This window comes from Topomyia yanbarensis, chromosome 2 (assembly GCF_030247195.1).
Source record: "Topomyia yanbarensis strain Yona2022 chromosome 2, ASM3024719v1, whole genome shotgun sequence".
Classification (NCBI taxonomy): domain Eukaryota; kingdom Metazoa; phylum Arthropoda; class Insecta; order Diptera; family Culicidae; genus Topomyia; species Topomyia yanbarensis.
The window spans coordinates 48,376,174-48,520,352 of NC_080671.1; the positions used below are offsets into that span (position 1 = coordinate 48,376,174).

General features: G+C 36.2%; 6 protein-coding genes across 11 annotated transcripts in view; 4 read left to right on the top strand and 2 right to left on the bottom strand.

Moving 5' to 3' along the window:
- Nucleotides 1-834, bottom strand: part of LOC131679461 (uncharacterized) — a 3,416-nt gene extending 2,582 nt beyond the window's left edge. The window contains exon 1 of the mRNA XM_058960191.1: nt 208-834. Within this exon, the coding sequence (XP_058816174.1) occupies nt 208-834 (627 nt within the window). The remainder of the gene's footprint in view (nt 1-207) is intronic.
- Nucleotides 835-9,826: 8,992 nt separating this feature from the next.
- Nucleotides 9,827-11,206, top strand: LOC131684503 (mitochondrial ribosome-associated GTPase 2). The gene is made up of 2 exons (XM_058967443.1): nt 9,827-10,103; nt 10,165-11,206. Exons 1-2 carry the CDS (start codon nt 9,963-9,965, stop codon nt 11,179-11,181), a joined length of 1,158 nt encoding a protein of 385 aa, XP_058823426.1. The 5' UTR covers nt 9,827-9,962; the 3' UTR covers nt 11,182-11,206.
- Nucleotides 11,207-31,063: 19,857 nt separating this feature from the next.
- LOC131684509 (plasmanylethanolamine desaturase 1) lies at nt 31,064-94,119 on the top strand. 6 transcript variants are annotated; one of them, XM_058967456.1, is made up of 7 exons: nt 31,064-31,078; nt 60,862-61,432; nt 77,669-77,885; nt 90,371-90,582; nt 90,653-90,871; nt 90,943-91,112; nt 91,172-94,119. In XM_058967456.1, exons 2-7 carry the CDS (start codon nt 61,274-61,276, stop codon nt 91,260-91,262), a joined length of 1,068 nt encoding a protein of 355 aa, XP_058823439.1. In that variant the 5' UTR covers nt 31,064-31,078; nt 60,862-61,273; the 3' UTR covers nt 91,263-94,119. The 6 variants fall into 6 exon arrangements, with proteins under 6 accessions (XP_058823439.1, XP_058823434.1, XP_058823440.1 ...); XM_058967451.1 differs by lacking the exon at nt 31,064-31,078 and adding an exon at nt 31,640-31,823; XM_058967457.1 differs by lacking the exon at nt 31,064-31,078 and adding an exon at nt 31,640-31,823 and having other exon boundaries at nt 77,672-77,885.
- Nucleotides 94,120-107,535: 13,416 nt separating this feature from the next.
- On the bottom strand, nt 107,536-113,149 carry LOC131679462 (uncharacterized). The gene is made up of 2 exons (XM_058960192.1): nt 111,731-113,149; nt 107,536-108,315 (listed from the first exon to the last, which is right to left on the bottom strand). Exons 1-2 carry the CDS (start codon nt 113,147-113,149, stop codon nt 107,536-107,538), a joined length of 2,199 nt encoding a protein of 732 aa, XP_058816175.1.
- Nucleotides 113,150-116,085: 2,936 nt separating this feature from the next.
- Nucleotides 116,086-117,597, top strand: LOC131678924 (putative odorant receptor 83c). The gene is made up of 5 exons (XM_058959370.1): nt 116,086-116,843; nt 116,897-116,996; nt 117,178-117,267; nt 117,329-117,484; nt 117,544-117,597. The coding sequence occupies exons 1-5, from the start codon at nt 116,086-116,088 to the stop codon at nt 117,595-117,597; spliced, it is 1,158 nt and encodes a 385-aa protein (XP_058815353.1).
- Nucleotides 117,598-123,426: 5,829 nt separating this feature from the next.
- On the top strand, nt 123,427-136,316 carry LOC131684546 (E3 ubiquitin-protein ligase TRIM45). Its single transcript, XM_058967529.1, has 7 exons — nt 123,427-124,071; nt 124,197-124,426; nt 128,801-128,982; nt 129,089-129,301; nt 129,468-130,005; nt 135,284-135,810; nt 135,889-136,316. Exons 1-7 carry the CDS (start codon nt 123,443-123,445, stop codon nt 136,138-136,140), a joined length of 2,571 nt encoding a protein of 856 aa, XP_058823512.1. The 5' UTR covers nt 123,427-123,442; the 3' UTR covers nt 136,141-136,316.
- Nucleotides 136,317-144,179: the final 7,863 nt, after the last annotated feature.

A 144,179-nucleotide genomic window follows, 5' to 3' on the forward strand; every position in this document is an offset into this window, starting at 1 on the left:
TCGTTTTTCGTCGTACGCTTGCTGTATTTCCACATTCCACCATCTTTTTAGAAAGTTAGCTTTTTTGTTCGTTATCGTATATGAAGCTTCACTTATTTTTTCCTCAAAGATCTCTTGCAAATCCGATGGATTGCTTATGCATTGCGGCTGGATTTGATTGATTTTTTCGATTGCTTTCTTTACGTTAATTTTTGTGATTTTACCTACGACGACTGGCGCTTCCAGCGTGAATTCGATTATGATGCAGAGATGTGTGCTGCCGAACTCTTCTTGTACCACTTCCCAAGAAGCATGTGCTGCGATTTCCCTTGTTGCGAATGACAGGTCAATAGCTGTGGGTGCGCAGTTAATTCGGGGTATGGTGGTTGTTTGGCCATTATTTAGCAGGATCAGTTTCGATGCATCTAGCTCCTGTACGATCGTCTTTGCTTTCTCACACGGTCTTGCCTCTTCCTCCCACAGCGGGTGCCTAGCATTAAAATCGCCTGTTAAAAGCAACTCTCCGTCCACTTTCTCCAAATATTTGAACAGCTCTCCGATTTTTTCTGCTACGGTTTTTACTATTTTCTGATCCGGTGGCGCGTAAAGTGAGATGATTGTGAAGTTGATGGAAAGATTTCTTGTTCGGATGGCGACTAGTTCCAAGGGGTGGAAATTGCCCAACTGAACGTTTTCAAAATAAACATCTTCTCGGACTAGTAATCCTACACCGCCAAAGCCTTCCTCTCTACATTTGGTTACCAAAGTATATCCCCTAATTTTGTATTTCTTTGTTGGCTTCATCCAAATTTCTTGTATGCTAGCGATTGCTATACATTCTCTTTTCAGGAACATTGTAATTTCTTCTCTTGTTTCGATTGGTCTAATTGATTGTATATTGTTTTGTAAAATTCGAACGTTTCTATTCATAACTGGGTTTCACTCTCTTCTATTTCCTCATTTGTGTTGTCTGCTGTCTGTTCCTGTGGGTCTATGAAATCGTTTATTATTTCCATTAGGGTTGTGCTTACTTTTATTATCAGTAATTCGTAGTTGATGTCTGATGCTTCCTTATTGTACATTTCCAGATTTATGTCGGCTTGTAGCTTCATTAGTCTTGCCATTGTTTTTAGATTTTTCCAACAGTTCTGCATATCTGTCATTGTCCTCTCCCATTCACTAGCTCTGTGTGGGTTATCTTTAAATTCGTGGTTTTCTTCTCTCTCGTACTCTCTTTGTGGTTGTGTTTTTGTATTTTGTGTTGGTTTTGTGCGAGCTTTAGACTGTGTCCATACTGTTCTGTATTGTGTGCTATGTTGCCTGTTTTGCCCTCTCTTTTCTAGCTCCGGGAATTCTTCAAGATCCTGTAGTGCTTCGAATCGGTTTTGTTTTCGAAGCTTCTGTTTGGCTTCCTCATATGACATTTTATCTTTCAGCATCATTCTCGTTATTGCTTCTTGTTTCTTTCTTTCCGGGCACGCTCTGTCAGCTGCATCATGATCTCCTTTGCAGTTGATACATTGTGTTGTGCAGTTTCCATTTTCGTGGATTTCTCCGCAATTTATGCATTTTTGCTGCCGTCTACATTTGTCCTTTCTGTGTCCATATCCCCAACAGTTGATGCACTGACGTACTGGGAATAGATAGAGCTCTACCCGAAATTTGCATCCGTAGAGTTCTACTTTTTCTGGAAGTTTTCGTCCTCGGAATGTTATTTTAATGTTCCAGGTAGGCTCGAGCCCCTTGTCTTTGTTTCGTTTCTGCATTCTTTCTACGTTTGTTATTTCTATGTCGCTGTTAAGTTCTTTTTTTATTTCTTCTTCCGAGTAATCTAGTGGGATGCCCTTTACCAGACCAATCGTTTGTTTCCAAATTATTGGAACATATCCTTTCAAATTGAATTTTGTCAAATTTATATTGCTTGCCTTCATGGCCTCCTGCTCCGATGAGTAGGTGACCTTAAAGCGGAATTTGCCGATTACTTGTATGTCGACATAGTTTTTAGCTCCTGCTGCATTTAGGGCTTTACCCACGTCGACTGGATGTTTGGGCGTTGGTTTGTCGTAGTTCACTGGTTCCAGGAAAACTGTTTCACCGGTTGACCAGTTATTTGATTTTGTTGATAGTGTATTGTTCTCCTTTTCTGTGCTTAGTCCGGGTTTAGTCTTGTTTTTCGATTCTGCATTGTATTGCTTCCTGGTTTGAATTTGTGATTTGCTGCTCATTTTTTCTTCTTATTTTTTTTTTTAATTTAGTCACTATTTATCTTCAACGAAGCTTCGCTGGCACTCCCTTATTGGTAATTACTAAAGGCCCAGTCTGGTTTTCTCTAATGCAGTTTATTATTCGTTTTTATGTACACTTTCGGCACTAATATTTCAATCACTTTGTTTTGGAAAATTGTGTTCACTTTTTTTCGCATGGTTTTCACAGAAGCTTTGCGCGTCCCGCGACGCCATTTTCCCAATTACAGCGATCGCTCGGCTTAGCTTGAAAATCCACCGTAGTTCGAAGAAACTTCGCTAAATTTATACTTCCGCGAGTTTAATTCCGCGATCTACTTTTCGCTTTGATTTCCCGACGAGTCAGTATTAAAAAACGCTTCGAATTTTTGATGCCAAAAATTTTCACACGAGGCACGACCGGTGTCGCTCAAAGGTTTTGCTTGGAATGTCAATTTTACTTTAAATTATTTCCCGACACGAGGAGACAAGGCTGAAAATGAGTAACCAAAAAATTTAACCGTGCCCTCCTTCGGCAAATCGAAGAATGAAACGATTCCCGCAGTGGATGCTCTCACGGCTCTCAATGCAAGTGAGTACTTTTTGTTTTGTTCCAATTTCAACGCTTTTTCTTGAAAAGGGCGATACTAGCAGTGACACCATTCACAGAAAATCAACAGTGAATATTTCAAGGCTTGGTTTTATTTCCTATTTAAGAACTATTGTGTTTTTTACATCATAGATTGCATGATTCAGTGATCGAAACCCAAAACTGCATAAAGTATTTGAAATTATTAAATTAAAATTTGTTTTTGCTATTTAAATCGACAAAATGATAGTATCGCCCCTTTGGCGATTGTTTACTTTTTCGGTCCCACCTATCAGCATTGTAGTATCGCCCTTATGTTTTTCTACAATAACTACCGTATTACACCACCGATTTCGTCCGGGTTTTTTCAAGAGCGATCATTGTTACTATTTACAGCTGGTATCAGCTTGATTACCCAAAAAAATTCGAAAAAACAGTTTCGCCTCTAAACTGCTAGCAAAATAAGTATCGCCCTTCTTGTTTGCATGGAGCGTGGAGGGCGAAACTTTAAATAAACAAACAAAAATACAGTTTCGCCCGATGTATTTTTTGCTGTAGTTTAAGAAAGCAATATCGTAGAATCCAAATTTTTAGGTTAATTTGTTGCGTTTTTAAGCCCTCATTCGCATGTATGAAAAAAGCCTTATGTTTACATTTGTAAGTATCGCCCTTTTCACAAAAAAGCGTTGATTTGTTCAAAACAAGACTGTCAAACTAATCGTCTGATCGGGCCAACCGGAATGATAAGGTATAGGAAACAATTAAAATTTTGTGAGCAGGTCCCAAATTCTTGAGCGTTTTTTCAAAACGTCATATCTGCAATGAGTTACTCTCTTTGTTTACTTTCTCTTTCGATTTTTACGGCGTCACTATAACACTTTTCACTTATTTTACAGTACAGATCGAAAGACGGTGGTTTTAACTAGCATATTATGCAAAGAGTTGAGGGATAAATGTTAAAGTGACCGAATTATTAACAGAAGAGAAAGTAAACAGAGTAACTCATTGCAGATATGACGTTTTGAAAAAACGCTCAAGAATTTATGATTAAATTTCCATATCTCCACGCAGAAAAACGGATTGTAGAAACAATAATATTCTGGTTAGAACTCAACAATAAATATTATTATCTCAAGGCTAATCAAGTTAATTAGTTGTTTTGATCGATATTATTGTTATTTCTACAATATGTGTTGGTTTTGGCATTTCTTGATTTCAATCTCATTATTGGTTAAATTAACAGTATTATTGTTGAATTAATTGCACACTGTATTATTGATTCTGTGACGAAACACAATAAATTCAATATTGTAATCTTGTTGAAACAACAATAATTTTATAGAATTGATTATATATGGTTACTGATTGTTATTTTTCTTTTGTTAACAAAAGTAAAACAAATTAATAGAATTAGCAACTATTCATTTATTTTTTCTCACATAATTCATTGAAAATTCCTAACCGATTTGCGAATGGCTTGACCTGGATAAGAAATTGAGAGAATTCCGAAACATATATCGGATAGATTTAACTGGGTTACAGTACTGAACATTATTCGTGCCATTTCAAATTTCTTTGTAAATTTTACGTTTGACTGATTAGTAAACAATCCATGCAGTCGACGATAAAATGCTTTACAGCTCTCTTGTGAGGAACGTGGACTATTGGTACCATTGGAGTAGAGCTATTCCCTTGCCGGATGAACTCAATTAATATGCTGCTGTGCCACGGTCTAGTGGAGCCTGCGGATGCTGTGTGCAATCAAAATCCGCCACAGGAGGAAAACCATTTTTAATAAGACTTGTTTAAAGTGGTTTTTAAGTAATCTACATTTTTATACTCACGAATAAAGAATCCAATTGTGTCCACTCTCAACCCAAATGAAAGGTGAGCAAACACCAATTCATCGTCTTTAAGTTATTTAACGTTTAGCTCAGGTTTCTTCTTTGCCGAAATCATTTTGAGATTTTGCAATTTGTCAAAATGGCGGGTTCTCATGCGCGCGATTTACATAAAAAAATATAATACACGTTCACTCGTTAATATGCTAAACCAAAGTAAGGTAAAATATTGTTGAAATAAAAATAATATTTTTAGTTCAACAAGAAAGCAATGTTATTACAACAATATTATTTTTTAATTCAACAACAAGTTGTCTATTGAAATCAAATATTTTATTTTAATTCAATAATAGGTGATCGATTGAATTCAAAAATATTTTTATTGGTTTGATCATTCAAAATTTCGCTGCGTGTCGACTAACATATGATTAGGGCCGTAAAGCCAATGATGTCAAACCGAGAAAAATGAGAATGAAGTTTAGCATATCTTTTTTTATTCATTAATTAAAGTGGTCTATTAGTCCTAATGTAAAAATGTCGCTATTTGGTAGATAAAACATTAATCTTTCACGTCAAAATACGAAATAGAAGCAAAACATTACATATCACCACTTTTTTTTAAACAAAATGCAATTTACGTCCTTTTTGCGCACTACTGGCATCCCTGGTGGATTATCAGCCGTTTGCTCCACGCCGTTAACATCAATGTATTTGTTTTGATTTGGCTTTCAAGTCCTTGCCTTGCGCCGTTCACTTCACTTAGTTTGTTTTGTTTTGGCTTTTCAGCCGCAAGCTAACGGCACAAAAATAATAAAAAAATGTTTGTTCCTGCTTCTGATTTCTAATCGTGGAAACGGCCAAATCACCAAGAACCGGTGGATCACAAGAGAAAACCATACGGTAAAAGAGAAGCTTGACCACGGGTATGTGAAATTTGGCGGTGTCTATTACGATGCCGTCAAGACCACCCGAGTTTAGTGCTCGACAATATCGAATGTGCCGAACCGCGGGAGATTATGCTGTACGGTTTTCCCTGTGGCAAGTACACAAACCATTACTTCATGACGACACTGTTGTACAGATTTCTGGGCATGGATCGATTCTGTCTCGGTCAGACCGGTACGGCCGTCGGAAAGTTGTTCACACTGGGAGGTGTCGGAACCTGTTGGATTGTCGATATCGTGCTGCTAATTATGAACAATCTGCTGCCCGAGGATGATATTATCAACATTTGAATAGGGCTAATAAGATTTGTAAACAAACTTGTTTTGCTGATTTCTCCTAATTTGTTATCATTTCAACACAGAAAACATTTGAAATTGATTCTACCAAGGATAAAGATGTTGATGCATGTGTATTTTTCATGAAATTGAACTCGGTAGCGGAATAATGAGCGAAATAAGTTTGTTTACAAAAATCTCATTAGCCCTTTTGAAGAATTACTACTGATTTATGCAAAGAATTTAAATGAAGATCACGGTTTTACTTAGTGAACTGTTCTCAGTGTTATGTCTGCTAGGTCTGTGATTCTACCTTGAGTACTATGGCTTTTGAATATCTTCTAGTCCCTTGCTAATCGAATGTTCTTAAACATTAAAAGAAGAATTCAATCTAAAAGCTGGAGTACATTATATGTTGCTTCCTAAGAATATCGGTTTCTTTGACACATTCTGAAAAATTTCTCTAGGGGATATACACTAAAAACATAAGGGCTTTACTTAATATCATAAAACAAGCATGAAAAATGAAATTTTTTGTCAAAGATCTTGTAGGCCGAATATTTGAACTGTGTGAACTGTATTGTACTTTAAGAAAATTCGAAGATAGCCATGTCGGAGCTATGCGTACGCTAAGCGTTATAGTTGGAACTTAGAATAAATTCACGTCAGAAGAGGTATAGAGTTTTGTGAATATCTCCCAAAGATTATTCAGAAATTTCTACCGGGCGAGATTAGGATGCAAATAAAATTACTGCAAATGATTACAGTTAAATTTTGTCCTGAATATTTTCTTGTAATAATTCTATAAATATCGTTTTCGGTATCTTATTATTTAATGAATTAATAATATGATTTTTTTGTAATTACGAATATCACGATGAGATCTTATGTAGGGGGAGTGAGAGCTCACAAAAATCTTACGAAATCTTATCTGGAGGAGGGGGAGGTTGAAATGTTCTAAAAAAGCTGTACGTAATTAGTGTACGGCCTCCTGTGAACAATGTATCAACGATAAATAAGAAAAATTCGCCTAGTGAAACAACGTGCGAAATTTAGGACTTGCCCAAAATACACCCAGAATCAGGAAATGTTTAGTATTTTAAATAGTATTTGAAAAAGTATTTAAAATTTGCGTATGCAAACGATGTTTAATAGGACGGGGTGTACAGATACGAAAAACAACCTAACGATAAATGCGGCCAATCCATTTAAAATATGTAAGGCAGAAAGAGTAAATTTGCGAGACGAAAGATAAAAAGAACAGAAAAAAAGAAAATGGAAAGTATTTATTCGCAGGTCTCGTCCCCAGATGTTTTCGAGAATACAGTTAATGCCAAAACGTTTTTGGATGTTTTCTTGCCCATATATGTAGGGGTTTTACCACAGACTAACAGACATAACACTATGAAAGAATTCCCTCAAAAAACATCGATCCGACAACTTTCCCAGAACACTAGCTCCACCTTTTATTCACGGTCCCAAACACTCATTTACTGGTGGGTTACCCCTCATGTTTGGGAACAATTTTTTACTAGTGGTCTATCCCCCATATGCTTGTTCATATGTCAGTGGCGCCATAATTTCAAATGTGACCACAGTCCCAACTACAAATATATTTAAAATAACCATTAAAGCAGGCGAAGCTTTGTTTTTGAGTGTTATGTCTGTTAGTCTGTGGTTTTACCACAGACTAACAGACATAACACTCAAAAACAAAGCTTCGCCCGCTTTAACGGTCATTTTAAAAATATTTGTAGTTGGGACTGTGGCCACATTTGAAATTATGGCGCCACTGACATAAGAACATGCATATGGGGGATAGACCACTAGTGAAAAATTGCTCCCAAACCTGAGGGGTAACCCACCAGTAAATGAGTGCTTGGGACCGTGAAAAAAAGGTGGAGCTAGTGTTCTGGGAAAATTGTTGGATCGATGTTTTTTGAGGGAATTCCTTCATAGTGTTAAGTCTGTTAGTCTGTGGTTTTACTTCTAGAATAGATCGTTTTCGTAATAAATGAAAATTCGTCAAAAAAGAAGCAAAACTTGCAAAAATGAGAAATGAGTCACGATTTGAATGTTCCAATTCAATGGCGAATGACCCACAGAGGTTAAAGCCACAAATAAACAACAACAACATGTTCCAATTTAGCTAGTACCAATTGTGATAAGTAGTTGGCGCGTCGAGTGCATTAGTTTCACGTTTGAGAGCCAATTCTAGTACTTTTGGTGAATTTGAGTTAATCGAGTTAATAGGCTGTCTAACGCAAAACTTTAAATAGCCATGCGCCGCCTGTCTTTCATGACATGAACCAAGAAAATGATTTTGAGTTTGACATGCACCATACAACTCGCGAACAAAATTAATAGATACGCAGTAAAAACGTACTATTTCTTAACGAAATCTGAAGGCACGGGGAAGAAAGTTGATTTTCTTTAAATACCACACGCAGCGAAATTTTGAATGATCAAACCAATAAAAATATTTTTGAATTCAATCGATCACCTATTATTGAATTAAAATAAAATATTTGATTTCAATAGACAACTTGTTGTTGAATTAAAAAATAATATTGTTGTAATAACATTGCTTTCTTGTTGAACTAAAAATATTATTTTTATTTCAACAATATTTTACCTTACTTTGGTTTAGCATATTAACGAGTGAACGTGTATTATATTTTTTTATGTAAATCGCGCGCATGAGAACCCGCCATTTTGACAAATTGCAAAATCTCAAAATGATTTCGGCAAAGAAGAAACCTGAGCTAAACGTTAAATAACTTAAAGACGATGAATTGGTGTTTGCTCACCATTCATTTGGGTTGAGAGTGGACACAATTGGATTCTTTATTCGTGAGTATAAAAATGTAGATTACTTAAAAACCACTTTAAACAAGTCTTATTAAAAATGGTTTTCCTCCTGTGGCGGATTTTGATTGCACACAGCATCCGCAGGCTCCACTAGACCGTGGCACAGCAGCATATTAATTGAGTTCATCCGGCAAGGGAATAGCTCTACTCCAATGGTACCAATAGTCCACGTTCCTCACAAGAGAGCTGTAAAGCATTTTATCGTCGACTGCATGGATTGTTTACTAATCAGTCAAACGTAAAATTTACAAAGAAATTTGAAATGGCACGAATAATGTTCAGTACTGTAACCCAGTTAAATCTATCCGATATATGTTTCGGAATTCTCTCAATTTCTTATCCAGGTCAAGCCATTCGCAAATCGGTTAGGAATTTTCAATGAATTATGTGAGAAAAAATAAATGAATAGTTGCTAATTCTATTAATTTGTTTTACTTTTGTTAACAAAAGAAAAATAACAATCAGTAACCATATATAATCAATTCTATAAAATTATTGTTGTTTCAACAAGATTACAATATTGAATTTATTGTGTTTCGTCACAGAATCAATAATACAGTGTGCAATTAATTCAACAATAATACTGTTAATTTAACCAATAATGAGATTGAAATCAAGAAATGCCAAAACCAACACATATTGTAGAAATAACAATAATATCGATCAAAACAACTAATTAACTTGATTAGCCTTGAGATAATAATATTTATTGTTGAGTTCTAACCAGAATATTATTGTTTCTACAATCCGTTTTTCTGCGTGCAGTCTTATTTTTTGTAAATAAATAACTTTTTCAAATATCTTTAAATTACGATTAAAATGTTTCATTCGGTGCAAAAACACTTTTCTAACCCTTCAACGATTGAATTTGGTTCGCAAATGATACTTTTAAGGAGAAATTGACGATTTTTCTGACAAAATTTTTATTTTGCTTGTATTTTGACAGCTCCATTAACAAACATGATCATTTTGCTGCAGCGCAGCCCTATGTGTCGTTTTGTCGTTAGACAACGAATGGTAACTCAATTCTGAAACATTATAAATGCGTGTGCTTTTATGAGATTAAATCTTTTTTGACATTTCTCTCGTTCGTGCTTTGGTTAGACGAGGCACCGGCTATACGCAAGCAACCGAGGATAAAAACATAACACTAAAGTTTTGTGTGGTCTCCGAGTTATTATTTTACATGATTTTAATTTATTTGTAGCAGCAGTCATTGGTAGTAAATACCACACTTTCAATGTTTAGTACTTTATTACGAAATTTACCATATCGGCTTGTACCCAAACAGTCGGTTCATTTGCTGGAGAGCGTACATTTTTCTTCCAAGCGTGCTGCAATTGCGTTACGCAGTAAAAAACCTAAGGCAGACAAACCAACTGTAAGTATCCACATTAACATAAGCTTCGGTAAATCTTATAGTTTGTAATGACTGCTTCCAGACCCAGTACTTCGTGGACAGCAAACACATTAGGACGGTGGGTGGAAATGGTGGCGATGGTTGTATCTCGTTCCTTCGGCTTTGGTGTAATGAAAATGCCGGTCCCGACGGTGGGGATGGAGGCAACGGTGGCCACGTTGTTTTCCAGGCTAGTTCTGACGTGCATGATTTGAATCATGTAACAACGCTTCTTACTGCAGATGGTGGCGACAACGGCCGGAACAAGGATTGCCACGGTAAGAATGCTAGTCACACGGTAGTGAAGGTTCCTTTAGGGACGATCGTGAAAAGTAGTAGCGGAAAGGTTGTCGGCGATTTAGACATCGAAGGGATGATGTTTGTTGCTGCGCGAGGTGGAGCTGGGGGTAAAGGCAATCACTTCTTTACAAGCGACATGGAGCAAGCTCCTCAGGTTGCTGAGCACGGTGGACAGGGAGAGACAAAATCCTATATTTTAGAACTTAGAAGTATGGCTCACGTAGGATTCATAGGTCTCCCAAATGCGGGTAAAAGTACTCTGCTTAGGGCAATTTCTAGAGCACGGCCAAAGGTAGCTTCCTATCCATTCACCACGTTGAAACCACACCTGGGAATGGTGCAGTATGATGATTACGAACAGATCGCGGTTGCAGACCTTCCTGGACTGATACCTGACTCGCACAAAAACAAAGGTCTAGGAATACAGTTCCTGAAGCATGCAGAACGTTGCAGCATTCTACTGTTTGTGGTAGATACATCTTTAGAAGAGCCCTGGAATCATTATCGTACTCTTATGCACGAGCTGAGTATGTTCAGCGAGGAATTGGCCGACCGACCAAAGATGTTAATTGCTAACAAGATAGACTTACCAGAAGCGGAGAAGAATCTTCAGTTGTTGGAGCATCACGTAGATGTGCCGATCATACCGATTAGTGCCAAGGTTGGAACAAACGTGGGTGAGTTGCTGAAGGAGATCAGGACTGTTTATGACGGAATAAAAAAGAAGGAGCCGGTAGGGGTAAAGATTGTCAAAAGCTGAGTTTTATAGAAATGCTTAAATTAATAAATATATCATCACGATAAAATTAATAGTGATCATCAAGCATCTTATGTGTAATAATTCTAAAGTAGACGCCTGGTATGTTAGTCTATTTTTGCGTCTTATCCGAAAATGCTTTTCCTGTGCAATCCGGTGTGGCTCTCGTTATGCAGAGTAGAAGAAACAGCGTGATATGATTTGAATGTCCGTTTGGTTGAATAAAGTACTATTTACACCTATCCAATCCGTTTCAGTGACAGTTTCATACATTTCAAGTGTGGCATTCACACCTGTCTGACACGGTATCGTGCCGTTAATGAATCGGATCGTAAAGGTATGAATTTGGCTTAATTAGTTTTCCAAGAGATCATGCGGGTTTGTGCTGAGTTCTGTTGAACAATTTCTATTTATTAGTTTTTAACTTGATGTAGATGACTGGAAGAAAACAAAGTAAATAGTCAAATGGAAAAACTTGGCACTCGTATCATTGGAAAATTAATTTTTAATTTAATTTAATCTCTATGATGCCCAAAATTTCCCATAATATTGGAATATGTGAATATGGTCGGTATTAGGTCAGATCGGACTAAGTGACAAAATATTGATTTCGAGAAAAACGGGTTTAAAGTTTGAATCGCAGCATCCTCTACGTTATAATTGGAAATTATTTTTTGCCATAATTCTTGTTCATGGTTACATATTTCAAATCTGGCAAAAGTCGAATGTAGCTGAAGAAATTGTTTATCCAGTGTTATTAGGGTTCGTCGCGGTTGCGGTAATCACCGCAACCGCGCGGTATTTACTGCACCCGCACCGCAAAATCTGCGGTGCGGTGAGACACTTTTTCCGGCAGATGCAGTGCGGGAAATAGCTTTTACCGCGCGGTTTTACCGCAAACGCACCGCCAAAAAAATTGATAAGGTGATAATTTTGATTATTCTTAATTGATAAACAGACTGCTATTACTAAAGAAAATCTAGCTGTGTCCGAAATATTTTGACGCTATTATTTTTGCGACATAGTTTGGACTAGTTATTTTGTACTTCTAAGTAAAACTTCACAAACTAACCATTTCAAATACACAAAATGCAAGATACAAATAGAGACAAAATCATTAGATCGTTTATAAACAATAAATTTGTACTCTTAAATCCAATTTAAAAGTGCATAGCTTCTCCCGATTTCTGTTGGAAATCGTGGAATTATGAATCGTTTTCGATATCAATTTTTCAACTGTGAATTTTGACTAATTAAAAGGAATTAGAGATGAACTAATTATGCTGGGACTTAAACACAACCCAAAGGATATAATTGTCTTCATCAAACCAAACGAATTTGGAGTAATTGGCAGTAAAGGATGCAAATGTATGAAAAGCTTCCAAATTAGGCTGATTATTCTATCATTCGTTCATCAACATCGTATTTCTATCTTCTTTGATTGCTGTGTAAATTCAATATGAATTTTTCTGCAGTCAATTTTATTGGACTCTTTCTCAAAAGTATGCTACATAACTTTTTTTGCGTACTTCCATTCAAATTTACTAAAATTTTCTATCAAACTGAGTCCTAATATTTTTCAGTTAAGACTATTTTGTAGCTTTTTTGAAGCTTTTTTGTCAAATACCACATAGTTTGACACCCATTCACTTCAATTAAAATTTTTGCCATTGGCTCCTTGGGAAAATATTAGAGGAAACTACATTAAATGCTAGAATTTCGAACTATCTCTTTAGAAAATTACACTTCATGCATTTTTAAAGGGAGTAATCTTAGTTTTTGAATGAGAATACATCTGTTTCTTGAAGAATGCGGAAGTTAGAGTTTTGGGATATTTTGTCCGTAAATTCCCCTATTTTTAAAAATCATTTCTGCTGTATGCTACAAATCATACATTTTTTGCAGTTTTTCTAATATTCAATAATTCTGTACCGGTTGAGACCGGGCTCCTGATTAGATGTAATGTATAGAGCCATTTTTTTTCGTCAAATATGGCGTCGTTTTTATTGATGAAATACAATATGTTTTCATTTCACTGTATTGGAATATATGCGCTACTATATAGAAGTACTGGTATTTCGACGTTATTTTTTTTGGGGGGAAATTCCTTTAAGAATGAAAGGTGGTTTTTACTACATAAATGCAAAAATCATCCATTTCATTTTCATATGTCAAAAACACTGAAAATATGAAAATTTAAAGAAAAAAATATGCAACTTCATTTCTTATTACATTTTTATTTCACTTTTTTCAATTATCTGAAGGGTTGCTAAAATAAATGTTTTCCTATTACTGCAGTAGAACGTTTTTGAATGTATAATGTTTGCCTTAAAATGTACGGAATTTTATTAATAGAAATTGCAAAAGTTGATTTTTTTCATAAACATTGCATTCTGAGGAGTCTCTTAAAGTTAAATTTCGTGTGAATAAGAATAACATTTTATTATATATGGTTACATAAATGAACAATTTTTCAACACTATTTTTAAAAATATTAAAATTTTACCGCATTACCGCGCGGTGCGGTAAATAAAGTGCAGTTGCGGTAAGCGGTGCGGTTTTATTATTTTTTTGCGGTTGCGGTGCGGACAATCCATTTACCGGCCACATCCGCACCGCGACGAACCCTAAGTGTTATTATTATCTCATTTTTTGATGTTTTACGACTTAGTCCGGTCGGACTTAACACCGACTATATCAGGAAGACATTTCTAAGGTAATGATGTAATGGTAATGAGGTAATGTAATGATGAGCCAAATCCACGTGGCTAGGCTTTATGAGCACTGAATTTTATTAATTTCGGTTATGTGACGCGACGTAGTGGGTTAGCTTGACCGAGTCCTGGGTCTTTTTGGATTTCGAAAAACATGAATGAATAATGGCATGAACACAACCCGAGTGATGTAGAATATAACATCAAACCTGATATTACAACTGCTAAAAAGACGATACACATGAGCAATTGGAGATCTAACGTCGATAATGCAGTTGTGATCTTCGCTCAGAATAAAGCTATGTTTGTCAGGTTGGAGAAATGTTCGGCGAAATTTGCACCTGTCTTTAAATTTTCTATAAATTATTTATTACCGACGTTAAATCACGTGTGTTCTTTTGAGAAGGGCCAAGTAGCATGCTGACAAAATTCACATTGGGAGAAAATTCCGGACAAACCGTAACTAGACGAGAATGGGTGTTAACATTTTAGGAAAGAGAAAAGTTTTGTTTTTCGTCTGTTGCTGTGATTCATAATCGGCGATTCATGGTTTGTCCAGAATTTCCTCTCAAAGTGAATTTTGATAGTGTGATTATTGGCCCTTCTCAAAAAACACACGAGAATTGGAGATCTAACGTCGGTAATGCAGAAGTGGTCTTCTCAGAATGCAGCTATGTTTGTCAAATGTCGCTCTATCTCTCTATCTTTACAAAAACTAGATGAACGTTTGAGAAATGTTCAGCAAAATTTGCGCTAGTGGGACAAATTTAAGACCTTTATTACCGACTTTAAATCGTCAATTTCTTCGTTGGTTTCGTTCCTATCTCAATGGAAGATAACTTCAAATCAGTCAAACCATTTGTCGCTACTACGACCCAGTATTTTGTGGCACAGTATAGGCTGAGAATTGCAGGGGAAGCTGTCTAGTAAGTATTTCGTACCCAACATCAGCTGGACGGGACCTGATTATCACGGCCAAACAGCAATAAATAATACCTTTTACAAATATGTCAACGACTATTACACAAGACATGCGAAACCGCTTACCCTATATTCTCTTTTTGGGGCGAAGTAACCAAAAAACTGCGTCCAAAGAGCTGGACCGAGGCAAGATGTTGGGTACGCACAAAATATAAATATGTGATTTGACAAACACAGCCTACCTCTGGAGAATTGAGATGCTAAGAAGAAGCGGCTAGGCTAGGGTGACCATATCTCATCGAGTGAAAAACCAGGACGGTCTAAAAGGGACTACCACTCTCCATCACCTCTTAATCGATTGTGCCTTCTCCCCACGTGTTCGGCAGCTAAAAAGTTCAATTCGGCAGTCAAACAGTTCTGGGGTCTTACAGGCATAGCTCAGCCACAAAGTCTTGCATGAGAATTCGATCAACGAGCTCTTTTTTCGGATTTACACACACGCAGTTCTTGTTACATTAACATCAGCAAAGGTAACATGATGTTGTTGGATACATCGGCTATCATCAATTAAGCGGATGATACGATAAATTCTGAAATCATTTGTGCAGCACCGACGAGGGGTCATTGAAGTAAAGTAGAAACATCAACGGTCCAAAGTAACTTCCCTACATCATTCTTGATTTTAAGTTAAGTAGCTGGCAATCTCCAATGACAATCATTATCTCTCGATCTGAGAACTATGATCGAAACAGCTGCAAAAACTACCATTGATTAGAAATTCCTCCAGTTTATCAATTGTTATATGAAAAATAGCAGATTGGTTGGTGTAAATAATATCAGTTTGAGCGCGACCTTCCATACTCCCTGTTATGTAGGATGCTAGATTCGGTTGGATAGTCGCTGTTCAGCGTCCAGTGAAGCCATGTCAATCGTGGATGAGGTACTGCTAACATTTACTCTGAAGTGGTTCCATAATCACCAGCTAGAGAAAGCACTAAATGAAATTATTCCACTATAGTTATCGATGTTTCATCATTTCCCTTTTCATGGATTGGAAATATGTTCGCGGATTTCCAGTAAGACGAAAAAATGCCACTGGAAAGAGAACCCAAGTAAAAGCAAAGTCATCAAAACGTCTTATATTTGTATTCTCAGAGGCGCCAAAAGGAATTCTTTGGACCCTGGATTGAAAGGCAATTTAAGCCGGGAAGAAACTTTAGTTATCATTGCTTCATCGGCCAGAGATTGGTCTACAACTGGAACCATTTCGATTTGTTCGGCTGCCAAATTTCCTTGAAAACGGATCACACTGCCGTGTTACGCATAAGAGTCCCATTTACTATCGATTTTCTTTACATATGGGACTGTTATGCTTATCACGATAGTACAGGTCATTCACATGTTATGTACGAACGCCTCATGCTTTTTTTTTTTTCATTTTCCACGTAAGAGAAGAAAGTTGAGACATTAAAAAAGACATCGGATGGTACAATTGAGGGATTCGAGTATTTAAAATTTTGTTTGTCGTATATTGCTTGAAGGCGAATTTACGTTGCAATTATGGTTGCGATCGGTCATAACAGAGATCTGAACCAGAGAAAATAAAGCGAAGACTCAGTAAAGAAAAATATTTTAGGCTTACAGGACAAAAACCAGGACAATTCAAGCGTTTTCCTTGACTTCCCAGGACACCAGGACAGTCAGTGAAAAACCAGGACATGTCCTGGGAAACCAGGACGTATGGTATCCCCTAGGCTAGGCCCATCATATGTTGACAACTGTCAAAGTCTGTATATCTCTATAGCGGATGACAGGAGTGACACCCCCTGATTCGCCATTACCACAACCTCTATCGGCTTCTAACTTTCATACAGGTAAGATGTACAGAAACATACTTAGCTGGCTGGTCCTTTTTCGATGGCAATTAGAGATTCACAATTATAATAGGTTTGTTCCAGTACCAAGAGAAACTGGAAGTACTCTTCTTCTGTTTCTTCTTCTTCTGGTATCAAACTGGAGTAAAAAGGAGCAAGTATTTTTTGCTCCTGTTTACTCCGGAGTGACTTTCGTGTACTGGAACAAACCTAATATCTAATCTATTTTAATGACGTCAATATCATATAAAGCTGTTACCTTACTTTTTGACAGTTCAGAGAGATTATTTACATGGACTTCGAATACTTTTGTCTAAGATTTGTTTTTTTATCCAGAATGAGATTTTTGTTTAAAATTTGATTTAAGAATTACTTAGACGTGCGTTTTAGGGACATGCAAATGCATGTTTCGTTTTTGTTTTTTTTTCATCGAAATCAAAGATTTATCACATCAATAGCTTGAATTCGAAGCGGGGACAACATTGGTCGAAAGAATTAAAGCTAGACAAAGATTTCCGATGTAATATTAACCCTTGTGAAGGCAAGCTAAAATCCTAACATTAAAGGGCAAACCGGGCCTCTCAGGCCCGTCTAAATTCAAGCTCCTTTTTGCCGTTCTCATATAGAAAGGTTATGCAATCGGTCGAAATTTCGACTTTTTAACCGAGACCCGTAGGGCCAAATCTCTTATACCATTCGACTCAGTTCGTCGAGATCGTAAAATGTCTCTATGTGTATGTATATGTTTGTATGTATGTATGGATGTATGTATGTGGCAAACAATCTCACCGATTTTTCTCAGAGGTGACTGGACTGATTTGTACAAATTTAGTCTCAAATGAAAGGTACAGCCTTCCCATCGGTCGCTATTGATTTTTTTTATTGATCCGACTTTCGGTTCTGGAGTTACGTGTTGAAGAGTACAATCACACAGCAAATTTCCATAGAAACTGATACCACCATGATGTCCAAATGATGCAATATATATTAAAATATGTGCAACATTACTTGGCTTTGCATGTCTAGATCATTAATGACCCACCGAAGGCACTTCGACCACATTGGCCAACTATGGCGGTTCTTGATGCACCGGGGGAACTTACCAAGTTCCTAAAATAATGTCATACCTATTTTTCAGCGAATTCTTTGCAGATTTTTACAAACTTGGTTTCAAATGAAAGGTACAGCGTTCCCATTGGCTGCTGTTGAATTTCTAATTGATTTGACTTCCGGTTCCGGAATTACAGGATGATGAGTACGAACACGCAGCAAATCCTGATTTCAGCGTATAAGGCGATGGATGTAAAAAGGTCAAATTTTGTTTTTCCAAAAGGTGAGCACTCGGAAGATCACGTCGAATGTCGATTGGTTCTGAGCTCCATTTCGTTTGAACACGACCAATAAATGTTTCTGGGTTGCTATTAATTTCTTCTGATGCATAACCGGAGTACATATTCACATTTTTCTTCCGAGTCTGCATCAGATTCATTGACGGAAGCAATATCATTCACACATTCTTCCTCGCTTTGCAAATCAGTTTCGGAATCGTCTGCTGTAGAATTTGCTCGAATTTCTTCCATTATTTCAAATTCTTTGAGACGATTGAAAACATGTGCATGTAGTCTTATAGCCATTTCAACTTTTTGTTGCTTTTAGATCCTACAATTTGAATAATTATGACAACTATAACACAAAGAATAGACAACAAAAATAGACAATAACGACAGAGTTAGGGTCTGTTGTATCCAAGTAATTGTCAAGTAGACCACAGTGGGTGAAATAAAAGTATTTACCCAAAAAAAATATGACACACGTCATTATCGTATGCTATTTTTACATTTCCTATAAAAGAAATGTATAGAATTCGCTCAAACTTTCAAAAAAAAAAATTCTTATAAGAAAAGGTAAAAAGATAAAATCAATAAAACTATGAAAAAATTTCTGCTAATATGAAGCTGAACTCATAAAAATGTTTTTTTTTTCAGATAAATATTAATGTATAAAACCCGTGGTACTCCTAGTAAATATTGCATGCACACCGGGCCTGCCAGGCCCGGCTTGCCTTTTTGTGCATGTAAAAAATTCAAACATAGCTGCGCATCACTCCATAGATGAAAATTTCAGAATTCTTTATTTTTGTTATAGATTTCAAAGCTTCTTATCAAAATTTCCATGCCCAAGCTTATACTGCATACACATTTTTTTGTAGCTAAAAAATTATAACGTGCCGGGCCTCTGGGACCCGGTTGCCTTTTTGAGGGTTAAAAATATATCTGTTCTTTGCATTTTTGTTTCGGTGAGAATGTCGTTATTTGTCAATAGGAAAGAAAAACAATCCGTTTATTTTAGGAAAAACCAGCGAAAGCTACGGATGGGAACGAAATGGACTGGGTGCCGTCTACGAATTGGCCCGAACAGGATGACTTAAGCTCAGACATCACGAGTTCACGTCGTTCATCAATATCTACTATACATCAATACAGTACATTCAGATCTACCCACTCACAGTGAAAACCACAAATAGGAGAACCATAAAAACTCAAATTTCGTTGTATCTTCGGTTTCAAGACAACAGAGTAGCGACAATAAATCGAGTACAGAAACGGATTCGAAAATTTTGAAAATAACTATTCGAATAAATCTGTGGAATCCCTCCAGTCGGAAGTAATGGTGATAAAAATGATTACTGGGGATCATGCAGTACAAGTTGGAGGTAGATGAACTCATAAATGAAACTATATTTTTATATAAAGTATAAATAATGAAACTGATTTCATTTGTGAGTCGCAATAAGACGTTTTAGCAATACTACAATGAAATGACACCACTCGAACATAAATGCTATGAGCTGGAAAAGGCTTCGGCATCAAAAAAAAAAAAAGAGAATTACATATCTGAGCACGAAAGCGAAGTGCAGCTACTATACTGGCATTAACAGAGATGTGATGACGAAACTTTTCGTACACCCAAAACAATTTCCCAATGCAAAAAAGGCATTACATCCTTTCGTGCCTATTCCGAATTAGAATCATGCCTTCTTCGCATTGTAGACCAATCATAGTTACTGCATTACACCAACACAGCTTGATTCATGATGAAATAAATTGATTGAGAATACACACTACCATATTATCTGCTCGCATGTAAAAGTATTAGCTGGTTTTGCTTGCTGAGTCTGCCAAAAAGGTGGTGTATTCTATACATGAATATCTCTGTGGTGTTTGTAAGAACTTCTGTCTTCATACACAGTTACGCTTTTTTGTCTGCGAACAGCTCAATTCCAACCACACTAAACGCGTGAACAGTTTACGTTCACGAGAGTGTGTGATATACGCGTTATTTTCCCATAGCGAATGGTGTTTGCAGTAAAATCATCGCTCTCTCATTCTGTGCTTCAGAGAAGAGTGAAAGAAAATGATTTGTGCTCAGATTGATTTGCGATGATCGTTGCCCAGGGCGATGATGTGCGCTGGATTCGCATGTTCGGGAAATAATACAAACTGAAATGAGTAACTGCCACTGCAGCTCAAAAGTGCAAAACCATGTCGTCACTGCCCTTATAGTTTATGATACTTTAAACTTGGATACTTTTACTGCGAAATACTGATATGATATCACCTGAAAGTACTGTTAATATGAGGAATGCCAGAAATGATTGGCGGACGGCTTCTATCCGACAAATATGGAATTAACTTGGTAACCCAATGTTTCCATATAGGTAACTTTCTCCTGCGTATAGTGCGCTTAAATAATCATTAATCATTATTTATGAACCTATCTAGTGGCTAGAAGTCGCATATCGCTGGTAAATTTAGAGAACGCCGAAAGCTCAACATATTATCAAAACAAAATCATCACCCACACCCCACCAATTTGATGATGCTATAAACTATTCTCTCCAATATGCAGTATGTGATCAGTAGAAAGACGAAATGGAAACTGGTCCTTGAGCGTGTATTAGTATTTTCAGAGCGCACATGTATCCGAGTGGAGATGTCCTTTACATGTGTATTACTGCGGAGTCATTTTAATACTAATACTCCGATATCGTTGAATTCACTAATACATTCCCAACTGTGGGTTTGTGTAAGTTTCTGTGGTGTAATCGCCTTAATGCATTTTTGTCCCGGACCAATATCGCTTTATATGCATTATACCAGTTACAATGCAAAATTCTCATTAGAATCATGCTTAATCGCATGTAATTCATACGGTTCGCGTTTTGGGTGTATATGTGTAGTTGTTTTTGGATACGTCTTACTGCGATTTAATGACAGAAAGCACACCATTTGCCTCATAAGCATTCGATTACAATGTTTGCGACAACACTAATTCGAAATACTTTCATTGTACACTGTATATCTTATATAAATGTTGTAAATGGGTTAATGAGCCAACATCTGTATGTAATTTGCTACGTCACGCGCCTTCCTTATTTAGGGAACTTTGGGAGAGAGACGTATCTTCATTGCAGTTTATTTTGAAGTGAAGTTCCAAACCGCTGGAAATTTAACAGCTATAGTAACTCTAAGAAATGTGGGAGAGTAAAATTCCTTATATCCACTATCCTAATAGTATTATCTGCTTTGTCTCGGTTGGTTATGCTGGATGTTGTTCTGATCTGGAAATTGTTCAACAAAGTGGATTCTTGGATTGTCTTCAAAGGGATGATGTACTCGTGGATAAGAGCCTTACCGTAGGGGAATTAAATTAAGTTTACTTTTTTGTGTTTCGATTTCATCTCGTCAGTAACTAGCTCCATCTGCGTGTCTAGTTAGACGATGTATCTAAAGTAGTACCCAAATTAGCACTAGTTAGACACAAATAATCCACCCAAGTAACCATAAGCATTAAGCCATTGCACTATATTGGCTATACATTTGCACTAATGTTGCATTGAAACTCTATTACAGCATTAACAATGCAATAAAGTTCTATATTACCATCAATAATGCATAACTGCACAGCCGAGATATAGCATTATCGCTTGCTCTTTATGCGTATATGAAGCTGATATATCTCGTACATGCTTCAAGGATCTTAAGCATGTAAGCTTTACAAGCGCATTTAGTGCCATTATAGAGCAAATAAAAAGCCGATATAATGCTATTGCAATGCTGTGGGTTTATTTGTTATGCAACTCTTCTTGAAGATTATATTCGGCTTATTTCATTTCAATCGAACATATGCAATATAGTCCTGGGAGCAAACGCAGCGCACTTACCGTGAAGGATGAGGCAAGGTACCTCGGTTCGAGACTTACTAAAGGTAATTTTCGTAAAACATTCGTATCATGTGAGAACGAAAACCCATTAAAAATATTCATTACAATGCATTAGAAGAGAGTCAATTTCGGTTTTAAACAGAACATTTTATTTTAACATTTTTCCTTTTTGCCCCTCATACATAATGGAAATGGTTTTAAAACCATGGCGGACAATGACAGCCAACCGAAGCTTTTTAATAACATTAGTAGTGCCAATATTAGGCTTTCAAATTTGACATTTGCACGCTGGTGCTATATAATAGCATTAGTACTGCAGAAACGAGCTGTCAATCTCTGCACGGTAATAGCACTATATTTCGCCTTTTCTGGCATAATACTAGCATTATATTAGTATTTAGGTCTTCACGGCTCTTTAAGACAGCTTTATATGTGGATTTAAAGCAGATATTAGGTTACGTTATAATGCTTATTGGTTACTTGGGCAGTTCACACGACACGACATATGTAAAATGCCTAAAGCAACTGGCTTGTCTCAAGTGATATCCCGGAGGCAAATATAGAACCTCTGGTTTGCTGACGAAAAAGAGAAAACGAACCAAATGTCTGGCATTATAAAATAGATTCCCAAAGGGAAAATTGAAAAAAAAACAATTTGGCGCAATTTAATTTAAGTTAGGTCTTATGGCGTTAGGTGGGTTGAATTCTGTCGACTTGCTTCCAAATAAAGTGTGACGGAAAACTTTCAATTATATTCAAACTTCGAACCTATTGGCCATAAAGAACTAGGATGAAAAAATAGTCGGCCAATGGCAAAGGAATTTTTAATCTGTTTAAACTTACTACAAATTTAATCCATGCTTTTCAACACATTACATAGAAAAAGAAACATGAAATTCCAATTGTCGAATGAGCCAATAAACAACGAAAACAAGGTTTTGATACGAAATCCTGGAAAAATCTAGGAAGATAGATTTAATTTGATGCCACCTTCATATAGCTAGTTAAATCAAAATATGTACTAAAACCGACACTCTAATGCGACTATGAGCAAAACCATGACACGTTGCTGACAGGTTTTATAATTTTACATAATCTATATGTGTAGTCTAGTGTAGGTATAGTTTGTATCATCACACCATCAGCACGTTGCGGTCAAAAAAGTGCTAAAACATAACGAGATAATTAATGACGGAAAAACCGACAGCCGGTGTCGGGACACAGGTGTGAATGATTTTCATGGATATGTGTTGCATATCTGGAGCTTCAACTACCTATAGCTTCATCAACCCGGCAAAATACTAAATTATCCTCTGACATCATACCTAACCCCTCGGGCAGAGTAGCAGCTAGCAAATATGGAACGTTGGTTTCGACCAGACAAACATACCTCCGGGGTGCAGTCCTGCGTGCTGATGAAGTGATAAGTATACATATGCCGAGAGTGTACACCTAATCTGTGTACAGATATATAGGCTACACGGTGGTGAGAAGTGTCGTCACTTCTGTATAGTCACGATCATCTAGCTCATGAATATAGATTTTTCTCTAGGTTTCGACGTGTTCTTCCTACTGCTTTCGCATGAGCTGTGGTTATGTATACATCTGATTCCTGATGGTACACGCTGGAAGGAAAGCCACCGTAGGATTTTTTTTGGCACAGGGCCATTATTAGAACGACGAAGAATTTTTGTTTAGCATTTTTGTTCGCACTCCTTCCAAAAATAAATTAAAATCGACCGAACTGAATCAAGTTACCAAAACTATAATGAATAATTGGTAGCTCTATATAGGCGGGTTGGTTCTATTCTCTGTTATTTTTTTTGGTTTGTTTCGGTATACGCGCCTTGCTCCTAAATTCTTCGAAGCAAATAAGAAAAAAAACTGTTTCTGTTTAATCCGGTTTTAAAAGCTTGAACATTGAAGCGATGAATTTTACCATGAGATTTTACCGCTCTTTGGTCATCATGCCCATATGTATGTTTCGCATTTTTTTAGTAGTTCATGAATTTATGTGCCAGTTGATGATTGTACTTCGCTAAAGGCTAGTTTACAATTCGGGAATTTACTTAATTCATTTAATTTACATTTGAATTTACATTCAATTAGGTAGAGTTTACTGAGTAGGGAAAGTTATGCAAATTTAGAGCTATAGTTTTCAAGTGAGAGCAAGGATGTGAAATATAGAGATCGGAAAACTAGAAGTGGCAGGGACATTAGAAATAGGCCTAATATCTTACGGGCTTAACTTTTGTCTTCTGCTGGTAGGAGTCGAGCTTAGGCAGCATTACTACGAATCGCTCAAGTCTACCAACATGTCTCACGGCAAAGACCGACTCGGCCCTCTTTACCATGAGAACCGACAATATTTATTCATTATTTGTTTATCAATATTATACAACTTCAATTTGAATCAATTTGAAGAATACAATCGCATGTCAAGTTTTTAAAATATCAGATTTGGAATATAACTAATTAATTAATTTAAATTAAAGTGCTCAATACATTTTGTCTTAAAGGTAGCTGAAGATTGTTCAATATAGCAATTTTGCAAATGATTCTAGCATGACACTCCCCCCCTCCTCCCCCAAAGGGAACTTCCCTATTTAGAAGTACGATGACGGGGAATCGTGAATTTTCTGGAGATCTCGAGCATCTGAGAGTCTGCAATTTGTCAATGAGATAGCCTGGTTCTTTTACGGTCGTAAGCTTAAAACAAATTGACAACATCTTGTTTCTGCGAAATTTTCAAAACGGACCACCGATCAACCGACGATGTAAGTGGGTGATTTGTGAATATCTGTTGAGGTTGAAGACAAATCTCACGTAAGCGTTTAAGCTTCTGTTAACAAAAATTCGCAGAATATGAAATGGGCAAGAATCAAGCTTTTAAACAATTTAATCTTCATGCTTAAATTAAGAAATAAAGGAGTGGTACGTATCGTTCGGAGACAGGCATAAATTTTCCCGCGTTGCCCCAATACAACAGGGATGTTGTTGAGTATCAAACGAGGGATGTCGGTATTCTCAGTTATGACGAATGTTAATAAACGGTGCATAAGTTGTTAACATTTATGGCCAACTTATTTATTGCTGATCATTGCGAAATTCTGTTGAGATTACTGCTAATCAAATTTGAAACCTTTTCAGCCGAAACATAACTGGACATCATCGGCAAAAAGGTGAATATGACAGTGCTTGACTATGTTGGGGAGATCGTTAATGTAGAGTGAAAATAGTATGGGGCCTAGTATGGATCCTTGAGGCATACCGGATTATATGGAAAGGAAAATGGTCCACTGGAAAAAAATGTTTGTATTCATCCCCTCAAATAGGATTCGATAAAGTTTGCTGCGTGAACGGAAAAACTAAAATAGGTGAGAAGTTTAGTGCACATTATTTTATGAAATATTGTATCGAATGCTTTTGAATAATCTGAAAGTATTAAAATTACAGATCGACCATTATCGATAACAATGCCTATATCGTCAAAGATTTCAAGTATTGCAGTTTTAGTATTGTATTTGGGACGGTATCCTGATTGAAATGGAGTTAAGAGTTTATTGAGTTGAATATGGTTACAAATTTGTGCCTTCAGACGTCTTTCAAAAACTTTCGACAAAGCACATACAATGCTAATAGGTCGAAGGTTTTCTGTGCTGTTCAGGTTATTCTTTTTCATGGGTATTATTTTAGACCGTTTTCAAGCTGATGGAAACTCACTCGTGTATACCAAAAAGGTGTGAAATTGGTTTGATAATCAATGGAGCAATGGATTTCAACAATTTTATTGGTAATGCGTCAAGTCCAACAGTATTGAAATGTACATGGAATTTTTCTGTCCAACCCCCATATTGTTCAGTTTTGAAGTAGAATACTTCTAACTTTTCAATATAGGGGCCCCGTTTAAAAATTTTCTGTCGGAATTATACTCGAATTTTTGAACGTGAATATCTGCCGTTGTACTGAATGAAAAACGACGACGACGAATTCTATGAACTAACTAACCCGACAGTTATTGTCTGAAGCACATACTACGACGGCTCCGCATTAGGGTGTCCCAAAATGACATCATGTTAAAAAAGTCATCGGGCTCACTTCTTAAATGAAAGGTGTTAGGGTATTAGGACCACTTTCTTCTTCGGAGTGAGTTTGCTAAAACGCTTCCTACTGGTGGCGACTTTTGATTTTTTGAAAAATGGGCCGATTTTGGACAAAATCTCAAATTTATGCTTCTTGAAGCGGTCCTGCACTGTCTTAGATTTTTTTTCAGCATTTTTTATTTTTTTTTTGGAGATACAAACGGAGAAGTTTGGTTAGATAGTTTGTACAAATTTTGAATTATAAGAACGGCAGAGCCATTAAAACTTAGTAAAAAGTGAAATTTTTGGTGTATTTCAGTATTTTTTCTTCAAAACTGGGTATCTAAAATTTTTAAAAGTACGAAAAACACTTTATATAGTTGAGCCGAATGCAGGGGCGTAATTTTGTTGAAGAAAGTGTATAGTTACGGCCAATGGGGTATATTTACGTTTTTGTTAAATAACCTTTTGACATTTTATGATATTCATAAAAAATAACACTGTTCTACAAAATAAAACAACTTAAGTGGGCTTAGTCCGCATATTATTTTTCGGAAAATAAAAGGAAAATGATGAAAAATGGCGTTTTCGCTTGTCTTTAGTACATCAGAATCGGTTTTTATGAGCATTTGACGATTTTTTTAAGAAATATTTTCTGTACTAATAGCCACCTAGCGGGTTTGAAAATCACTAAAATTAAACAAATATGCCGAGTTAATGGCAAGTTATGGCGTATATTTGAAGGCTGAATTGATTAACGAACTTACATTTTATATATAAAGTCTTATTTTCATGTTAGGAACTTTGAAGTGGAGAAAAATGCAGAAGAGTGAGGTGAGTGTTGAAAAACTGATATTTACTGTTTAGATCACATAATTCCGAAATAGTCAAATTTCGGGCAAATATCCTCGAAAAAGTTTTGCAACAGAATACAGCGTATCTTCTGACACAATCGTTTTGTTGAAGATGCCTCCTAGAAGTAATTATGGAGAATTAACTCTTCAAAAAATAATTAGAGACTTGGCGTCATTAGCAAAGTTATTATTTTTATAATTTAAGTTACAAAAAAATCATCAGATGCTCATTAAACGTCGTCCTGACATACTAAAGACGTACAGAAAACGTCATTTTTCATAATTTTTCTTCTATTTTTTAATAAATAATGTGTGGTCAAAGCACATTTGAACTGATTTACTTTTTGGAACAACATTATTTTTGATAAATTGCTAAAAATGTCAAAGGTTATCTAACAAAAACTTAAATAACTCATACCCCATAAGCCATAGCTATACACTTTCTTCAGCAAAATTACGCCCCTGAATTCGGCTCAACTATAAAAAGTGTTTTCTGTACTTTTAAAATTTTGTAGATACCCAGTTTTGAAGAAAAAATACTGAAAAACACCAAAAATTTCACTTTTTACTAAGTTTTAATGGCCCTACCGCTCTTATAATTCTAAATTTGTACAAACTAACTAACCAAACTTCTCCGTTTGGATCTCCAGAAAAAAAATGCTGAAAAAAAATCTAAGACAGTTCAGGACCACTTCAACAGGCATAAATTTGCAATTTTATTCTAAATCGGCCCATTTTTCAAAAAATCAAAATTCGCCACCAGTAGGAAGCGTTTTAGCAAACTCACTCCGAAGAAGAAAGTGGTCCTAATACCCTAATCTTTCATTTAAGAAGTGAGCCCGATGACTTTTTTAACATGATGTCATTTTGGGACACCCCACTCCGCATCAGGAGTGCAATGAAGAGGATCTTATCCTAGATATTATAAACAGACTTGCGGAGGAAGAAGCTTTTCGGCCATTCAACGAATGTTTTGCGGAACCAGTTTATACGAACGATCAGTTTCGAAGACACTTTAGTTTTTTTTATCTTAGCCTTTGAAGAGGAGGATATATTGAAAAGCCAAAGAACGCTGGGTTTTACAAGCGTCCTTCGGACGCTACAGTCAAATATATTCGGATGGGAGAAAATTTGCGCGTTAATCCATATGAAAATACTACCGTACCCCAGAAAATAGACGTTTGACAGATTTTTACATAAATTTTGCAGTCCAAATGTCCGTCATCTGTGATAATATTGTAGATAGTATAGTTGTGTAAATATATTTGCGTTTTAGGCGATTTTGAATCGCAGAATAGTGGGCCTATTCAGGAATACTTGGTACGATGGATTGTACCCACTCGAAATGGAAACATTACTGTACAACTTGGGCAGAACAGCATACAGTAAAACAGAAATAATGAAGTGGTAGCATTTTATGCATGGCTTCAATAATGGTATTAGTCGCATTGTATGTGTAAAAAATATAACTATCATATATTCATGTATACGTGAACTAGTTCATTAACCCTAGTATAATAGCTACGACTTACCATTCGTGCTCGAGACATAGTTCACAAAATCATCAAATCTTGTTCATGTATTCGTGAACTGTTTCATGATTCCTAATATATTATTTACGATCCATCATAGGAGCTCGTGAAATGGCTCACAAAATCATGAAATATTTTTCGTGTATTCGCGTACTGGTTCATGGTACCTAGTATAATAGTCACGACTCACCATTCGTGATTGTAAAATAGTTCACGAAATCATAAAATATTCATGTATTCGTGAACTGGCTCATGATTTCTAGTATAATAGTTATTCATGGATTTGTGAACTAGTTCATGATTCCTAACACATGATTTACGAACTCTACAATAAAATATCACAATAACGCGAACGGAAACTATGAAAATCATGACTGAGATCCTGAAATCATGAACATGAATCACAGGACTCGTAACAAAAATGTCAAAAATCTTGACTAAGATCCTGAGATCATGAACATGAATCACTCTACTCTTGACTGAAATATGACGATAAAGTGAATAGAAATTACGAAAATCATGTCAAAGTTCCTGAAATCATGAAAATAAATCACATTACGCGAGTTTAAATTGTCAAAAATCGCAACTAAGATCCTGAAAACGTAAACATGAATCACTCCACTCATGACTAAAATGTAACGATAACGTGAATAGAAATTATGATATTTGCAACTAAGATCCTGAAATCATGGTCATAAATCGCACCAGTCTGACGAAAAAATCCGATAATAAACTCATGAATAAAATAGCACGGTAACGTGACGAGAAATCAGAAAAATCGCGAATAAACTCCCAAAATCATGAACATCATGTGACTGGCGTACAAAAAATCCCAAATTATGAACAAAAATCATAACAAAAACTAAACATGTCCAAGGAACAACAACAGTAACCCAACCGAACGTTCCAATGTAATGCCATGTATATATTCGGGGCGAACTAGCTTTATGGAAACACAAATAGTTTCATGAATGCGAGGTTTATTGTTCAGTTGCGAAATCATGATCATCTTTTGATCATGAATTTATGAACGGGTTTTTTCCCTATACGTCGAATCGTCTGGGAGTATTCGGTGCACTTATATAATATAAGGCAAGAAACAACTGCACCGAAAACTTCGAGGCAATTTAACATACACTTGTGTCACACTTTGAAGAAGTGTACACTCTTGTGCGACAATTTAGTTTTGTGTGAAATATGCAAAGTCTTGCATCTCTATCGCACTGCTGCTGCTGGTTTAGAGACAAGTTTCCTTTATGTATACAAGTTGTTCACACTCAAAAGTGTGAAATGTGCTTAAACTGTTAATTAACATAAATTAGTTAAATCGTTCTCAAATAACTTTAGCTAGTTTAGTCTAGTCTTGCTAATATCGCTGAATTTGTTTTATCAAGTCTTAACATATATTGTTTCTAAATATTTCCAGATTTGTTCGGCTATGATGATCTCGCTAATCTTTGCGTGATGAATAACTATATTGCCGACAATATCGCGCATCCCATGTAACGAATCTCAATAGCTAACTGGGCTGGGTTCTCAAACGTTCAAAAATACAGAGGGTTTCATCAATAAATTGCTTGATCGCTTATTGACAAACTCAATATTCAATACTAAATCAATGTGAGTTCAGTTTTTGACGAATATCTGTATTTTACTGGGTTATAGTTTATTTAGCGGACGTGCTATATTTTATCTATGGTTGATAATTAATCAAGTTGAATTATTGAAAAAACATTGTACGCTCAATAATAAAATATCAGATCATGTTCTTCTTGAGCAATTCCGTTCAGTGTAACATGAATTATTATCATTCAACATCATATGAAACCTTTTTGCCGAAAGCTCGAAACGGAGTCCCTGCAGTGAAAGGTTAAACGTAGACTACGTCAAAATTGCGTGAACTGGGACGATGGAAACGAGTATGTGTGTTGTTTTCATTTGATGCAGAAACGGACTCATGATTCGAATCTAACTGCTGTCAATGAGTTAGCTTCTCAAAGCTTTTCAAAACTAAGATCATTGCAATTGCACTGAATTGTATAAACTGCGTCAGGTCCGCACGCCAATCACGATGCAGTTTCAATAAAAACGTAGGTATGATCAAACTAAACAACCTGGTTCCGACCCTGAGATAACAGGCAAGAACGACATCATTGTGTCATCTCAATCAATTAGAACCGCCGAAATCCAAACTAACGAAATTGGACAATTGTCTCGTTGAGCCAATCTTTGTTGGCTATCGCCTTTCTGTAATCGAATAATTGTGTCAGTACAAGTATAATCACAGAATGTTTAGCGTGGATGTTAATATTACATTAAAAAATAATTTCTGAATTTTAAAATTTGCTTTTCGGGAATTATAATTGGCAAAGAAATGCTCTTTCAAGCGGACAAATATGTCACATTAAAAATCAACAGTTGGTTATATTTCATTCATTTGATTTTTATGTTTTATTTATACAAAATACCAAAAAAGTATTATTCTAAAAAAACCAACTCAATGCATGCGCGCGTCAATTTCATAACATACTACCGAGCGTCTCCATCAGACTATGGTTGACTTCATTCGTCAAGGTCGCACGCTTATTCCGCTATGCTGTCTACTAGCATAACAGTGCTGCCCAGTAAGCTCCGAAAACTGAGTCAATCCAATTCACAATACTACTAACTTCCAGTTTGTGCCGCTCTCTGCTAGTATAGTATGTATATACATTCTAATATGAGTCAGTTGGTCGCTAGTGTTGGTTCCACTGGTATATTTTTCTATTGATCTAAAGCATGCTGCCGAAAGTTTGTTGAGAAATGCGGTAACGAGTGGACGGACGGTCGGATAAATTTACTTCGACAACAAAAACAAACAAACAAAGACGGAGCAGTCATCAGCTGGAGTTTCATTCAGCTAGTTAGTTGTTGCCATGTAGTTGTATGATTGTATTATGTTCAATGTGTGTAGGCATGAGGCGAAAGCGAAAAAAAACGACAGCAACAAATGCCTATCGTGACGTGACGCTAGTCCTTTAGCGGACATGGAAAATGTCTCGTTCGTCTACTAAAGGAAACCCCGTACCTGGTTTCGAATACCAACAATGCTAGGCATTAGTCTGTGGGGATTAGGCAGCTTTGTCGCCTTTACTCTCCGGGTGGGGTGTGAATCGTTTCCGTTGCTTCGATTGTGGCCCCAAACTGATGATGGTGGAGCGCACTTAGGAGGCAAAAATCAAACAATCTTTTAACCTCGCTTCTTCAGTCCGTTCCGAGCCGCTCGTCGGGCATGTCGCTGTCGGGTGAAAAAAGCGTAAGCGTGGTCCTTTTCTACATTAGTACTTTCAACGGTGGTAAAGTTGTGCCTGTGGTAGAACATTGGCCCTTATTATAGATTTATTGTATGTGATTAGTTAATGTAAGTACGCGTACATAATTTATTCAGTGCTGGCGGTTCTGCTGGTAAGTTGATGATCCGATTGATTGAGTGTGCATGTTAGGTATAGTGTTTAGCTTAGCACTCGTAGAATAAAATTATTTATTATCACAATGTCGTTTGGTATATTATTCGGTAATGAGTTGATTGCTACAAGAGTTTACCATCGAACGATGTAATAGTATTGACTGTTCATCGTTATAGGATAATTTAGAAGGCAGTACAATGCTTTCGAATATTCGGTGAAATTGAAGATTTTAAGCATGATGCAGAAATATTATGTTCGATATACAAAGATATAGGATCTAGAGACATGTCCTACATTCCTCTAAGTCGTTTCTTCAGTAGTGTCTTTTTGTGGTCATTTATGTCATCTAACCAAAGAGAATAGAGACAACTTCACTTTTATTCTGAATCAGTGCTATAATGAAAACTTTAATGCCCATGATCGCACACTTTTTTCATTTTTTATGGGATTTCCGATCTTTATGGGACTCATTTGCGATCATAAGCAGTTTAAGTGTCGTACAGACCATTCTTATTGCAAACGTATTGAAAAAACGTTTTTTAAAACTTTTAACATTGCAGGTTTGTCGGGATTTTGTAGTTATGCCAAAATTCTTAAGAGCTACAGGCCAAATTTTATTATTCATTGACTCGATTGTCCGTTGGTTCGATTATCCGTAATTCGATCAACGGTGAATTTTTTTTTATTTATTCTATATTACACTACGCACCTATAATTTTTAAGTGATGTCAGTTACAAATTTATATAAGAATATATTTTTCAGTAAAAATTAAAATTGTTGTAGAAGTACATACATTTTACTTATTTAGCAAAGAACTTTGAATTCAATGTGATGTCCAAAATATTTTCATATACCAACCGATCGCAACTGATTCTAGTTGGGCGAAGTGATCAAAAAAAGATGCAAACTTGAAATCGACCTTCACGGATTTGAACAAAATTTGGAGGAGTTGTTCATCTAGGGCCAATATATAAAAACCCAAATTTTTGTGTCAATTGAACCACCCCTCGGGTCATGGGAGCACCCCCCGTTTTGGAAAATTGCCAAAACCCTTGATTTTCTTTTGATCATATCTCCGGTTCTATTTACTCTAGAATCAAACCACAAGATGGCTTTGGAAGAAAATTGTTCAAGGAGTCTAGAAAAAATATTATGTTTTGCAGACATTGCTGCCAACTATGCAATTTTTTCAGTTAATTATTAAAGTTAATTTTTCTCTCAATACATATATTTTAATTTTGAAAATTTTAATGCCATCGCGTTCCTCAGACATTTTTACATAAAAAACACTTATCGTCCCATTATAATATGAGCGCATCCTGAGATATACCGTTTTGAAGGGAAATTCTCCGATTTTCTCATATAAAAATCTATTTTTATTGACCAAAATTGAGAAAATCTTCAAACGGTCATAAAAATCGACCCTGATCTGCTAGAAACAAACCAAATACGTAGTTTTTCATCATTTCTCGTCTACTTCACGAAAAATTATGTTTGAACTCAGAATACTCAAGTTGGTATTTTAGTGTTGTGCGCTTGCGATTTTATATGGGAAATTGCGGTTTTTTCTCTTCAAAACGGTGTATCTCAGGATGCGCTCATATTATATTGGGATGATAAGTGTTTTTATGTAAAAATGTCTGAGGAACGCGATGGAATTAAAATTTTCAAAATTAAAATATATGTATTGAGAGAAAATTTAACTTTTATTATTTAACTGAAAAATTCGCATAGTTGGCATCACTGCCGGCAAAAAATAATATTTTTTCTAGATCCCTTTAACAATTTTCTTCAAAAGCCATCTTGTGGTTTGATTCTAGAGTAAATAGAACCGGATATATGATCAAAAGAAAATCAAGGGTTTTGGCAATTTTCCAAAACGGGGGGTGCTCCCATGACTCGAGGGGTGGTTCAATTGTCACAAAAATTTGGGTTTTTATATATTGGCTCTAGATTAACAATACCTCAATTTTTGTTCAAATCCGTGGAGGTCGATTACACGTGCCTCGATCACTTCCCAGTTACAATTTCTAGAAGAACACAATTTTATATTCTCTAAAATTAGGAAACATAAATTCGTCAAAATTTAGTAAAAAACGACTTAATCCACCTAACAGTGAGAGGAGGCATTTCTTACACATGTTACTGTAGGATCATTTATTAGTATGCTGAGTTCATGCGAAGTGGACATCCAACTAGATATGGGATGAGCACAGCTTCGAGTTTGCACGATTATTGCCTCGAATAAACTAAATTATAGAAAAATCAATATAACAAATGAAATTTAAAAAATTTTAAAGCGAAAAATTGATCAGTTACCAAATTCATGAAATGAGTAGAATAATTAATATAAATGAAATCAGTTTAATAAATAAATCAAATTAGTTCAGCCCATTGAGTGAAAATGAGATAAAATAATAAATTAAATTGATTGAAACTAACAAATTGTATGAAATGAATTTAAGAAATGACTGAATAAAATGAGTGAACAAAAAAAAATAAATTTAACAAAATATTAAAATTAATAGAATGAATAAAACGAACAAAATGAATAAAATTCAAAAGAGAAAATAAGGTGAATAAAACTAACAGAATGAACAAAATGAATAACATTCATTTCATTCAATAAAATTAAATAAAAGTAATTAAATGAGCAAAAAGAGTCGTGTAAAAATATAAATGAAACAATCAAAATAAGTAAAATAAATAAAATCAATAAAAGAAATGAAATAAATAAAATGAATAAAATAAATAAAATAAACAAAATAAATAAAATAAATATTATAGATAAAATAAATAAAATGAATAAAATAAAAGAAAATAAATAAAAAATAAAATAAAATAAATAATATGCATAGAATTCACAAAATTAATCAAATGAATAAAATAAGAAACATAAATTGGAATTAATCAAATAAATAAAACGAAAAAGAAAACAAAAATAAACAGAATGAATTGAATTGAATGTATAAAATGAAAATGAAAAAAAAACGAAACGAATAGAATAGATAAAATGAACTTAAGTTAACAAAATGAATTAAATATTATGAAAATAATATGAATTTGATCAAATATTTCAAGTTAGTCATGTTTTCAAAATGAACAAATTAAACAAAACCAATAAAATCCGTGAAATAAAAAAACTGAATAAAAAATTAGTATTTGGCAGGAAATTTAATAAAGATGATTTAAATGAAGTAAGTGAATTTCAACGAAATTTACGAATTTGAGAACCATTGTTTTATATAGCTTTCAAATGGTTTACAATATCGCCTTGATGTCAATGGGAAAGTTACAGAAAATGTTATGGGCCTTACGAAAAACTAATTGCCGTTGATGGAGAAACGCGAATAACTTCTGAAACGGTCGTAATAAAACAAAATAATTGGTTTGTTAAAACAAAATTTAAAATATTTTGAGAACTACTACATTTCAGAAAATTTTTGTTATTAGAATTTTGATTTAAAATGGCGTTTGGAATCATATTCAAAAATAAATTTTGACTGCAATTAGTATGAATTATGAAAATTTGTCAAAAGTTGTTGTTAGGAAAACTTTTTTATTTAAAGCTTCTCCATGATCCAAATACACTGAAAAAGCTTATTTTATGTCTGTAAAACGATAAACATTAGCCTTTTTGACAAATTATGATGGGGTAACGCGAATAACTTTTAAAATGGACTTAATTACATGGATCAATTTTTCTTGTTGAAGCAAGATTCGAAATATCTCGAAAACTATCGAATTTTGCAAATGCATTTTGATTTAAAATGATATTTATTTGCAAATGCATTTTGATTTAAAATGATATTTAGAATTATATTCTGTAATAAAATTACAGTTTTGAATGTCAATTAGTATGAAATTTAAAAACATGTATAAAGTTATTGTTAGAAAAACTTTTTTGGTGATAATTTCTCCATCATGAAATCACATTCAAAATGTTTCTTTTCTCTTGAGGTTTTTGTTGACAAAATATAAAAAAATTAGAAAAAATGGGTTTTTTTTACAATTTGAAATTTTATCATGAATTTTTGTTTTTGTGAAAAATGACACAAAATTTTTTTCAGTGTATATTTTTTTCGCGTATTAATTCCCTGTAACTTGTTCTCAGATAGTTTTAGTGTATAAAATAGTGTAATAGAACAAAATTTTTTTGAAGTTATTGCACGTAGAAACGTTTACGCTCTTTGAAAAATCGCGCTTGAGTCAAAATAATCTTTACAATTTACGATTTTAGAGATTTTCGGACGGATCTTCGTGGAATTCCTCAGTACTCGATTCCCACGAACTATACATTTTTGTGAATTGATGATTGGATTTAGCAGAACAGTATGTTCAGAAGAATTGCCCATAACACGAGTTAGAAAACTTTAGTTCGGGGAGTGGGCGTAGCGTATTGGTAAATCGATTGCCTTGTACGCAGCGCACCTGGGTTCGGGTCCCGACCCCGCACATAGGGTTAGAAATTTTTCCTAAGAGATTTTTCTAACCCGAAGAGGCGAATGACCTTAAGGTTAAAACCTCTATAATTGAAAATAAAAAAAAAAAAAAAAAACTTTAGTTCCACCTGTGACGTCAACACTAACGTTTTATAGAAGAGAGATAGAATATCGGAATATTTGAAAGAATTACTGTAAAATGCCTGTTCTACAACTTTGTAGAAGACACCTAATTTCTATCTCTCTCCGTTGAAAATGTGGAACTAAAATGTTTTAACCAAAACACGACTCGTATTATTTACTAAAATTCTTCTGAACATGCTATTGTGCTAAACCCATCAATTATTTCCCAAAAATGTTTAGTTCGTAAGAATCGAATACAGATACACAACCGAGCACTGCTAGGCCCCATGCAAAACTGACTCAGACATCGCTTCGCTAAAAGTTTAATCACTTTTTTTTTAACATAGTCGGATTGACTAGCAGTCTTTGGCAAAGTTGTACACAATTGAATTATTTTTCTTATTTTCACCTACAACACTAATACGATGCATACAGTGTCAGCTAGCGGTGAAAATGCAAGCTAGTGGGTTTTCTCCATGTAAATTGTCGAAAAATCCCATACAAACTTCAGATACGTTGGTCCGGTAGCTAGACTTGCGCGGTTTGCTGCAAATTTTGCGCAAATACTCCTGGTGGCACTAGCAATCGACTCAGTGGTGGGCCGATAGGGGTCATTTTTTCTTGTCACTCTAACGGGTATAGTGCGTTCATTCTAATTATATTCAATCGATTCTCTAAACCTCTTTGCTTAAGAAATACTATTTTAATTCAATCGCATTCAGCCCTTTCCGAAATGTAGAGCCAGGTTTAACTTCAAACATGAGTTATGGGAAGAATTCGGGTAAAACGGGTCTGTCTAAGAGGTAGAATCAGCTTTAACTTCAGCTTGGAGTAATGGAAAGAATTGGGGTAAAACGGGTATAGATGTTTCGTACGATCATTCTAACTATCTTTTATCGATTTCCTGTGATCTTTTACATACGAAATGCTAACATTTGTCAGCCGTAAGCTTTTTTCCAAGAGATATATAGAATCTTCAAAACAATTTGAAACAAAAAACGAAATTCAGGCATCGATCCATTATCTAGACTATATTCACTGACGAAAGTTGGGTTAACGGATCGAAATTTGGTCCATTTAATTGACCGAACTCTAAAAATCATGGTAAAAATTTTACTTTCAAGTAAGGTTTAACTTATGAACGTAGTATTTAGATCGGTCATGCTTTAAGGGGTTACATGCAATTGAGTAATAGAGAAAAATAAGGATCTCTTTTAAAAGTATGCAGCAATAATTTTATTGCATCTGCTTGTGCCAGTTTTAGAATTCGATTCATACAAGGTGGTGAGACTTAACGCTAGTGCAGAACGGATAGGTATCGCATAATGAACCAACTAGCTTTATGTTACGTAATTTATGAATAGTCCCTTAACGATTAGTTTTATAAATACTTAGTTTTTTTTCGTTTTTGCTCAAAATTTAGTTATTTAGTATCTTGAAATTTGGCTCAAACGTTGTTGTGTTCGATGTTGTGTTGCATGAAATTCTTCACAATGACGCTTCCAGCTTCGGTTGAACTTCTGTGTACGTTGTCACCTTTAGCGGACTGTTCGACCAAACGCACGTTTGGTCTAATACGAATTTGTTTAAAGTCATTCGCAATGGTACTTCTCGTAGTAGAGGCACGTTTTAGTTCTGTGGTTTTGCTAATCACACTACTCAGCCGGAGGAACGATACTGTACTGTTTGTGCAGTGGATAAGCAGCAAAACAGTAAAAATTGATTGCTTAGTTTGTTGATAGCTATACCAGAGTAATTTTTTGCTTATGTTCTGGGCGAGATTAGAAGGTAGACTGAAGCATACAAAGGCTTATCAATAAAAGTGTATTTTTTAACATTTTGTCTCTCTGAAATTTTCTTTTGATTATATCATTCCAGTACCAATATTTTACCGGGATACAATACCGGACAACCGATTCTTACCAAAAGGGTCGGTATTAGGAATACTAGCAATAATGTGCACAGACTGACAAATATCGTAAGATTAGAAGTTTCTAAGCCATAGTTATGACTCAAAGAATTTTAATTTTTTTTGACAAATTTTGGTTTGAATTTCAATTGCAACTATTATTTACATTTTGTATGCTAGATTTTGTTACAATTGGTTTTTCCTTATATGAAGTTATATATGAAGTTTAAAGAAATCTTCCTGATGCCACGAAACGTTGCGTTGGTCACCTTGTGACGATATTAGGGGATAACCAGTTTTAAAAACTTTGTGGGATTGAAACAGTTTATCTGCAAACTATATCTTAATGGTAAATAGCTGAAACTGCGAAACTAGTTTTTTTTTCATTTGTGGCTAAACACATAATAACTTATTCACAATGTGTAAACAATAAAAAATAGTAATATACAAGGAACCAGGTATACAATGTAAAAACTGCAAAATGAAATTATAAAAATCATTACTAAATACGAAAACTGACATTCTGACCCCTCGTCGGTTAAGCTCAGGATGAAGTGGCGTAAAAAAACTTCTGACGATGAATTATTTATTAACAGTTTCCTCGTCATTGTCGGTCTGCGTGCTGTTCCTGCTGATGGGGTTCTGACTTGCACATAAACATAGCTACACACACAAACACACACACGCAAAAAACCTGGGTCCCTTTATGCAGCACAAAGGACTAACTGACTGCCGACTGGCGTAGCCGGTAGGAACAGTCGCCGTGGTAAGTTAACAGGACTTTCCACCAGCAGTGTGGCGTGTAAGCTTTGTGGTCACGCTCGCCGGTCCCGCCGAGGTGACACTGGGGCGGAATCGATAGCACAACAGCACCGCATCAGTTACCAGGATGGTGGTGGCTTCCCTGCACGAAAGGTCTCTCATTCGTGACGTGGTCTTTGTTGGTGAAGGAAGTCCTCATACGAGTCGTGAGGTTGCACTTTGATGGCTCCATCGCGGCGGCAGCTCGGAAGTTTGTGAATATTTACTATTATAATGTGTCGATGAGGAGGGTGGTGGGAGGATTTACCGGCTGATTACCCTAGCATCAATGACGAAACCGATACGGATCTAGGCGATGTGAATGAAAAGTGGTGATATGCAAGTATGATGTGCTTTCGTTAGCACAGTAGAGATACGGTTATGGACTGACCTAGTTACGGCCGATATAGAGCGTTCCTACGGTATACAGTAAATAAAGGAACATCTAGTGGAAAATGAACAGGTTTCTCAGATTTGGATTAAATACGCTGGAAGGATACATCAACAAGTGCTTGGATGTAGTTTCTTGCGGTTGAGAAATTGTTTTGACGTTAATACAGTGTAATAATTTACCTTTTTAATTAGCGGCAAACGAATGAATGCAAATAATAGACGTCAGAGTTCTACATAGTGCACCACGAGTAATTGTTAACCTCCAATATTTGTAGATTTCCTGGTATAGCAATGGAAATTTACATACATATCACAAACAAAGCGGTGATTGGAATTGTTTCATACCCTTTCGTTAGAAAATTGTGCTACACTGCAAAGACTGTTCTATTTACATAAGCTTAAAAGGAAAATTTGACTGACATTCAATGCCGTAAATAAAGACAAACTTGAGTCATCCCCATTTGAAGGAAATACATTAAATCTTGCATTGTATGTGCCAAGTGATGGGGACCATATACGGAGGCGTGCTTCTGAAACATCCAAAAGAGGATAGAGTACTATGGGGCAAGAGCGCGTGGTGAATTTACTGTAAACAATTTTTTCAAATTTTATTTTTTTATTCGAAACATTGCATTTCTTGACAAACTTATGGTTCGGGCATTTAAGTCAACCGCCAAAATTCAGGTTGAGAAAAAAAAATCCGGACGCCTCATTATTCATTGAACAGCAGTCAACGAAAGAGAAAACATTTCTCTTATATATCTTACCAACGGCTGCGACTCCCCTAATAAACATCGTATCGTATGATTTAAGAGCCTAGCGACCGGTTCAGGGTATCATCCACATTCCACACAATATTTGGAATCGTTGCACTATATGGGTTAAAGTTCGTGTATAATTTTTTTAGAGTGGTGAGTAACGGTTTATCCGGAAGCTCCCTTTAAAGTGAATTTTGACAGTTGGCTTTTCATGTATTTCCTACGCTCATTGTTGTAAAACCTATCCTCACTCTCTTATCAGCAAGAAAATGCCACTATCAACTTTAAAACTTTTAGTCTCGTTTAAAGACATGATAAAAGCAATAATCGTATTTGCAGCAAATATTATCTAAAATGGTAACAGATGTATGGGGCTGGTCTCGGAAGCTAGCTGACATTTGTTCAAGATCAAACTAGGAAAAAAATGTCAATGTCAGATAGGATTATTACACTAGCCCCATATTGTGCTAGGAATCGACAGCAAAGTTACTTGAAACGAAAATTTTACTTCCGCAATGGGATTGTAATGTCTATGCTTTGTTAGGCTATCTATTAGAAGGAAATAGTGACGGAAGTGAGGGTTACATGACACATTAGTAATAGTGTTAGGTCATAAAATGTGGACTTTCATAAAATATTGCGTTCGGCAAGTACTTGCGTTTGCTCCGCTTTACTCTACATAAAACGGGAACATCTGATCATAAATGTTTCAGTTTTCGTTTTTTTTTCTTCTGACATGGTATGGTATGTCGCCGGTGCCGTAAAATGACGTCATCTTTCCCATGTTAGCAGCTTTTGATATAGATGATTTTTTTTTGCTATCTATGGTTTATGTGTGTATCCAGATTTTGCTGGCACAGCAACCGATGGGTGAAGCTGAAAGCACGCAGTTCATGGGTAAGCAATCATGCGTTTTCATAGTAGCGTGAGTAAATTATTATTTGTGTGCCCTTTAGCATATGAGTTTGAAGCTCTATAAGAAAAAAAAAGAATAATTCACATGTATTAATACGAAAATCTATGGTTACTAGCTTGTTTTGTTTATCGAATAAAATAAGGATTTCATAGCATGAATGCATTTTATAGCATAAATGATACATTTGCAGTACATATTATTATTTTTTTGAGTATGATGAGATATGAAATATGAAATAACAATTCGCGTGCTCAAACCATTAGTTATTTATGTTAATATAAAAATTTCTGGTTTTACCCTTCAATCCAGGCATATAGGTTTTAAGTCTTCTTAATTCTTGAGCTTTTTTTCAAAGAGACATCTGCAATGAGGTACTCTCTTTGTTTACTTTCTCTTTCGATTTTTACGGCGTCACTATAACACTTTTCACTTATTTTACAGTACAGATCGAAAGACGGTGGTTTTAACTAGCATATTATGCAAAGAGTTGAGGGATAAATGTTAAAGTGACCGAATTATTAACAGAAGAGAAAGTAAACAAAGAGTAACTCATTGCAGATGTCTTTTTGAAAAAAACGCTCAAGAATTACGCAGTTGGCGGCTTTGGTTCCGCTTTGTTGGAGAAGTTTGCATATATACCTACTGTGTTTTACCGGTATTATCCTGCTTCATCAGTGCTCAACTTCTTTTCACTGGGTGTAACTCTGGGCTATTAGGAGGGTTAGCAGTTTTTGGTACGATGTTGATTTGATTGGCTTCATACCAATCCATCATTGTTTCGGTATAGTAGCACGAAGTTAAATTGGCCCAAAACAAAGGACTATCGTCATGGCTTTTGATGAAAGGTAGTAATCGCTTATACAGGCACTCCTTATTGATTGTTGCTTTGATGATGAAAGTTCGTTTTTTCATATCAAATGTGCAAATTGCGTTGTAATTTTAGGGTTTTACTTTACTTACTTGTCCTGAATTGTTTATCGAATATTTTCGGTACTATTACTTCGAATTAGAATCTTTTTATCATGTGCTTATAGCATGAGCTTCCGCTGGATGTCTTTCCATTATCAGTGCTGAGCTCCATAACGGTACTGTTGGCAAATCTGCTTGACAAAAGAGAATGAAACGATTAGCAGTTACAACAGTAAGCGATGCTTATTGAGTTACGGTTCTCATTACAATGAATTGACAACAGTCATACGATTCTCTTCTGAATCTCTCACTCATTGGAATTATTATTGAGAGGAAGAGAAACTGACCGTCATTTTATTAGCAATATAAATACGGTTTTGACGGTCATCTTATTACAAACAACGAGCTAGAATCAACAAACAGGCGGTTTCACATAAATAGCTATTCATAAAAGAAACAGAAAGGAGGAGAAAAAACAACAAAGCACCGTATGCTGTCTGAATACAATACACTGATAATATTCCGTTTACTATACCAATACAAAATAAATGGTGCTTCTGTGAGAGATAGTAGCATAAGCATAAGCATAAGAGATCGCCCGTAGTTGCTACTCCGTTATTGACCAGAACCAAATTAGGTTGCAAAATGTTCATTGGAACAACATGTTTGGGAATAACATGATGAGCCACATTGTACAATCTATTCTGATCCCTGCATGCTGATCAATACCGACGCCGGCCACGTCCGAATGCAAATCTTCTGGGAAAGGAAGGAATGTTAGTCCGATACATGTTGCTACTAGAGACCGAGGAATCCTCTGCATCTCCACATGTATCACGGGAATGGGAGAGTTGTTAGTAAGTGTGCCAATAGCGTTATCATGTAATAATTGCTCTGGGCAGCCGGCTGCCGAGAATTTGGGAAATTTATCATTTGTTGTATTAATACGATTAGCAAAATAAGCAACTTGAACTCCAGAAAGCCGGCTATAAGGAGCACTGCTTATATTTTTTAATAATATTCAATCACGCGACGAATTTTTTCGTGGTTTCTATCGTGTCGGTGCTGATTTTACCCGGCGATCGTTTGAATAAAATGAGGAATCTTATACAGAAGGTTCATCAGACTCTTCCATAGGTGTCTCGAAGTTGGTGTTCTAGGGTTCGCTTCATGCAAGCGATGCGACCTGTACATAGTTTATTAGGTAGTAGTTTAGTAAGTTTTCGAGAACACGATCGCTCGAAAAAGATCTTGTTTAGTTTTTGGTTTTTTTTTTAAACTCTGGGTAGCCGGCTACCGAGAGTATCCTATGTTTTCTAAACAAAAGCAATTTCAACTCCACACAGCCGATTGTGGGAGTATTGCCTAGAAAAGCTAATCTTATCTGCATAATAGGCCGGATCACTATTTATTGCGACATTATTTAGACTAATTTCGCTATACCTTCTCCACAATATATTTTTTGGGTTGCAAACTACCGAGTGATAACACGTTATACGCACAAAGAGTTATGATAGCTCGAGATGTTATAAATCAACGAAAGTATTTCCTATTTCTAATATCGGATTGTTTGCGAAATACACGTATACGAACGATTACATCGAACATTAAAGGGAAATACAGAGGATCGTTAACCTGATGCACGGGCTTGCCACCAATAACGGAACTTGAAATTAGATTCATTAAAACAGACGCGGTGAATTTTCAGTACGTATTGACCCGCGATCATCGATACTAGTCCAATTAAAGTCTTATTAGAGCTGATTTCCCAACAACTATGCATTTTTACGGTATTGTTTTCTCCGATAGATCTGTTCGCACCCTCTCATTCTGCTACTATTGGCAGAAGGCTGATAGCTCCCAGTCGTCGCCGGTCTGAGGACCAAATGCCATTAATAAACTTAGATTCGCCTGGAGGCATGAGATAGAAATGAAATCTAACCAATGAACATGGCAGCAAAACACTTATTCTTCGTGCTGACATAACTGAAGGTAATTGCTTACCGGTCCCCGATTCCTCTCGCGAATTGTCAATTCTCAAACCTCATACATGATTGAAGTCATCATTCCACTCAAACAAGGCCATGTGTTTTCCCTAAGCACATTGAATGCTCTTTGGATCAGTTCCCCCGTTGGTAAAACAAACCCTAAAGAAACGAAGAAATTAGTTTGCTCAGTCCAAAGAAAAGTTTGCCGACCGGTAGATACGTGTTCCCTTACAGTGCCATCACATCAACGAACACCCAAAATTTACATGCGACAAAATTATATCTGCAATCCCGAATATTAAAGAATCAAAACCTCTACTCATTCACAAAAAAATAAGAAAGTAAAAAAAACAGTTGAATATCCAAGGGGGTCCAAAGATGAATGACGCCTATGAGACACCCAATAAAAATAGGTGACAAGGGACGCGGACGAAATTAGCTGAGCACCGACTGGCTGGTTTGCCACCTATTTTTCGGGCGAAGAATTTTGGGGCGACACCTGGTAGTCGCTAGTCGCTGGTGAAACGCCAATTATTTGAATATGCTAATTTTTCTTATTGCCGTATCTTTTTTCGCTTTTCGGATGGAATTTTTTTTCTCTGAAAAACCATTTTTCACTATTTTTAGAATATACACTGTGTTTCTAGATGTTTTCTGTGCACTTTTATTGTCCTTGCATCGGGAATCGACGGCCCGTAAGCAGTAAACTGCGCCGAAAATAATGAAAATTAACCGACTCGAAGGGAGCTCTACAAGAGTCAACCGCTCGCGACGAAGATACACACTCGAATCCCACGGCTTCTGTGAGAGATAGTTAACTGAAACACGATCCGAGGATAATGGAAATGAAATAACGGTCATTTTTGTGGTGATACGGTCACTTCATATTTACCGTCACAATTCAAAGACCATCGTGAGATTGCACAGCACTGTCCATTATTGATGCAGAAAGAACCAATATGAATAATAATTGAGCTCTATCTCTCAACTTCTTGATATTGTGAATAATAAACCTGATATTCTATTTGTGGTTCCCAGTTCGCTCTGAAAATATACATTCACGATTTCAGGAGTTTATTTGCAATTTTCACAATGTCTAACCACGTTACTGCCATGAGTTTACTGTCGGATTTTTCTGTCCAAGTAGCATGATTTATATCCATGATTTTTGGGCGATTTAATCATGTTCATGATTTCAGGATCATAGTCACGATTTAAAAAAAATTAATAGCGAGTAATGTGATTTATTTCTCAGACTTCAGGATCTCAGTCACTAATGTCGTAATTTCTATTCACGTTATTGTGATATTTTAGTCACGAGTAGAGTGTTCTTGATTTCAGGATCTTCGCCACGGTGTCTGATGTTTTTGTCACAAGTAGTGTGATTTATGTTCATGATTTCAGGTTCTTTCTCACGATTTTCGTTATTTATATGCACGTTATCGTGATCTTTTATTCTTGAGTTTAATTTCGAATTTGACACGTGAAGAGATGTGACTCATGTTCATGATATCAGCAGTTTTTTCACTTCTCATTATCGCGAAAGATTATTTTTTAGTTACTATCGGATTTTTTACTTGGAGTAACGTGACAATATTAACTGGTTCATAAAAGTGTGACTGATTCGCGGTATCTTGTTCTGTGAACTATATCACGAACACGATTTGAAACAATATATTGTATTTTTGGTTCTAAGCGCAGTTTTTGTTTTCTGTCCGACATCACACTGAACCCTATCAAATGAATATCGATGTTCGCGGTCCTAATTGTTTTCTTATATCTGCTGCTCGTACCTATTACTGGTCGCTAGCAACTGGATATAAATGACGTTTCATGAAGTAATGCATGGAACAATAATGATTCCACAAATAATACTCCAAATTTTGCAAAATAGTTCACAAGAAAATTTCACGACCCTTTTGCATGAAATTGGAAATGATTAGGGATATTTTCTAAATCTAAGCACGCAAGATGGATCGTACATCATGTACTAAGAATCATGAGCCGGTTCCCGAGTTCATGCAGAATATTTCATGATTTTGTGAACTCTTTCAGGAGCACGAATAGTCTGTGGTAATTATTATATTAGCCATCATAAAACAGTTCACGAATACATGGATAATATTTTAAGACCGCACCATTCACGAACAATGAAAATAGTAACGGGCCTAGTGTACTACCTTGAGGAACTCCGAAATTATTGGAAAAGGATTCAAACACGTTGTCACCAATTTGCACGACTACCTCGCGGTGTACAAGGTAGGATCGAAGCTAGGGGCAGAATCTCGTGGTTCATCCTAGTTTATCAAGCTTTGCTAGCAGAATCTCGTGGTTAACTGCGTCGAAAGAGGTCTTAAAATGTGTATAGACCATGTCCATCTGGAGTTTTTTGGATATTTTTCCAATGCAAAACGATGTGAAGCTAACCAAATTCGTCTCAACCGATCGATCAGGGAAGAATCCGCGCTGACAAGTGCTTATGTAATGTTTACTAGCAAAACGCAGTACCTTATCGATAAGCGATTCGAAGATTTTTGACTCGACTCTCAGCAAAGTGGTTCCTAGGTAGTTTTCGATGTACTGAAATACATCTAATTTTTTTAAGAACAGCTGACGGTAAAGTACTTTTTCTTGAAGCATAAGACGATTTCGTTCTGAAATGGTGAATACATCTATATACACCGCACCAATGGGAACATCACGGGCCGCGTTTTCGAGAAGTAGCTGGCAAATAGAGAGACCCGTTTTCTTTCTCTTCGTATTAACCAGCCTTCCCATGAACATCGACAGGTTTGTACGACTTGTGTTCAAAATTTCGTGCACGCGTTCAACCTCAAACATGCTTCGTCTCGATGTACAGGTTTGCCCCGAACATCGAACCCGAGAGAACGATGTACAAACTCTAGTTCAAACATCCGTTTACGTACACATATCCTTTGTACAGCAATTTATTGTAGTAGCGGTACTGGCTCTTGCAAAAAGCGCTTGAGAATAGGGCATCGTCGATTTGTATACGCACGTAGAGCTTTGGCACGGATGCCTTTAAGATTACGAAGCATGGCGTTAAACCACGGAGGCTTCCTGAGAGCTTGATATTCTGGCACGATTTTTCAAGACAGCCATGGAGTAATCGATTATAGAGTTCGATCGCAGCACTTGGAATCATGAACCAGTTCACGAAAATATGAATAATATTTTATGATTTTGTGAACTATTCCCCGAGCATGGATAATGAATCGTGACTAATATATTAGGATTCATGAATTAGTTCATGAGGATTGAATGGATTCATGTATAAAATTCCGAGTTTCGTTAAATAGTTCACAAGAAAATATCTGAACTGCTTTAGTTTTGTGAACTAATGCTCCTAATTCTCTGTATAAAATCATGAGTGAACCTTTGGTTTTATGAATAATGTTGATGTAGTTGTGAACTAGCTCACGTACAGAAAATCGATTTGATAATAACATGGCGAGAACCGTGGTTGAAGATCATAAAACAAACACAAATATTTACATTAATAAAAGCGTTATGCGGGCGTTATTGAAAGGAACTTAAACATAATTATAACACATAATTTTTGTTCATGGTTTTGGTCTCCTAACGTAAAATTCTGATTTTTTCCAAAATTCAATACACTTAGTTCAAGATTTTGGGATCATTTTTTTCAGCGCATAAATACTTTGAACTCTTGAATAGGTAACAAGAGTAAATTGTACTTGTAAACAAATAATAAAAATCAAATTCAAAATCAATAACTGGTCGATGTACTTTCCTGTATCATAGAAAATATTTTTGGGATTTTAGGTTTCTATTGCCTTAAATTTGGAATTGTTTTCTTTAGAAACAATTCAAAATTTGCTTTAGTTTCTAGTCACTAACTCAAGCCATCAGAATTAACACCTTTATGTAATATTTTTTAAGCTCCTCTCGAAACAAAATCCTGACTACGGACAAGACCAGTATTTTTATTTAGGATTTTTGGCAAAGTTCAACGAAATAACAGATCGAAATTGGTATGAATCGTTGAGTTGTGTTAAAAAATCCTGCCTTTGGAACGATTCTGTCTCGTAGAGGGACATTTAAAATCAAATGATGTTAGAAATTGATCAATTCTTACAACACAGACATAAATTTATTACTCCTATTATCGACGACAATCTTCAACTGCTGTTTTTTGTATTGTACGTTTATTTTATGTCTATTATTTACAAAGTAGGATTTCGTTTCGTTTTTTTTCAGGTTATCGCGAAAGAGATAAAAGGTTTTGCCGCTATCTTGTACAACTCGGGAGACTTATTTACCTGAAACGATCTACAATATAGAAGAACAGAAGTTTGAAACAATTATGTTCCTAGTTTCCTATTCAAAAGAACGCATTGTCATTCTTACGCAGGCTATATTTTTCTGCATTTACGCTGCCAAAATGAAATCCCGGTTTTTCATTTCTAATCGATAAATATGGCTATGAAATATGTCATTGAAAGCAATTGGAGGGCCTTGTGCTCTGAACAGCTTGTTTTCCAAAACGACGAGTGGAGTGACGCATGCTTCTAACCTATTAATTACAAGGCGTTAGCTCGTGGTTGCGTGCTTTTGGGCAAGTCGAACTCGAAATGTTCTATAGCCAAATTATATGTCGTGTGTCTTGTGTTGAAATAAGTGAACGTTTTAACCTCACGATAGAGGGAGTGAAATTTGATGAAAATTGTTGAAAACCTCTGGAAGGATCTATCCCTGAACTCAGGGCAGATTGATATTATCGACACGGCTCACCCCTCCAAGCGGCCCAGCATGTTTTATTTCAAGCAGTAAATAACTGGGTGCAATTAGAGCTAATATATTATTCTGTTTATTCTAGTTGTGACAACAATTTGTATCCTACTGGCACAGCAGTCATGTTAAAGAAGAACATTCTTTATTTCAAATCGATATTAGAAAGTTACTGGTGTCACGAAGGCTTCTTAAGTGGTATATATATAGAGTAGAGTGGGGTCAAGTAGGTCAGTTTTCTTTGGCGAGCTCGTGCGATGGTATTTTTGCACTGATTTTGACAAAAAGCACTCGTTGAAAAGGTTATACATCTGGCAACGTTTTGGCAATAATGATTTTATGCCTGGCTAAATATTTTTCATGCTAAATTCAATAAGGCGAAGGTACTTTTTTCGATGTTTTCATTATCTCGGGGTACAAAAGGTTACTATATTCGAGGATAAATAAAACAATGTACACGCCTAGAAAATCAGCGATTCAACTTTTGTTTGAAGAGTATGAATACTACAGATTATTTAAAAATTTATAATACCAATCATAAATGCAATCCGTTGATGTCATTCAGGTAAGAAAATGAGGAAGTGGCAAATTATGTGAAAATCATGTAGTACACCGCAGAAATGTTGAAAAAATCTGTTTTTGCAGCTTCATCTGGCTTTGTACTTGAGAATGACTTCTTCGGTGTTCTCGTCGTTGCCAGAGTGTGGAACTGAAGTTGTGCATTCCGGTTCACATGGTTACGCTTGCTGGATCACTTCGGTGTATTTTTAGGATTACTTCTCCTTTTCATTTTCGATCAGGTTTTTTTCAATTATCTTCTTCAACAACACCTTAAATTATTAAATTATACTCACGCGAAATGTCAAACACGCTTTCACTGATGACGAGCACTTTTCTTTCATACGAGCAGGTAATGTTTCGAACGGTACCTTGAATTGTTTAGAGCCTGATCGAATACTGGCGCCATCTTGAACAGTTGCAATTGAGTTCTTTATGTCCTCTTCAATGCGTTTTGGCGTTTTTCGCACGAAATTTTGCATCCCTATACCTATTTGACCCCATTCTACTCTACATAAATTCAGTGAAGTTGAGTAAAACGCAGGATCCCGGATTTTACGTTGCTGTGAAAAGTCGCGGTAGTTTGGGATGTGAGATTAAATAAATCTTAAAAAAGTATTGAAAAATTACATTTTCAATACTTTTTTAAGATTTATTATAGTTGATTTTTTTGAATGAACTGTTCATCACACAAATTTACTAAAAATAAAATCGATCCCTAACAGTAATCAATGCAACTAGAGTTTCCATTTCCCGGAGTAGTTTCCCGGAAGTAATTCCCTGGATTCAGGAAATAAAAAAAATCATTTTCCGGGAAATTGGAGAATACAGCAAAACGATAAAAAAATGCAAAGATAATTTATTCACTTAATGTATTAATTTTTTAAACCCGATTGATTTAATTGTGTATATTTTGCAAAAAGAGATAAAATTTGGCCAGTCATGCTGTTTGCCGTTTTTGTATGTTGATAATTGTCATCTTCACTTGGATAATTTTATGAGAATCGATATCTAAATAGCGGCATTTAAGCACTTTCTTGGCTTTTTGAAGTATTGAACAATAGGCGCCTTATTTGGTAATATCAAATCTTCGATGAAATGTGCCTGTTTGCATACTTTTGTAACGAACAGCAGAAAACAGTTACAATTGTTCGCAGACAAAACCATTAATAACTGGATTGGTTGTATGATTATGTTGCGTATAAGAAAAGTTGTAAATTACTTAAGGGGGATCCTCTTATATAATTGTGGCAAAAAGTACCTAATGTTTAATAATTTTTTTGAGGCAGTAAAATGACTTAGACATACGTGCGCTATTCTGCAAAATGTTTCATTTATAAAATAAAAATTTTCGAGTGTAAGGTGTCAAAAACAGCGTCCAAAATGGCGGCTTTCAACAAGATTTTTTCGAATCTGCGGGCATTCTCGTTTTTGAACCACTCAACCAATCAACTTTGGATTTTGCCCGCCTGAAAGAAGACAACATTATCGGGCGCTGTAACCTACAAAATCGCAGTATTTTGAACCTTAGCGATTTTTTTACAGCCGACCAAAGTGGAAAAATCATGCGAAAAAACGATAGGGGAATGTGTTCAGTTGTCGGCATACCTTTGTTTTTGGCTCACAACATTACTCCAATTGAACAATATATGGGAATAAGCATACCAATGGAAAGCTAGAGGCCTTATGAAAGAATTTAATTTATTCTGTCAACTTGAAGAAAATTATTGACAATTTTGTAAAATGATAAGTTTTTACCATTTTAAAAAATGTGATCGGTTGACGGCACCCCAAGAAAATTTACTAAAAATGGAAAAATATGAATGATAATCATCAAGGTTCAAAGGGAAAAGGAAATTTATTCATTTCAACAACCATCAAAGACATTATGGACATCATTCTTCATTAGAACCACAATATGTGTATGTGAAAAACTTGTGCGAATAGTACGCACTGCTAATGCACTGACGGATCGCATTCACTGCAATTGAGTTAGTTTCGGGCAGTTCATGTTTTTACAAAAGCTTGAAATAGATCAGATAGAAATCAGCCAAATGGGGAGGGGGGCTACAGGGTACCTGTATCGTGCACGCAGATGAGGTCGGTTTTCAAAACACCTTTTGCTGGAGCCGCCATTTTGGACGCCATTTTTGACACCGTTCGCTCGAAAAAATCTATTTTATAGGTGAAACCTCAATAAACATTTTGCAAAATAGCGCACATGTCTAGGTCAGTTTACTTCTTAAAAGAAAAAAAATCAAACATTAGGTACTTTTTGCACAATTATATAAGAATCGAAAAAAATAAATCTAGCGAACTAAAATATAAAGCGAAGAAGATTTATTTTCAACCACGAAACGTTTTCACTGCACTAGAAAAGCTATTATATATCCTCGGTTTTTTAAAAGATTTTAGCACGACCACCACTGTTACCCAGCAGTGTTTCCAGTTCGTGACATGCCAACGTTTTTTGATTGCCAAAAAAACGATAAAGGAGTTTGCAAATAATGAATAGGCAATTGAAAATATTTACTTAGTACACGCGCATTGAAATTACAATCATTCATTACTGATGTAATCCACGGTGTCTCTGATAGAACAATATTTAGACAAAAAAATCGGTATCGCTGAAATATTCACTAATTGGATGCTTAGATACTCCTCTTTCATCTGAGACTAAATTTGAAATATTTTATCGGGGGGTCTAGAACAATTATATTTTTTAACATTTTGATGATTATTTTTGAAAATTGCGTTTCAATGAAAAGCTCTCAGAAGATATATAACTTTTAGGGGGATGGATTTTTGGACATACAGTATCAGAAGGAGGGGCTTGTTATGTTAATGAATACCTCCGAAGACACCAATGTCCGACATTTAGCCAATTTCGGGATGATTTAAATTTAAAATTTGAATAATATTTGTACATACTCGGGGGAATTCCTTTTTTGTCTCAGGCGGAACAATATTGCCACAAACAAATCAATATCACTGAAGTATTTACTATCCGGAAAATTTGCCTCTATTTTAAACGAGACAAGTTTTGAATTATTTTTCTTAAGGTTCTTGAACTTTTTTTAATGTGAAAAATAAATATCTATGTTTATATACATATGGACCCTTCATTACTCCTTTATATGTCGATATATTTTTTTCACAAACGTGCATCCCTTTGAGTGAGAAGTCATTTTGATGTGTACCAATTTCAATGATTACATTGTTTGTAAGTACCCTTATTATAAGTACATTGACCTAATATCTACTTCCTATTTACTAATATCTGCTTCCTACATCCTTAGTAAGTGTGATGAAACTGTCTTTGTAGATTAATCTTCTGAAATTGGCTGAAATTTTGAATGCTTTCTTTTTGGATTTGCGACCAATGCACTAAATATTACTATATTTAGCCTTAAAAATGCTACGATATAGAAAACGTTACAATTTTTCGCATCTACCAAAAACCGCAACCTTTTTGTTTATATTTTATGATAATAGAATTTTTTTTGCTCGGGATTCTTTTCCGACCCTTGTCTTGCTCAAAACATTTTACCTCTATTTCATATATTTAGAACCATTGTTTCGTTGACTACTCAAATCAAAATACTTGATAAAGTGCACTTTAAAATGTCAATTTTCCCATATTTGCTATAATTGAATTGCTACTTTGAACCAATAAACAATCCCTAAAACACCCTACTGCTTTCAAACATTTTCTCGCCTCCCCCAAATCAGATAATATGAAATGATTTTGCGGAAAATATATTTTCTGATAAAATGTGGACCACTGCTCCCATGTGTGAGTCTGTCGTTCGTGTTTAAACTCGCAATTTTCAAGGACACTAAACACTAAAACAACTCAAATTGCACTAAAATTGTTCAAGGAAACCATAGAATAATGATAGAGTTTTGAATGTAACATTGGTTACAAAGAAACCCCGAGTAAAAATATATTCCGAAGAAAAATAAATTGAAGGAAACGATTTGTTTTGCAAATTTCAAGACCCCTTAATACCAATGCGATGCTGGCTAATATTTAATGGTGTCTTCGAAGCATTTCATTAACGTTACAAGTCCGTTCCTCTGACAGTGTGTGCTCACTGATTTAACCTCCTAAAAGGGAGATGTATGTTTTGAGCTACTCATTGAAAAATTACCTAAAAATTCATCAAAATGTTGAAAAAAAAGTTCCAGACCCCCCGATAGAACATTTCAAAGTTATGCTCAGATGAAAGAAGAGCATCTAAGCTTTCGGTTAGTGAGTATTTTGGCGATACTGATTTTTTTGTTTAAATATTTTCTACCAGAGACACCGTGACTCTCTGCAATGTAACTGATCACACTGCACAGTGGTCCAGATCGCTAATTTAGGAGGAATTTTTACTTTCTGACAAACCTGTATAATTTAGCCGTATCATGTCTTAGGATGAATTTGTGTACTTTAGAAGATGCTTCTTTTTATTGGAATAGTTATTAGGGTGGTTCTAATTTATCTAAAATACGAAAATAAACTTTTTACTGATGAAAGATAGAGCTCCACAGTCTTCCACAAAGTTGTAAAGTAACTTATTTTGAATAAATTTGTTGAACATATTAAAGCTCTATCTCTTTTAGTTTTTGTTATACAAGAAATTAAAAAAAAAGATTAGGGTGTTCCTGAAAAAACGTTTTTTTAGTATAACTTTCGTATCTTTTACTTTTTGTTAACACAACCTTTGAACAGCTTATTGAAAACTTCAAGCCGAGTATTTTTCTCCAAGACACCGAAGGTCTAACTTTTTTCTTTAAAAAGTTATGGACACTTTTCGTTAAAAAATAGCCTATTTCAAGGCTCAATATCGCTGATGCGGGCACCTAAAATTGAATTCTGTTTCCACCACATGAAAGACCATACTTATTAGTATATTTGAGCAAAAATTGGCGAATACGATATTTTTTTAAAATTTGCAATTTAGATTTAAAGTTTGTAGTTTTGCAGGTTCAACGCATTAAAGCATTTACACACATATCGTTGTATTATGAAAAAAGCCACTTTCAAATATCATTCTCTCATCGCAGCAAGCTTTGCATAAGTGAAACGACTGTCAAAAAAGGTTTCTGATTTTATTCGTTTTAAATAAAACTAGTAAATATGGATATTAGTCGAAGAGAGTTGGCGAATTTGCCTATTTCTGGTAAAAAGACAGATGAACTGCTTAAGTTCATTACAAGTAGTAATCCAAATGTAAAATTGAGACTTGTTAGTGCTCGGAAGAAAATAAAAATCTTCATGTTGGAATTTAGAAGGTTGTGGATTCGGAGTAAGCGCACGCAAATTCGGTTTGAGCTGTTGCTAGAACGTATGTAAGTGCTATTAACAATCATCAACAGCAAATTGGGAATTAACGCGGATGCTTACCGGAGTTACGCCGAAGATACACGATTGCTTTATGTACGCCTGTATGGTTGGTACGCTCTCTCACCAACCGTGCATAAACTCCTGGTCCATGGAGGAAGCATTATTCAACATAACATGCTGCCAGTAGGTATGTGCAGTGAAGAAGTTCAAGAAACCAGGAATAAAAGTATTCGCAGATTCCGAGAATTCCACGCACGCAAATTCGATCGACTCGTCAATCTTGATGACGTTTTCAAGAGACTTCTTGTTTCATCAGATCCTATAATTTCTCTTAAATGTAAACGTCGAATTCAACGAGCACCGCTGGATATACCTGAAAATGCAATGCATCTACTTTTGAATTAATTGGCATTGAATAAATTCTCCTTATATAAATCATAAATTGTTGTCATAGCCAAATTATTTTTAATGAACACATTCTGTATTGTTGATATGTAAGCAAAACAGAAAAGGAAATACAAAGGCTTTAGGCAATTTCTTTTATGTCGCTATGCGATAAAATTTAAAACTTTGGTTAGTAAATTTAAAATTACATGCTTAAAAAAAATAATATTTTCCAATTTTTGCTCAAATATACTTAAAAGTATGTTCTTTTCTAAGGTTCAATCCGAACTTACTTTTATTTGCCCCAATCAGAGATAATGACATTTGAAAAAGGGCTATTTATGAGCGAAAAGTTTCCATAACTTTTGAAAGTATAAAGTTAGACTTTCAGAGTTATGAAAAAACGTGGATTGAAGTTTTCTAAAAGCTGTTCAAAGGTTGTTTTAACAAAATATAAAATTTCTTTCGAACATTAACAAGTCTCAATTTTACATTTGGATTACTACTTGTAATGAACTTAAGCAGTTCATCTGTCTTTTTACCAGCAATAAGCAAATTCGCCAACTCTCTTCGACTAATATCCATATTTACTAGTTTTATTTAAAACGAATAAAATCAGAAACCTTTTTACATTTCTTATAAAAGAAATGTATAGAATTCGCTCAAACTTTCAAGATTTTTTCCGAGGCCCGGAGGGCCGAGTCTTATATACCAATCGACTCAGCTCGACGATTTGGGACAATGTCTGTGTGTGTGTGTGTGTCTGTGTGTGTGTGTGTGTATGTAACGGACAAATTCTCATTCGTGTTTCTCAGCAATGGCTGAACCGATCTTATCCAAACCAATTTTAAATGAAAGAACTAAAAAACAGTATGAACGCTATTAATTTGTTTTTGATTCTGATGTTTAGTTTCTAAGATATGAATGTTTGAATGCGTAAAAATGGCGTTTTTCGCAGTTTTATCAAATTATCTGTCGAAATTGACAACATAGATTAACAATTTATATGTTTTTAGACAGCTTTAACGAATACCTTTCGAACAAGCTGTAGATTGTTGAAATCGGACTATTATCAAAAGAGATATTTAACATTAAATGCGGACGAAAGATTTTTATCATTTCCCATTGCCAGAAATATGACCAAAAACATGTAATCTATTATTAACGCCAAAACGGCTTATTTTAGGTCAATAGTATCTTCGGAGAATTTAATGGAGGTAATATGCCTTTTCTTTTGGTATTGTGCTTTTGCTGATTAATCCCCCTATGAGTGAGATATTTTCACAAATTTTCTTGGAAGTGATTATATCGAAATGATGTCTTCAGCAAATTTGTAGCTCTTACTTTTGCGAATAACTTTACTGAAGACTTCAAATATTTATTTTGAATACTTTAAAAGTTATGGCTTGTTTGTGGATTACTCTTTGTCGCCTATTTATTGTTCAATATTAGAAATATAATCCATTGAAATAAGCCAAACATTATTACGATAAAACGAATTTTGTATTTCATTTTTCTATCTACAACCCCTAGAAATAATCATCGAACACTTCCAAGTTGTCTGGAAGGAACTTGATAGCTTATCAGTGCAAAAATGTTCATTTGTGCGAGCCTTCTGACTGCAATTTTTCTAACTCATGACCATCTGATCGATCTGAAACATATCGGAAAATGAAAAGCGAAATAAATAACTCCAAGCAACGGCGTTGCCAAGAGAAGGTTTTGGGGTTTAACACCATACAACGCCCCCCTCCCCCAACACCCAAAAAAAATTTATTGGATTGAAGTTGAAAATTTATTGATGCAGACTGATTTAATTCAATATTACAATAACAATTATCTGATCCATAGATTAATAACCTGTTGTTGTAAACATCATGAGGACTTTTGATAAATTGTCGGAATGGGGTCCTCCTGATATGTAACTGATCTATTGGTCTTGATTTCACAGTTGTCTAATAGCATCAATATCAAATTCCTGCCTGAAAATATTCCAATAGAAAATACCACAGTTCTGTAATCAATCATAATCCTCAGATTTATTTTCAAATTGAGCTCGTTTTTGTAGAAATGTACTGTAATAAGGGTCTTTAGTTAATAGGAAGCGAAGTTAAAATTGATTTAATGTCTATTAAACATAGAACTGCGCACCAAAAAATGCATAACTTTCAACATTTGCTAAAAATGTTTTTGCCTTTCTCATTCACTCTAAAATTCGTCAATCTAATCCCGACCGGGAGGGCCGAGTGTCATATGCCAATCGACTCAGTTCGTCGAGATCGGAAAATGTCTGTGTGTATGTATGTGTGTCTGTGTATGTGGAAAAAAATGTGACCTCTGTTAATCAGAGATGGCTGGATCGATTTGCACAAAGTTAGTCTCAAATGAAAGGTACAACCTTCCCATCGGCTGCAATTGAATTTTTTATTGATTGGACTTCCGGTTCCGGAGTTACGAGTTGAAGAGTGCAACCACACAGCAAATTCCCATATAAACTGAAATGAAAAATTTTCAAAATCAAATTTGTATTTTTGATGCCAAATGACTTTATAATGCATGAAACATCGAGATTTGATGTAAACTCGAAAAAAATAATGTTTGACAAAAATTGATTTTTTTGGACTTTGGTACATTTTTGCCTTTCTCATATAGAAAGGTTCTGCATTCACTCTAAAAATCGTCAATCATACCGGCCCGGAGGAAGTATGCAGTGAGTGGTTGCTACTTTAAAATTAAAATTAGTTTAAAATTTCTAAACAAGTTGAAAATTTTCGGCAGGACCCGGACCTCCCGGATCTTACTATGTGATACTGAAACATCGCTTGAAACCAGCGGCGGTCAAGCGATGTTTCAGTATCACATAGTATCTCAAGATCGTGGCTGTCGATCCATTGTACGTATGTGCAAATCGTACTGAACATGTAATATTCATTTCCACCATTGTATTGAACATAACCCGCCATGGAATCGTAGTCTGAACAAATGAGACAAGCACAATTGCACCACTAGGTGGATTAAAACAGGTTTTTATTTTGGGAATGCGTCGAGTTGAGACGAAAACGTAATATGATTAATAACGAGGATAACACTTTTCGAATGTAGAGAGAAATTTATGAAAAATGACGATTTCCATTCGAATCTAGCAGGTCCTGATCGATTTTGATGAGAATTTGATTTTTGTTGTATGATCAATTATATGTATAGGTCAAATGTTCAAAAACAGTAATTTAAGGTCAAGATAACATCATTTTGAAACCGCCAATTTCGGAGGTTTAGTATCTTCGATAAGTTTTACATACGTTAAACAGCGCATCATTTGATAAAATAATTTTGGCGGTATATCGTCCAAGAAGTATTTATGGTGAATTTTCTCAGGTTAATATTCATGACTACAATAATGCCGTGTGGACAGCAAGATCGATTTTCACCAAACCCCCACTAATTATAAAATTGGTATTGTAAAAAAAAACGTAAGGGCGATACTTCAATGCTGATAGGTGGGACCGAAAAAGTAAACAATTGTCAAAGGGGCGATACTATCATTTCGTCAATTTCAATAGCAAACACAAATTTTAATTTAATAATCATGCAATCTAGGATGTAAAAAACACAATAGTTCTTAAATAGGAAATAAAACCAAGTCTGGAAATATTCACTGTTGATTTTCTTTGGATGGTGTCACTGCTAGTATCGCTTTTTTCCAGAAAAAGCGTTGATTTTTAGGTCTCAGTCGTGTTGGAAATTTGAGTAAAGTATAAACTTCATTTCGATTCAAAAAAAAAATTCGATTTTTTGGCTCAGTACAATATATAAACCCTTTAGGAAAATTCAGTTTTCCCACCACAATTTAGATATATTATTAACACAGTATTAACAATAATTCGTTGGTATGTCTATTTTATAGGCCATTTTTTCGCTTTCCCATTGATTTGGTTTGAGATTTCTAGCACTGATGTTGTCCTATGCCTATGCTGAGTCCTGGCACTATCCCATGTATTATGTGTTATCAAAAACATCGCGAAGCATCAAGTTCTAAATGTTCTCAAACGATATAATATCCGAAGAGAGTGATAAGAGTTATAAGAAATGTCTCATCACCCTGTTAGGTGGATTAAAGGCGTTTTTGACAGTCGTTTCACTTATGCAAAGCTTGCTGCGATGAGAGAATGATATTTGAAAGTGGCTTTTTTCATAATACAACGATATGTGTGTAAATGCTTTAATGCGTTGAACCTGCAAAACTACAAACTTTAAATCTAAATTGCAAATTTTAAAAAAATATCGTATTCGCCAATTTTTGCTCAAATATACCAATAAGTATGGTCTTTCATGTGGTGGAAACAGAATTCAATTTTAGGTGCCCGCATCAGCGATATTGAGCCTTGAAATAGGCTATTTTTTTTAACGAAAAGTGTCCATAACTTTTTAAAGAAAAAAGTTAGACCTTCGGTGTCTTGGAGAAAAATACTCGGCTTGAAGTTTTCAATAAGCTGTCCAAAGGTTGTGTTAACAAAAAGTAAAAGATACGAAAGTTATACTAAAAAAACGTTTTTTTCAGGAACACCCTAATCTTTTTTTTTAAATTTCTTGTATAACAAAAACTAAAAGAGATAGAGCTTTAATATGTTCAACAAATTTATTCAAAATAAGTTACTTTACAACTTTGTGGAAGACTGTGGAGCTCTATCTTTCATCAGTAAAAAGTTTATTTTCGTATTTTAGATAAATTAGAACCACCCTAATAACTATTCCAATAAAAAGAAGCATCTTCTAAAGTACACAAATTCATCCTAAGACATGATACGGCTAAATTATACAGGTTTGTCAGAAAGTAAAAATTCCTCCTAAATTAGCGATCTGGACCACTGTGCACTGGCGTTTAGTGTCAAAATGAAAAACAAATATAGCAATATCGAATCACTGACAAAATAGGAACTTTAAAAAGGACAAAACATAAGTAGCAAATTTACGAAAAATGCAAAAATCGGGAAAAAAAATCCCGGGTTGTAATCCTTACACCGCACGGCTTGAATGTGCCACCGGTAATTCTTACGCCCTGCAATTGCAGGTGTTTAATTACTGTCACGTGGCGGAAAATTATCTATCATTACGTTACACGATTTCTTTGACCCGTGCGAACATTCTGTGAGAAATTTATCATCTGGCTGGGTCTGGACGGAAATTCTAACACCAGATGTTTGCATTTCCAATCCATCGATGTTATACAACTACGAATCAATTCGTAGTACGTGGTTAGTCGCACTGGATGATCTATTAAATATTTAAAGTCAACCACAATACAACACCGGTCCCAGTGTGTATGCTTTCCAGATTCGGCATCCAGTTGAATGCGGTAGCCGTTCGGTACTGGAATGTTTTGTGTGGACGTAGGCAGAATAAAATTCTGCTTACATGGGGAACGACCGAACTCGAGAGTATAACTGGTTTACTGTGGTTGGTAACCTAATTAATCGTACATAATTGGGTGGAAGTGAAAACTAGCCATATGAAAATAAGCTAATTGCATGGTTATGACTAGTGTCATAAAACTAGATTATCGCGTAAATTTTTCGGGAGAAGTTAAATATTGTTGTGCCAGTGAATTTTGTGCACAAACCTGCGGTTATGGGAAATTTTCGGATGAGGTGTGAATCTAATACAGCGTTGATAATTTGATCACAATTTTAACTCAACGTAAACAGAATTTTCACAGGTCACTTATTTTAGCATTTTTTGTTTATTTCAGAAACTAGCCGTGCGTTATGAATCCCGCTGAATATAAATCAATACTAAATGAGTAACAGAAATTGAGCTGTGATAGTGTAGTGACAATGAAAATAATATCCCACAAATGTGATCTACAAAACTAGTCTATAAACTAACTTAGGCATGGAACTGTCTATCTTGGGTAGGCATTAAATAAAGTGCCGAAAGTGAATGTGATACGAAGAAGTGGATAAAGTGCATTGAAATCGTGAATGCTCTGCTGAATGATGTTATCGCAAGTCAGCAAAGTGTTATTTTAGTTTTAACAGTCACTATATTAGGGGTATACAGATGACCATCTCAGCGGATATTCAAATTACGACACGGAGAGGAATAGTGGTTGAATCCAGTTAAGAATACTACATAACGGTTCTAGTAAATGGAACGATAGTATGGATTTGATATCCCTACCACCGTGCTCCCGACGTTTGGACACGGGGAAAATGGCAAACGCCAGTGAACATCATCAAGGTATCATCACTAGCACAATGGGCGTAACAGGTGGACTTTCGCCAACTACAACGATAAAGATCTCTACGAAGTTTCTGAAGGTGAGTCGTTCTTGCAAAAAATTCGCAAATTCGTACGTACAGTCAGAGCCGTAGTGTGGTCTTCTGGCGCCCTTGGCGGAGTTTCAGTTTTCTACCCCTTTGGTTTTTACTTTGGCTTTCTTTTACAGTTCCACCTTCAAACGATAGTTTGTGACACACCTATCAACCAACTTTAGTTATGTTTAACTGTTTTTCATTTCATGTAAATTCCCGTCACAAATCTTTTACTGTATTTTTATGAAATCATGACGCTAGATCAGAAGACTGTATATTGGGGTTCCATTTGACATTTCATGGATTTCTAAAATATTTGGCATACAAAATACAAATACAAACTGCATTTCCAAACTTAGGTCACATTTCATTTTAAAAATTTTCCTGGTATCATGAAGGTATTGTTTTCAACATTACACCAGATCTCGACGCTTCATGACGTTGTTTTTCGATAGTGCTCAAATTTTGAAAATGCAATTTTCAAAACTACTTTGATAATGTTTAAAGTTTTGGTATAAACCATTTGAAAGTTATTGTTGTTTTATAAATCGCGCAAGATTTCCTTTATTGCGGTTATTAGAAAAAGAATTATATGCCCCTCATTTTTTTACGATTTTGAAGGTGATATAATTTTTTAAAAATATTTGTTATGGCGGTACTATAACTATTTTATTTATCATTATCATTTAATAATTTTCTCACATTTCGAAAACCATGACTTCTTTTTTATGGATACTACTTTTTAATTTGCACTCTGCTAATTGGGAAGCGCTGAAATCTATCTATCGTACAAGCGTCAAAATTATAACAACTGCTATAACGTACCAATAATAATCGAATGTGCACACTCTGAACGGAGTTTCACTGTACATATTCGAATTAGCGAGCGGGGAACTGCGGCGAGTTACATGTACGCCGGGAAATACTGGCTTGGTACCGGATTTGTGCAACTCTCGGCGTTGGTTCAAGCCAGAGCAGCCAGCACACACCGAAGAATAGTGACGCCATCCAGCCGGTTGCTATTTGATATGGGTAACCTTTTCAGCTGAGATTCGGTTTTTGCTGTATGTCGTCGCTGTTGTGCTATCTTATGACAAACGCCATTTTGGGGTAAACTGAGTTAGATATGCCACATCACGTGTCTAAAAAATCTCTACAAAGTGGCGTTTTCAGAATTTTGATATTCTGCTTGGTTACTGAGATATAGCAAAAAACATGATGAGAAATTTTGAATTTTTTGCTTCAAATGACTGTGTCTAAGGATTACCTCAAGGTATCTTGATATATAAGATGTTTTTATGTGTAAAACTCTCTAAAGAACACAATGGCATAATAATTTTCAAAACAAAATTACACGAATTGTGAGAAAAATGTAGTTTTAGTTTTAAACTGGAAATAGAGCATATTTGGCAACACTGTAACCAAAAATAACTATTTTTGATAGATTCTCTGACTCATTTCCTTTAAAATGCATCTCACCGATTGTTTATAGGCCAAACTTAACCAAACATATGAATAAAAGTTAATAATTGATGATTTTTTTCTATGGAAAATTTTCCATGCACGGTTATGACACGCCATACAAATTTTGTCATCTATACACACCTATGACACGTGTGAGTGCGACTTTTGTTTACATTTATAGTCAAAACTCGCAACATAGTCAACCGATCCTCATACTATTTGAGAGATTTATAAAGAATAGATAGAAGCATCAATTGTCTTCATTGAATTGTTTATACCATTTATAATTTTCAAGATATTCAATCTCAAACTTTAAAAATCGTTTTTCTCGAAATGAGCTAAATGGTGCTTGTCATAAGATAGCACAACAGCGACGATGTACTATGTTCGTGCTATTTTTACATAGTCTGCACGCAACGGTAGTGCTTTTCTAGCCTAGGAGCTGTTGCGCCTTCCTTTTCCCCTAAAGATTGTGCAAACTATTGTGTTTTAAGTCTAAATAGAAAAACAAACTATTTTAGGAGTGAAATGTAACCATAAAACGTGGCTGGATGAGATTTTAGTGGTTAAGGGTGGCATTTATGGAGCTTACTAAAACACTGGCTGAAACTTCTTTGCGTACTTTGAGATACCATACATTTTGATTGTGATGGGTGGGGTACCAATAGGGTAATTACTCGCATTATATCGACAAAAACCTCCGAGGTATAATTTGAGCTATTGATTTTTGAACGTTGCAAATGAAACGACTGAGATAGTTAATATATTACAAAATTTGAGCTATCTAACACCTACAGTGAAGTTAGGATGTGTAATGTGATCTTTGTTGTCAAACCCAAACAAAAAAAAATCAATGACAATAACAATGTGTTATGGTTGGGGTTTTACATTAAAATGCTCAACACAATCATGCAAAACTATTCGACTAAACTGTGAGTACCTAATAGTAAAAGTCAGAAGCAGACTTGTTAAAATAATTGAACATGTAATACACCTATGCTGCTTACGTTTATCCATACCGACTGAGCAAAAAAACTTTTTTTCTGGTGGCTCATATACCTGCAAAATAATAAAATGGAACGATCGTCTTTGTTGCCGCCATGTTTGCATATTTCCTTAGCGACCATAATGTAGAAAGTATAACTAATTTGAAGTGATGCGGTTGATTTTCATTTTCAAACTTGTAAACACCAAAATAAAAAAAATGCGTGTTAAATAACAATTCATAATACCACGCACTTGTTAATAGGTATTATCGCTGAAATTACAGTGCGCGGAAAAAGGAGCACTAAATTTAGGTGAACCTACCGCTCATATATATTGTAGTCACGGCCAACAAGAAAAACTTATAATACACTCTAAAAAACGTAAAAAAACCTGTTTTAATTCACCTAGCGATGTAATTGTGTCTTTCTCAAACTAAGGAAATGTCTAATACATTCTTAGTACACTTTGCACCTATACACATTAGTTCACCAGTCACGAACCTGATGAGCTACGTGTCGACAGTGACACACTTGAAACAAAATAAAATATACTTAGTTAGCCTAATCAGCATTAGTTAAATGTTGTATTCCTGCTAATTTTGTCATGAGGGGGTGGATGTGTGAGGAGGGTGAAAAACCCACGTGCAAACCACTCTCCAGCTTAATTTGGTATGCACCACTATATCAAGTGGTGCAATCAATTTTTGATTTTTATATTTTTTTTTGATTAATTCATTGGATAAGAGACATTGAATTTATTGTAAGCCGATATTTTTTGTTGTGATTATAGAGATGTGCCGATATACCAACTACTATAAACCATTTTCCGCTGATATAATAAATATATGTAATAACTTCCGTTGTACTGAACGGAATTATAATATGTTTGCACTAATCATTCAGAAAAATGATAAAGAATCTTCTATTAGATTTGTAAGCATGTATAACTTACGTAAATAAAGAAAAAATACGCATTTATTAAAACCATTCCGCAGCGCTCTCTGAATGGATAAAACTAATTTAGAAGACGGCGGAAATGTTATAAATATAAGTGCTATCATTCGTTTAACGTCTACCAGCAATGTGTTGCTGCAAATTTCACATACACACGGAAAAATAAAACAACCCGCAGAATAAGTTCTTCTAACTTAAATTTAGGTAGTTTTGAGTCTTGCGTCGCTTTCGCACTTATTAGCGTTGTCAAAAACAAAGAGAGAGATTCGACTCAGTCGAGGCCTTCCATGGAATACGGTATTTTTGAGTTGTTTGAGGTATACTCAAAATTAGGTAAATTCAACTTAAATTTAGTCATATTTAACTCAAGGTTGAGTATAAAAAACCTGTCAATGAGTTGTGGTTTTTTCCGTGGTTAAAGGGAAACTACCTTCAACACGGTTTAGCTAATTTTACCTTATTCCACGATACCCCGAGATTGAGTCAAAAGAGCTCCTTTTGGTAGTTTTTCGTACCCGTGCAGGCAGCAAGAAGAACCCGTCATCGAATTTCGGCAGCATACTCGAATTGTTCTTTGTTGGTGGATTAGCAGAGAAGCAGCTACTGATTTATTTGTTTACTGCGTGCGTGTCAGGAGCGGATCCAGAAAAATATTTTGGGAGGGGTCCGAAATTTTGATTTTGGAATGAACATTGCACAATACGTTATGCGTCAAACCTGCAAATCAGTATTGGTAGTCAAATTTAAATGATTTTCAGTTCGAAACTAATATAAAATTGAAACTAATTCAAATTTTCTCAACAAGTTGAAAATTTTCGGAGAGGGTCTGGACCCCCAGGATCCGCCACTGGTGCGTGTTAATAATGGAAAGCTGCTGCGCAATTTGCTTGTGCTTTGTTAGTTAACAAATTTACCTTTTACTGAAAGTGTAGCGGCAGCGGGTCGATTAGGGGAAGATGGGGTAAAACGCACCCCCTAAGGAAATATGCTCATAACTAAGCTATAGAACATCAATTGGGAGAATTTTATTAATGATATCGTTTAGCCAACATTTTCCTCTGTAATCAAAATCATAACGCTTTGCAAAATATTCAAAAACATGAAAATAATTCAATTCTTCAAAATCAAAAAAATTATCTTTTGAAAAATAAGCGGGGCAAAACGCTCCTGTGCGGGGGCAAGATGCACCACAACAACGGGGCATAATGCCCTACAACAACGGGGTAGAATGCACCGCAAAAACGGGGCATAATGCTCAGCGAACAAGCAAGTAGTTTTGTTTTCTGACGAGATTTCACAAAAGCGTGCCATTAAATAGCCTTAGGTTATGCAATTGGTAGGTTTTCAGAACGATTTTTCTGCTTTCGATTAAAAATCAGAAAAAAACAGAGAAGAGGGCATTTTGCCTCCGATGGAGCTGAGATATAAATTTAGCAAAAAGTGAATTATTTTGTAGATTTTTCATATGTAGTGCGACAGAATAATGAACAGCGGTATAAATAGAACTGGAATGCTCAAATATAATAGTAAAACAGTATTTATAAGAGCGGAAAATCCTTGTTGTACGAGCCACAATAATTACATGAGAAGAGCACGTTATTGTTTTATATTTATTTCTCGAGCTGCTATTGATGTACGGTTATCAAACTTTGATAAAGTATGGTTACTATGGCTGACTTCCGACTGGTGTTACCGTTTTCTAGAAATTTTCAGCTGTTTTCGATAAAAGCAAGGGGTGCATTTTGCCCCGGGGGTGCGTTTTACCCCATCTTCCCCTAATTATTCCATTTGTATCAGCCCTTTTCAGGGCTCTAGCATGAAGAATAAGTTTGATTTTTTTTCCGTAATCGATAGCAACAGCAAAAAGATGGGTTGGTAATGTATATGACATAACAGGGGTGTCGTGACCACACTTCGAAGATATTTAAAATCTTGCAAAGCATAAATTGACATAATTTTAATGATTGTTCGGCATATAAAATGCTATATGAACGCCGTCATGAAAAAAATTACAAATTTTCAGGTTAACGGTAATAACTTTGCAATTCATAGAACAATTCAATATCAATTCTTCAAAAGGGCTAAAGAGATTTTTGTAAACAAACTTATTTCGCTCATTATTCCACTGCCGAGATGAATTTCATGAAAAACACACATAAATCAACATCTTTACCCTTGGTAGAATCAATTTCAAATGTTTTCTGAGTTGAAAATATAACAAATTAAGAGAAATCAGCAAAACAAAAGTTTGTTTACAAATCTTATTAGCTCTATTCAAAAGTTGATATGGAATTTTATTTTTTAGTTACCGTTCGATGTAAGTACATCCAAATTAAAGATTTTATTCTAATTGCGTTGTATATTATCGTAAAATTGAACATTTAATTTAAAAATGTATTTTCTATTCTCACGGAAAAACTGAAAGCATGCGTTTCCCTATCACAGCCGTCGATGCGGGACGAATCAGAAGAGTAGACTTCTGTGTTGCTTCGGCGGTTGTTTCTGTCTGCACAGTGTTATCGAGACTCGAAAGCATTTCACAAGATCAAAGAAAAGATTCTTTTCAAGAAGCAAGTATCAAATGGAGCAATGAAAAGAAGTTGCCGCTATTAGCTAATCGAGCTGTCCTTGAAATCGCTTAGAATCATTTTTCAGAGTGAAATAGGGTAATGAGCTGAGCCTATTTTCGCTCTATTTCTATTATCATTCTATCAATTTGAATTCGTTCATTAGAGCAGAGAGCGTCTGCTAGATAGTACGATGTTGAATGATAGCATTCGATTCGAGTTTTCATTGAGCTCAAACAGCAAATTTATACGCATTCCATCGAAAGGAGGCCGCATAAAAAATAGTGCGACACTTTTCCTAAAAGTTAGCTTTATACTCTACTTTTGTCTAGAGTTGTACACTCAAGTTTTTTTTTACGCGGTTTTTTTTGCGCGGTATTTTTTTACGCGGTTTTTTTTTACGCGGATTTTGAAATTTACGCGGTTTTCATTTACGCGGATTTTGAAATTTACGCGGTTTTCATTTACGCGGTTTTTGAAATTTACGCGGTTTTCATTTACGCGGATTTTGAAATTTACGCGGTATCGATCAATGAGGTTCCCTTTATCGCGGATTCTTAAATTTAAGTGGTCTTCATTTACGCGGATTTTGAAATTTACGCGGTTTTCATTTACGCGGATTTTGAAATTTACGCGGTTTTCATTTACGCGGATTTTGAAATTTACGCGGTTTTCATTTACGCGGATTTTGAAATTTACGCGGTTTTCATTTACGCGGATTTTGAAATTTACGCGGTTTTTGAAATTTACGCGGTTTTCATTTACGCGGTTTTCATTTACGCGGCTCGTATCCCCCGCGTAAAAAAAAACCTGAGTGTAATTTTATCATAAATAATTTCAGAGCTAAACCCTAATGCCATATGTTACTGGGTCGTTGGATTTGTTTCGGCTTATATCCCTGGTTTGTCGTTCTTGGCTCAGTACAAGGTTTCTTTTTGAACAACCGAAGCTAAAGTTTGACAGGGGCGGGGCTCACGAAGGAATATTAATCGGCGTATTATATAACTATCATCTCTTCCAAATAACTTAACCCTCTGCTGCCCAACCCCGTCGTTTTGCGGGGTTAAGGAGAATCGTTGTAAAATGTCCAATATACCATTTTATGTTGTTACCTCCACTAAAACCTCTTCAAAACACTCCCACCTGTCATACAAGTACATTGTCTGCTTTTTGAAATCATTATATAACATGAAATTTGTGTTTAAAATTGAAACTTTGAAAGAAATTAAATTAGGGGTAGGTAATGTCCGGAACATAACCGGGATTCGACACGAATGCCACCGCCGTGGTAAAGTGTCGCTAATAAACTAATAATAATAATAACCGGGATGGTGACGTAGGACAATTATTTTGTTTAAAAGTTTTCTGTATAACCTTAAAAAATCCTTTTACTAGTAATTCGCAAAATTTAAATTTTGAATTACTGAACTAGTTAGCATTCCTTAACTTTTATCGGCAGAAATTTACCTCAAACTATCAACTCTTTTTGTTAGATATCTGTATTCAATGCGGAGAACTCGGTAATAAAATTGTTGTACTGAATAGATTACCGAACGGGATAGTATTCAAATCCCCAGCAAATTTTCGCTGAGCCCGGTGAATCAAACTTAATGCGTAAATTTAGCCATTTGAAAGAGATACCAGCAGAATTTGATGAATATGATCATCGCGGTTATGTCCCGGACGTTACCCACCCCTAGGTTTTCGCTAAGCTTGATTCATTTTCGTACGCTAGGAAAAAGATTCCGATGGTTGTTTCGAGAGATTTTAACATTGACATTTCGGAAGCAAGAAAATAAGAAATTTGTACATTTCATGAAAGAATGTCTCACCGAGCTTCGAATCCAGCGCGTCAACGCAGACGCCAACAAAAAAGGTTCTTTTCAGAACCACTATAATTATTATAAAGAATAATTTGAAACATTCGCACATATTTCATTGAGTATCATTCGATTTGAATTTCAAGTCAAACGAGTAGTCACGACATCCACCCATCTTTTTTTTCAAATCGTTTATTTGACACGGCTCGTTACGTGAGCTTAAAGAAGCCGTGGGTCTTTTATATATTCACAGGACAATAAATAATAAAAAATAACATTTTAATGTGAATCCATTGACCCCTTCGCACGCAATTCACCTTTGCGAGCGGAGATTCGTTTCCTAGGCAGTGGAGCATGTCCGGCGTCGTCTGACAACGTCTGAGGGTCATTCACTGTGCTATCTTGATCATCGCTTTCGTCCATAGTATCATCGTTGCTGCTGTCTTGAAGGTTTTGGTCGATTGTTTTGTTATGCTTCTTCGTTTTGCTGGCTGCGGACGTGCAGATTTCATCCTTGTTGACTGCATTTTGATTGGCGCCACTGGAGTACTAGATGTAGTCGTTGTGGATTGAATATTTGTTTGTTGTTTAACCGTCACTACTGGTAGGACAATTGATTGTGTTGTAGCTGCGGGCGTTGAAGTCTGGATGGTTTTGTTGGTTGTAGGTGATGTTTTCTTCTTATGGGTTTCCACGCACGGTTTTCCATAATGTGCAGATTGTTCACAAAACTGACACGTGGCATTTTGATGGCCATATGTGCACAGGGTGGACTGTGCATAGAGGGTGCCATGTTCCAGGGTCACAAAGGAAGGTATGGGACGTTTTAGTCGCATTCTTACCATCCGAACACCGTTGGGAATGCTGGGGAAGAAATTCCTCCAAACGTCAGTCTTAATGGAAACCACTTCGCCATATTGCGACATGAATCTGCGAATTGCACTATCAGGTGTGCCAAAAGACATATCAAGTAGTTTAACGTCGACTGCATGGCGACTGTGTGGCGTAGTAAAGTTTGTTCTCTCGCTTTGTACACTTTTCTCTACGTAGTCAAAGGGAGAGGCCCGCACACGAAAGCGTTGAAGCCGGTCGTGGCGTAAACGAACCGCATTTATTGTCGTCGTTTGTGTGTGTGTGTGTGTGTGTTAACCATCCTATCTCCCACTAGCTGGTAGTGATTTACAGAAAAAAGATGTTTGCATGTATTTAAACATTCATGCAAATAACTTGGTTCACGGATTTAGGAAGGTGTTAGCTCAATTTACTTTCCGATGACCCATTTCGTGTACAGCGCCAGACATGTTCCGAGGTCATCGTTCTATCAACTAGCCCCGCCTTACTGTAATGTTTGTATCAATTGGATTGTAACGTTACAGTAAGACTTTCGATTCCATTTAAGCTGGAAATCGACGCGTATTTAGTATATTGGTTCAATTTGTGTATATAACATAACATATGTGTACTAGAAAACTTACCATTTTTGCAGTTTTCTACCTTCATTTCTATCTCCCATTTATGTCTCCTTTGACTCTCATCCATATTTCTTGAATTCCTGCTTATTTAAGAAAGAAAAGAGGAATTACTAAAAAGAACCGATAGACTTCGTGTTTTCTTCAGCGCTTTCGTTTCTCTTAGTCTGGTGTCACTGCATGTTGGACTTGTGTAAGTTGTTCCATTGGAGATCTTCAAGGGGCTGTAATTGGAGGAAGATCTGACTTCTATCCAGAAGTATCAGTTTTTCACATTAATAGATTATATGTGTGCACTACAAAACAATCCCGTGTATAATGCAACCATTTTGACGTAGGACTTACGTCTTTCTTTACTATACTGGGTGTCATTTCAAAATTTTCAAAACGGATGCGTTACGTACACTTTGAACCTTAATAACTTTTCTCCTACTAAAGGAATTACTAATATTGTTTCATAAATCGAAAGGAAAACGTTCAACGCTTGCTATTGATACCTTGTTTGCTATGTAAAACTTGTTTAAAAAGTTCAAAAACTACTTTTAATGCGAATCAACATTAATGCTAGAACCTATAAATATGGGTGTCACAGTTTTTCTTAAAGCCAGACGTGTCTAAGCCACAGAGCAGAACACACGTACGTGTGCTGCTCAACGAGAAGCTGCATTTGGACTACCAACTAAATCATAGCTACTGCCTTATCGCTGCCAACCAAGAACTGTCGTCGCCCTGCGTGAAATTCATCGCTCTCAGAAGTGGACAGAGTTACTAATTCGCAAGCTGCTCTTCCAGTGCCTGGTTCGTGAGATTGCACAGCATTTCAAAACCGATCTACTCTTCCGGAGCTCAGCCGTAATGGCCCTCTAAGAAGCCAGCGAGGCCTGCCTGGTTAGTTTGTTGGAAGATACCAATCTGTGCGCTATCCATACCAAGCGAATAATCATCATACCGAGCGGGAAACGGCGAAATAATATTCACAACAAACGGTTCTTATTAGGACCACATAATCGTTCTCAGAAGAATTACAATTGAAATTTCCATTTAGTGCTTTGGAAAATAACTTCCCTCTTATCGGGTTAGTTATTTTCTATAATAATATCCGAAAAATGTACGATAAAACTAATAAACTAACCAATTGGACGGAAGCAAGAAAATACCTACCAAAATTTGAGTCAGAAAAGTGACATTGACGGAAAAATGCTTCGATCGTGTCTAAGTGTTTGGCAGCTGAAGTTGCCGATTTGTTTTCCAACGTCAATTATTTGCGCTGTGCTGTACGGAACAAACGGATTTTTGCGCGATTCGTTGGAAAATAATCAAAACAATTGTGTAGTAGATTTCGTAGATTTTACCGTAAATTTTGATAGATTTTGTAAAAGCATTAATTAGCCTGCTTTGATTGGTGGTTTTTGCAAATCTTTCAAGAACATTAGTGAATGTGGCAACCCTGCTACTAAGCGAAAGCCACACCAAAAAGAATGATGAAAATATTTCCATTTGTCGCACAAAAGGATGGACTTCCATCTGCACTAAGAAGTTTATAAAAGAGATCGCATTGCGATATACAATGCTCATTCGATGTGAGCTGCGAAAGGGAAATGTTCGTGTATGTACGCAGCAGAAGCGAATTCGGGCAAGGTTCGAATCGTTAGAAAGGATTCTCGTCTGGTATCACCAAAAATAGTTATCTGCAAACCGTTCTTATTAGGATGAAAACATAATGGAGAAAGAATTGAATTATAAAGTTCCATTCAATAAATTGGATTGAGTTTGCGCCTGTCAATTCTTCTGTACATGTACCAGTGATTCATATAAGCAAATGTTTATCAAATTAATCTACAAACCCGAAGGTTTTGTTTGGTTTGACATGAAATTTCCAGTAAACATTCATTCAAAAAGTGCATTGGCTCAAATTATCCATGGATGTCATATGATATGCCCAAGTTTAGTCCTACGTCAACACCGCGGTTATGTCCCGGACATTACCCACTCCTAGTTTTTTAAACATTGATATATACATATACACACATATACACATACACACACACACACACACACACACACACACACACACACCAAAAAATAATGAAATTTAAACGACATGCAAATTAACGCGAATGTAAACATACAAGGCTTGAATCAAAAATTTGATTGACAATTAAGTTGAATTCGATGCACTCAATGGGAGCATCAAAAAGCATACGACCTTATACCTTCGCTCGTATAATATTACATGTCATTTATTTTACAACAATATTTTTTTTCCTTTTTTTTCGAGAGTTGTCCTACTGGAGCTGTAGAGCTAGGTTCTCGGAAGGGCTCCCCGTCAGAATCACATACTACAATTTGCAGACGAGACAGGCAATGTCGCCCACTAAAACACTGCATTAGGCCAATTGTAGCGGGCCGTGATTCTGAATGTGATATTCATTGTACGGTTCAGGTATGTGCGGACGTAGGGACTCGCGATCGCATGTATCATCGCGAAGGGTTCGAGCATTTGTACGTTAGCGTGTTCGATCGCGTGTGCGTTTGTATGTCGCGTGTGCTAACGTGTATGTAACTTCGCGTGTATAAAATCTATTTTATAACCGTGTGCATTTCGCATATTCGCGTGTGTTCTTTGGATAATCGTGCGCGGACCGTGAATTTAATACTTTATATTTGGTGTACGGCTCAAATGCTAAATGAAAGTGAGATCTTCCATATCACGAGTTCCCGGCGATGTCGCCGTAGAGTGTGTGGTCTAGTGGATATGAGCTTTATTTTTTTGATTGGTCCAACTGAATGTATGGACCTAAATTAATAGAATGAAGGCTAAAGATTTCCGGACGTGACCGATTCATGATGGCGCGCGTTAGCGGGTTCGCGTTCGTAACTTCGTAAGTACTAAAACGGTCACATAATTACCGGAGTGTTATCAAGTTTGCGCGATCGCGGGCATAGGTGTGCGTAGATGATCGCGAAGGGCTTAAGCATTCGTATGTTGACGTGTTTGTCGCGTGTGCTCGCGTGTATGTGACTTCGCGTGTACAAATTCGATTTTGAAACCCTGCGGCCATTGATATATTCGCGGACCGTCATTCTGATATTTAGTTCGGTGTACGGATCACATTCTGACAGGGAGTGAGTTATCCCATATCACTAGAGTTCCCGGTCATGTCGCCATGGAACGTTTTGTCTAGTGGATATGGGAGCGATTTTTTTAATTTTTCAATTTTATTTATTTCTTTTTAAATTGACATGGACCTAGACTGTTGGTACCGAGGATAGAGACTTGCGGACGATCCCGATTCATGATGGCGCGAACGCTGGAGTTTGTAGATTAACGCTTGAGATCGCGTTGGTAAGTTTATGAGCGCTAAGACGTTAACCTTATCACCGGGGCATAATCATGCTTGCGAGTTGGTGGGCGTAGGTTGTTTGGAAAATCGCGAGGGGTTCTAACGTTTGTACGCTGACGTGATTTTGTAACATATTTGCGTGTGTTGTGTGTTCTTGAATGGTCGCGCGAACCGTGAGTCTGATATTAAATTTTCGGTGTGCGGCCAGAATTCTGGCAGAGAGTGGGATCCCTTATATCGATAAGGTTCCCGGTCATGTCGCCATGAGACGTGCCGCCCAATAGGTATGAGCGTATTTGCCCAATTGGTCCAGCTGAAGGCATGGACCCAGGCTTCTGGGATCAAGGGTAGACCTCCGGACGTGACCGATTCGTAATCGAGCGCGCGAGGGCATTTTTGTAGGTTCCCGCTTGAGACCGCGTTTGAGAATGTATAAGTGTTAAGACGTTCACTATCACCATCTTTGCTGACCCAGCTGAAGGCGGGAGTAGAATGGCAGTATAGGATTCGAAAAGAAGAGATAAAAGACAATATATGAGAGACGCAATAGATTAGACAGGTACACGATACAGCTAAAGTTATGATCATCACATGAAAGACATACATTAGTACTTCAAACACTACTAATACTTGAATAGCCAACCACCACACATAGCACATCCTTTATCAATTATCTATTTGTTACTAGTTGATTGTTGTTTATGAGCGGGTGAATAGAAGAAAGGTAAAGAACAGAAAAAAGGCTCCTATCAGCCCTCCCGGCCTCATCTATACACCACTATCAAGGCGTATTGTAATCAACATATTGAGCGGGCTTCTTATATAAATAAAACCTTGCGTCATAATGGTGGATTATTAACATAAGAACTAATTAACCTCTAGTAGTAGCACTTGGTGCAAATAGAAACCAAAAAGAGCGAAGGGTCCTTATATTTAGATAATTCTATTGAGTCTATTGTCGCTTGATGATGTTTACAATACCGTCAATCCTCCTGCGAGAGGGATAAAGAAATAGATATTAATAGATAATAGAATAGATAAGATAATAGATAACACAGAAATAGATATTACATGCATCTAAACTACTTTTAGGTGTTTGGTGATGTGGTTCACGTGGATTGGATTTCTTCAAAAACTACGTGTTTCAGTTTATTAAGTTGATCTAGTTGAGCATTAACTACTGGCTGAACAGTATGTTTAAGAGAAGGTTCCACCCATAAGAGATTGTCATCTCTGTTTCTGAAAACAGCGAATCCGATTCGCTATAAACGAGTGTTACTCGCCATCTTCACGAGCCAGAGCGACAGAGCGATTTAAGAGATAAAAACACCCACCTTCAGTCTGATCATCTCTTATAGATGACAGTCCATCGATCCGAATCGAATGACACGATCACTATGCTCAAGATTAAATGAGTCCCCGAACAACCGAACCAGCATGTTCCCCCATTTGAAAGTAGAAACATCCATATCAGCCGTCCGCCAAAACACTCGATCGAATGATTATTAGTCATGAGATTCAGAGATCAATGAACCAGCACTCGCTCAGATCTCCCACTCTTATCGACCAAGCAAGAGTACGCGCCCATTAGGCTCATCACCCAAGCCCAGGGTTCTGCATTTATTGTCGTCGTTTGTGATTGAAAATATTGAATAGATTAAAAATATTAAAAAGTGTAAAATAAGAAAAGAGAAGCTGTACCGCTCGCGTCTGGTGGCTGTACTGGGGGCAGTATTTCTTTGTCATGTTACTGCTTTGCTTACAGACTGCCGTACAGCGCTGGGCGTCCTGCAATAGCGAACGGCAGCAGCGTCGAGAGAGAAATGAGAATGTAGGCAGAAAAATTACAGCTGCAGAAAAGGTAGGCATTTTGCATCCTTGGACACGACCACTGAACTGCACCAGTACCACATGGCGAACATGATGGAATTGTACGAGTCTAAAATCATATCTGCCAATACACATTTTCTCCTGTAACAAACGCTCCACTTCCCGCACGGGTGGGCGAAAACCACATATCTTGAAGTCAGTGACCTCTGTGAAACAACGCTTCAATGTGAACTCATCGTACTCAGGCTGAGACATCTCGACAGAGAAAATGCATACAATACTCACTATAACAATAACGGTGCTTTATTTGTATAGGGTTTCAATAGCTTAGCGTGCGCGAACGCGACGGGGAGCTGCTTTGAACGTGACCAGTGTCGTTGGTGGCTGGAAACAGACTCGAATACCCCTTATATTTGTTTGTAACTGTTTATATGGGGAAATTCTTGTGTGACCGTATTAGCCAACCTATAACTCTGGAGCCAACAGTCCGCTGAATCCAATAGCAGTTAATGGAAGTGTCACATCTTTCATTTGAAATCAAGTTTGTGAAAATCAGTTATGAATTCACTGAGAGATAGTTGAGACATTCACTTAAAAATATGTCTATTTCCCCGGGAGCACCAAGAACCGTCATAGTCGGCCAATGAGGTCAAATATACTTAGGTTGGTCATTAGTGATTTAGACCCGACCCGCTAATCTAAATAATGTTGCATTTATTTTAATATGTATTGCATCATTTTGGCCAACACGATTGTACCAGTTTATATGAGGGTTTGCTGTGCGTCCGAACTCTTCAACTCGTAACTCCGGGAACTGAGATCCGACCAACAAAAAAATTCAATAGCAGATAGGAAGGTTGTACCTTTCATTTTAGACGAAGTTTGTGCAAATCGGTCCAACCATCTACGAGAAACAGAGGTGACATTATTTGCCACATTCACATATACACACATACACGCAGACATTTTCTGATCTCTTCGAACTGAGACTTGGCCCTCCGGGCCTCTGCTTAAAGTTCGATGTTTGGAGTGATTGCTTAACCTTTCTATATGGAAGAAGTTGTTATCGAATTCAACTAGCAGAATTCTTTCGGCAAGATATGACTCCAACAAAGACACAAATTGTGAAGAAATGCCGAGATTAGACAGCTTGCTCAGAAGTATTCTATGATCAATTTTATTAAATGAATTTTTGTTGTTATTTGTTGTAGCTGATCTCCATGGTATGAGTCCATGTCGATCGTACGATATCTAGTTTTTTACGCAGTTTAAAATAATTCATAACAATTTGTCGATCCATGAAAGATTGTTGTCTCGCAACAATAAGAAATAGATGTATTAATAGACTTTTTTTGTAAATTTGCGTCTCTTCACTATGATATATAAGAACATTAAATATGCCACAGTATTACCTTTGATTTTAATTTTACATGAAGTTGAAATTCATAAATCAGATTGTTCTACTTCGCAATGACGTTCGTATTAATTGTTGGTAAGTGTAATTTTATAGTAATGCGCATGTAAAATACATGTTTATTTGATTATTGTCGTTATACAAAATTGATTAATTCCGTTCTAGTTCATGCCCAAAGCACTTGCAAAGTACTGAAACTCACAGGTTTTCTGTCATGCTTCTATTGGCCTTAAGAAATATTTTCCTTGTTGATCTTTCAACTGAAAATAGAGAAATCGAGGGGATTAGTCTGAAAAATAATTCGAACATATCGTTCGAAATATTAGTCGCTAAAATTCGTGTAGACCACCCCCTACCCAGAAATTAATTGTAAATTTTCTCTCGCCCATTTCAGCAGACACCTGTCAAAACAGACCGGGAGATACTGGAGAATTCTATGTTAGAGGATGATCCGAATTCCAACACAATTCACGCAAATGGAGAGACGATTGGCTGCGAGTCCGCCGGGACCGATGGACGGTATATCGACGGACATGCCGGCCTCCACAAACGTCCGCGATGGGGTCCACAGCACAAAGGAGCGCAGGAGCTAGCGAAACTGTACAGTAGTGGTAAGTGGTTCTGGCTGGGCGGACTGCAGTTATCATCATTGTGGTTTTCATCTGCCTACACTTAGGTTGTGTGTGCCTGTGGATATGTTGTATTCCGGGCGGTCATTCTGAATCGATGTAATTGTCGCGATTACAGTTACAGTCCAGGCAAACACACAGCGGGGCGCCAGCAGTCGCTGGTGTGGTCTGCCACAATGGTCTGATATGTGCAGGCATGTATTTATGTAGGAGAGCACGTGAGCTCAACAACAGGATCTGGGTTTTGTGTTGTACTGGAATTACGGGACACGAGTCTGCCCGAATTCAAACCGGCAGACGGTCAGGCTAGCCTGACCGGTCAGACCGTAATTATGAAGCAATTTAGCAATGGCGCTTTTTCACTTCGTCGTCACATGTACCGCGGTGGGTTTACAGTAGATTTTAGCGGTTTCCCACTGTATGTGATGAAATTTAATTTACTCTAATTCCGCAATGTTTGCCATTGCGAGTAAACTGTCGTTTGGGTAATGCTTTAGAGAGGCTTAAATTTCAATCAATCTTTATGAGTGCTTCTTTAAATCAAACGATCTGTTCGAATTCCACTACCGAATATCAAATATTAATTTTCGTCATTAGGTTTCATAGATTTTGCCTCCATACGATAAAAAATGGATTGGTGACGGCATACGATTCCGCACCTATTTTTCCCAAGTCAAAACAAAGCGAAAAATATTTAATTCATTTCGTTGTTCCACTACTATAGCTATGCTCTAGTTACCTTCCAACGACGTGCCAGAAATAAGTTTCTCCGGCTCACCTTTTGAACTTGAGTTTGCCAAACAGTATTAATAATACCCCAGCCGTCTACAAGTAGATGTTCTGCCTCGCCCACGCGACTACGAAGAATGTATTTTGCTTCCACTTTCTTTCGGCACATAACTCCGACAACGTCGTGCATACCATCGTAGTCACCTTCTACTATTTAGGTAATCCGGTAGTCGTCATAAATAAGTGTACCATAAATAACATTCTCATGAATCTCGTGCCATCGGGTCAGAATGGCGTCACCGTTGTTGTCGGCGTTCGCTTTCGCCATTGCTTCGAATCGTCGTGTACCTACCCCGATAACAGGAAGGTTTTCAGAGGTGTAGCATTGTCTTGTTGGCAAAAGTGAGATTGCACTTGTATATTATATGTATATCTATCGGTTGGAAGGTATGTTGCAACATGTTGTAAGCTGAATTTCAAATACGGAAGGAATGTTATCGTTTTACTCGATATTGATGCTTATTCTCTGTAGGCTTGAAAACAACCATGCGGCTACAGCGCCAGAATTGATGGAGCCATACGGTGGTTTATAATGATGGTACTGTCGGTGTGAGTTCACACTTTCGTGGATCTATTTTTTGTATGAAGTATCCAGTAACTGTACAATGTTGAGCATGGCGATAGTGACTCGAACCATAATTTTCATGTCTTCCGATCATCATTTTTGGTAGGTATAGCTATTGACACAATAATTAACCACATTATCATTGTTTCGTATTCAATCGTTTTCTTTTGAATGTTTCGTAACATCTAGCCACAGGTCAGTCAAATATTACACAGCGTGCAAAAAACCCATTTGCATACCGCAAAAAAAAAACGACGCCGGAAGTGGACTTTCCACTCGTTGCCACTGCGGTGAGTCCGATCTGGCTCACGTATTATTTACACGTACTCTTTATTTGAAAATATTTTCAACCGATATAATTATTCCATCGGAAAACAAGTGGTAATGTGGGAACAAAGGAAATGCCTGTTACTGGCAATTAGGTGATTTTGCTAACAATTACATTATCCTCAGTAGAATGGTCGAGTCATTATCGTCGCTATTCATCAACATCAACAGTACGTTCGCACTATGGTTCTCGGTCAGTGCCACGGCACAATTCCATTCCTGTCGACCTGTGGCATGTGGCATCGAGCTATTGTGTTTTCTAGGGTTATGTTGTGAATTGATTAATTTCATTGAAGCCTCAAATGTCGGCTTTTGGTTGGAGTGGTCGCAAGTGATTGGATCTATTTGAACTGCTAAATTATAGTTTGATCATAAATATTTGATAAAAAATTGACCTCAAGGTTTTGTGTACCTTCACCTGTTTTTATTGAAGTAAATGTTTTATGTTTAATATAGCCACAGAGCTATGCACGTGGAGTTTTTCGGGAACAGAACTGATTTTTTTCTTAACTAAATGTATATATTCCGATACTACGTTAGTTTAAGGCTCGTTACGGAATGCAATAGTTACGTTGCAGTATTCAAATCCCAAGCGATATTTCCACCTAGTGTAAATCAACCTGTATGTATAGTTTCGTACAACCTAGAAAGAACAAATCAGAATAAGTGTGGTCACTATGGTGGAGACAAATGATCGTTTTTATCAGCACAAAGTTTTTTTTTGTTTCCATTTATGGTCCCAAAAAACTGTGCGAAATTTCGGTTATGACCCGGCGTAGCGCGCTGCGTTTGAAATTCATATGGAAATTTGTATGGGAAAACCTACTTTTTACATTTCTTATAAAAGAAACGTTCAAACTTTCAAGATTTCGCTCGACGATTTGAGACAATGTCTGTGCGTGTGTGTGTTGTTGTGTGTGTATGTAATGGACAAACTCTTATTCGTGTTTTTCAGCAATGGATAAACCGATATTATCCAAACCAATTGCAAATGAAAAACTTAACATCCTTACAGAACGGCATAAATTTGTTTTTGATTCTGATGTTTAGTTTCCAAGATATGGAAGTTTGAATGTGTAAAAAAGTTGTTTTTTGCGGTCTTTGTAAATCAACTCTCGAAATTGACAACATAGATAACTTTTTATACCTTCAGACCGCCTATACGAATACCTTTCGAACAAACTATAGTGTCTTGAACTATTAGCAAAAGTGATATTTAACATTAAATACGGACGACGGATTCTTAGAGGTTCCCTAAGACCAAAAACATGATATTGACTATTAACGCCAAAACGGTTAATTTGAGGTCAATACCATCTTCGTAGAGTTTATTGGATTTAATCTGCTCTTTCTTTTGTAATTATGTGTTCACAGATTAATCCCCCTATAAGTTAGATATTTTCATTAAGTGTGATTAGTGATTATATTGAGATGATGTCTTCAGCAAATTTGTAGTTCTCGCTCTTGCAAATAACTTTGCTGAAGTCATCAATTGTCTATCTTGTACGCTTTCAAAGTTATAGCTTGTTATTTACTGTTCAATATAGTAATGGTCTGTTTTAAAATACCAGCCGGATTTTATTTCAAAAAAACGAAAAAGGTTGATATCAGGACATATCTTGCACTTCATTTTCTATCTACCACCGCTCGAAATAAACAAATTATTTGATTGTGTCTTGATCACTAATCAGTGTGCGAGTTTTCATTTACCAGAACCTTCTGACAGCTAACATTCTAACTTATGATCCTCAGATCGACCTGGATCATTTCTCGGAAATCGAGAAGTGAAATAAATCACTCCAAGTAAGTGGAATCAAGTAATTATAAACTCGTCCACAAGAAACTCCTTCGAATACTGTCCTCTTGAGGATTATTTTTGAGGATATCTTTTTTTCTTTTGCATGAAACTACACCAAATTTTTGGAAGATTAATTTATCGGTTTCTTCTAAAATATGACTATCCCATTCGTTCGTTTGCTTGGGTAGTTTATGTTAAGAAAGTGTCCTAAATCAATTGGCACACAGGGGTAGACTGCTTTAGGAGAAAAAAGAAACTTGTTTTCGTAATTTTTCGATAGTAAACGAAAAGTCTTGGCAATTTGAAAATGCATGTATATTTGTAAACACATTTGAAAAACTAGATTGAAAATTTGTCTTGAAAAATTTGACAAAATGGCGGAACCAAGGACTATTTCGTTATTGTAATACCTGTTTGGCGGGAAATGTGCATCTCGTTCTGGTTGAAATTAATTGAAGAGCAAAGATTTGATTTTCCATAACTTTTTTTCGAGGTTTTCTAAAAAATATGTATTTTTGGTATGATTTTAACGAAATGGTTAAAACCGGTTTTCTGATAATATTGTTTGTTAGAATCTTAAAAAGACTATATGAACGATTATTGTGATATATTCTTCGATTTATCTATTGGTATAAGCAAAAAAACTCGATTTTTTCGATCTTGTTGGCAGGGGCGGATCAAGACAAAAAAAATTCGGGAGGGATTCAAAATTTTCTGGAGAGGTTCGAACCCTCCCCCTGGATGCGCCACTGCTTATAGGCCACCCCATTTAGAGTTAACATATGTAGCGGATTTACAAAGATTAAAAAAATTCATTATTTTTTCATACCAAGATTGCAAAATTTTATTCAGAAGTTACACTGCCCATAGAAGCATAAGAGTCCCATAAGGATTTTTGTCGAAAATGAGATTGTATTCTGTATCACCACTGAATCATAATGTACAAAAAAGATTACCAGGTTTGTTTAGAAAATATCGAAAAAAATACCAAAACATGGTTGTCCCATCCAGAAGGCTCAATGAAAATGTAAATCTTGAACAGAGTTCTTCACGGCTTGCTGCTTTTCAATATGGGACTCTTATGCATAAATAGGCAGTACACCACTGAAGACCACGAAAAAATTGGAATGTTTTGGAAATTTTACTTGACACAATGTAAATATGAATCGAGATCCCGTAAAATAGGATGTATAATACAAGTTCTGATGTGCCGACAAAAAAAATATTAAGCATTTTCTACGCAAGATGGCAGAAAATACTTAATAAACACAGTTGGACAGTATTTTCCCGCAGGCGAGTTCTATAGGAAAGGGTCCATAACCGGATATCTATCTCCCGTAATCTTCGACCTAGAGCCAAAAACAAAAGTTTTTTTCGATACCTTAGAACGACAGAAACCGATGTACGTAGGATTTTTTTTAATTTTGAATGCGCTGTGAAAATTTCTGAACGATAGAAAATCACTTGTTCGAGTTATACTTCCTGCTACCGCAATAAATGAGGTTTCGAGAAAAACGCAGTTAAAGTATTCAAAATACTCAATAATGGTGACGTTCTTTCCTAAAAAATCAGGTATTAAAAGTTTTCTAATTTGTTTTTTTGGCATTAGGGTTAGTAATAATGATGCAAATCAACCTTTGTTACTCATTAGAGTGGCTCAAAAAGAATTCTTTTGTCATGAATGCAAAATAATTTATTTTACAAGAAATGTTGGTTTTCCTGTTTTACCTTTATTTGAAATTGGTTTAACTAGTCATTAAGGTGGCTCAAAATAAGGTTTGCGGGTCAAATGATTTTTTCGCAGGATTTTTTTCAAATGCTGAAAGGAATTAATATTCAGTTATTAACAAAAAATGACCATCAATTCGGTATACGGCATTCAAAAGATACAGTATCCAAGCATCTTTTCAGTAAATTTCAATATGATCTATTGAGAGAATCAGAGATATGACGATTTGAAATTTAATGACATGTTACATAAGGCTACCACCATTCACCCACAGGTTTGGTCTGATCTTTAAAAATAAATAAATATTAGTCTACTTATTTGTTAGTTGGCATTCCAAAGATATAGTATTCAAGTATGTTCCCTGTAAATTTGGAAATATTTCATTGACGGAATCGAAAGTTATACGAAAGTTATATGTGTTAACAATATAATCTCAACTGAGGAATTCCACGAAGATCTGTCCGAAAATCTCTAGAATCGTGACCGACCATCTTAGGTTCCGATAAAACTTTACAGGTTTAACCGGCATGGAAGACTAAATATTTTCCACGGCCAATAAGATTATTTTGACTCCAGCGCACGAAAAAAACATACACTGAAAAAAAAATTCACCAAAGCAAAAATTTATGATAAAAATTCAAATTGCAAAAAAACCTATTTTCTCTAATTTTATATATTTTGTTAAAAAAACCTAAAGAGAAAAGAAATATTTTGAATGTGTTTTCATGATGCAGAAATTATCAGCAAAAAAGTTTTTCTAACAATAACTTTATACATGTTTTTAAATTTCATACTAATTGACATACAAAACTGTAATTTTATTACAGAATAATATTCTAAGTATCATTTTAAATCAAAATTCATTTAACAAATATCTTCCAAAATGTGATAGTTTTCGAGATATTTGGAATTTTGTTCCAACAAAAACAATTAATTCATGTAATTATGCTCTTTTTAAAAGCTGTTCGCGTTACTCCATCATAAATTGTCAAAAGTCTAATGTTTATCGTTTTACAGACATAAAAGAAGCTTTTTCAATGTATAGTTTTCTATGTCAATTAGTATGATATTTTAAAACATGTCTAAAGTTATTGTTCGAAAAACTTTTTTATCGATAAGTTCTCCATCATGAAATCACATTCAAAATGTTTCTTTTCCCTTTAATTTTTTGTTGACAAAATATAAAAAAATACAAAAAATGGGTTCTTTGCAATTTAAATTTTTAACACAAATTTTTGTTTTTGTGAAAAGTGACATAACATATATTTAAATTGTATATTTTTTCGTACATAAATATTTATTCCCTGAAACTCGTTCTCAGAAAGTTTTGCTGTATAAAGTAAAGTAATCGAACAAAAAAAAATTGAAATTGATGCACGTAGAAATGTTTACGCCTTTTTGAAAAATTGCTCTTTTATCCAAATATTGCAATTGTCAGAGAAAATCATGGAGATTCATAAACCGAACACAACTTCAAAGTTTCGTTCGAATCGACGATGGTCATATTTTGTGGTCAACTGGTTTCTCATGGAATCCCTCAACTATATGTATTAACATTATTTAGAAAATATTTTTGGATTAACAATCTATCGGTCTATCCATTTTTATACACTAGTTGATTGCAATTACTGTACACTACGAATTGTAAATAAATGAAAGGTTGATATGATCTTTTGAAGTAAACATTCCAACTTTTACAATTTTTTTTATTGATTTACACGTTTAACAACAACGTTAGACAGACAACCCTATTTTCATATTCTTATAAATGTTGCATATAAATAACACCTTTTGCACATTGCATTTATGTAAATGAATGGGAAAGTTTTTGTATAAAATCGCTACACGCATGCCGAATTGGTGGTCATTTTTTTGTGTTAATACAGTAATACCTCGATATAAAGCAACTCAATTTTTTTCGTTACTTTTTATCGAGTTGCGTTATAACGAAGCAGAACATTTTTTTCTTAATAAATCCAAACTGTTCACAGAACCTAAAAAGTTACCTAAAATATATGTCTCGTCATCTAGGTAGTTGGTGTACTCAATCTTTCTTATTGGATTTTACTCAAATTTGCTGATATGTTCCCAAAGCAATAATATCAATTGCTTTTTTAGTCAATTTCCTTCAGTAACTCTGAATTCAGCTGCATGTAGAATTCAGCTGCATGTAGAATTTTGAAATCGCCGGCTCACTGTGCAATGGAACCATACCTCTAGTACAGTTGCACTTTATTACTTTATATTTTGATAGTATACAGTTAGACGCTTTATTTTGGCCTATCTTAACATTAAGCCTGCATAGCCTTTGATGATGCTAGCAATTGAAGATACTCATTTATACACTACAATGAAGTTGCAAGTTACACTTTACTGCAGTACAAAATTTTCTCAAAATGCAATTCAAACTAATGGCTATTTGTGCTACAATTTCATTCCGTGAGCTTATGAATCTTTGGGGCAATGATGTTTGCAAAAAGGTACAAAAAGGTACAAGGTACAGGTACAAACAATTTTAACTTCGAAATCGATTATGAGTTGACATTTCTCCATATTTGGTCGTCAAAATGAAGTTACGTTATATCGAGGTAAAAATTATGTTATATCGAGTTACGTTATGTCGAGATTACTTTAAATCGAGGTTGCTTTATAGCGAGGTATTACTGTAACGGTTTTAGGCACACGGTTTTAGATTCAAATCGTATGATTTTCAGAAAATAAGAAATCCTTATTTAATATTTCACTTAAAACGCATTTTAATATGAAAATATGATTTCATGTTATTGGGGTTATGTCTTAATATGAATCACTACAACACAAATTCCGATCGAAACAGTGGTATCAGACGATTAATATGAATGACATATTTCTATAGCTCGAAATATTTACTGAATTTTAAACAATCCGAATACTTTCACAATCTGGGAAGCCACACTTTCACCATGTGCTTGTTTGCGCGTTGGTAGGTGATGTCAAATGCATTGTGCGGATTAAATTGAGGACTTGGATATTTTTGATACTTTTCTTATGTTCCGGAGGAAGGTAGCCTATGAACCCTCCAATCCGCTTGAGTTGGCGAAATCTTTCACCTGAAGGATGCAGTTTTTTTTAATTTCACAAAACTTTTGTTTTAAACCGTGAAGGTACGTTACAATGTTTTTTTTTTCAAAAATCATCACATTTATTGATTTGGAACCACGGGTTGCTATCATTTGGATTTGTTCTGCTCCTAAGCACAGTGCGTTAGAAAAATTCGATGGTTTAAGTTTTTCCAAAAGAAGATTTTTTGCCTTTCTCAATAGAAAGGTATTGCAATTGCTCTGAAAACCGATTTTTTAACGGAGGCCCGGAGGGCCGAGTGACATATACCATTCGATTCAGTTCGTCGAGTTCGGCAAATGTCTGTGTGTGTGTATGTATGTGTGTATGTATGTATGTGTGTGTGTATGTGTGTGTGTATGTGACCAAAAATGTCACTCATTTTTCTCAGAGATGGCTGAACCGATTTTGACAAACTTAGTCTCAAATGAAAGGGGCAACGTTCCCATAGGCTGCTATTGAATTTCTAATGGATCCGACTTCCGGTTCCGGAATTACAGGGTGATAAGTATGAACACGCAGAAAATGACGATTTTAATAAATTCTGCAATGAATGTATAAAGGTGAAAAATTTTCCAAAATATGACCACAACTGCTTCGATTTGTAGTATTAGGTCACTAACATCCATTCAAAGTCTATTTGGCCACATTGGCCACCATCCTCGGTTCCGGAAGCCCCGGCGGAAGTATCTAAATTCAGAATAACAGTCACATCGGTTTCTCGGAGATGGCTAGACCGATTCGACTAAACTTGGCCTCAAATGAAAGGTATTGCGTTCCCGTAAATGGCTATTTAATTTCATCCCGATCCGACTTCCGGTTCCGGAGTTACAGGTTGTTGCGTGCGATCACATAGCAAATTGTGATTCAAACCGATACTCCGATGAAAGCAAAAAAGGTAAAAATTTCGCTAAAATGTCTCTCAAACAACTTAAATTTGCTGTTCTAGGTCACCGACGGCCAACCAAACTTTCGTTGACTACATTAGCCACCATAGACGGTTCCGGAAGTGCCCGGGAAAAGCGGCCATCTTTCAAAATTTACGAACTCACATCAGCTTCCCGGAAATGGTTGGGCCAATTTTCACAAACTTAGTCCCAAATGATAGCTATAATATCCCCATAGATGTCTATAAAATTTCGTACGGATCGCTTATATGGTTCCGGAAATATAGACTAAACCGTCCGGTCACATATGAAATTCCCATATAAGCCGGAACTCAAATTTTTTTTCAAAGGGGGGACCTCATGAAATTTCAGAAATCGAATTCGTATTTTTGATGCCAAACATCTTTAAAATGCATGAAACGTCGAGATTTTATGTTATCTCGAAAAAATTTTTTTTATAAAAATCGACTTTTTGGGACTTTGCCGATTTTGCACCTTTTTTCAGTTCAATATTACCGTGGCTGTTTTTTCTTTTTCAAAATTTTAGAACTCGAATAATGATTTATTTTCCTGTATATAGTTGTCATGTGATGTATAATAATAAAATGTAATATATGTATTTAAAAGCTTTTAATGAATATAAACAACGCACACATTCTCGTGATTCATGATTGAGAAAGGCACAATTGCACCGCTAGGTGGATTAAAATAGGTTTTTTACAACTCGAATGTGCCCAAAAACATTCTTTTTTACGGTTTTTCATCACTTATTTTCTTTTTTTTTTCTTTTTCGAATCGTCGAGTCCCTACCCCGCACATAGGGTTAGAAAGTTTTCATGAGAGTTCTTTCGAACCTGAAGAGGCGAATGACCTTAAGGTTAAAACCTCTATAATCGAAAATCTTACTCTTTTGCTTTGACATCGGATCTCGACGGCTCATGCACTTTTAAATCATACGACATAACAATAAAATTTTTGATTAGCGTCTAATTTCCTTGGTACTATTTTTTTTACAATTAGTTTTTAGCGGTTTTCGTTTGTTTTGGTGCTAGATGCTGATTAGATACTATTTTTAGAATTTTTTTTTTCGATTTTCTACATTTCATGTACTCCCTCCCCCCTTTGAATTTTTTCGAATATTATGAAATCAATATTCAAACGCTAGACCCCCTTAATGATGTTCGATTCAGCTAAAAAAAAAATGCATAGATTCTTTTTTCGATGTAATAAGCATTTTATGTGAGACTTTATGCGAAAATTTAAGATGATCATTCTAGTTCTCCATACAATTTTCGGGTTTAAACTGTGAAGCCCCGTTCCAATTTAATTCAAAAATTTCTTCACCAAGGGTTTCATGGGACCCAAAACTTTTGCCAGTTTTTCGTTCTGCTTCTCGATCTTAAAAATCGAAAATAACCGAATGAAGTTCTTATGATAAATTTATGCAAAACAATGGAATTATGCCTTTCAATAAGCTGTCGAAAATCATTTCTCGTTCAAATATCCTAAAATGCCATGGAAATGTCTGTAATACCTTATCTTGCACGAAAGAAATACTAGCGAGAATATTGCACAACTTTCAGATCTAGACTTAAGTCCTGTCTCGTCACACTGTGCAAACGTTGTACAAGATCTTGTGAGCATTGTAAAGGGGAAACGTGTGTGCCATTGGATACGGCTATGAGTTAAATAAAACGAATATTGAAAAAGTTACGTAATATGTTTTAGTTAATTTCCTGAAAGTTTGAAAACTGTAGATTGAATGGGTGAAATTTGACAAACCTTTTCTTGTGATGTAATTTGATTCCGTACAATCTTTACATCGGGTGCCTTCGCAAAGGATTTCGAAAATTCCCTTTTGATTATGGCCTCAGTATAGAGCTAGGGAATAATGAATTGGTGTACAGTTTAATTTAAAAGATATCTAACACATTCGAGCGGGATTCCTGAACGTATTTATTTTGTTTATTTTCTGATGTATCGCCTACTTATCCATACATACGTCAGGCATTTATGTTTATCAAACTGAATGCTGGCGAATACCAAACTCTTTAATAAAACTCCTCGATGTTACTAATAGTCTGCCTCTTTATGCAACGTGTGCACGATCTAAGTGAATCAGAAAGATACACTATAAAAAATTCAAAACAGCGCCAAGTGCTCCGGGCTTGAGAGATATCATTGTCGATTTTTAAAATGCATGTAAATTGACATTAGTCAGAATCTAAAAACCTTTTTTTATCCACCTAGTGGTGCAATTGAGCCTTTCTCATTTGTCCAAACTACGATTCCTTGGCTCATTATGTTCAATACAATGGTGGAAATGTATATTACAAATTCAGTACGATTTGTACATAGTACATACAATGGTTCGACAGCCACGATTTTGAGATACTGTGTGTGGACACTGAAACATCGCTCGAAACCAGTGGCGAATCAAGGAGGAAGATCCGTTAAAAAATTTTAAACTGGTTATAATTTTAAAGTAGCAACCCCTTACTGCATACTCCTACCTAAGCCTATACAAGCCAAAAAATTAGGTTGACGATTTTTAGAGCGATTGCACAATCTTTCTCTATGAGAAAGGCAAAAATGTACTAAGGTCATAAAAGTCAATTTTCATCAAATTTTTTTTTTTCGGGATTACATCAAATCCCAACGTTTCATGCATTTTAAAGTCAAAATATAAATTCAATTTTGAAATTTTTCCTTACTCCCCCCTTTGAGAATTTTTCATTTATGTTTATATGGGAATTTGCTGTGTGGCCGCACTCTTCAAACCGTAACTCCGGAACCAGAAGTCCAATCAACAAAAAAAATCAATAACATGGGATGGAAAGGCTGTACCTTTCATTTGAGACTAAGTTTGTGCAAATCGGTTCAGCCATCTCTGAGAAACGGAGGTGACATTTTTTTCCACATACACACATACGCACACAGACATTTTCCGATCTCGACGTACTGAGTCGAATGGCATATGACATACGGCCCTCCGGGCCGGGATTAGTTTAGCGATTGTTAGAGCGAATACATAACCTTTCTATATGAGAAAGGCAAAAATGTGATATCTATCTATTATTCATGGTAGATATGAGCTCAACTCTGCCAGCCAATCATATTATTCATTTAAGTTTATTTTAACCCAAATCTCACTCCCCGTGGCTACACCAGGGATCTTCGAAGTTAACATATTGCATTATTGGGCACTCCAAAATACAACTGCTCGGTTTCATAAAGTACCCTTGAATAATAGTATCCTTTCATCTCAAACAGGTAAACGAACTCAGGAAATTGTGTGTGTCTACATCTGCATCACGCTGATGGTCATTAATCTGTTTCTCATCCTGAAACACTTTCGCATCGAGCGAATCAGCAAAATAGTGGCAGCAGCCGCTTTCGGCATCCTCACGGCCGACTTTGGTTCCGGGCTGGTGCACTGGGGGGCAGACACGTGGGGATCGGTGGATTTGCCGATCCTCGGCAAGGTATAACTCAAAACCGCACTTAAGTTAGGTGCAGGTGGTTGATGGTGTTTGTTTCTATTTAACTCTGCAGAACTTTCTCCGCCCCTTCCGCGAGCATCACATCGATCCGACGTCCATCACGAGGCACGATTTCATCGAGACTAATGGGGATAACTTTATGGTTGCGCTGCCCATACTCGGGAAATTGGCGTGGAACTTTTTCACACGGTCCAACGCGGAAATCCAGCAGGAGTACGTGATGAGCGCTTATTTGTTTCTCTGTTCCATTTTTATCGCAATGACAAATCAGGTTCACTTAGGGTATAAAACGTTGCTTAACGGAGTTGTTTTCATTTGTTTTGTTTTTTTTTGCATTTTCAGATTCATAAATGGTCCCACACTTACTGGGACCTACCGAAATGGGTGCTATTTTTACAGAATCATCACATCATTTTGCCGAGGAGACATCACCGGATTCACCATGTGGCACCGCATGAAACGTATTTCTGCATTACAACGGGGTGGCTCAACTGGCCGCTGGAAAAGCTTCGGTAAAATTTTAGATGATTGTTCATGCATCATACATAAAAATAATGGATGTCATTTGTAGGTTCTGGTCGACACTGGAGACGGTTATCGAAACGTGCACCGGTCACAAACCTCGAGCGGATGACTTCCAGTGGGCCCAAAAGAGGATATGATCGAAACGAGTCGTTCATTTTCTAGTCACTAAAATGTGTCATTTTGTTTCTTAGCTCGTTTATGTTAGGAAAGAGGATTTTTGGGGCACACCTAGTGGTAGATCTATTCAAATCGGAAAGGCATCGTGAACATTCTTCGCTCCATCAGAAACATAGCAGAATAAGATAGCTGTTTTTGACGAATTTTGTCTGTAGAGCTTATTCAGGATCATATAACGAAAATTCACAAGTAACAGATGATTTTGATTCAAATGAAAACATTTCATATTCCAATCAATTCAGCAAAACCTGGTTTGGTAATAGAATTTGATATGAGCGGTAAAGCGTGCTGCAGTATTTAGAGTAGCACATATATACGATAAATTTAAGAGAATCAGCATAGCTAGCCTTACTTCACTCACAAGCTTGGAAATGAATGTGGAGCGATAGGAACTAAATGAAATTTAGCATTCATTCTTGCTGGAAAATGTTCCACACCTCTTTGCCGATCTAGGCTTGCCGGACGAACCGTAAATAGAATTTAAGGTTTTTGTTATTTTCAAACCTCATACAAAGCTGCACTATTGCATCAATTTTATCATACGTGAAAACTTGTATGTACCAGCTTGTTTACGTCAACTGGCACATGCCGAAAGAGGAAAAATTTGTTGCTCAGTAGCATAAGTTCGTAGGATCATTTAATCATTCAAGCACCTCAATGCCGAACACTGACAAAAGCTTCTTGTCCGTTTTGTTGTTCTGCTGTAAAAGGTAGTTTGGGGTGAAATACCCAAGTTTGCATATGTATCAGAGCAGTTGGAAGTACTACCGTGTGATGTGTTTAATTTGAACCGAGCAAGGGCATACAATATCAGGTTGTTGACTCTTGATGGGCAGAATTTAAACTATTGATGCCAATGTTTTGATGTTACATTTCAATGCGGAGGTTGACACCAAAATTTGGTGATTTAGATTTTGGAGTTGTCCAAAATGCTGAAAGTTCAGCATTCAAATTTTTCGATAATAGCGGTTTTAAACACCTCTTTTTAGGGGTTAGAAAAATTTCTATTTGAAAAATCTCTAAACCTATGCGATGGGTTGGGAATCGAGCCCAGGTGAGCTTCGTACAAGACAATCGATTTATCAACTACGCTATGCCCGATCCTAAGCTTGTTTTAGCTAACTCCCGCTTCCCCATATGTCACAAAATGTCACATTTTGTTATACCCCCCCCCCCTCTCCCTAAAGCGTTACGTACTGTATGAATGGCCCCTTACGCAGTCAACTTGTCAAATCGATTGCTGAATTTTTAGCAAGGAAAATCTGTCAAATGGTCAAATTCGAATTACTGATCTTTCAGCATTTTGGATTACGGAATTCTTATCACCAAATTATAGTGTGAGTCTTTTTGTGTGCGCAGACCACGCAGACGATTTTTGGCGTATACAGTACAATTATTATGCTGCCTCTAAGAGCTTTTGCTGGCCGAGGCTAGAATACATGATCTAGTTTATGACACTAGATCCTTATCGCGATACCACCAGACCGAAACATTCATATCGATATTTATAATGAAGACACGATTGTGAGACTACGCGTGAAATGAATGTAAATATCCGAGCAAACAATTTTTTATATTTTTGTATTTGGATTATTTTCAGTTGAAATAAGTTTAGTATTCAGAAGACCTATGAATTTGGCTTCAAGCTTTGAATCAAAAACGCTTTATAAACATCTATGCTCCAAGTAGTCCGCTCAATGGTGGAGATATCCCGGTTGACGGTAGCTATCGTTCTGAATCATTAAATAAAACCACAAAAACAGAAACTGACAAACACAAGAAATCGGTCCCTTAACTGGTAAATAGTTAATGCAACACTTGCTTCAGAATAAATTGCGCATAAGACATCGAAGGGGTGACAGAGTGATCTGTGCAATGGTTTGAGGTTTGCGGTTGCAATGCATTGAATAATGTTAAAATGTGTATATTACTCTGCACTGCACGTGTTGCCGAAACGACCACAAAACAGCATCTGTTTTTCGGAGAAATTTGCGTTGCACAAACTTATGAGTTCCATATAGCCAGTAGGGCAGTGCAGCAAGACAACTTCGCACAACAAAAGCAAATAAATCCGTTTGTCCACAGCTCGCAACACAGATCAACATATAATGAAAGAAAAAAATACTAACATAACAGTACAATCAAAAGCATAACTACTGCTATCTAACACACAACAAATTTACAATGCTAGTTGAAGGCCTGCTTTAGCGGAAAACTTTGCAATACATTGAAAAAGAACCAAGAAACCACAAAGAATCGACTATACAAAAACTACTTTTTGTATCAAATATGAGCAGTATGGTTACCACGTTGATAGTTACATATTTTGACAAAGATAGTATATATTTTCTAAAGTTTGCATGCACTGAATTTTTGGAATATATTTCATATATGATGGCAGAAAACCAGGATGTATTAAAGATATAAAATGTTAGTCTACAGATAGAATGATAATTGAGTATTTATTTGCATTCAATTGAAAAAGGTGGAAAAAGAAATTATATTTTGCGCACACGTGGTATGCCAAAAATGAAAGAAGCTACTGTCTTATGCGCGTGTGATAGGTGTATTTCTTTTTGGAAAAGGAGATATTGATTGAAAGAACGGCTTATTTGATAAAAAAGCGAATACCATTTCTAATTTAATTTACGTGAATCTGCATACCAGAGCTATTTATCGCAAAGCGCCTCCTGAAAAAGCCAACATGCACATTAAATTGTAAGACAGAACGAAATAAAAAGAGTTGACACAAAACATTGCGCTTACAAATAACATATAAGAAGCAATCCAATGCCTACGGTCCTGTTTGATTATAACATAGAGAACAAACCTGAACCGGTTCAAAAATACTTACTACGTTGAGATTTTTTTTAATTTGATGACTTGCCAATGGATAATAAAAGCTTATACATGATGACAGTTTACAAAATATTTTATCATACTTTTTGATTACATTAGGATGTTTTTATATCTAAAGGCAAAAAAACAATATACCTGGTGAAGATAGTTTTTACCTGCTCTGTTAAATTGAAAGAGGTTTGGATACCTCACAACGGCATCTTGATAATTATGTCACTCTTATGTTGAACCTATTCCTAGTGCATATAAGGTATAATTTTTTGCTAAACATGTTGAGTTCGGAAAGCGCAAACATTATTTTGAATATAATAGATGCCTTCCTTACAGAGCTGGAAGCTTCCAATTTTTTAAATTCTGATACACTATACGAGTCTGCAAGCTTATCTACAATAGTCCAATTGCTAGAAAAAAGTATCCGAAGACAGTCTAAATTGACATGTCGTCGCTGTTGTGCTATCTTATGACAAGCGCTATTTAGCACATTTCGAGAAAAACGATTTTTAAAGTTTGAGATTGAATATCTTGAAACTTATAAATGGTAAAAACAATTCAAAGAAGACAATTAATGCTTCAATCTATTCTGTATTAAACTCTCAAATATCATGAAGTTCGGTTGACTATGTTGCGAGTTTTCCCTATAAATGTAAACAAAAGTCGCACTCACACGTGTCGTAGGTGTGTATTGATGGCAAAATTTGTATGGCGTGTCATAATTGTGCATGGAAAATTTTCCATAGAAAAAAAGCATCAAATATTAACTTTTATTAATATCTTCGGCTTTATTCGGCCTAGAAACAATCGATGAGATGCATTTTGAAGGAAATTGAGCAAGCCTTCTAGAAAAAATAGTAATTTTTAATTACAGTGTTGCCAAACATGAAATATTGCCAATTTAAAAGTAAAACTGCATATTTCTCGCAATACATGTATTTTTATTTTAAAAATTATTATGCCATTGTGTTCCTCAGACATTTTTACATATAAAAACATCTAAAACTTCTACATTACTTAAGCGAATCCCAAGATACAGTGATTTAAAGCAAAAAACTGACAATTTCTCATCACTTTTTTCGGTATAACTCAGTAACCAAGCAAAATTTCAAAATTCTGAAAGCGCCATTTTGTAGAGAATTTTCAGATTAGTAATGTTGCATATCTAGCTCAGTTTACCCCAAAATGGCGTTTGTCATAAGATAGCACAACAGCGACGATGTTTCATCAATTTGCAACAATATTTCAAACAAACGATATTTCGCTAACATTTCATTTTTCGCCGTTAGCTGAAATTACCTCTGGTAGCACTGCTGAAGTGGAGTCCAATCAGATGAATTGTAATAACTGCAGTTCTACGCATAATACTGATAACTGTTACTTGTTAGTGCTCAAATGAAGAGTAACAGTCTTAGTTATTAGCAGAGCTGGACAATATCAGTTCAGTTGTATCAGAACACGTGAAATTGATAGGCGAACAAACTGAACCATCACTCATGTTACTGAATTTTAAGTTGAATGCATCAGTCACTGACATTCACTGCCAGCGCAGTGATATTTTAAACAACATACCGTTTGACATTGATCCTATGTTTGTCTGACAATGATCCGATGTTGGTCCGACACAGCCCAATATTGGCCCGACGTTGCTTTGACATTGGCCTGATGTCGGTCCAACATTGCCCAATATTGGTCCGACGTTGGTCCACCCTTGGTTTAACATTCCATCTTATATCCACCATCATCGTTTTCCAATATTCTTACTTGTTCACTATCATGCAGTAAGGGACCATTCATAAATTACGTAACGCGTTTAGGGGGGGGGGGAGGGGGTACGAGAAGTTGTGACATGTTGTTACATATGGGGGAGGGGGAGTAGGCTAGATCGTTACGTAACATGTTTCTACTGAACAAAAAAAAATTTTTTCGAGGAATTTGTTACGTAATAGGGGAGGGGGGGATAGAGAAATTTGTGACAATTTGTTACATGGGGGGAGGGGGGAGTCAATTTTGGGCAATTTTCCGTTACGTAATTTATGAATGGTCCCTAAGTGAAATGATATTAGTGTTGAATTGATATTCGTCCGATAAGGTGATAGCTCAAAACGGAAGGATATCAGCCCATGGCTGTAACCTTGTTATTGATCGGAACTAGCTAAAATTGCACAGAGAATTAATTGATGATACTGCCTAGGAGTAACAATGTACAACTCTTGGTAATCTTAAGTTGTTCAATGACCAATACCGGTTCCGGTCAGGCCCGAACATAGATCGCAGCAGGAAAGGCAAGGAAAGTTAGTCCGACACTTGTTTTGGCCAGAGGCCGTATATACTACTGCGTAATCCACAAGGAGGAGTAAGGTGTTGATATTTTCTTCTTGTTACCAGGCCGTTTTATATGTTTACAACAAAAAATCACGTGAAATGGCTCGTGCTTACAAATTTGTAGAAAATGTACGACATTAGAAACATGGGTATGACGACGAAAAAACTCTTTTTGCCTTTCTCATATAGAAAGGTTATGTAATCACTCTGAAAAACGTCAACCTAATCCCGGCCCGGAGGGCCGAGTGTCATATCCCATTCGACTCAGTTCGTTGAGATCGGAAAAAGTCTGTATGTGTGTGTGTATGTATGTGCGTATGTGTCAAATAATGTCACTCATTTTTCTCAAAGATGGCTGGACCGATTTGCCCAAACTTAGTCTCAAATGAAAGGTGCAACCTTCCCATCGGCTGCTATTGAATTTTGGATCGATCGGAATTCTGGTTCCGGAATTACGGGTTTCAGAGTGCGGCCACACAGAAATTTCTCATAAAAACTATAGGAAAAATTAAAAATAGAATTTTTATTTTTGATGCTAAATGTATTCAAGGTGCATGAAACGTCGAGATTTGATGCAAACACGAAAAAAATTTGACGAAGGTTCACTTTTTTGGATTTTGCACATTTTTGCCTTTCTCATATAGAAAGGTTATGCAATCACTCTGAAAAACGTCAACCTAATCCCGGGCCAAATTTTTTTTTCGGCTCGCATAAGGTTTCTGGATTTTAACAGGGGCGTAGTTGATGGTTTACGGAGAGGGGTTACACCCCCCCTCTACTGTTCACTCCCTTCCTTTAAAAATCTCCTTAAATCACTCCTCAGACCACCACCTCATACCCCTCCCTTTCAACCCCATCATCTTTAAACCACCACTATATTACAAAGCATACCAATTTAAGCTGGGGAGTCGTTCGTTCATGGGACTTTCGCCCTCCTCACATACCCATCCCCGCATGACAAAATGAGTTAGCAAGCAGATAACATTGATCTAATGCTGATTAGGCTAATGGAGTATGATATTTTTTTGTTTCAAGTGTTTCACCGTCGACACGTAGCTCATCAAGTTCGTGGCTGGCATGCCATTGTGTATAAGTGCAAAGTGTACTAAGAATGTAATGGACATTTCCACAATTATGTTGAACATAAAAAGCCTCCGTGCCATAGTTTAGAGAAATGAGAAAGGCACAATTGCACCGCTAGGTGGATTAAAACAGGTTTTTCTAAATTGTTCCAAAATGATATTTTTACATAAGTAAAAAAAAGTCTTAAAATTCTGTCGACAAAGTTAAAACGAAATATATGTTTTAAGAATTACATTCAAAGTAGTCCAATACATTGGAAAAATCCGTAATTTCCTGGAATGTAAAACTTTTTTATTAAATTACCAGCCAAAAAACCTGTATTAATCCACCTAGTGGTGCAATTGTGCCTTTCTCATTTGTCCAAACTACGTTTCCATGGCTGGTTACGCTCAATACAATGATGGAAAAGTATATTACATATTCAGTATGACTTGCACATACATACAATGGATCGACAGCCAATATCTTGATATACTGTGTGTCGACACTGAAACATCGCTTGAAACCAGCAGCGGATTAAGGAGCAAGATCCGGGGGTCCGTACGATGCCGAAAATTTTCAACTTGTTAAGAAGTTTGAGACTAGTTTTAATTTTAAAGTAGCAACGCCTTATTGCATACTCCCTGAGCCTTAATGGATGTGTAATTTATATGTCAAAAAAATTAGGCCGGGATTAGGTTGACAATTTTTAGAGTGATTGCATAACCTCTCGATATGAGAAAGGCAAAAATGTGCCAAAGTCCAAAAAGTCAATTTTCGTCAAAAAAAATTGTTTTCGAGATTTCATCAAATCTCAACGTTTCATGCATTTTAATGTCATTTGGCATCAAAAATTCAAATTCGATTTTGAAATTTTCCCTTACTCCCTTTGAGAATTTTTCATTTCAGTTTATATGGGAATTTGCTGTGTGGTCGCACTCTTCAACCCGTAACTCCGGAACCGGAAGTCCAATCAATAAAAAAAGTCAATGGCAGCCGATGGGAAGGTTGTACCTTTCATTTGAGTCTAAGTTTGTGCAAATCGGTCCAGCCATCTCTGAGAAACAGAGGTGACATTTTTTTCCATATACACACATACACACATACATACACACATACATTTTCTGATCTCGACGAACTGAGTCGAATGGCATATGACACTCGGCCCTCCGGGCCGGGATTATGTCGACGATTTTTAGAGTGATTGCATAACCTTTCTTTATGAGAAAGGCAAAGATGTGCCAAAGTCCAAAAAAGTCAATCTTCTTAAAAAAATGTTTTTCGAGATTTCATCAAATCTCAACGCTTTATGCATTTTAAAGTCATTTGGCATCGAAAATGCAAATTCGATTTTGAAATTTTCCCTTACTCCTTCCGCCATTTGAGAATTTCAGTTTATATGGGAATTTGCTCTGTGGTCGCACTCTTCAACCCGTAACTCTGGAACCGGAAGTCCAATCAACAAAAAAATTGCTGTGTGGTCGCACTCTTCAACCCGGAACTGGAAGTCCAATCAATAAAAATTCAATACATACACACACAGACATTTTCCGTTCTCGACGAACTGAGTCGAATGGCACTCGGCCTTCTGGGCCGGGATTAGGTTGACGATTTTTAGAGTGATTGCATAACCTTTCTATATGAGAAAGGCAAAAAGAGAAGAAAGGTCCACGTGCATATCGTGGGCTGGTGGGGGGGCGTTTTTAGGGTACAGAGATTGTCCACGCTTGTCCACGGAGGGGGAGGAGGGGGTTAAAACCAAACTATTTTTGTCAACGTGGTATATGAACTGCCTCTTATTGGGGCAAAGGGAAGCTTTGGCTGGAATAACTGCTAAAAGTTTCACAAAACGATCAACGACGTGAGAAGCAAAGACACCCAAGCACCGACTATGATTAACGATCGGTACGGGAATCTGATGACAGATCATATAAGAGTACACTGATAAAAAATCACACTATAAAACCAAAGGAAACTTAACATCATTTTCAAGTGCACTTGCATGTTGAAGAGCAAATCAAATGATTTCCCTTCGAATTTCACATGAAAATCTATTAAAACGCAGTTCATGTGCTATTTCAAATTATATTCATATGACTTTCACATGAATATGATATATTTTACCATTGAATTTTGGATGCCATGCTGTTGAACTTTCCACATGACATTCATGTGAAAAACATATAGTGCATATCCATATGTAAAACAATTGATTTTGCCGATTCTTCTACCCATTAAATCTATAGGTAAACTAATTGATATATTGAATTGATCACGTGTAATTCATTTGGAAATCTTAGTCAATGGTATTTCTTATGATGTTAATGTGATTTTCACGTAATGTTCGCAAGAATTCCACTAGAAAATCATATTGTCCACACTCTATTAGATATTCAAATGGTAAACGTATTCTTTTCATGTGCGTTACAATTGAATCAATTCAAGTGTTTTCCACATGATGTTAACGTGTCTAGTTTTTTCAGTGTAGCTGTAAGGTAGAAGAAGCTTTTTGAGTTGCTATTGAACGAACAAACGAGCCGAGTCAAAATCAACTGTCAAATTAGCCGTTGCACAGTTAAGCGATCAATACACCAAATATGATCAAAATTATTTTGAAAGTTTTTTGTTTAACAAAACATTTATAACTTAATAAAAAGTTTATTGAAGGGTTCTGGAAGAAAAATTGTTCGAATCAATCCATCCAGACGCGATATTTTACTTTTCTGGTTGCTGAATTCATATTTTTAGATAAAATATATGAATAATTAAAATTATATATTTCAAATGAAATGTGTATGGAACTTGTCGTAAGGATTCATGAACTGGTTCATATTAGAAGCCAAAAATGGCACCATGACAATCCGAATAAATTGGCTCAAATTACACATTCCCCACGTAGTTCGGAGATTCAGCAGCACGTGTCAAAACTTTTATGAGTGTTTTGTACAATATGATTATTTTGAAATAAAATCAGCATTTTGGTAAATGTGGGACACTTTCCAGGACGTGTTACCATGCTGGATAAGATCTCGAAATGCGGGATTGTCCTGCCTAATCCGGAACGCCTCGTCATTTCAGTAATGCTGTAAAGGTAGAAGTTTTCGATATATTCTTTTGTTAATTTGTGGATGTTTAGTGCTTCAGATGGACTTTTTGTGAAGCCCGTTATCGGCATTAGCTCTTTTGAGAAACGAAAGTTGGTTCATAAATGAAATTTTGAGTTTGGCGACACCTACGCTCAAATTTTTTAAAAAAATTGTGAAGGTCGACCAAATTTCTAAAGTGCTGATTTAGTCCAAAAAGTCGAATTAAAATATTTTGTAAACGTTTTTGCATGCTAAGGAAATATTCCTTCTTATATCTGGTTGCCTTCTAGTCCTACTTGAAATTATTTGACAATGTCTATGATTTTTTTGTTCTGCAGGCCAGAAAGGGCTGATGACCTTAAATATTCCATCTATTTTGTAAAATTACTCGCATAACATTTCTTTCAACCGGAAAATCAACCTTTTCAATTTTAAGCAAAATTGAGATTTTTTTTTATATTTAATACGCATGTGCCCATGATGCTCGGTAAATATTAAGGTAATTTATTACGATTAGAAATACACAATATGATTCTACAAGCCTTCTATCATAACTACACTGGTTGTTTTGAATTAAAATCGCTTCGGACTCTCCTGAAAGAAAATCTCAATATTTAAAGATAAAATGTAACGCAAAATGGAGCTAAAATTGGTCGATTTGAGCTCTTTTGTAATGTGGATAACACAACATTTAAAAACCAGCACTCTGCCAAACGATGCGGAAATTATTACACTACACAATAATGCATCACAAACCAATGATAACGTAATTTAAGACTTTTGAGATTTTTGATCAGGTTTTAAATTAATTTACTCCTCTGTGCTTTGGTTTTCCGGCGAGACATCCAACTCGTTTTTGACGTAAGATGAATTCAAGCATGTCGGTCGAAGGTGCAATACAAAGATCTGAACCAATCACGAAATTTTAAATGCTTCTTGGTGTCGAGAACGACTTCGACATCTCTCATGGTGATGGAAATCTTCCGATGAAAAAATCGGATTCTTCGTTCATATTACGAAAGGTGTTCGTAAATATTAGAAAGATTCTCGTATACATATTTCATTACAGAATTCGTTTTATTAATGAAACAGATTCATAATAAACCCACGAAATTCGTTTCGGGGTATAAATACTGTTAATAAAAATAAAAACGTTTTCATAGAACTACGAATGATCCGTCATATGCACGAAAAATTCGTCTATTTTACGAATGTTGTCGGTACGAAGCCTATTTGTAGTAGACTTACGAATATGTTCTCTCAGTGTCTCTTTCGACAAATGCCTTTTTGATGAATACTGCGATATCTAATATATTACGCGATTTGGAAAGCACTGCGAAGTGGCAGAAGTTGGAAACTTTGCTTGTGTACTGAGATATGGCGTAACACGATTGTACGAAGCGGTAAGTTCTTGATTGATCGAGTCGTGATATCTTGTGTCAGCAAAAACAGATACAAATTATATTACCAAGTGTAAGTTAAAGCCATAAAGCCTATAGCATGCTCAAAGATTCAGATCTACTGTAATGATGAATTAAGTTTATGTCTGAAAGTAAAACGTTTTTTACCTCAGTTAGGGTTGCCACCTCGGGAGAGGCGTTTACCCAGAGATTTTTACTGACCTGAGGGTGGAGGACTTTAAGCCAGAGCAAACAATCAAAAAGTGAAATTAAAGCTCTTTGTACACGAGGCGACAGGACACACACCACAAAAATATTTATGGATTTTGTTCTACCTAAATATTTTTTTGCATGTGTCCTGTCGCCTCGTGTGCGTGCGCTTTAGTCGCTTTGTATTACCTAATGTATGAAAAAGAGACAAGTATACACTTTTTCATACCTTCTGTAATTTGTCATGAAATTTTGTCCTGGTTGATTGTAAATTTACTAAAATTACTTCACAATCACCGTAGAGTGATTTCGTCTATATCGTCAAAATAAAACTGTGAATTTCTCAAGTTCGTTAACGATTTTGTCGGTTTTATTAGTGTAGAATTTCTTTTCCTCGGCTAAGCGCATAGAACACAAAAGCTCCAGCCATTTTCGCTGTGGAGGGTAAGTCGAACGAGCATTGCTCTGATCCACAACTAACAGGAGATAGAGACGCACTTTGCAGTCTCGGTAATTCATCACCAGGTGTTTCAACAAAGGGGCAAAACTTACATCCATAGCCCACAGTTGAAGGTCGCTGCAGGAGCAGCAACAACACCGCAAGAACTCGTTTTATGTTGTCTTAGCCATTTAGATTAGAACAAACCCGCCATCCCTTGATGCAGCTGCAGATAGGCACCACCAGCAACGAAGTGATTTAGTAAAACTGTAGGAAAATAACTTTTGAGCGACTTAGTGTACGCAATTTTTAATTGTAGCATTTAGCGAAATATTATTTTCCTAAAACTGTAATAAATTTGATTTGTTTTTCATTTGCGTTGTTTCGTGTACGAAATCAAAAATATTTGGTGGACTCGTCTGAACCAGAAAAATATTAAATGCACTATACTTATACTTTTTAAATATTTTGCAAGGAATCAATTAAATTCAAAAAAAGGTGGAATTATCAATCTTTCCACCAAACCCGGAGAAATTGAAGCAAAACCCGGTGGCCCGGAGATCGCTCCCGAAAACCGGAGGCTCCGGGTCAAACCGAGAGGGGTGGTAACCCTAACCACTGTTCTTTTTTATGAATCAAACGCATATCCACTATTTTTAGAAAGTGTTTTTAATGTTGGATTAAATATAAAAGGAGAACATTTTTTGTCCAGTCACCTGTTAACAATAACATATTTTATTATATATTATCCCTAAATTTTCAATTAAATATACTTTTTTCGATCTTTTTCTTAAATATAATTTTGTCTTACAACTCCATCATTTTGTTGCCTAATAGAGATGCTGCAGCTTGGAATTTATCCAAGCTATAGCAGCTCCATTTTGAATTTGAATTGGAAAATGATTGAAAATGTCTATTATGCCTGATTAAAAAGTCATTTATATTTGATACTTCGTATCTAAACGTGTTAGTGTGAAGTTTGTTTACAGTTTAAGTAAACACTCTCAATATAGTCAAGGTTTTCCAAACAAATCGAGCGATTAAAAAAATATTCATAGAACATCCATCGTCTTCTGCGAAATGTTTCAAACAAATATAATTTCGAAATATTCAATCTCAATATTTGAAAATTGTGTATCTCGAAAAGTGCAAAAAGACGTTTGTCACGACATAGCATAATGGCGACCGAATTGTTATCTGATCTTCGATTACACTTTGCAATTTTCGGACAAACCGAATTTTGACGGTATCTGTTCGAGGAATTAATTAATGCTCGATACGCCGGTTTCAATATTTTTACGCGATATCTGTCGGGTTAAATCATCCCCTACTCATTACACAATACCCATTGATTGGTTGCATAACAGTTTACCGCTGGAAATGCAAATGAAGCCAATTAATTTCCACCACTCTACAAAGCTACTGTTGCAATGCGATCACAATATTGATGCAAGGTGGGTGTAATGATTGGTGATTTTCACAAGTGTTGTGTTTTATAGTGACCAAACGTTGTAGTTCGGACCGCAATTAAGCTATAGCAAATAATTATAGGAATTCGTGTTTAAATCAGCATGCATATCCACGCTTAAAGCATGGTATCGATTTGAAGTAGGAAAAAAAAGAATTACAAAATTGCTCACGTGCTGTCTTTTACGTAAATGAATGTGCTACTAGTAGTCTACTGTAATGAAATCAATTTATTGCATCCACTCCGGTGTTTCGGGGATCTAAGTCTCTCCCAATTTGACCGGTTGTTCATAGTCTTTATATTTTTTTTATTCAATTCTTTTATTTAATAAGGGACGTTTGCGTTGGCTTAATGGTGCCTATTTCTTTATTTTACATTTTAAATTTCTTTAAACTGGGACATTACACATTTTTATGGGGTCTGAGCTTGAACAGTGGTATCGATATACAAGCCAGCCAAAAACCCGTACTCTTCCTCCGGAGGAAGCTCGTGTGTAGACTCGATTTTGCCAGATATAGCGCTATATGCAATCAAACCGCTGCGATGTCGAGCATAGGAACAAGTCTAAGGCGCTCGGGTGCGCTGGAGGAGCTGGAATCCGTGTCATTTAACCCGTGTTCAAAATGGTCATATTGAATTTCTCCCTTAGTCTGAGGAGTGAGGTAGATCGATTATCGTTATGGAAAACTTTAATGCCTGGTGGCGAGGGGAGACAGATTCGATTGAAAGAATAGGACTTTTCGATTCCCAAATGTACTCCTCCGTGCGTGAGTCTTCTCGATCCAAGCGAATGATATTAAAATCGTGAAAGTTGAGGTCTATTGCTGAAGTCAACCATGTTCGCACAATGCAACTGCATCGCATTTCAAACTATTTATTAAAAATTTAAATTAATCGATTTTCGAAATAATGCTTTTGCAATTCCACTGTAGAACAGTGATCAGATCCGTGATCTCGCTCGATGTATTAGATATTTCTGGATACAATCGCTGAAAGGAAGAGCCATTTTGCAGTGAACTGCATCAAGATTTTTTCTACAGCGGGGGAAAGCTTATCAAGCTGCTTTTAAGAGGCACAGAATTAGTTTAAAGTAAAATACCATCCGCAATGGGAGAAAATTTTAATAATCCAGCGCTGGATTCTTTCTCCGGCCGAGGCATGGGAACACTTGGGGTCTTCAGCACAAGCTTCTGAAACCACCAGTACAGTGGCTTTGCACCAGTACTTTTTTGAGCTGTTCGTACGCGGGACATGGCGAGAGAGCATGTGAACTTCCCCACAGAAAAACACTGTTCGACATCTCTTCCACAGGAATCATGTTCATGATTCCCACCGCACTTCCCATAACAAATCTCAGTGCTACAATGGGAGTCTGTGTGTCCCAGTTGTTTGCAATTAGTGCAGTTCATGATCCGCGGCACAAAAATTTCAACCTTGTCAAAAGGAGCAAGTTAGATAGAGCTGACCTGGCGAAGGCCACTCGAATAGAGTCTGAGTTGATATACGTTCTCTTCCCGTCAGCTGTGTTTGATACTGAATGCAAACTTTTTCTGCCCAGTGTCTTCGCTGGCTGAAACACGGGGTCTTTAAAACAGTCAACCCCGTGGGCCAGATACATGCAATTTAAACTCGAATCGGAGACGACACCACTTGTTTCAACATGGTCAGCTCGTACATATACTTTGTACTCTTTCATAAATGTCCCTTAGCCAGCAATATCATTTGCATACTTCAAACTGTTTATCACCGAGGATTATCAGAGAGAATATTCGATATTTCTGTCACGGCCAGATATCGTTTCGTCAGACCTCCAATAGTTTAAAAAAAACCTTTTGTCTTGGCCTAGAAAATGATCACTATGGGCCCAAGTGAGGAGTATGGGTATAACTTCAGTCGGTGAGTTGCTTTTATTTCGAAGTCCATCTCACCTTTAGGTGCATCATTGTCAGGGGAAGTCGTTTTTGTACGGGCCTATAGCAGAATACAGAATGGGAGAAGGTACAAGAATGGGGAATGTAATATAATGGCGATACTGAACTTGTATAACGACATTCAGGCGGCTCACAAGTAAAGAAACATTATTGCTCAACTTTTCTGGGTCGAATAACGGAATAGCGCACAAGGTAACCCTGAAAGCAGATTATCTTGCTGTATAACGTTACACTTCACGGACTGGAAATACGTTCTATCGGCCCAAGAGTCACTGTACGAATGAATTGACATTCTTCTAGTGATATGATATGGATATTTTATTCTTAACGGGATTTGGTTCTCACACGATGTGAACAATGTTTTACGAAAATTACCTTTAGTGAGTCTCGAACATCGGTGTCTTGCCTCTTCATTCGTTGTATGTGCTTTTCTGTTGCTAACTCGGCTATATTGAATGCATTGAAATTTGTCGAATGTAATACTCCAAAGGAGATTCAGAACGAATATTACAACAGCATTCAGGCATAAATACGCTAGGCATAAATACGTTTGGCATAAATTGCTTTAGGCATAATGGACGATCGGCATAATGTACGTTTCGCATAATGGACGATAGGCATAATTTACAAAAAGACGCATAGCATGTTTATTGTTGAAATTTTTAATCTTAGGCTCGTTTGTCGGGTTAGAAAATTCTATGCTACGCTACACCATCTTCTCGTATAGTATTTACAATTGAACAATTTCCTTTTTCCCATGTTTTGGCAAAAGTAGGATTGGAGTGATATTCAGTAAACAGTTTTGGCTAAAACACATTTTAAACATATTGGATATATTAACGTTACAATTGTAACAAAATGTTGATGAACAATACACAATGATTAATAACAAAAATTATGTTCATGTGTTTATTTTAAACTTCAGCTTAAGGTGGTTTGGCTAGAAACAACGAATTTTCGTAACTTATGAAAACTTGCAGTGTTTTGGATAGACTAGGTATTGGGCAAGGGATGTTACGATCGCGACGGCACCTTGTTTGTTTTGGTAACAGTACATGGAAAAATTTTGCTCTCCCATCAGGTCATTCTTCATTTTATGAGCTGTTTTTCAAATCAAATATTTTCTTATTAGACAATATATAGCAACATACATGTATGCAATCATTAATAAAGGAATGTGTTTCAAGGTTTCAGTCACCGTTCATGAATGTTGTCGTTTTTTAGTTGATATTTTTCGGTGAAAATCTATTTAAAAAACACAGTTTACCGTTAACGTTTCAGCCTACTTTTTTATTTCCTTTCAGCCATCCTCAGAACTTTACAATAAGAAAAACAAAATAAAAATAGCGATAAAATTTAAAAAAAATACATTTGAATTTGAAATTATCTTACTTCTTGCCCAAGCGCGTCTTGCCACCGCTGGGGGAAAATCAAATTTAAACTAATTCTACATGTACTTCTCTCACTGGTGGCGTCTCTCTTCTTTCTCACCAGTGCCATTGCGCGTCGATCGTAGCTTATTAAGAAGACCGTTGTATGTGCAGGCGAAGCTGGCGGCGTCCCGTTGAAGGTTTACCGCTCTTTGCTCTCTCAGCTTAATATGAAGAACCTCCGCTGTTAACCTGTTGGACTCGTGGTTAATTCTCTCCAATATTCTCGTTTCGTTGAAGTTAAAGTGGTGTCCACATTCTCTTGTGTGTTGTGTTAGGCCGGTTATCGATGTGCTAGTGCGTATAGAGTTTTTATGCTGGCTAATGCGTTTCTCTAGGGTTTGGGAAGTTTGCCCGATGTACTCTTTATTGGTGCATCCGCCGCATGGAATGCTGTAGACTACATTTGTTTGCTGCATTTTTGGTATTTTATCTTTCAGCATCGTGAAGATCGTGTTTTTTATTTTGTCATTTGGTTTGTATGCTGCATTTAAGTCATTCTTGCGCAATACCTTGCCGATTTTCTCGCTCAAGCAGGGGATATATGGAATGGATATATATTTTGCTGTTTGCTCGTCTGCGCTCCTGGTTTGTAGGGTGTTGTAGAGTATGTCTACCCGCTGTTTAAGCACACTTTTTATGATGTGTTCCGGATAGTTGTTGGCGCGTAGTATGTTAGATGCCTCTGTTATGCTCTCTTCCCTTTTGTTCGCATCCGTGAGTTTTAGTGCTCGGTCCATAAGTGCAATTGCGGTGTTCTTCTTGTGCGTGTATGGGCTCTCCGATGTGTAGTCCAAATACCGTCCTGTTTTCTGTTTCGGGAGCCATTTTTTGTCGATTTTTTCCCCGTTTCTGGATAATAGTAGATCTAAAAAGCGAATCGATTCGTTGCTTTCTTTTTCTACCGTGAATTTAATGCTAGTATGTTGCTCGTTAAATTCTTCGATGACAGTTTCTATCTCATTTTCTTTACCCACAAGAAAGCAATCATCTACATACCGTCGGTACACTATCACAGGCCCGTAGCCAGGATTTTGTTTCGGGAGGGGCTTAAAAATTATTGCATAAATGTATTAATTCTGATGACTTGAAACAATCACTGGAAACTGAACGTAATTATGAAAAGTTCTTAGTGAAAACAATTCCAAAAATAAGACAATAGACACTAAAAACTCTAATAATATGTTGCCTGTTACAAGAAAGGCTATAGTGCATCGACGAATTAAATTTGATTATTTTTGATTTACAAGTTAGAAATTTCTCTAGTTACAAAAATGAATAGTCAAGAGCTCAAAGTATTAAGGGCTGCTTGAAAATGCTACGCTGCATGCTACGCTGCTTGAAAATGCTACACATTCGATACACCTTTACAATTTGTAGAAGACGCTAAATTGGAATGAGTAGAAAAATATCCAAAAACCCGTCTCATGAAACTTTACACGCATTTGCTAATCAGAAGAACGAAACCAACGTCAAGGTTGTCCCCATGAATAGGAATATATCAGTGTGAAATCAAAGTTTACCGTTGCAAAGAATGTCCGAACAAAGTGAATGTCGAAATTTGCTTCAAATCTTCTGATAAGGCAGGCGATTTGTAGATGCAGAAAATAGGTTCAACTCCTATTTTCATGATCAGGTTTCTTTCTACTATTACTAGCTCTTTGACTTCATCCGAAGTTTGCGTTAACTCGACTTTATGAAATTTTCAATTTAAATGATACTGATCATGTCGTAATCAAAACAATCCTGAAAAAAACACATGTTTTTTTTCATTTGACTCTCATAGGTAATGGGTTAAAGACTATCTTCGACAACATTATCAGGCAACTCAGAATAACTATCTTTTTATCTATTTAAGTTGATTCTTTTTAGGTACTTTTTATATCATTGTACTTATGAATTAAAAATATCGTAGACTGATTTTCCTAGATCCCTAAAACTATAGTAAAAGTCAAAATGTAAAGTGAGTGCAAAAACTACTGATTTCACTACAAAGCAAGAATGCCTTAGCTCTATTGACTTTTGACAATCTTGCAAAACCGTTGTAACTTGAGAAGATTACCTAGATTAAGTAAATATTATATTTGAACATTTTGGTTTTATTTATTTATTTGAAGGTTTTATTTCGGAATTCGTGGGGTTTTGGACAATGTCAAATATATATTTCAATGATTTAATCTACTAATGGAAACTACCCAGAATTTAATCTACTGAGCGAAACTGCTCAGAATCTATTCACAAATCGAAAGAAAATTACTTAGCACTGATTACTCAATGCTTCTAATTTACATAAAATTTGGTAAATATAACATTGATGACACCAATATAACTAGAGACTATAAACATAGATAATAATTTCAGCATCACTTGCTTCCGACACATGGAAGAGAACACATCGCACTTGCACCTAATTTACCGAGGCTTTCTTTTAGAGTTGTCTGTTTTAAATTACAGCAAATTATCCGTTTCCTGTAAAACTTTTGCAAAACTCTTTGCCAATTCATTAAACAAATATGAACACTAATCTGTTTAGTAATAGGTTTGTTTGTGAATAAAAATAATTAGCTCTTGATTTTTTTCAATCATCATCAAGATTGGAAGAGATGTATGATTTCTTGAAGAAAGTTGTAATGTTTGTCTGATTACATGTTTGTTTTATCACTATTTGGGAAAAAGTTTCAATTAAAGTTGTTGCACCTAACGCAACGAAGACGAAATGAGAAGATCAGAGCGCAATTCGGAAAGAACTCGTGTTGAGTGTATAGTAAAGATAGAAGAGTGATCTTGAGTCGATTTAGATTGGTTGATTTTTTCCTCTCTTTGCTCTCTTATTTAAGATTATCTCTCTCATTTTATTCCATGACGAGCAAAAACGGAACGGAAGACTGTCACATACTTAAGACATGAAATCGAAACTGTTATCCCAACTTATTGACTTATAGATTCAATCAGTCCCAACATTTTAGTCCCTCTTCGTGATTGCCTATTATTTTACCACTTTTTGCCCGGTCCACTTTTAAAAGAATTTTTTTTGCACGTTTGTCGAAGATATCACGGATTTACGGATTAACAGTGTATTAGTACGGAACGAATTACTCGTAACAATGAAATGAAGCGTTAATAAAAATGGTATTGCGTTAAAATGACGCGAAATGAAAATTCTATTCTCGGCTCAATCGTTCTCAGATAAATTGAAATACTTTTTGTATAGCGCAGAGTAGTGTACAGAGAACAGAGTGTACAGTGTGCACTGACCTAATACAGAAATTCAAAATTGTATGCAATTCAAAAACTTATCATTTAAAAATAACAAACTGGGTCGTGGGTCTTTTATATATTTCCTTATGTAAACAATAAAAATAATATAACGAGTTTATGTGGTTGTCCTACAGATCTCGCGCAAGCGCTTAGCCATTGCACGTGGAAACCTGTTTACGAGGCGAGGAAATATGTTTTTCCTCACCAACTATGTCTTGGGGGGGAGTAGTTCATTTCTATCTCGCTATTGTACATTTCCGTGTCATCATCGTAGTTGCTGCCTTTATGTTCGCGAATATCTTCCTTGATTTTCGCCCTCAATAATTGCCCTTCCAAATAGATTCCATTTCTCCCAAATGTGACATTAATCTGCGAGTAAGCGGTATCCGATCTTGTAGCGGAACATTCATTTTCTCATAGTCCATATACAGAAGGATCTTAATTATAGCATTGTCACACACAACCTTGTGCTTTAAGTTGTGCGAAATGAATGGTTTCGTCTGCACTAATTTGTTGAGCGCTAAATGCCTGCCATGGTAGAACTGGATAGAGCCGGTTTCCGAAAGTCTAATCTCTATTTACACCTTCAGGATGCGAATGATCAATAATTTTATAATCACCGCATTTGGCTGGAGCACCAATTCTTGCTTCTGCTAATCACTAATCTCGACAGATTATTACAGCTACAATTAAAGTAACAGTCTCTTGTATTCTTCAGACAAGGCACACAATATAAAAGTTACTTTTTTGTTGTTCGCTTCGCACTGGCTCGAGCAAAAGCATAAAGCACACTGAATTTCGTGACCATTGCCTTCGGTGGTTAGAAATAGCCTTCTTTAACTTTTTCTCAATAATTTGTTCAAACCAAATAAGCAACAAGTTTTGTTAAAAGTCGCCAGTTTTTTAAATTTATTTTTGAAAAATTTCGGGGGGGGCTTTAGCCCCCTAGCCCCCCCTCTGGCTACGTGCCTGCACTATCAGCGATATTCCCTTTTGCTTCAATCCCTCGAGGGCCTCTCTCTCTAATTTTTCCATAACAATGTTAGCAACGACGGGAGAGAGGGGGGATCCCATGGGCACTCCAAATATTTGGTCGTAGAACTTTCCGTCATACTGAAAAAAGGAAGCTTCTAGTACAGTTTTCATTGCTTGTTTAAAACTGTCCCAAGGAATAGTGGTTGTTTGTGCTACTTCATTCCATCTTTCTTCGACGTACTCATACACTTTATTGACAGGTATATTAGTGTATAGGGATACCACATCTAATGAATACATTACACATCCTTCCGGTACCCGTATCTTGGATATCTCCTTAGCGAATTCGAAGCTGTTGCGAACGTGGTACTCCGTTTTTCCCACTAAATTGTTTAAAATTCCCGATAGATACTGAGCCATGTGGTAGGTTGCTGAACCGATGGTGGATATCACAGGACGGAGGGGGCAGTTTTCTTTGTGAATTTTGGGGAGTCCATAGATTCGCGGTGGGGTGCAGTTGTACATCTTAAGCTTGTGTTTCGTCGCTCTGTCGATGTGCTGGTCTAACCACCACTGTTCTATTATGCTGTTTAACATTTTTAGCACTCGGTTCGATGGATTGTCTTTCCGTTGCTTGTACGTGGACGCATCATTTACCATTGTGGTCATTTTTTCGTGGTATTCGGTGCCGGACATTAGAACTGTCTTGTTCCCTTTATCGGCTTTTATAACATAGATGTCTGGGTTCTCTCGCAAAAACTTTCTACTTCGTACAATGTCTTTGTGTATCCAGTCATTCTCCTTCGTCCGTGGTTGGTTTTGGTAGTTGACATAGTTGGATATGATCGTAGATACTTCTGCTCTGATGTCGTCGGCTTGTGGTTTGCTCTTTATAGCAGTTTCTACATCGGCAACGAGTCGAACGTATGGGATAGAACTCTTGCTTTGTATGTTGAAGTTCGGTCCAAGAAGAAGCGTTCGTTCCAAATAGTCGGGGATTTCATGGTTTGTCTTATTCTCTATCCACTCCGGTTGCTGACAAGTCTCTTCGATCTTTTTCCTCTTCAGGTTGCTCAGCTTATTTATTTCGGTTCGTTTCGTACTATTATATACATTTGCTGCTTTCTTCTCCACCATCGCGCGCACTGCTCTCCAGTCACTTTCTTCTAGCGTCCATTGGACCTTTTCATATAGATGCCGCTTTCTATTCTTCAGTTGCTCTAGTAACCTTTTGGTGTCCCGAACAACTAGGCTGATGATTCTGATTTTCTGCCGGTGTTCCAGAATCTTCATTTCCTGCCGGGATATGCTGCTGTGTAGGGAAACGCCAACTTTGTAACATAGACACTTTGGCACAAGCTTGCACTTCCGACAGTTCAGTAAGAATTTTAGTCTGTTTTTCATCCTCGCCATCTTGACAGCGGTCTTTAATAACTCTCTCGTCAGCTTCCCCGTTTCGTCATCGTACTTCTTTGTGATTCTCGGCACGAAAAACATCGTGTTTTATTCTCCTACCTTTCCTTGATCAAGCGATTTTATTTTTTTTAAATTTTATCGCTATTTTTATTTTGTTTTTCTTATTGTAAAGTTCTGAGGATGGCTGAAAGGAAATAAAAAAGTAGGCTGAAACGTTAACGGTAAACTGTGTTTTTTAAATAGATTTTCACCGAAAAATATCAACTAAAAAACGACAACAATAAAGGAATGTGTATTTTTTATACTCAAATACAAACGAGTTTCCTCATGCTAAATGATCGCTTTTTTTATTCCAGCAAATATTTCTTCAAGTTAGTACAGCAGGATAAAATGGTGATCGGGTTTGAAAAGCTTATTGCGTTTTTCTACTACATCAAGAAAGTTAAGGTAGTTCTCTTATAAAATTGTGCAAAAAGTACCTAATGTTTGATATATTTTTTGAAGAAGTAAAATGAATTAGACATGTGCGCTATTCTTTAAAATTTATATTAAGGTTTCATCTATAAAATAAAAATTTTCGAGTGTAAGGTGTCAAAAATGGCGGCTCCAGCAAAAGGTGTTTTGAAAGCCGACCTCATCTGTGGGCACGATACAGGTCGCAATTCGAACTTGAAGATTACATTCCGTTGAGGCACCCCTTCTTAAAACATGAACAAATTTGATATGAAAACAAAATGGTGGCCACTTGAAAATGAAGTATGGTTTTTCGCATGATTCTTCCACTTTGGCCGGTTGTGAAAAAATCGTTGATGATCAAAATATTGCGATTTTGTAGGTTACAGCGCCCGAGAATGTATTCTTTTAGGCGGCCAGAACCCGAAGTTGATTGGTTGAATGGTTAAAAACGAGAATGCCCGCAGATTCGAAAAATCTTGTTCCGAGAAAGCTGCTATTTTGAACGCCATTTTTGACACCATGCGCTCGAAAATTTTATTTTATAGATGAAACCTTAATAAACATTTTGCAGAATAGCGCACATGTCTAAGTCACTTTACTATTTAAAAAAAATATTAAACATTAGGTACTTTTTTCCACAAGACACATTGAGACAATCAGGGGTGGTAAGACCCCCAGAAGTAATACCGAGAGGTAGTTCCTGGGAGGAATGATGGCGGAGCCCAATGGAGTTTAGTCGGTATTAATGGCTGGTCACCATTTGAGTCCGACACGCCCCCAGTGCACCCCGTGCGGTAGATTGGACCCTACCAATAGCACGTGTACTGGGCTAGGACATAAAGGTCTTCTCCATTGTAAAAAAAAAGACCCGCTGCGAGCGCCGTCAAAATATGAGTTGCTTTTAGTTTTACATCAACACGATTATTTATACCTAACGTTCATTGTGTCAATCGTCCATTATGCCTAACGTCCATTAAGCCTAACGCCTTTATGCCTAACAACCATTGTGCCTAACGTACGTATGTCTAACGTCCGTGCGCGTGCGTATTTGTGCTTATGCGTCTAACTAGTGCCAATTTGATGCTGGTTTGGACTTATCTAACTAGCATTAAGTTAGTGTTGGTTACTGACGAGGAGAATTTAAAACACTAAAAAACCATACTTTATGTTAGGTCTTGTGCCCTTATGCACAACAAAATTGGTCTTACCGAAAAATTTTCCCATTTGGGAGTTTTGCATAATCTAGCTTTCGCATTGAAAAAGATATTAAATAAAACTATTGACTGATTGAACAAAAAAAAAAGATTGCTTTTTTTAGAATTGATTATATTCTATATACATCTAACATCTTAACTTAAACCGCTTTTGAGTATTATTATAGCACGATAAAGTCCATTTTATCCGAAAAACTTGAAAACTTAAAAAAAAAAAATTGTCGATTTTCTAGGTTCACATAGGAAGTATACCTATGTAAATTGGAAATATGTGCAAAAATAAACCTTTGAAAAAAGCTAGGTCAACTCTATCCTTTCCAGAAAAACTGAAAAATTGCCACTAAAGCAATACATGAAAACTAAATTTTTCGATTTAGTAAAGCTGGTTACCCTCTTAAACGGTAGGCGAATATTTGGGCACCCCGTTCGAAACTTTGTTGTGTATAAATACGAGTGTTTTGATCCGCTGCCAGGAACGAAAACAAATTATTGATATAAATTGTATGTATCTAACTGTTTGCTCGTTTCTTACAAACCAGTTTAGTATCCTCCCTGATAGAATTACAATAAGCAAATGGTCGGCATTAAGACAGACTAAGTCGCAAAACATCAAAAAGCGCTAATGATAGCTCTGGATAAAGAATTTCTTCAGTTACATGAGACTCTTGCGAGATGTGAAATATGTAACCATAAACAAAAATTATACTAAAGATTAATTTCCAATTAAAACGTATAGGATGCAAACTTTAAACTCGTTTTTCTCGAAATCAATATATTGTCACTTACTCCGATCTGATTTAACACCGACCAAATCATCCTATCGATCTGAAATAGCAGCTCACGCGATTTACCTGATTAATTATAGGTAGAAACGATATAGTTAGTTTCACATAAATAGATATACATATCTTGTAAACTATTTCGAGGTGGGCCCCATATTGATGCACAATGAATATAATTACTACTGGTGATTGATGTATTATAAAACTCGCTAGTGTTACAGTTCAGCCTTATACTAATTAAATACTACAGGCATTCGTGTGAATTCGCAGCATATTAGTTCTACCTTTGATACGATGATACACGTGTTCAAAATACACAACGAAAACTTACACTTGGTTGAATTGTTGTTACCAGAGTGATTATTGCTAAATTGATCAATTACAGCTGATAATGAATGTGTAATTCATTTGAAACAATCACAGTCGTTAAAGTACCTGTCCAACAACTAAGCGGGGTCAGTTATTGTTTGGTTGTTTAGAAATGGCGGACGTAGAAGCATTTTACAGCATCCGGGCGCCTCTTATTACCTTATCCAAAATAATCGGAGTTGGAGTTTGGAATCGAGAGAGAACGTTAACACCGGCATCATACTATCTAATGGCCAATATGGTGGCTTACAATGTGTGCACTGGTTACACTATTCTGAAGCATGCCTCAGATCCAATCGAATTAATGCAGTGCACTATTATTTTCGGTGTAGCTTCGCTGTTGATTTTTAAGTTTTTCATTTCGATTTATAAAAAGAAGGTTATGAGCAATCTCTTCGATCTAACGGAAGAGAACGTGTATCGCCGATATTCTGTAGGAATCCCTGAAGAAAAGGCAATAGTAGCGAAAACATCTCGCTACTTAAGCATCGTCTGGAAGTTGATGTCAGCATTGTACTTTTCCACATTGTTTGTGTTTAGCACATGGCCAATTTACGTTTACTATACCGAAAATCGGTTGGTCCCACTTTTCTCCTATGAAATACCTATGGTTGATACGAATCAAGCAATTGGATATGGGCTAACGATGCTTTTCCATGTTAACATCTACTTGCTAGGCGTTTTCGGAGCTATTATTTCCGATTACATGTTCGTTTTTCTAGCGTTTCATGCGCTTGCTTGTACAGATTTGTTTATCTTGCATCTAGCGCAATTGGAAACACTCTTAAATGCTGATTCACACGAGAAAGATAATAGTAAGATAGCGGAGAACTGGCTTCTTTGCATGCAGGATCACCAATTTGCAACTGAGTGAGTCTTTCGTGAATGTGATGATACTATTATTCACAGCAACATATTTTTAGGTTTTACAACACCACTGAAGATATCTTCAGTTTTATTTGCATGGTGCAGGTATTTACATGTGTTTACACCATATGTGATGCGATGCTGCTGATAACACTGGTAATTATTATCCGACATTTTCGTTTTTGACTTGGCATATTAACAGTGTAGTCGGTGCTATTTTCATTCATGCTTGGACTCAATCTATTTCTTTTTCTACACTACACCTGTGTAGCATAGACTAAGAACGCTATCAAATTTTGTATGCTTCACTTATTATCTGACTATGTTATTTCTACAGAATGATTGGTACGCAGCATACTGTTTTTTGCTTGTGGTATTTGGAAATATGGCTATTTATTTCATCCTAGGTAACTTTGTTGAACTTAAGGTCAGTGTGGAATCAGATAGTGATTTTGTATTCCAAACATTATATATGTTATTTTTTTTAGTTAGACGAAATGTATGACAGTATTACAGCCCTATCGTGGAATTTATTGACTTTGTCGCAGCAAAAAGAGTATCACTATATGTTGGCACGTTCGCAGCGACCAATGATGCTTACGATTTTCGGATTTGTGCCAATGAATTTTGAAAGCTACATGTCGGTTCGTTGGAGATTTTATGAAATGTCAGTTCATATGCATCATTTTCTTAATATTTCTAGGTATTGAGGATGTTGTATCAATTTTTTGTTATGGTAATGCAATATATGTCATAAATCGTATCACAATACAAGCAACGAGGTTGGGACTGGATGGATCGAAATTCTTATTTTAAAAAATATAACATGGTTTCTTTAAATTTAAATGTATTAGTTTTAGGTGAATTTTTCAATGTTTCGAATATCACCATACTTACAAACAAAGTCCAAATGGAAAATTGGCTGCCAACTACTTTTCCGAATAAACTTTTTTCGATTTATCAGTCCAACACGACACGGCAAAACCTAAAGATGATACACAAATATACCCAAGATTTCATGTCGTTGGTTTTATTTGCTTTCAGATGAAGTACATTAAAACTAAACGAATGAAAAATTAATTCATGATTCCGAGAGTATTGCTCACTTTAAAATGTTAATGCTATCAGGAAAAATGTTTTGACTACTTCTTCGCATAAAAAATTATGCACAAGTTTGAAAAAATCTATTTGTTTATATCTTTTCAAGGTTTCAAGGTTTTATACTACATGCGATAAATGATTATACTTAGATTTGATAACGTTTGCTTAACAGATTTATAGGTATATGATTTTGTCGGCGGAAATTTTATTATGAAAAATATTTTTTTATTATTTAAGAAAAAAAATGGTATTTAAGAGTGTATACAAAAAACTTTATAATGTTCATTTAAATGTTCCGATAGATATATAGTTTCTTCGGCAAAGTTGTTGCTTATGACATACCCTAGAACTTTGCTGAATAAAGTAATTTATTAGCATTTAACGTCAAACATTTAATTTCAACCTGCTTCCTCATCTCGTACAGATCAAAAGTCAAAAAACGCTCTACTTGTGAACAGCAAGCCAACAAAAAATGCTAAGCGCACCGCTCCACTACAACGTGTACGTGTGATTTATAGAACATCAAAGGTTCTGCGAGTGAGATAGGTGAACTACAAAATCAATATTGTCGATGTCCCACATACATCTACATCATACGAGACAGGTATTACTAGTAACGTTCAACTGCTTCACCGAGACAGAAAGCTTCGTAGCGAAGAACTACATGCAACAAGATATCGAATATGAAAACGTCGAAACCAAGATCTGCGTCTGTATGGACCTTGATCTGACGGAAATCAGCCTACACGATTTGGGACCTCATACTAGCACGGATTATATTAAAAGATTTATGTTGAAGTGTGGAAAAGTGGAATTCGTCACAAACGACACTTTGAGAAGCTTTATTTATTTATTTAGCTAATTACAGGCTTTAACCGATTTGGTCATTCGCCTGTTAGAAAAATATAGTTTACGTGTCATGTATTTCACAGATCGAATCTACTTCTATTTGCTTGAGGTTGCGGTATCTGGCTGTGGTTCATCACGGAATTCTGAAGGTTTGTCTTATATTGTCACATAATCCAGCTGTTATATTTTGTCGAAGAGGTTCGCGCTCTTAATGAAGCATATCATGTTATTCTCTCGCACCGGGTCGTTCGACAGGCTCTCTTTGATGGAGCTTGATACATGATGCCTGTTCTGGAGTTCCTCGAACTCGCGGCAGTCGGAGATTAAATGCTCGACCATTAGTCGTGTTGTGCAGGTTAGACACTGTGATATGTAGTGGGTGTTGTTCGTCTTGGTGTGTCCGATCCTAAGTCCGGATAGAATCTTCTGCTCCATTCTCTTGTCACGGTCCGTCTATCTTTTTGGTGTTTCTTTTATTTTCTGCAAGTGCCCTTGCTCTGCTTGCCAGTGGGATGTGAATCTTTCTATAGTTTTCCTTCCGAACTCACTAATAATGTTTGCTGCTGGCACTTCTTTAGTCGGCATTTTTTTACCTTTATTCCCTGGGTTGCAAGTCGGTCAGCTTCTCTGTTCCCTGGGGATGCCACAGTGTCCCGGTATCCAGCATATGGTGGTGAAAAGGTCCAACAATCATTCGATTTGCTGGACAAAAGGGTGCTTTCACTGCCCCGTCTCAATGGCTTTGAGAATTGATGAGGAGTCCGAAAAAATTACCGCCCGTATATTTTCGGGCTTCGCTGCTATGGCCATCGCGAGGGCTCACTCCTCTTCCCTCCTCGGACTTTGATCGGTCCGTAAAGATGCAAGTGAAGTTCCGACATTTTCTATTAATTAGATCTAGGAATTCCATTCTGGCCACGTCCGGTTATTCTCCTGCTTTGATTCTCCGAGTCATGCTCGTGTCGATGTTTAATTCGTTATCCGATCACGCACGCGGTCGGGTGCTGCTTCGCAATAGGGGGTATTGTGCTTCCAGTAAAATTGCTGTATGTTTCTTTGGCGATCTCTAGAATCAGGCAATCATCATTTCCAGATGTTCTTTCGAGAAAACAAATTGCTCTCCGCAACCTTGCAATTGCGGCGATCCACTAAAATGGTAGCATACCCGTCCCCACGCATGCCGCCTCCGCTGGGGTGCTGGGAAGTACGTTTGAGGCTGACCTAACTGCCCCGTTGTAGATCGGTGCTAAAACCTTTTTCATTCTGGCAGGATTTCTCCCGGTTAGCTCAATTCCATAAAATATCTTGCTGTCTATGATGGCTTTCGACAGGTTGAGCACTCGTCGTTCACATTTCGGGTGCCGTGCGCTTATTACTCGGATTAAGCGCTTTCGACTTTCGCCTTTTTTAACGGTGTTTGGGTGATGTAAATAGATCATACGAAAGAAACAGTAATTTTAATATATCTATATTCATTTACCTCATTGATAAAATTTAGTAATAAAAACGAATAAACAATCCTGACCTTTGAACTAGTGTTGTGAACACCAGCGACTTGGTGTCTTCAAAGGAATTTTCCAGAAGAATTTGCTGAATCTATTGGACGTGGCGCTACGAAAATCTCACGTGACTTCTCTTTTGTCGGTTCTCATGGTAAAGAGGGCCAGTTTGTCTTTGCAAGGATAAATGTTGGTAGATTTGAGCGATTCGTAGTAATGCTGCCTAAGCTCGACTCCTACTAGTAGAAGAAAAAAGATTCCATCACGGTAAATTCTATTTTTACCATTTTTGTTAACCATTTTTGTTACCGACCTATTGAGTCAATTTGTCAACAGTTGTTACGGCATTTAATTAACACGGGACTGGAAGGTGAAGTATATTTTTCAATATTGAGAGCCATAGTACTCAAGGGAGAGCAAAGAGTTGAAAGGAGAAAGTTTAGAAAAGCGTGGAAGGATCATATATGCAAGCTTAGAGTTTACCGGCGACTTAACTTTTTGTCTTCTACCGTAGGAGTCAAGATCTTTTGGCATTAGAAATGCGAATCACCTGAGTCTACGGCATGTCCGGACAAGCGTAAAGTAACTTGTTACTTTATGCTGTCGGAACCGACAAAAAGTTAAGTCACGTTAAACTTCCACACTAAGCATTTGGGACGTTGAAACTCATTGAATGAGCCAGTTTTTTGTTCCCTCACCAATTGCCTGCCTGAGTGTTTTTAAGTCTGTTTCTAATGACCATATCACTTCTAGTTTTCCGTTCTATATATTTTACATCCTTGCTCTCACGTCAGTACTATGGCTATAAATATTCATAGCTTTCCCTACTCAGTAATCTCTAGCTAATTGAATGACTTTTTCACTTCCCAGAAAGGTTTAAAACGAACTTTGGCCCATCATGAGGTTAATTCAATGCATCGCTTCGGCTAATACTGAGAAAAAGCAAAATACGATGCAGTATCATTAAATAGACAACTCTTTGCACATTTAAAGGACAATTTTCTATATGGTACTAGTCCGGATCCAGAAGCTGGTCCGGGTCCGGGAGGTACGGATTTGGGAACTGGTCTTGATCTGGGAACTGGTGCGGATCGGGAGTTGTGCCGCATCCGGGAGCTAGGCCGGATCCGAAAACAGCTTAAATTTTTTATTTAAATATCCAACCTACTCATTAAAAAATCCGTGATTCCGGCTGGTTTCTGTCAATCTTAGGGAAGATTCCAGCCAGAATACTGTTTGGTTTGACTCGATACTAATGCTATCGTAGAAATCGACCGCATTATTCTCCACACCAAAAAAATCTGATTTTTTTCACTATGCTATATTTCACCCTAAGGAGGAAAATTTGGTAAAAACCAGAATTTCTCAGTAGGGTGAAAATTTGTTGGTAAAACCAGTCCTTATTTCATACTTACCTTTCAGTCGTTCGTTTGAAACACAGAGTGTGTTTTAGTTTTAAGGGATTTGCGTCAAGCCGGCGCTAATCTATTCCGACAATAAGTTAGTGTCGGTTTCTGATGAGGCGAAGCCGAAACGCAACTAAGTCTGAATTTTTTCGTTGACGTAATTCCAAACTTGTTACAATCTAGTAAAGCGTAATTGACGAAATGACGAAATATAACCGTGTTCTGTTTAATTTTACACGAAAGATGTACTTTCTACGCGCAGTACCATAAAATTACACCCTTCAACATTTTAAACAAACGCCATATGTGGAGTAAAATTATGTGACTCGCAAAATTCAACGACATGTAAAATTAAAATCAAACTATGTCATTTTTGATGCTCGTATATGTCATGGTCAGGAAAAGTTTATTGACACGATTTTTTCTAGGTGTGTAAATACAAGAACAGAACCGAGGTTGACACGTTCTCAAAAAGTGTTTGGTTGTGTGATGCACATATATGAACAGCTACCGAAATTCGTCATTCCGCCGTTTACTACCTTTGCGGTAATATCGGTTTAATACTACAATGCGCAATTGCGTGGTCTGTTACAGAAAAGTCAATAGAATCTTACCTAAACGTAATAGAAACATACCCGGCGGATTTTGGGTGTACGCAACTACCAGTATTGTATTCAGATGGAACATGGCAGAAAACCACGTTTAGACACCGCTAAGAAACATTCGTTCAGGCCATAATGACCGCAGTCCGCATCCAGTACCTCAAAATCAAAGGCATGTATCATAAACCAGGGCTCATTTGTAAAACTCGATGGGTTCACACTCGGAACCTGTAAGGGTGAGAAGCAATTAGGAACTTCCGATCACGTATCTGACAATGACCCAAGAAAATCTCCAATAGCAAGGGGAAGTAGCACAGTTTGTAGGACAGCCACTAAAAAGGGTGAGTCGTTATTAATGGCGACATTTTAGATTGATTGCTAACCAAACCAAAGTTTTACGGAAGTTCAGTATATATCTATTTCAGCTTATATACGTCCGTTGAGCTTTAGAACAAGTTTGAGTAAAACGCTCGACAAATTAAGCCACAACAACTGATTTTATGGTACTGCCTTTATAACAGTAAACGTCGTTTTGGAGACACTCAGTTTTATAAATATCATATTTCATGGAGTTTTTGGTCACAAATGCTTCCTAAGGGTTTCCACAAGTGCATATGGCCTGCCAAATCAGAGATTTTTCGTGTGAGTTTTAGTTACAGGATACGGATACTTTCAGCTTCTACTATTAAAGTTCCTCAAAAGCATGTTTTGAACCACTGTGCGTTGGTAAGAGAAATGTTTGCCATATGCGATCAACGCATATGTATGATACGGTGACAATATTTGTACTCGATTTATGTTTTTGTTGTGCCCAAACACCATTTTAAGACCGTTATTGTTATTATACTGGTTGCTTGGATCGAAGCAAAGATTTCAATTTATGGGCATTTAATTGATTGAATGTGCGTATTAAAAGGGAAAGTTCGTCACTCAGTGCACTACTAGTGCAGAAATAGTCACATTACCCTAGCGTGGCCTTAGTACTTTTAATGTTTGACGCCCTTCGTCACTGCTACAGAGTACAATGAAGGACACAACATCACAACCGCGACGTAACTAATTAAATTACTGGACAGTAACCCTCCACCGAATTAGCACAATGGGAAAAATAACTGCTCAGTACTGTTCCAATCGTGGTAGAGTATATGCAAAAAATGGCATTCAGCTCTAGCAGCGAAATTGCGGTCGGCCCTAACGTTTCCACGATGAATCCAACTTCGACTATTTCGAACAGCAATAAACCGCAAAAAGTGAAAATCAGTGCGTTGGACTCGTCCAGACGTAGCAATTCGGAAGAGAGTGATTATGAGCCTTCCCGTGATCCGAACCGGTACGTGAGACTACGGGAAGAACACGTGGAAGCGGTAGTGATTCTTAGACATGGCAGCATCATAAGGGAGGAAACGAAGGACGCGGAAGCACTTTCACGAAATAATGGGAAATTGACTTTTAATTTGACGCCGGAACAGCTCGGAAATGCGACAAGCTGTAGTGTGGTTTGTGAGGCGAAAAAATCCAGCTCGGTTGGAAGCATGTCATTGGAGGGCAAGGACGGCACAAGAAAGTCTAGCTTGAGAAGAAACTCGCTACGTAGCCAGCAGAGCGAGTTGGAGAAGCAGCTGGTGTTGGAGAACCCAATGCCTGTTCCACAGCAAGCTGGAATGTATGATATACCGAAAAAAATTCTCATGCCAATATGCAGTGAGGAGCGAGATTTCGTGGATAAAAGCGATACTCAAGATAGGAAATCTCACATGAAGTTTGATGAAATTCTGTAGGTTTTACGGAAGGAATCTTTATTACTTGAATTCTAATAGTTGACTATTAATGTCAGCTGTGCGAATTCGGGTAGTTCATAACGTAGTGAAAATTCATTTGTTTTGTTATGTAATTTTACAGAACCATATTTGACCAATTCCCAACCGACTTTTTACCTTCAAAGTATATTTGCGGCATTTGCAAACGGTTGTGTAACGACCCTCGTGTGCTAGACTGCCTGCATAATTTCTGCAAACGATGTCTGATTGAGCTGGAAGCATCTAGCCACAGCGGAAGCAGCAATTTCTGGCGACGCATAAACGAGCAGAGCAGCAGCCTGGATTTGGATTCCGACGCCACGGTCTACGATAGTATGGGCTTATTACTCTTCAACCCTGGTTGTTATTGCTAGTTTCGTGAGAAATTTGTTGGTTTGGTTTCGAATTCATTTTGGAACCTAAGAGTATGACTGTAGTTTCAACGCTAGATAAAATCTTCTGTACTAAGCAAAACGTTTGCGCGACGTTTGGCATAAGTAAGTTAGGCATAATGGACGATTGGCATAATTATAAAAGTAATCACAAGATTTCAACCATACGCTTGTTTTTTTGGGTTAGCTATACTGTATCTCCGTATAACTTTAACTGCAAAATGAAGAATACCAGGCGAGATACTTATTTCCTACAAGTGAGGGAAGAAACCGGCCGAGCACAATATATGACCATCGTCGATTCGAACGAAACTTCGCAGTTGTGTTCGGCTTATTGCAATATTTTGATGCAATAGCAATTTTTCAAAAGGGCGTAGTTGCATTAATTTCATTTTTTTGTTCTATTGCTGTATCAAAACTATCTGAGGACGAGTTACAGGAAATGTACGAAAAAATATACACTGAAAAAATGTGTCATTTTTCACATAAAATAAAATTTGTTTTTTTTTTATATTGTAACGACATATAATTAGCAAGGGACTGGAAGGTGAAGTATTTTTCAAATATTAAGAGCCATAGTACTCAAGGGAGAGCAAGGATTTGAAGTAAGAAAGTTTAGAAAAGCGTGGAGTAGGGTCAATGAACAAGCTTAGAGTTTCCCGGTTACTTAGCTTTTTGTCTTCTGCAGCGCAGGAGTCAGGATCTTTTGGTATTAAATGCGAATCACCTGAGTCTGCGGCATGTACGGACAAGCGTAAAGTCAATTTAATGACTTATGCTGTCGGAGCCGTCGGAGAAAAAAAAGGATAAAATTTATGATAAAAATTCAAATTGCGAAAAACCTTTTTTTTATTTTTTTATTTTGTCAACGAAAACCTAAAGAGAAAAGAAACATTTTGAATGTGATTGCATGATGTAGAACTCATTAGTAAAAAAGTTATTCTAACAATAACTTTACAAATGTTTTTTAATTTCATACTAATTGGCATACAAAACTATAATTGTATTACATAGTTAAATTCTAAGAATCATTTTAAATCAAAATGCATTTAAAAAATATCTTCTAAAATGCGATAGTTCTCGAGATATATGGAATACCGAAAAGCTAACTGATTAGTGATTACGCCTTCAATATACTGTTCAAAATCCGTACGCGGTGACTTTGACCGTGGCCTGTGTTATAAATGGCGGGACATTTTTTCTCGGCAGCATGTTTTTAGGTACTAAAAGTAGTATATGTGGTATTTTTTCGAACAAAAAAGAGTTGCAGAACACCATTTTATTTAATTTTTCATAAACAATTGTTTAAAAAATATACAAATGTCAATTTTTCGAATCGGAAAAAATCACGAACAATTTTATTGCTGCTTAGTTCGATTAAATCATTCAATTACGTCACCATGATCAGGCTAAATACTTCAAATGTCAATATTATGATCAAAAGAACCCCCGTGGATTAGGTTTTGAAATATACTATTAACAAATTAGATCTTCCATCTAAATTTTCGTATAACCAAATTTGGGTAGCCCACTTGAGAAATTTTGACTCTACTAAGTGCAATTTTATATCATTGCGCATGTAATTTATTTGTTTCATGTAAAATTAAGCGTAATACGGTTATGTTTCGTCATTTCGTGAATTATGGTTTGTTAAATTGTTTCATGTTAGCTATTACGTCAACGATAAAATTAATATTTTTTGGTTAGTAGAAGTGAAGAATTCCACGAAGATCCGTCCGAAAATCTTTAAAATCGTGACCGACCATCTTAGATTCCGATGAAACTTTACACATTTCACCGGCATGGAAGACTAAACATTTTCCACAGGTAATAAGATTATTTTGACTCAAGAGCAACTTTTCAAAAGGGCGTAAACGTTCCCACGTGTATGAATTTAATTTTTTTTTGTTCGATTACCGTATTTTATACAGCAAAACTATCTGCGAACGAGTTACAGGGAATGAATACTTCTGTCCGAAAAAAATATATACTGAAAAAAATGTTGTGTCATTTTTCAACAAAATAAAAATTTCTGTTAAATTAATTTGCGAAAAAACCCATTTTTTAAAAAATTTTATATTTTGTCAACAAAAACCTAAAGAGAAAGGAAACATTTTGAAGGTGATTGCATGATGGAGAAAAAATCGGTAAAAAAGTTTTTCTTACAATAACTTCAAACATGTTTTTACATTTCCTACTAATTGACATTCAAAACTGTAATTTTATTACAGAATATAATTGTAAGCATAATTTAAAATCAAAATGCATTTAACAAAAATCTTCCAAAATCCGATAGTTTTCGAGATATTTGGAATTTTGTTCCATCAAAAACAATTAATTCCTGTAATTATGCTCTTTTTAAAAGTTATTCGCATTACCCCATCATAAAATCTCAAAAATCTAATGTTTATCGTTTTGAAAACGTAAATGCCACTTTTTCAGTGTATTTGGATCATGGAGAAGCTTTCAATAAAAAAGTTTTCCTAACAACAACTTTTGACATATTTTTATAATTTATACTATTTGCAGTCAAAAATACAATTTTCTTTTTGAATATGGTTCTATATGCCATTTTAAATCGAAATGCTCATAACAAAAAATTTCTGAAATGTGGTAGTTCTCGAAATATTTTAACTTTTGTTTAAACAACACAATTATTTTGATTTATTACGACTTTTTCATAAGTTATTCGCGTTTCTCCATCAACAATAATAGGTTTTTAAAAAGGCCCATAAACTTTCCTGCAACTTTTTCTTTGACATCAAGGCGATATTGTAAATCTTTTGAAAGTTACATGAAAGCAACCAAAATATGATTCAACTATATAGTTTAATCATCAGACCCTATGGTTAAATAATAGTTTGGTTACTTTCATGTAGCTTTCAAATGGTTTACAATATCGTTTTGATGTCAAAGGAAAAGTTGTAGGAAAGTGTATGGGCCTTTTGAGCAGAGAGCATAATTACAGGAATTATTTTTTTTTGATGGAGCAAAATTCCAAATATCTCGAAAACTATCGGATTTTGGAAGATTTTTGTTAAATGCATTTTGATTTTAAATGATTCTTAGAATTATATTCTGTGAAAAAATTACAATTTTGTATGTCAATTAGTATGAAATTTTAAAACATGTATGAAGTTATTGTTAGAAAAACTTTTTTACCGATAAGTTCTCCATCATGCAATCACATTCAAAATGTTTCCTTTCTCTTTAGGTTTTCGTAGACAAAATAGAAAAATTTAAAAAATGGGTTTTTCGCGATTTAAATTTTTAACATAAATTTTTGTTTTGTTGAAAAATGACACAACATTTTTTTCAGTGTATATTTTTTTGGATAGAAGTATTTATACCCTGTAACTCGTTCTCAGATAGTTTTGCTGTATAAAATACAGTGAACGAACAAAAAAATTTGAAATTTATACACGTAGAAATGTTTACGCCCTTTTGAAAAATTGCTCTTGTACCAAAATATTCCAATTGCCAGAGAATATCATGGAGGTTCATACACCGAACACACCTGCAAAGTTTCGTTCGAATCTACGATGGTCATATTTTGCGGTCGGCCGGTTTCTCATGGAATCCCTCATGGAGAAATCTTTCTACTCAAGAAGTTATTATTACTTTTAGGAGAGTTAATCGCCAACTTAATTTTATTAGAAGTGGTGCTACTTTTCGTGCTACTAATTAAACTTCGCTTCCCATTCGATACCTTGTCCCCAATTCATATTTTGGAACATTTTTTCAAAAAAGAGCTCATGATAATTTGACAACTATGGGACCTCGACTGAGAGATTAGTTGCAAGTTCCAATTCCCACAATTTTCCAAAAGCCCTCATGATGCATATCGCATAGCAGTTTCTTAAACCGGTATCAATCGATTTTATGTTCTCAATAATAATTGGATTCATTAAAACAGTGATACGGATTATTACTCCGATGGGGCGTTTTGTACACATTCACCCTGATGTTTTCAGATTTACGGTTCCACGGGTAAAACACGTGCTTACCGAGAAACCGGGTGATTACTTTTATTGGCTTCTTATGTGCACTCCGTTTCGATTTACGGATTAACTCATCGGGCCCTTTCACTGGACTGGTACGATGCAGTTCCGCTACGTTCCGATGTTTTGCTATTGTCGTGGGTTCGTGGTTACCGGTAAAGAGTGGTGCTCTATTGCCAACTAACTGATGGCGAGGCTAGCTGGTTTTTCTTTAATTCTTCATTTCCTCTTACTAAATCCGTTTTCTTTTCGATTCTTTCCTTCCCGTTCCGAAATCGGTGCTATACGTGGCATTCCTCGTTCTGCTTTGTTAGCCGGCGATGAAAATGGACAAAATGAGAAACTCCCATCGGCAGCAGCACACGAGTCCACACGTGCCATTAGAAGTGTTGCTAATCATGAAACTTTCAGCGGGGAATCACGTTTCGATCAGATTAGAGCATCCTTCCAAAGTTTCAAGGAAAAAAATTGTTTGAAATCACCGTCGAAGGAGAAGGTAGGAGCTGCTGACCGAAGTTGGTAACGTTGATTATGGCAATTTCACAGTCGGAATCTTTACGAATAGATTTTCTCGGATTCCATAGCTGTTATTTTATTTTCAGGTTAGGAAAGGATCATCTAGAACTAAATTGATGAACAGTGACAAGGACAGACTCCTGATCTGTCCCAACTGTGGCTTTGCTACGGATATTCCCCTGGGAGGAGCGAGTCGTCTTCCACCACACTTTGTAATGGCTCGTAAAATTGATGACATCGTTTCGGCCTGCGATCCCCCACCAAACATTTTATGTGAACTGTGCACCGACGATGTAACGGTAAGCGCTGTGATGTCCTCCGTATATATTTGTTTTTCTTCTAGCACAAGTTAAAGAGTGAATTAATCACACATTTGAAAAAAAAACTTTCCCCTTCTGCTATCACCAATTGGGCATATGTGACTCTGTCTGAATGTATATGTATGTACTGTTTTCCTGGCTATAGGCGACATCGTCCTGTTCGACTTGTTCACTGAAACTGTGCAACTTTTGCAAGGAGGCCCACCAGAGACAGCGCAACACGTCCACTCACATCGTCCGCACGGTCGCTGAGCTGCTGAAAAAATCCCGCCGCACCGACCCGGAGGCACGCTCGATCAAGTGCCCGATGCATCCTGAGCATCAATTAACATTATTCTGCACCACTTGCCATCAAGTTGTATGCAATGAGTGTGCAGCGCACGTTCATCAGGACCATAAATATACGTCCGCGTTGAAAGCTTGCAAAATCTACGACAGGTTTGTGAGAAACGCCATCGAGCAAACCAAACCGATGGAGGACTACGCCAGGCAGTCTATCGGACGGCTTAACGATATGTCGGTACGGATCAACAACAAGTGTGAAGCCGTACAGCAAGACGTCGAGGCGTTCATTGACGAGTACGCCGAAGCCTTGGACGAGCATCGGAAGAGTTTGCTGAAACAGATTGATGACGTGCGGGAGGCAAAGCTCGAGATGATTATCGCGCAGCAGGCGGAATTGGGTAAGTTTTGGAGGAGGATACATTTGCGTAGGCACATATTGTGTAATATAAAGGTCATTCCGTGTTAGATTTATTGGCATATTACTGTAAAGCTCGGTCATCTGCTGCGACATCTACAGATTAAAATTGTAAACAAGACAAGAAGGAGGTTTGTGTGATTTTTGTATCTACGCTAAATAAGTTCTAGGATAGGGTTAATGATTTTCCGAATTCAGGATATTTAAAAAATGAACGGGTCGAACATTAATGTCATAAGAACAGAACGTGTTTCGTATATATTGCTTCAAATATATTAGAATAGCAAAAGCGGATCTAAACTTCAAGCGTGAAAATCGGACAGGAACAAAATATCTCCGTTTCTTACAAAGTAGTTTTGTTAAACAGACTTTTAATGTTGAAAGCAGCTTTATTCAGATTTTTCTGCGAACAATTATTTATTACCCAGTTTTGATACTGGAGGCTTATCCTTGTCGAATTTTCGGTTGAGAATTTTTTCAACCGATTCTTCTGTTGTAGGATTTTTACGCTTGAAGTTTATATCCGCTTTTGCTATTCTTATATATTTGGAGCGATCTTTGCGAGACATGCGGCCCTCATGTTTGGATGCTTTGGATAGAAAAAAACTCATTTCAAAATGGTGTTTTTGTTCGTTAACAAAAATGGTTAACAAAAAAATGGTAAAAATATGTATCACAAAACAACAAAATTTTCACACAATTTCATGAAGAATCGATGAAACATCAATAAAAAGCTTTCTTTGAAAAATTTCGAAGCCTAGTCATTGTTTAATTACGAGTAAAGGTGCATTTTATTCGATTTGACGATTACACTGTGTTTGATTTTTGACGTAGGACTACGTCTTTGCACTTGCACTTTGCAAATTCTACAATAATGGTATAAAACGAAAGTGGTCCAATTCTAAACGCATATAATGCAGCAATCTCACGATAAATTTTCAAATTTTTTGCGCATATCGCCCCGAAATACTTCTAAAAATAGATTCCTATAGATAAATCCAAAGATTTTTGATATCATGGCATTAAAAATTGAAATAATGTACAACCTAGTCAAAATATCGTGCATTTACACGCAGAAGATAGCGCTTCCCAAGTCCGTCACGACAGGTTTGTGTACCTAGTGCGCTACGCTTCTATGAATGACGTCATCATCGACTATTTAGAGAACTGATTTGGTCGGACAAGCTCAGTTGCCTGTTGAACGGCAGACGGAGCAGATCACTGATCTGTGTGTTGTCATAGGCAGTGTAGCTGAGTTAGGAATCCTGGCTGTGAAGGTACGCTACTCAGTGCCGTCGTTGAACGCGACTGAGCTTGTCCGTTCAAGCACTATGTTTTCTTCTGCTCGTTTCCAGCACACTTTTATGTACAACACATAATATTCGTACACAAAATCGCATATACATTCGAGCTCCATTTGCAAACACGGTTAACATAGTGTCGTGGTACTATTTCTCTCTTTCGCTCTACCCACCATCATCAGCATTGACTCATTTTCCTTTTTGCGCTTGAGGTCAATGTTTGAGGCGAATGTAGTTATATCTAAAGGACGCTTCAGATGGTACATCAGCTTCCGTCAATGTTAACGGAACGTCACCGTTCCGTCAGGATAAGTTGAATGAGTTTCTCTTGTGCCCGTTCTCACGTGCCGTACGTCAAAACGTTCCGTGCCGTTGATGTTGTGTGTGAATGCCTCCATTTGACTGCATGTAACTAATCTTGACATTCCGTACCGGTGATAGAAGCCTGATGTATCGTGCTTAATTAGCTAGCAGAGCTACCATATTCATAGATTTTTCTGTAATGTCACAGATTTTTTTTTCACAATTTTTGATCACAGATTCTTTTTCTGGTTGCAGTTGAAAACTGGAAAATCCAGCCAGCGACATCCGTATTTCCTCTGGTTCTAAAAATATAATCACTACTTACGACATTATGGATTGGCACTAAGCAAGAGAAAAAATGATTGTTGCTGGTCGGATTTTCCAGTTTTCAACTGCAACCAGAATAGCAATTTTTGCTTTTGTTGCGCAAAGACGAAAAATTTCTTAGCAACAAATTTACGCGGATCGATGGAAAGCACAACGAAAATTTATTATTTACGTTCGATCAATTCTTTGATTCATTTCCCCTTCATGTGATTCATTTCCACTCAGCATATTCTATTTCGATTCTGATAATATGTACATACTGCAAAGCCTATTTATGAATGAATACACTGCCACTCAAAAAACCGTTGCAAAAACACATCTAAGTCCATATATAAAATTATTTTCGATTCTTGTATATTTATAGTTTCGATATATGATCAAGATCACTGCATTCGCTACATTTGTATGTGTACTTTAGGAAAATTACAATAATGGCAAAATATACCTAGAAACTTGGTCTATACATAAAATGTGATTATGTTGCCTAAAATTTGATTTTTCTTCACCGGTCCGGGGTTTTTACCACACACAATCGAAAAGTTTTTACAATTTTTAAAAGCTGATCTTGTACTATAAAGATTTAGTTCCACATATTAGTTCGAACAAGGTTTTCTGTCTTGTTTCGTCAGATCTTCTCAAATAAGTTTAATCGGATTCGATCACCTGATAACCAAGAAGGTTTGGTTCAATATGTAACATTCGATGTTGATTGGTTGTGCTTAAACTATACGTAAGAAATATATTTGTTTTATTAACTCTAAATTTACCAAGAAAATAAATATTTTACATTAAGTAGTATAGCCCTACGTCAACAGTTCGTGCAACCCCATAGGGCTTCCCATTTGTAGTTTTATTATCTTAGTTTATGGCTTCGTGTGTAACACTGCTGCCGTCTACCTTTGATCATGGTTAAAATTCACAAAAACACAGAGAATATTTTCATTGTTGAAAAATTTAGTTTAAGTATAACAATATGGCCAGACACTTTACTTCACTCCATATCATAGCCCAAGGATAGCATTAGGGTTTCAATCTGTTCATAGTCATAGCAACTCACCATTTCGATCCGTTTTCGTTGTTGGATACCACTAAAAAATAAGCAATAAGGTATTGGCACTTACGTTTAAACCCAAAAAATGAATGAATTGTTCCACAAAATTGTGGATAAATCTTCATCAAGCGATACTGTCGAAATTTCTTACTTTCTATCTCTTCGAGATAAAGTTTATTACTTGAGAAAGTGCCTTAAACATTAGTTTTTTTCATTTTTCATTTCATTTTCAAGATTTTTGCAATGCAAAATTCAAATGTTACACAAAATTTTATTATCATTGTAATACAGGTATATCTCGTTAGTATGTATGTTTCGCCACTTTGGTACGTACTCTTACCAGCAAACATTTTTTTGTAAAGTCTAGAAAATGGAACAAGTTTCATAAAAGTTCCATAGGTAGTAGAATTCTCAGAGTATTCCAAACATCTATCATGTATGAAGAAAACCATACAAGCGTTAGACTGTATGGTTAACGCAAACGAATCTATTTTTGTTGTATTTCTAAGAATTTTCCACGTTCAACAAGGCACAATTTATTAAAATTGAATGAAGATTAATAGAGATATATGCACGAGGAAATGATAAAATTTAATATAAATGACAAAGGCCCTATAACCCCAACTTCTCGTATTCGGACAAAGGTCTAAAAGGTTCCGTTCGATTTCTGAGATTTTTTTACATTAGAAAAACTGCAAAATATGTATGGTTTGCACCACGGAGCAGAAAAATTTAAAAAATAGGGGATTTTGGGGCCAAAATGACCCAGTACCCCACAATCCCGTATTTTTCTAGGAACAGGAATACCTTCATTCCAATACTAAGGTTATTTCCTTTGAAAAGAGGTATAAATTGTAATTTTCTAATTGCTACTTCAAAAGTTATAGTATTTAATATATTTTTCCTCCACATTTTCCCATAGCACCAATTTCAAAAATTTCAACCGAAGTGGGCGGGGGTCTAGAATTGTCCAAATGATGTGAAATTTGGCATCTGAGCTTACTTTGACATTTGCCACAATATGAGAGGGGGGGTCTTTGAGAATTCAAAAAAAAAATTTTTGCGATGCCCTAATTACGAATCTCAAGTAATTTTCAGGAAACTCACAGTTGACTAAACATTTCAACGAAGCATTTCGCGTTAATTTGGAAAATCTAACGAATATCAAAAAAGTTCTGCAATCTACGGTATGTCTAGAGCTTCCATTTCCCGACGGTTTTTAGCTTCTCGGGATAAATAAAAAAATTCCCGGGAATACATAAAAATGGCTTATTTCTTTGAAAATAAAAAAAATTTAAAAGTTTTCAAACTTGATTGATTGCATGTATATCTGGCCTTTGAAACATTTGATAAATCGTCATTCAATTTATACAATATCAACTTCTTTTGAATGATTTTCTTGGATCAACCTTGGATAATATAAATTCTGATAATCACGATTACGATTGAGACGATATCCTGAACGCATCAACTGGCAATTCAAAAATACTACATCCTTGATAGCGACATTGAAAGAGTTTGGATGCGCAGGATATTGGACAAATACGGCGTTCTGTACTTCTTTTCATATAGATTTATATATCCCGAAATACAAAATTGTATGTTTAATTCATATAATGAAATTGATATTACAAATCCAGTATAACACATTGCGTTAAGCACGATATCTTCACAAACCATTCTAATTTTTGTAACTTAAACTAATCGATTTTTTAAAGAAACTAGCCCAATTTCCGTAACTAATGTCTATTTGCAAACAAGAGAGAACTGTTTAAAAATCCATAAATTGGTTCATCGGATGCGTAGATATCATGCGCACCACTAACGCTACTGCAAAGAAATACTTCGCGGTAATAGTCGGCGAATTTGTCGATTTTGGCATGAAAACATGAACATTCTTTATCAAAGACTTGCTTGCGTGGTTTTAGTCCCCCACATACATATACATGGTATACAAGTGTTTCTGCGTCGACACATAGCTCATCAAGTTCGTGGATGGCAAGCCACTTTATAAAAGTGTTCTTAGAATCTAAAAGACACAATTATATTGAACATAGCCATGGAATCATAGTTTGGAGAAATGAGAGACACAATTGCACTACTAGGTGGATTAAAACAAGCTTTTGATCAGCGGAAATGCAAATCATTAGATATAGTAGTTTTATTTATTATGAATTTCAATCCAATTTTATCATTGTCGCATTCTAACTGCACTGCCAAATATTGACCGATAATAATCTTTACTTCTTTATCTGCCCCTGCGCCCACAACCGTTGCAGAGCAACGCTCGCAGAACGCACGTACGGCGATTGATTTCGCCGAGGAGATAATCAACGAGGGAAATGAGGTGGAAAATTTAGTGTTCGTCAGTATTCTGCTGAAACGCTTGCAGCATTGTATCAAATCGAACCGAACGCTCGACTTCAAAGTGACGGATACGTTGGAATTTTTGCCAGATGAAGTAGCACCGTGTGCGAAAGTGCAGAACCGGATTGCCCTGTACGGGGTGGTAACGACCCAGAAGGCGGATCCAAGAAAGTGCACGCTGGAGAATTGCGTCGGTCTTACGTGCCTCAAGGTACACAAAAAAGTTGAACTATCGCTCGTCACCAGGGATTACGAGGGTAAATCGATGAATCACGGCGGGATTACGGTACACACTGATCTGCGCTACCGGGGCGATGAAAGCCGGGTCATCTCGCTCAGCATCGTTGACAAAAGAGACGGATCCTACCGGCTCTCGTTTGTGCCGGAACGGGCAGGTGTTATGAATCTGATGATTTTCGTTGATGGGAAAGTTATTGAGGTAAAGGATACTGCCGGATGTTGTAAAAAGTGCGGTTTTATGGTGCTCATGTGTTTCTTTTTCTTTGTCTACATGTAGGGCTGTCCGTATGTGCTGCGAATTCATAACTTACGAGCACACTATGGTGTGTATCACTGTTGCTCGTTCTGCTCCAGTAACGGATCGAAGCTGAGCACTTGTGCGTGCGGTAGTGTTATGCCTGGTGGGTATCGAGGCTGCGGACACGGTCACGAAGGACATCCCGGCCAGCGGCACTGGTCTTGCTGTGCCAATTTCAAGGAGTATTCCGATTGCGAGGCTGCGAACGTAAAGAGCAGTAAAGTTGGTTGAAGCATGTGTCGTGTCGATTTTTGTTTTTTGTATGGAAGCTAGGAACAGAGATATTATTTGATTGGATGTTTTCTTTAATCTCACAGATGAGGTGGTGCATATCACAGTAGATTTGAAAGTGAAACCTTTAATGTTATTGTTTGATAATATCTGTAACTGATGTGAAAAATAAAATAATCGGTTTAATACCCTCAAAAGTAAAATTTCTATATAACTTGCATACGTTACGAAACAAAATAAAAAAATCGGTTTCATGCGGGATAAATGGTGTGATTGTTTGCCTTACTTTCCATTTATAGTGTACCAATCCGGATTAATTTATTACGAAAACAGCACAAATTAAATTTGAAATATCCACTATTTAAATCTAGCTAGGGCGGCTAACCGGTGATTCCGATGAAACACCGGTCAAACGTCCGAACTGATTTCGCTGAATTAATCAACACATTCAATTACGGGGATTGTTTCACCAGCGCAGAGCTTTCACCGGAAGGGACAATCTCTGTATGATTTATTGGATTGTTTCTATACAACTGGGTTGCATTCACTCTTGCATGTTTGCATCTCTATTACACGACTGCAGTTTCGATGCTCAGATTTAGTGAAACTAGAACTAATCCTGTCGGAGTGGAAAATTGCATAATCTTTTTTTTTTTTTGAAAATGTAAAACGAACTGAATTTGCTTGTTAGGTGCTTTGATATGTTTTCCGTGGGCTTTATTTGGATGCTCATTACGGTCGCATTGCACGCATAACTACCTACGTGTAGGCAAACAGAGCTCGGTATTGTTGGAATATGAACATTCATGAATGACTCTCTCCGTAAGCAAAACCAAACTGACATCAGAGTCACAACCTGACGTGTTGAATAAACAAACTGAATAAAAAAGAAATAAAATTCGTCCTTTTGTAAGTATGCACATGAACGCCTGATCTAGCTATAGTGTACAGAAACGTCATCCACAACTCTGCTAATAAGTAATATTAAAATGTTGGATTAAAGTTCTTGGTGTTTGTCAGGGTCAGGAATACCGAAGGTAGTGTAGACAGCGCTCATGTTTATGTGGAGATGCGAATGATCCAAAAGTGGAGAATATATTTCAAGCGTCTGTTTATCTGTGTTGTGTTAGAAACATCAACATCATTTCTAACCTTTTTATTTCGTTATTTTTTCACGTAGGATGCAAGCGTTTCATGCTACGTGTCGGATTTAGAGAGAAGGCCATAGGAAACTGAAAACGTCCTCGTTTATCCCGATGTTTTCTTGTACGTTTTTTTCGCAGCAAACACGTTTCTAGTCAAATACCTTCATCTCAAGTGGATCACAAGCATGCTTGCAGGTATTACAGAAGAGCTTTTATTTCTGTAACCTGAATGAAATATCACTGAACAAAGACATCATCATAAATTTGAATCAAGTATAACTATGCAATATAATATAAATAAGACTCATTTTTCGTTTCAATCATTTCTTCTTATGGAAGCAATAACTGAAAATATTACTCGGTTTCTGGATTGCTTCGGTAGACGCGTGAAGAAATCGTACTCATAAGTATGTAGTGTGACTGCACAATCATTCACTCAGCATGGAAGGGCATGGCAGCATAAACTTTGCACGGTCACCGGTTACTATTCCTGCACGGCGAATGTACTACTTATAGTTATGTATACATATTCGATCATGCGCATTCACTATACCCAGAGCCGAAGATGAAAGCTCAACGCTTCGGAGAAAGCTTTACGTCTATCGCTGTTCGAAGTTACTGCAACTCTTTTCTTGTCTAGTGCAGTTGGATTGATTGAACAGACTGAATGTGCCAAATAATATATCTAATACGACGGATATGTTTGTAGTTTATATCGTCTTTGTTGGGTGTCTATTAGGGTGGGGCTTTGTTGTATTTTCTTATATTTTCTACATCAAGCGAGAACAAATTTTTTTGGCTCTATTTGGGGTCCTAAATAACTGTGCAAAATTTTAGATCAGTTGATTATGACCCGACATCTTCGATTGCCTTTGAAATTTGTATGGAAATTAGTACTGTTTTGCATAGTATCTATAAGGATGCAATGAGTAATGCAAATGGGTCATTCCGCGCAGTGATTAGAATAGATGGAAACTTGAAATCGACCTTCACAGATTTGAACCAATTTTGGAGTAATTATTCATCTAGGGCCAATATAATCTCATTTTTGTGTCAATTGAATCACCCCTCGGTTCATAGAAGCACCCCCCGTTTTGACAAATTGCTCAAACCCTTGATTTTTTTTCAATATATCTCGGGTTCTATTTACTCTAAAATGAAACTGCAAAATGTTTTAAAAAGGACACTGTTCAAGGAGTCTAGACGAAAATATTGGTTTTTAGCAGCAGTCAACTATGCTATTTCTCCAAATGAAAATTAAAATTTCATTTTTCTCGCGATACATATATTTTAATTTTGAAAATTCTAATTTGATCGCGTTCCTCCGACGTTTTTACATAAAAACACCTCTAAACTGAGTATAATTTGAGGCAATCCCGAGATACATCGTTTTGAAGGAAAAAAACTTGCATTTTACCATATAAAATTTCATTTTCATCGACATATATTGAGTAAGCTTCAAATGGTCATAAAAACCGATCATGAACATCAATCAAGAGGCACCACAAAAATGTAGTTTTTCGTCATTTTTCGTGTACTTCACGGTCAATTATGTTTGAACTCAGTATACTTAAATTGGAATTTTGTCGTTGTTTGCTTGCGATTTTATATGAGAAATTGTTTTTTTTTTTTGCTTCAAAACGGTATATCACAGGATACGCTCAAATTATATTGATGTTATAAGTGATTTTAAGTAAAAATGTCTGGGAAACACGATGTAATTAAGATTTCCAAAATTAAAATATGTGTATTGCGAGAAAAATGAACTTCAATTTTTTATCTGGGAAAATCGCATAGTTGGCAGCACTTCAGCTAAAAATTAATATTTTTCTAGACCCCTTGAACAATTTCCTTCAAACCGGAACTTGCGTTTTTATTTTAGAGTTAATAGAACCAAAGATATTATCAAAGGTTTTACCAATTTGTCAAAACGGGGGTTGCTCGCATGGCCCAAGGGGTAGTTGAATTAATGCAAAAACTTGGCCCTAGATGAACAATTCCTCTAAAACTGACCCTGAATGACCCAATACACTACCGGTGTATCAATAGAATTCTTATTCCAAGCTGAAATAACGTCGAGCTTATTCTATAACAATCATTTCATATGTTCAGTTGGTCTGAATTAAAAAACTCATGTGCTTTGCAAATAATCTAATAAAGGTTGCAGGTTTGGTCAAATGCTACACAAAACACCCTTTGTCTAATTTGATATAGGTGGGTCCACAAAATTTTGATTTATAGCTAAATAAACTTAGAACTTTTGACGCTAAAAAATAGCTGCGATGTTATTTTTCAACCGGTTTCCTATTTTTGATTATTTTTATAAAGAAGAAAAATAACCCTTTTTAACATTACGCTGTGTTATGCAAAAAGCGCATATTAATGGAATATAATCACATTGTTGTCCTATAACCGCAAAAATATTTCTAACAGACAACTGGACCTAGCATAGCATTGACATCAGGAACTCGAAACAGAATATATTGGCTCGATTGGTACGTTTTCCTTGTTATTCGAAGATTTGTGCCTTACCATGTCGTCTCATCACCTTCGAGAGCGAGTAAAGGCGCTATAACCTAGGCAAGGTAAATACCTCTGTCCCATGAATCTCGATGAAATTTTCACTTCAAAATAAAAAATTCTTCTTGTTGAAAATGGTGTATTGTGCTTCTCGCTATGACAACCACAAGTGTTACAGTAATTAAGCATACGAGTCCAAATTTTCATCTGAAAGCTTTAAAATTCGCCTCCATGTCTACTTAACCAAAGAATATATAAAAATGAGCAAATTCGTGTAAGATTTGTAAAATGTTACAAATGGAGAATCCTACGGGGAACACAAATTGCCTTGAAACATAGTGGATACACGTGGACAAAAAAGTATTTCAATAATTTAACAAAGACGTGTGGAAACCGTCTGCCACAAAACCGTGCGGGGCTACTTTGGATACGTGGGGCTAATTTTCACACTTTAGTTTTTCATTTTTTTAACAGACGCGCTTTTATTAGTTTTATTATACTTTTGACATTTGTAGAGCGGGGACGGGCAATGGTACATCGATTGCCTTGTACGCAGCTCACCTGGGTTCGATTCCCAACCCCGCACATAGGGTTAGAAATTTTTCCAAATGAGATTTCTCTAGCCCGAAAAGAGGCGTATGACTCTAAGGTTAAAGCCTTTATAATCAAAATAAAAAAACATTTGTAGAGTCACATCTTTTAATCATGTTGCATATGTCTTTTGTTATTTTTTTAACACTGTTTACCAAAACAAACAATGCACTTCAAGGGACGATAAACGCGGTTGGAGGCTTGTAAAATGAAATTGCTCGATAACACAGAAACTCCGGAGTGTGCTGAGACAACATATTATTTTTCAGAAAGAAGAAAAGACATCATGAAAATTGGCGTTCTCCGTTTGTTTCTATTTTTGTGTCTTAAAAAAGTTGTTTCACTAAAATTATTTTTTCATGAGATGCTCTGTATTATATTATAAAATTTCTTCGAAGGCATTGAACTTCTAAAGTAGGCGGTTGTGTAATAATGTGATGGCCGAGAAAAAACTGGTTTCGAATCTAAATTTCAGAATTCTTAAATTAAAAAGTGTATGACTTGAGAACGTGACCTTGTGTACTAATTACATCACCAATTTAGCACTCAAATATGTGACTATTCTTATAATTGATAAACAAAAATTCTTTAAATGCTCCTAAAACCAATTCTGACATACTAGAGATAAAAGGAAAACTCCATTTTTCATGATTTTTCTTTTTTCTTTCCGAAAAACAATATACAGTCTCAAGCCATTGAAGTTGTTTTCCTTTGACGAACAACGTTATAAATGTCAAATTAAAATAAATTCCTCATTTTAGAAAATGCGACAAATGGGTAATGTTTTATTGTTGAAAAGACCTTTGATATCAGTATGAATTAATGACATTTCATTAAAAGTAAATAAAATTGGTTATTTTTTTATTTTATATCGAACTCAGGCAGTGTGCAAAGTAGCCCCCACCTAGTCCATATATAATATTATAAAACGCTATATGGACAACTTTTGAATTTGTGAGCTAATTTTACACATGTTTGGCATAAAAAATACATACATGTTAACGATAAATCTGTGCTAATATGATACAAATCCATCCATTATCAAAGGAATTATAATTCGTCAAAATGATAAAAAGTGCTCAAGCCCCGTACAATGATTTGTAGGACATTATATGCACTAGAACACAAAGTGCTACCAAGCAATTTTCTACTTTTGGTTTTTGGGGAAATCCGCAACTGTGCAATGGTCCAAAACAGCGTTTTAAGGTACTTAATTCATTGGAGTTAAAACTATCCCTTAGGGTATTGAAAAAAACAATTTAATTTTGAATTCTCAAAAGCCCCCCTCTCATATTGTGATAAATGTTAAAGTAAGCTCAGAAGCTAAATTTCACATCATTTGGATAATTCTAGATCCCTGCCCACTTCGCTTGAAATTGACACTATGAGAAAATAAGGAGGAAAAATATATTAAATGCTATAACTTTTGAAGTAGCACTCATGTACAATTCATACCTCTTTTTAAAGGAAACAACCTTAGTATTTGAATGAAAAAAATTATGATAAAGTTTCCCAAAAATTATGATAAAGTTGAGTACTAGTTCATTTTGTCCCCAAAATCTCCTATTTTTAATAATTTGTCTGCTTCGTGATGTAAATCGTACATATTTTGCAGTTTTTCTAATGTTAAAAATCTCAGAAATCGAATGGAATCTTTTTGACCTTTGTCTGAGTACGAGAAGTTGGGGTTATGGGGCCTTTTGTCATGCATATAAAATTTAATCATTTCTCATGCATATATCTCTATTATTCTTCTCTCAATTTTAATAAAATGTACAGCAGAAAAATTATTAGGAATAGAGGATTTTGAGGACGAAATGATCCAGCACCCCACTTTATTGTATTTTTCGAGAATCAGAGGTTTCTCCATCCAACTACTAAGGTTATTTCCTTTAAAAAGAGGTATGCATTGTAATTCCGGAATTCCGAGTGCTACTTCAAAAGTTATAGCATTTTATATATTTTTCCTCCATATTTTCCCGTAGAACTAATTTCAAAAATTGCAAGCGAAGTGGGCGAGCTTACTTTGACATTAGTCACAATATGAGAGGAGGGCCTTTGAGAATTCAAAAAAAAAATTTGCAATGCCCTACTGTCCCTATTAGCGATTGTACATATTTTACAATATATGTGTGTGTTGAAAACGCCATTTTTTGGTAATATTATTTTTTAAGAAAGTTGATCATAATAAGCTATAGAAAATTGAACTTTTGCCCCAACGTCACTTGAACGTCTTTAATAAACTTGTAGAGGAGAGCATTTTTATAAATTTTGCCGGAGACATGCTATCTCTATCGCTCAGAGCTATCGAGTTATAAGACGTCTTCTCAGATGAACTCCTTAAATTCTTATTTTTACTTATAGCTATTTTTTGCGTTAATAATGTTCGGAAGAATTTTTTGTCATAACAAAACACGCAACTTTTCCGAGGAGACCAAATAGCTCTGAACACTTTGTAAAGTGTTATGACTGATTTTGATTTTATTCTACCATTTTTGAACCCGTAGAACTTCACTATGGGCAAAAATTGTAACTATGTTGTAAATTATACTCATAGGATAACATTTCTGTTACGAAACGAAGGAAAACCCATTTGCCCGTAGGCTACCTTTTAGGAAGTTATACACCGATGAAATCATTGTGTCTGCCCCCCTGAAGACTGGCCGAACGACAAATGCCGAATGCCGTTTAACCGAACGCCATTTGGCCGAGTAGGTCATTAGGTCGAAAAAGCTTTGTAAATGCGAACTGTTTAGAAGCGAATGTTATTTTTTGCGTTAAATGGAATGCTTTTTATTTATCCTTGTATTTACAATACAAGGATATTTTCCTGCATTTTAACATGAATTCCTTCTATGTGTAATATGCAATGTGTTGCTAATTTTACATAGAGCTCAAAGAGGTCTGATTTCAGTCTCAAGAGCAGAAAATATTAGTATTGATAGATGGCATGTATACATTTGTGATTGAGTGATGTATTAAATAAATGCATTTATTTTAATATGTTTTATTATTAAGATATTATTTTTCGATAAACAACTTTTTTGCTTGCAAAATTATACAATAGACAATTCATTTTGGACGTGAGTGACTATACCTTTATTTAATTTTTTTTATAATGTGAAACGGAATAACAGGCTCAACTTATTCAAACACCAATGTTTTATTCCGTCAGACATTCCCAAACATCGGAATGGTTTACAAATCTATATATATATATATATATATATATATATATATATATATATATATATATATATATATATATATATATATATATATATATATATATATATATATATATATATATATATATATATATACATATATATATATATATATATATATATATATATATATATATATATATATATATATATATATATATATATATATATATATATATATATATATATATATATATATATATATATATATATATATATATATATATATATATATATATATATATATAAAAGTCAATGTTTGTATGTATATGATTTATGGACTCCCAAACGGCTTAACCGATTGCCATAAAAATTTATACATAGTAGGCATTTGTTATGGAGCGTGTTTGTGTGCTATTGGTTAGGGATTATCTGACCGCCAGATGGCGCTTCGGAACAAATTGCGTTTTTCTCTTATTTCGCTGAAAGTCGCAGCAACGCGCTAAGGGTATTAGCTAGTAATTTATATAATGCTAATAATTTTTAAGAACGTCTGTTGCCACCGAAGTATGGTGTTGGTCTTGCGAACCTAAGACAAACTCCAATATGATATGAA

Coding starts and splice junctions, on each gene's coding strand:
- LOC131678924 (XM_058959370.1), top strand. CDS start 116,086: ATGGCGGACGTAGAAGCATTTTACAGCATCCGGGCGCCTCTTATTACC. Junction 116,997..117,177: donor CGATGCTGCTGATAACACTG/GTAATTATTATC, acceptor TTATTTCTACAG/AATGATTGGTACGCAGCATA. Junction 117,268..117,328: donor GTAACTTTGTTGAACTTAAG/GTCAGTGTGGAA, acceptor TATTTTTTTTAG/TTAGACGAAATGTATGACAG.
- LOC131684509 (XM_058967456.1), top strand. CDS start 61,274: ATGGATTTGATATCCCTACCACCGTGCTCCCGACGTTTGGACACGGGG. Junction 61,433..77,668: donor TCTCTACGAAGTTTCTGAAG/GTGAGTCGTTCT, acceptor CGCCCATTTCAG/CAGACACCTGTCAAAACAGA. Junction 91,113..91,171: donor TGGCCGCTGGAAAAGCTTCG/GTAAAATTTTAG, acceptor TGTCATTTGTAG/GTTCTGGTCGACACTGGAGA.
- LOC131684546 (XM_058967529.1), top strand. CDS start 123,443: ATGCAAAAAATGGCATTCAGCTCTAGCAGCGAAATTGCGGTCGGCCCT. Junction 124,072..124,196: donor ATGAAGTTTGATGAAATTCT/GTAGGTTTTACG, acceptor GTAATTTTACAG/AACCATATTTGACCAATTCC. Junction 135,811..135,888: donor TTGATGGGAAAGTTATTGAG/GTAAAGGATACT, acceptor GTCTACATGTAG/GGCTGTCCGTATGTGCTGCG.
- LOC131679462 (XM_058960192.1), bottom strand. CDS start 113,149: ATGGCGAGGATGAAAAACAGACTAAAATTCTTACTGAACTGTCGGAAG. Junction 108,316..111,730: donor GAATATCGCTGATAGTGCAG/GCACGTAGCCAG, acceptor CTCCCGAAACAG/AAAACAGGACGGTATTTGGA.
- LOC131684503 (XM_058967443.1), top strand. CDS start 9,963: ATGTTTAGTACTTTATTACGAAATTTACCATATCGGCTTGTACCCAAA. Junction 10,104..10,164: donor CTAAGGCAGACAAACCAACT/GTAAGTATCCAC, acceptor GACTGCTTCCAG/ACCCAGTACTTCGTGGACAG.